The 144,179-nt window shown below is 45.1% G+C and overlaps 4 protein-coding genes across 6 annotated transcripts; 3 read left to right on the top strand and 1 right to left on the bottom strand.

Annotated features, from left to right (window-relative positions):
- The first annotated feature begins 23,006 nt into the window (after positions 1-23,006).
- On the top strand, positions 23,007-39,784 carry LOC122942470 (proline-rich protein 29-like). Its single transcript, XM_044300112.1, has 6 exons — positions 23,007-23,123; positions 26,208-26,298; positions 37,329-37,444; positions 38,527-38,723; positions 39,517-39,587; positions 39,696-39,784. Exons 1-6 carry the CDS (start codon positions 23,055-23,057, stop codon positions 39,725-39,727), a joined length of 576 nt encoding a protein of 191 aa, XP_044156047.1. The 5' UTR covers positions 23,007-23,054; the 3' UTR covers positions 39,728-39,784.
- Positions 39,785-57,619: 17,835 nt separating this feature from the next.
- Positions 57,620-65,018, top strand: LOC122941080 (translational activator of cytochrome c oxidase 1). Of its 2 annotated transcripts, none has more exons than XM_044298070.1 (6): positions 57,620-57,683; positions 58,516-58,791; positions 58,866-58,972; positions 61,171-61,304; positions 62,277-62,454; positions 64,235-65,018. In XM_044298070.1, exons 2-6 carry the CDS (start codon positions 58,536-58,538, stop codon positions 64,433-64,435), a joined length of 876 nt encoding a protein of 291 aa, XP_044154005.1. In that variant the 5' UTR covers positions 57,620-57,683; positions 58,516-58,535; the 3' UTR covers positions 64,436-65,018. The 2 variants fall into 2 exon arrangements, with proteins under 2 accessions (XP_044154005.1, XP_044154007.1); XM_044298072.1 differs by lacking the exon at positions 57,620-57,683 and adding an exon at positions 57,684-57,814.
- A 2,466-nt stretch (positions 65,019-67,484) lies between these two features.
- MAP3K3 (mitogen-activated protein kinase kinase kinase 3) lies at positions 67,485-102,012 on the top strand. The gene is made up of 16 exons (XM_044298310.1): positions 67,485-67,711; positions 70,724-70,845; positions 71,470-71,510; positions 84,581-84,680; positions 86,860-86,973; positions 87,620-87,737; positions 87,931-88,064; positions 88,195-88,268; positions 91,173-91,240; positions 91,326-91,418; positions 91,844-92,035; positions 93,323-93,471; positions 93,753-93,884; positions 95,307-95,436; positions 97,289-97,466; positions 99,326-102,012. Exons 1-16 carry the CDS (start codon positions 67,603-67,605, stop codon positions 99,552-99,554), a joined length of 1,983 nt encoding a protein of 660 aa, XP_044154245.1. The 5' UTR covers positions 67,485-67,602; the 3' UTR covers positions 99,555-102,012.
- A 10,070-nt stretch (positions 102,013-112,082) lies between these two features.
- On the bottom strand, positions 112,083-131,253 carry LIMD2 (LIM domain containing 2). 2 transcript variants are annotated; one of them, XM_044298627.1, is made up of 5 exons: positions 131,173-131,253; positions 114,993-115,071; positions 114,110-114,154; positions 113,759-113,898; positions 112,083-113,104 (listed from the first exon to the last, which is right to left on the bottom strand). In XM_044298627.1, the coding sequence occupies exons 2-5, from the start codon at positions 115,032-115,034 to the stop codon at positions 112,942-112,944; spliced, it is 390 nt and encodes a 129-aa protein (XP_044154562.1). In that variant the 5' UTR covers positions 115,035-115,071; positions 131,173-131,253; the 3' UTR covers positions 112,083-112,941. The 2 variants fall into 2 exon arrangements, with proteins under 2 accessions (XP_044154562.1, XP_044154561.1); XM_044298626.1 differs by lacking the exon at positions 131,173-131,253 and adding an exon at positions 117,592-117,666.
- Positions 131,254-144,179: the final 12,926 nt, after the last annotated feature.

Below are 144,179 nucleotides of genomic sequence, written 5' to 3'. Positions count from 1 at the left end.
TAATGGCCGCTTGTTTTCCCACTCTGCCAGACAAATCAATCGGAAGTATTGTACTCATCGTCAATGAGGGCCTATGCTTTGTGGCAGAAGAAGTCTGAGATATGGGGCTGGAGTGTATTTTGGGAGAGTTCTTGCCCAAGGATATGCTCACATGGCTTAGGGATAATGGAGATGCACCTCCCGACTGGTGGGAATTGGTGCCATTTTGTGAAGCGGCCAGAGCAGGCAGGAAGGTGGTGAGTTTTGCCAGGCTGGCACCTTTCCATCTTCTTGTCATATCCAACGTGATCCCTGGTTTATGAGGAGGCTTAGGAGGAAAGCTTGAGTACAGCTTGCCACGCTGGCTATGATGGCTGTAAGCAGCTTGTAACCACTGGTACGGACATCTGCTCCTCTCAGCATCTGGCCATGCTCCCCCATTTTAGAATTTACCAAGGTGTGTAGTGAGCATTTTGACCCCACAGGTGTAATTGCAAAAATCAATTCACAGCAGATGATACAAAGTGAAAATTGGAATGTTTACAAAGAGATGCCAATTCAGTGCCCAGTATTTTGTGCCCATTGTGTGCCAGTGTGAAACGTATGCCCTCTTATTATTATGCTGGGCTTCCTGGTTTTATAAACACCCTACATGTGACCCTAATATTTTGCCTGGACATACCATAGGGCTCAGGAGTAAATTCTGGTTATTTATCATTCTGGTGATTTATGCATCTTGTGCTGAAAACTGTAGAGACTCTGGGGCATGGGCGTAGGGATCACCATAGCAGCCATAGCAATGGCTATGGGGCCCTACGCCACTGGGGGCCCGGACCGCCGGCTGAGGATTTTTTTTCTTCAATAATTCATATGGCGTAGCTACAGGGATCTCTGGAATCCTGGACCATTATATCTGGGGAGGAGGGGCGAGCAGAACCCTGGAGGTCTGGACCATTACATTTAAGGAGAAGGGGGGAGCAGGACCCTGGAGGTCTGGACCAGTACATTTAAGGAGAAGGGGGGAGCAGGACCCTGGAGGTCTGGTCTGGATCATTATATAGGGGGGGAAAGGACACTGGAGGTCTGGACCATTATATCTGGGGAGGAGGGGGAAGCAGGATCCTGGAGGTCTGGACCATTATATTTAAGAAGAAGGGGGGAGCAGGACCCTGGAGGTCTGGACCATTATATTTAAGAAGGGGGGAACAGGACACTGGAGGTCTGGACCATTCTATTTAGGGGGGAGCAGGACCCTGGAGGTCTGTACCACTATATTTAAGAAGAAGGGGGGATCAGGACCCTGGAGGTCTGGACCATTATATTTAAGAAGGGGGGAACAGGACATTTGAGGTCTGGACCATTCTATTTAGGGGGGAGCAGGACCCTGGAGGTCTGGACTATTATATTTAGGGAGGAGGGGGAAGCAGGACCCTGGAGGTCTGTACCATTATATAGGGAGGAGGGGGAGCAGGACACTGGAGGTCTGGACCATTATATATGCGGAGTAGGGGGAATCAGGAACCTGGAGGTCTGGACCATTATATAGAGAGGAGGGGGAGCAGGACACTGGAGGCCTGGACCATTATATATAGGGAGTAGGGGGAAGCAGGATCCAAGAGGTGTGGACCATTATATATGGGGAGTAGGGGGAAGCAGGAACCTGGAGGTCTGGACCATTATATAGGCAGGAGGGGGGAGCAGGACACTTGATATCTGAAGCATTATATCTTGGGACTGGTGGTGGGAGATTTAGGATGGGGGTGGGAGGTCCTGGAGGGGTGTTTGGGTGGGAGCTCTGGAAGGGGTGGGAGGTCTGAGAGGTATGTGGGGGTGGGAGATCCAGGAAGGGGGCCGATACATTTTTTTTGCTATGGGGCCCAGTCATTTCTAGCTACGCCCCTGCTCTGGGGTGAAATAATAAATTAAACCCTCAAGAAGTGACCCTATATCAGAAACTACACCCCTCATGTTATTTACTAACGGGTGGAGTGAGCATTTTGACTCCACAGGTGTTTTGCAGAAATGAATAAGCTGGGGACTGTGTGAAATGAAAACTGCAAGTTTTCCACAGATATGGCATTTCATTGGCCAATATGTTGTGCCCTGCTGGTGCCATCTGAGACACACCATGTCCTTTAAATTGTTACGTGGGTTCTACTGGGTACGGAAATGCCATAAATGTGGACATTAACTGCTGTTTGGGTATGCTGCAGAGTTCAGAAAGGAAAGAGCGCCATTTGGCTTTTGCAGAGCAGATTTTGATGGTTGAAATTGGTTTACGTTCAGCATATTGGTATTGAACAGCCTGTGGAGTACCAGTTCTGAGAACTATACATTTATTTTTCTCAGAATGGAGCTGTGTGTGGACTTATTTTTTTGCCAGATGAGTCATTGGTTCTATTTTGGGGTACGTATGACTTTTTGATCACTTTTTATTTTGCTTGTTGGGAAGCAGGATAAAGGAAAGGCAACAATTCTGTCACCATATTTTAAGTTTTCTTATTGCGATGTATACCATGCGAGGAAAATGACATATTTTCTTTATTCGGGTGATCAGTACAATTATTTATAAAAAGCGCTTGTGAAAAAAAAAATGGTCTTGTATGAGAGCTTGTTTTTTGTGGCACACGGTGACGTTTCATTGGTATCATTTTGAGGTACATAATGTTTTCGTACTGCCATTTTCTGAAAGCCATATATTTTACGGCATTCACCTGATGGGGTAAATGTGATATTTTTATAGAGCCGGTCGTTACGGATGCGGCAATACCTAATATGTGTATTTTATTTATAATTATAAATGGCTTGATGAGGCAAAAGTGCGTTTTTTTTTACTTAAAATTTATATTTTTGGTTTTTCTAACACTTTGTTTTAACTTTTTATTTTTGTCCCACGATGAGACTTCAACTTTTTACAGTTTGATCTCTCTTTCAGTGCAGTACAATACATGCTGTATTGTACTGCTGCATTGTACTGTCAGTACTAGGGGATGTTCACATCTAGTGTTTACTGTACGTCAAGCAGATACGTTTGTAAACTGAAAAAAATATATATAGAAAAGTATGACTTGACAAAACCATAGATTATAATTGGGCAAATATAGTTCAAAATTATATAATTTTGACTCCGTTTGTTTACGTTTCTGTACATTTTTTTTTTTTGCAGGACAAAATAGCGTAGCATTCCTCGCTTTTCTGTCCTGCAAAAAAAGTACAGAAACATATACTATTTTGCACACAGAGGTGACTAAGAGATGGATGGAAACATAGGACAATACGTTTCCATCCATTAAATGTATCCAGATATACCTGCTTCCTTTGATACACTTCAAACCATTAAAAAAAAAAGAAAGCTTTCATAAAAATGTATACTTATTTTGTTAATAAAATGGACACAAACGTAATGAAACACATGCACATCTGTCAAACATATACATAAAAAAAAAACGATTGATAACCACAATACTTCATACGTATGTGTACGAGGCTGGGCCTCATAGGCCTCCCTAGATGGCCTACCCCAAGGCCTTTGCAAGGTCTGGGCCTGCCATGGCAACAATCAGCCCCCTGTCATTGCAACGCAGGAGGCCAATAGAGAAATAGAGGGAGCCCCCTCCTTTAGATGACGCGGTTAGCACTGACTGCGGTATATAAGGGGTTAAGCCGCCAGCATTGCAGCTTTCAGTAATCCCAGCAGATACAGCAGCAGCCGGAACCCTCCTCCTGCCCAATCAGTGAGCCATTCTATTACTGCAGAGATCAGGAACTCACTCTCATATTAATAGTGCGGAGGTCGGGAAGGGGTTAAGTTCCTGCCACATCATTTCAACTGGGTTTGGACTTTGGCCTCATGCACACGACCGTTGTGTGCATCCGCGGCCGTTGTTCCGTTTTCCGTTTTTTTCCGCAGACCCATTGACTTTTATTCAAGTCAATGGGTCCGTGAAAAATCACGGCTGCACACAAGATTGTCATCCGCGTCCGTGATCCGTGTCCGTTTTTTCCTATCATTTCAAAGGCAAACTTGACTTAGATTTTTTTTTTTCATTTTTCATGTCAGTGGATCCTCAAAAAATCAAGGAAGACCCACGGAAGAAAAAACGGACACGGATCACGGAACAACGGAAACCGTTTTTGCGGACCGCAAAAAAAAAGTCTGTGTGCATGAGGCCTAAAGATGATGGGTTACATCGCGAACTGCCGGTGCCCCATGGCACTGCAGATCGTTGTGACCACGGTGTCATTAACGAGCTGCAGTCACAGTGAGGACTGCCGAGACCAGCAGAAACAGTCTCGCTGCGTGGCATCCCTCTAGTACTTTGCTACAAGGATCCATCGCAGTGTACAATTTAAAAGCTGTCAGGGAGCGCTCTTCTTGATGTAAGGGCGCCCACTGCTAGCTGTAAAATGATTTCTACGATGTGCTGCCCAGATACAGAATTGCGGACCCGCACTTCTGGGTCCGCAATTCCGTTCCTGAAAAAAATAGAACATGTCCTATTCTTGTCCGCAATCGCGGACAAGAATAGGCATATTCTATCAGTGCCGGCAATGTGTGGTCCGCAAAATGCGGAAAGCACATTGCCGCTGTCCGTGTTTTGCGGATCCGCAAAACACGTTACAGACGTTTTAATGGAGCCTGTGAGCCTGCAGGCTGTGATTTAACCCCTTCCTGCCCTGACTTTGGCAGGAAGAGATTAAATAACTTTTTTAATGAATAAAAAGTAAAATTCAATAAATAATAAAAGTCATTAAAAATCTATTGAAAAATTTATAAAAAGGGAAATAAAGACAGTACAAATAGTACATAGTATAGCAGACTATGTACACACACATACCCCCCCTTTTCGTTCATAAAAAAATAAAATAAAAAAATATATTTATTAGTTTTAGGCCTCATGCACACGACCGTTGTGTGCATTTGTGTCCGTTGTTCCGTTTTCCGTGATTTTCTGCGGATCCATTGACTTTCAATTAGTCCGTTAAAAACTCGGAAAATGCACCATTTGTCATCCGCGTCCGTGATCCATGTTTTCTGTCAATTTTCAAGGCAAACTTGACTTAGATTTTTTTTCCACTTTTCTGGTCTGGTGATCCTCCAAAAATCAAGGAAGACACACGGAAGAAAAAACGGACACGGATCACGGAACAACGGAACCCCGTTTTGCGGACCGTGAAAAAATACTGTCATGTGCATGAGGCCTTAGCAATAGTATAGTGGAATTTGTGTGTGTACAAACATATAAACATTTTTTTTTTTTCATTTCCAAACGCTTAAAATGTCCAAATTTCCCCATAACTTAGGAGTACAACATAAAAAAAAAGTCACTTTGAAGGGGCTTGAAATGTTTTAGAACTGTCATACATCTGTACTGGCAGTACGGTGCCATGGAACCAGCAATAAAAAAAAAGGCTGCCAAAATGCGTTGGGCCCAGCCAGTAGATAAATTACACAAATAGATGCACATTTATTAAGACCCACAGAATCTGCGCCAGATATAAGTCTGTTCGTAAATGACCCCCATAGTGTCCATTTTCATAGTACAAACGTACAGTAATGGATTTAGAAATGTTTTGTCTTCAAACCTTTTGTAACAGTTAGGAAAAATTTTTATAAAAAAGGAAAAATACACATGTTGTCATCATTTTCAGTTTTTCCTCAAAGGGGTTTTACCATCACATACAATGGGTGCATATCGCTAGGATATGCCCCCATTGTCTGATAGGTGCAGGTCCCACATTTGTGACCAGCACCTACAACAAGAATGGAGCGGGGAAATGAATGGAGGGCGCACTGCACATGCGCAGCCGCCCTCCATTCATTTTAATGGGGCCGCTCAAAATAGCCAAGCGCTGGCTCAGCTATTTCCATCTGCCCCATAAAAAATGAATAAGAACAGGGGCCACACGTGCGTGGTGCGCTCCCATTCACTTGTATGGGAGCAGCGCTTGGTGGTGGACTGACCCAGGGAAACCCGGGGTCCTCCAGCCACAGCTCTCCCTGCTCCATTCTCTTTGTAGGTGCGGGTCCCAGAGGTGGGACCCATACCTATCAGACAATAGGGGCATATCCTAGTGATATGCCCCCATTGTATGTGATGGGAATACCCCTTTAAATATTTTAAAAAATATATATCATATCTGTCATCCAATGGCAAAAAATAAAGGTGTAAGATGCTCCATGTAAAATCATATCAAATACATGTAGGTTGGCTCAGAAATTAATTAGTTATTTGGAGTTAGATAGGCCCAATGCTAATAGTGAAAAATTGGCCTGCTAAGGAAGGAGGGGTAAACACCCATCAGTATCTGATTGGTGAGGGTCCGATACCCTGCTGGATCTAAAAGTGATAGTGTCAAACTGCACCTCCGGCAGTCCATGCACCCGGAGTGAAAGCTACTTCAGCCCCTGACTGTAGTAGTTGTCACTCTTCCTTTTTTGCCTGTTTCCAGGCATAAAAGATGGTAAATTTCCTGAGGCCAAACTCCTGGCCCTGGCCCCTGCCACTCCCAAGAGATGAGGATGGTGTAAAAAAAAGTTTGTGCAATAAAATACAGAGTCCTGATCAAAAGTTTAAGACCACTTGAAAAATTGCAAAAAATAATATTTTACATTGTTGGATCTTAACAAGGTTCAAAGTAGAGCTTCAGCATGCAACAAGAAGAAATGGGAGAGAAGCAAAACATTTTTTGAGCATTCAATTTAATGAAAACAACTAATAAACTGAAACAGGCTGTTTTTCAGCTAATCAAAAGTTTAGGACCACACCTCCAAAAAAAAAACTAAACCCCCCCCCCCCAAAACAGAAATCTAACTTCCAAACATGAACTCAGTAATGAGTAGCTCCGCCATTATTGTTGATCACTTCTAAAATTTGTTTCTGCATGCTTGATGCAAGCGTTTCCATGAGGTGAGTGGGAACATTTCTCCAAGTGGTGAAGACGGCCGCAAGAAGGCCATCTACTGTCTGGAACTGTTGTCCATTTTTGTAAACTTCCCTTGCCATCCATCCCCAAAGGTTCTCAATTGGATTTAGATCAGGGGAACACGCAGGATGGGCCAAAAGAGTGATGTTATTCTCCTGGAAGAAGTCCGTTGTCCTGCGGGCATTGTGTACTGTAGCGTTGTCCTGTTGAAAAACCCAGTCGTTACCACACAGACGAGGGCCCTCAGTCATGAGGAATGCTCTCTACAACATCTGGACATAGCCAGCGGCCATTTGACGCCCCTGCACTTCCTGAAGCTCCATTGTTCCACTGAAGAAAAAAGCACCTCAGACCATTATGGCGCCCCCTCCACTGTGGCGCGTAGAAAACATCTCAGGTGGGATCTGCTTGCCATGCCAGTAACGTTGGAAACCATCAGGACCATCAAGGTTAAATTTTTTCTCATCAGAGAATAAAACTTTCTTCCACCTTTGAATGTCCCATGTTTGGTGCTCTCTTGCAAAGTCCAAACGAGCAGTTCTGTGGCGTTCAAGGAGATGAGGTCTTTGAAGACTTTTTTTTTTTTTTTTTTATCAACTATGTTTTTATTGACAATAAAACAATAGTTACATCTTACATTGGATCAGCCAATAAAAGGCCAGTAAATGTGCAATAAAGGAGTTCGCAGACTCCCTAAAAAAACATCAGTGTCAGGCATTTGCATAGTATAACGTTTGCACAAGGACAATCTCTTGTCTCTCCGTCAACATGTACTTATATTGATCAATGCGAGTAACAATTTACTTGTGTAACAGCATAATCAATGGGGACCAAACACTCTATGGGCTGTTATTGTTCAGTGTAAATGCTATAATAGTGAGATTTGGTATTGAAGAGCTTCCTAGAGTGGTAAGTAAATAAGATTAAAATTAAAATTAAAATTATAGTGGAGAGTAAAAAAAGAAAAGAAAGAAAGAAAGCGGTGTGTAAGGGTGAGGGGGACGGAGGGGGGGGGGGATGATGGGCACAATAGCAGCACCTAAGAACACCTCATTCCAGATATCAACTATTCACTTATTTCTCATGCCGTGGTGGGATGATAGCCATGGAGCCCAGACTGAGAGAAATTTGTGGTGCGATCTGGATGATCTGCTACACATCTCCTCAAATCTACATATTTGTCCTATTTTCTCCAACCATTGATCCAATGTGGGGGGTGAGGTATCTAGCCATCTCAGGGGGATCAAGGACCTGGCAGCCATCAACATGTGAGTTATCAAGTTTGAGACAGAAGGTCTATAGTTTTCCGAGACACCATCTAGCAGAGCTATAATAGGGGTTAAAGACAAGTGCTTATCTCTGAATTCATTTATCACTCGCTCCACATCATTCCAAAAGGGTTTAATCTCGGAGCAAGACCACCATATATGAGTGAGCGAGCCAATCTCTGTCTTACACCTCCAACATAAGTTTGTGGGCGACAAACCATGTGTATAAAGGAATTCAGGGGTTTTATACCATCTGGAGATGACCTTATATTGAGTCTCTTGCAGCCGGACACACCGTGAGTGACCATGCGAGTTTTGAAGTATATGCTTTTTATCTGTATTTGAGAACGTGACTCCTAATTCCTTTTCCCATGAGGCTATGTAACCCGGGACACCCGTGTCTGTTGCCTCTCTGTATATAAGCAATAGTTTTGATAATTTCCTCACTCGACATTCAGGCCTGGATATTGATAACTCAAACTCTGTCTTTTCCCTTAAGGGGAAGAAGCTGCCAATAAATTCTTTGCAACACCTGTTGAAGTGGGCTACATGCAGGAATGTGAGTGCGAAGTTTGATAGGTATCCTTTCAAAGTCGTCAGGTCAGGAACCACTCCGCCCGCAAGGAACTCCCCAACCGGCACGTGGCTGAAATGTTCCCACATTGATTCAAAGGACGGCGAGTCTCTCCCCACAGCCACAGGTATCAGGCTTGCCGGAAGTAATGGTGAGGTGAGAGGGGCTAAATGTGGGGAAAGTGAATGCCAGGTTTGTGAAGGTCCTCCCCCCAACAAGTCTATTTTTGATTTGTTGATTCGGCTGCCATGTTTGGGAGGGAGCCATAGATTCCTGAGAGAACTCCCCTTCAAAGTGTCTGACAACTCTATTTTGTTTGGACTATAATCTTGAGGAAAAGCCATAGTCAACCAACGCCCCAGTTGTATTGCCTTATAGATGGTCTGGACGTCAGGCAGTCCGAGTCCACCTCTATCCTTAGTTTTGGTTAGTAGCGAGTGAGCCAAGCGCGGTTTCTTCTGTTTCCACAAGTACCCTGAGAAGGCAGTTTTCACAGCCCTGAAGAAGGCCTGCGGAAGGGCGATTGGAAGCATCTGTAACTTATAGGTTATTTTGGGAATTACATACGTTTGTATGACATTTTTTCTTCCTATCCATGATATTAAAGGTATGTTGCAGCATACGGGTAGGCTACCCGACACTGCTAGATTTTAATGTGTATTTCCCTTTAAGCCAGTCAGGCCGGTTACCGGCAATCCTTGTCACAGCCTGCAGAGGGAGCCCCCAGTTCAGTATAAATAGGCTAGGGCCTAGCTCAGGAAGGCAGAAGTTTCTAGACTCAGTGCAGAGAGGGTAGAGTAAGCCCTGTAATCGGATTTCAGATCTGAGGAGAGGGTTCCCCTCCTGAGTCCGTATTCATAGAAGCCAGAAGGGCATAGCTAATCAGCCGGGACACAGAATACAACAGAGGCCGATCGGATAAAGCAAGAGGTACTCAAGATAAACAGAGGAGGTACTAGATAAGGATAGCTTCAAGGATACGCCAGAGATAAGGCATTGGACCTTGGAGAATAATTCCTATGTGGCAGGACCAGTCAGGAATAGTGTGCAAGCCGCCTGTACTGCATCTCCTGTAATTAACACTCTGTAAAGAACATGCTAGAACCGGCCAGTCTGTACTTCTAAGGACCAACTGTATTCCAATAGAAACCAACTGTCTTTCATGGAACTGCGCTTCCAACTGCGTCCATGTATGATTACCACTGACATTCAGTAAAGTTCCAGTTTTGGTTGGCTAACCCGTGGTTGTCCCGTTAATTCACATTACTCCACACGGCGTGTCACCGTTTAATTGACACTGGCGTCACGAACATTAAATACCTGCCTGTTCCAGTACCTGACCAGATTTGAAGACGACAGTGGATCCCAGGTTAGTGGGTTAATCTGCACTACAAAGCCCAGCATACACTACTGACCCCCCTGGGACACTGCATCGCTCTTTTTGGCGTCACGAACAGGATCCGCATACTTCTGAAGTGCAGAGAAGTGTGAACTGTGTGCTTCAACTATTCCACCACCGTATTGCAAAGACTGTAACCTTTATTTCCAAGCCGGTGGATTACAATTGTGCCTAGGAGGAATCAGAAGCGCTGTACTGTGTTGCGCTACCCCCAGAGAGAAAACCGTATTTGTGGACTGTGATTTATTGGACTTTTCATCACCCTGCTTGCTGTCAGGGAATCGTGATCAAGATGGCCACCAGCCTCCTGGAGTAAAGTTTCCCGCGCTACTGAGGACCTTCGTGGGCGGATCCCTTCAAGGACATCGAAAAGCCCGCCCCCCTTCATCATCGCACCGCCGCTGCCCTGTTCCCTCTAAGTCACCGCGGTCGCAGGAAGTCCGGAGTCTCTTGGGATTTGGCCTGCGCACACCCGGCGAAACCGGTAAGAACTTGTATCCGGAGGGAAGGGGATTATTCCGGCCCCTTTAGTCACCAGCGGCCACCTCGTAATAAGTTAACATGTCAGATCCGGGAGTTGCCGAGCGGCCGGACCCGGGAGAGCTTGCGGCTCCTAATCATCCTATAGCCCCCAGCATGATGCCCTTTACCATGCCTTACTATTTTGGGGCCCCATGGTTTCCCCGCTATAACGGAGAGGCCCATACCCTAAGAGACTTTAAAGAAAAGTTGCTGGCCTTATTCAAACTGTACCCCATAAATGCTGATCAGCAAATGGAAATCCTGCTAGCGCAACTGGAGGGGGCTGCCCGCAGAGAGGTATTATCCTGGCCTGCTGCGGAACGGAGTACTCTAGAGCAGATATTCACCCGCCTCAGGGCCACCTTTGAAACGAGGACTGCCTCAGAGATAAAGATGCACTTCTTTGGCAAGAAACAGAAGTCCGGTGAGTCCCTCCGTGACTATGCCCTATCACTTCAGGAGGCTTTGGGGGCTGTAATTCAGATAGATCCCAAGGAAGCTGATAACCAGGATCAGACCCTGAGGGAACAATTTATTACCGGAGTGTCTAGTGAGCAAATAAGGACCCAATTAAAGATGCTGTCCGCCCAACACCCTAACAGTACCTTTCTGGACTTTAAAGAACTGGCTATAAAAATTCTGGGGTCAGCAGTACCTACAGAGTTGAGCACACCACCTGAGTTATCAGCCTGCAGGTCAAAACCGCTTATCATTAACCGAGCTGAGGCCGGTCAAGCTGTTCAAGCTACAGCTACAGATACTATCGCCATGCTGACAGAGCAAGTAAATCACCTCACTAAAAGCCTAGAGAGAGTGTGCAGAAAAATGGAGGAATGGGAAAAACCTATGATGTCAACAGAGGAGTTCCTGTCACCCCCTAAGCCGTTCCCACCTCCATATCAAGAGACTCACCCCAGGGATCCTGGGAGGCGCAATAGGGATCGCAAGCGGCCCGTGTGTACATACTGCAAAAAGGTGGAACACACAGAATCCACTTGCTGGCAGTTAAACGGGCAACCCCTGAGGCTGAGGACCACCCCTCGGGAGGTAGAACACTAGGTCCAAAAGATCCAAATTGGATGCCACGGTATGTAGGATCCCATCCTAAAATCAATGTAGAGATTAACGGGGTCCCCTTTGAAGCCCTATTAGATACTGGGTCCCAGGTCACTACTATTCAGCTGCCCGCCTTTGAAAGATTCTGGGACACCAACCAATTGACCCAGCCGTCTGAATCCTGGGTAGAGATTATCGCCAGCAATGGCAAACCGGTAAAGATCCATGGATACTGGGAACCCACCCTGCAGGTGGGAGAAGTAACCTTGCCTCAACAGGGGGTGATAGTAGTACAGGCCGGCGACAGAGGGGGACATCATGTCATTCTAGGCACCAATGTCTTCAAAAACTGTTATGCCGAAATACTTGCCGTATTACACCAGACTCTGCCCACCGCTTCCTCTGCATCCAAGAGGGTGATTCAAAAGACTATCACGGTGTTAAGTGCCCAGCAGAGGTTTGCTAACGGGAAAGGAGAGATTTGTACTGCCAGGATTCGTGATAATAAGCCTGTGACTTTTCCTCCTAATTCCCAAACTCTCTTATGGTGTCGTGCTGTCCTGGGAGTCCAAGGCCAAGATTATCCAGCCCTGGTGGAACCAATCCAGATGGAGAACTACCCTTATGTGAGAGCTGCCAAGTGCCTGGTGAACGTCTCCCAAGGTAAAGTACCTGTCCGTCTGATTAACCTGAGTGATCATCCTGTTGCGCTTACTAAGCATTACCCTGTTGCCCAGCTTTCTCAGGTGTTCTTCCAAGACATCATCCGTCTTCCAGTGACAGAAAAGCCGCCAGCAGCAGTCAGCGGATGTCCGCCGGGGCCCCAGTCCCAAGTACCCTGGTGGGAAGAGCTACATGTTGGGGACGAGACTACCCCCCAACATCAACAAGAAGGGATACTACGGCTTGTCAAAGAGCACCACCAGGCCTTCAGTAAACATGCTGCTGATTATGGAGAGGTTAGTGTCATACAACACACCATACCTACTGGCTCTCATCCTCCTATCAAGGAGAGATACCGACCCTTACCGCCTACTTCATATCAGACTGTAAAAGAAATGATCCAAGAAATGAAGGACTCTAATGTAATCCGGGACAGTCGTAGCCCGTGGGCGGCACCCCTGGTCCTTGTAAAGAAGAAGGATGGTGGTATCCGTTTCTGCGTGGACTATAGAAAAATTAATCAAATAACCCACAAAGACGCGTACCCACTGCCCCGCATTGAAGAGTCACTAACTGCTCTGGGCTCCGCTGCCTATTTCTCCACATTGGACTTGACCAGTGGCTACTGGCAAGTGCCCATGGCCCCGGCAGATAGGGAAAAGACTGCTTTCACCACTCCCATGGGCCTGTTCGAATTCAATTGTATGCCGTTCGGGTTATGTAATGCCCCAGGAACTTTCCAGAGACTAATGGAGCGGTGTTTGGGTCACAAAAACTTCGAAACAGTGCTGCTGTATCTAGATGACGTCATTGTGTACTCAAAAACATATGAAGACCACCTGAAACACTTAGCAGAGGTCTTTGAAATCCTTATCAAATATGGCCTGAAGGTAAAGCCATCTAAATGCCACTTGCTCAAACCTGCGGTAAAATACCTGGGGCATGTGGTAAGCGGAGAGGGCGTACAACCTGACCCTGATAAGTTAGCGGCTGTCCGTAACTGGCCGGTACCCACTACCGTCAAAGAGGTGAGGGGTTTCCTTGGTTTTGCCGGCTACTATAGACGTTTCATCCCCCATTTTGCTCAAATAGCCGATCCTATCCAGGAACTCTTGAGGGAGCAGCCCAAGAAAAGTCCTAGAACTCCAGTGCTCATTGAGTGGAATGAAGAAAGAGAGATAGCGTTCCAGTTGTTAAAAAAGAAACTGACCGAGCCTCCCGTGTTAGGTTATCCAGACTACAGCAAGCCCTTCCATCTGTATACTGATGCTAGCAAGCGAGGCCTGGGGGCTGTGTTAGCCCAGATTCAAGAGGGAAAAGAAAGAGTGATAGCTTATGCAAGCCGCTCCCTGAAAGGAGCTGAGAAAAATGACCAGAATTATAGTTCCTTCAAACTAGAATTCCTGGCATTAGTGTGGGCAGTGACGGAAAAATTCAAAGATTATCTAGCCGCTACCCCATTCATTGCATTCACTGATAATAACCCTCTGGCACATCTAAATACAGCTAAATTGGGGGCTTTGGAGCAAAGATGGGCCTCTCGCCTCGCCAACTATGATTTCTCTGTAAAATATCGCGCTGGACGTACTAATGACAATGCTGATGCTTTATCCAGACTTCCCACAGAGACAGCTCCTGATGATGTGCGAGATGCTTGGGAAGATGTAGAAATGCCAGCCTTCTACCATAAATTTGCTCAACAGGATCAGGCTCGGGCTACCAGTAACAGAGCTGCAGTTCCTTCACCCTCCAGTAGGCCTGAACTCAAAGAAGAAAGGTGGGTGAAACTACAGTCTGAAAGTAGAGTGCTGGGTGAATTGTTGGACTTCATTACCAGTGGCAGAGCCCCTGAGAGGATTCGGCGTAAGAGTACAGATCCTGAGCTCATCAAACTGTGGAGACAGCGCCACCAACTCTTCATACAAAAGGGCCTGTTGCTACGGAGAAGCCTAGACCCAGTGTCCAACGAAAGAGTGCATCAGATTCTCATACCCCGACGAGATGCAGGTATGGTGTTGGAGATGTACCACAATCAATCCGGTCACTTTGGGGTTCAAAAGACTGAGGCAAATATCCGCCAGCGGTTTTACTGGGTGGGCATGAGAGAAGACATGGAGAAGTGGTGTCGGGAGTGTGTAGCCTGTGCCTTGAAACGAGGTGAACACCATGATCAGAGGGCACCACTGAAACCCATTGTAAGTACTCGTCCTCTTGAACTTGTCGCCATCGACCATGTGAAACTGGAGCCTAGTCGCTCAGGGTATGTGTACGCTATGACTATTATTGACCATTTCACTAAGTTTGTTGTAGCGGTGCCTGTGAGAGACCAGACGGCCAAGACTACAGCCGAACTGTTCTGGAAACACTTCCTCCTGCCCTACGGTTGTCCAGAAAAGATCCTCACCGATCAAGGTCCTGCTTTTGAGTCCCACCTGTTCCATGAACTGTGCCGCCTGCACAACTGTAAGAAGATCCGGACAACGGCCTACCATCCGCAAGGTAATGGATTATGTGAAAAAATTAATCAGACCTTGATAGAGATGCTGAGGACCGTGCCTCCTGAAACCAGGGGAGATTGGCCTAATCTGTTGCCACAGCTCATGTTCACGTACAATCATACCATACACTGTTCCACCGGGTATACCCCCTTTTATTTGATGTTTGGGCGCCAGGGGTTATTGCCTGCTGATCACTCCTTGGACGTACTCGTACCTGATTGCATCAACCCATTACCTAATACCGACTGGGTTGCTGAACACCAAAGGCGATTGAATACGGCCCAAGCTATTGTTCAGGAACGTATGGACTATGCTAGAGACCGGCAGCAGAGAGACTATGACCAAGCAGCCCATGCAGAACCCTTGACAATAGGGGCTGTGGTATGGTTAAAAAATAACCGCCGTACCAGTAAACTGGACAGTAAATGGGAGCAAAGTCCTTATGTTGTCACTGCAATCCCAAATGTTGGAACTCACATTTATGAGATCACCCGGGAGGGCAGGGGATCCCAAATTGTACACCGAAACCGGTTAAAGCTCTGCCTGACACCAGAACCCAGTGCCGAGAGTTCTATATCTGAACCCCCTGTGTCAGAGTCATCAATACAGCCCGAAGATCCTATGCAGGCTGTCCGTAATCTAAGGTATGACGCTGACCCCATGCATTGGCTTCTGACACCATGGTTGAACTTGTTGGTGCCCACTCCGGCACCTACAGTCCCTTTACTTCCAGAAGAGCCGGTTCAAGATGCCCCGGATCCAGTTCCCCCTCTAGTGGATCCTGTTGTTCCTGTTGTTCCTGACCAAGGTCTCACGGATGGAGATCCTCCTGTTGCTACTCTCTCTTCTACCTCGGTGCTAAGGGAAGAGGAAACCCCTGTGTTGAGAAGATCCACCCGGATGACCAGGGGACGTCCGCCAGTCCATTTAGGAGACTTTGACTATGCTGGTGGTGTCTCCTCCCGAACAGTAGTTACTAGGAATAGCCTGCTTGACGTTTGTGCGCAAGAATGGACTCCTCCACGTGAGCCCTTGCCTGTTCTACACCCACGGGGAAACCCTGTGTAGTTCCTTATTATACTTCAGTCAAGAAAAATAGACTAACCTGGTTCACCTTAAGTCCGCTGTGCCAGGTCAGCGGCCGCGCCTAAGAAGAAAGAAGACGCCCCTTTTTCTTGCGTCATTTGTTGCAAATGTTATATTTTTGTGTGAAATAGTTGTTTAGTATATTTATAATGCAATGTTTAAATTATGCATCAGCTTATGTTGGTTCAGGCATATGTGTGAGTACGAGGCCTTACTCACGTTAAAGTCTGGGGGTGTGCAGCATACGGGTAGGCTACCCGACACTGCTAGATTTGAATGTGTATTTCCCTTTAAGCCAGTCAGGCCGGTTACCGGCAATCCTTGTCACAGCCTGCAGAGGGAGCCCCCAGTTCAGTATAAATAGGCTAGGGCCTAGCTCAGGAAGGCAGAAGTTTCTAGACTCAGTGCAGAGAGGGTAGAGTAAGCCCTGTAATCGGATTTCAGATCTGAGGAGAGGGTTCCCCTCCTGAGTCCGTATTCATAGAAGCCAGAAGGGCATAGCTAATCAGCCGGGACACAGAATACAACAGAGGCCGATCGGATAAAGCAAGAGGTACTCAAGATAAACAGAGGAGGTACTAGATAAGGATAGCTTCAAGGATACGCCAGAGATAAGGCATTGGACCTTGGAGAATAATTCCTATGTGGCAGGACCAGTCAGGAATAGTGTGCAAGCCGCCTGTACTGCATCTCCTGTAATTAACACTCTGTAAAGAACATTGCTAGAACCGGCCAGTCTGTACTTCTAAGGACCAACTGTATTCCAATAGAAACCAACTGTCTTTCATGGAACTGCGCTTCCAACTGCGTCCATGTATGATTACCACTGACATTCAGTAAAGTTCCAGTTTTGGTTGGCTAACCCGTGGTTGTCCCGTTAATTCACATTACTCCACACGGCGTGTCACCGTTTAATTGACACTGGCGTCACGAACATTAAATACCTGCCTGTTCCAGTACCTGACCAGATTTGAAGACGACAGTGGATCCCAGGTTAGTGGGTTAATCTGCACTACAAAGCCCAGCATACACTACTGACCCCCCTGGGACACTGCATCGTCATACTCTGCCAAGGTGGATTTTATTTCCTCTAGTAGGGGTTTAAAGTTGGTATCATATAACTTAGCTAGTTGGGATGGGATATGAACCCCTAGGTATTTAATAGTTGACTTAGCCCAAGCAAATGGAGAGCTATTTTTGAGCAACTCTACACGACGTCTGTCCAGTGTTATGTTTAAGATCTCTGATTTTGACACATTCACCTTGAAGTTAGAAGCATCACTAAAGCTATCAAATATCTGTACTAACTCCGGAAGACCCTTTAAAGGATCTGTAAGGAGGAATAGCAAGTCGTCTGCGAACGCTAACATCTTGAGTTCACCCTTAAGTGTACGAATTCCACTAATGATGGGATTCTGTCTAATGCTTTGCAGCAATGCTTCCATCGCTATGATGAAGAGTGAGGGAGACAATGGACACCCTTGGCGCGTGCCATTAGTGATTAAGAAGGGGGCAGAAATGTGTTCGTTCACAATTATAGAGGCTGATGGTTGGGAGTATAAGGTAAATATTGCATCTAAAAATATGGTTGGGAAACCCACTTTGAGTAGAACAGATTTCAGGAATGCCAAACTCACCCTATCGAACGCCTTCTCGGCGTCTACACCGAGAAGAACCATCGGAATGTTTGAGGAGTATACATGTTGTATTGCTGTAAGGAGTTTCGCGGTGTTGGCTCTGCCTTCCCTGCCAGGAACAAATCCGGACTGTTCCTCTCCAATCAAATGCGGTAAAAGCACCTTGATCCTAGCCGAGAGAAGCTTTGCCCAAATTTTAATATCTAGGTTGAGGAGTGAGATAGGTCTATAGCTTCCGCAATCCACGGGGTCCTTACCCTCCTTGGCAATAAGTGTGATGTGAGCCTCTTGCGACTGTTTGGGTAGGGATTCCCCTCTCATTAGAGATTCACACAATTTAGTGAGCTGAGGGACCAATATTGTATTGAACTTTTTGTAGTAAAGCAGAGGCAAACCGTCAGGTCCGGGGCTCTTGCCCGGGGGGAAGGATGAGACAACCGCTCGCACCTCCTCTTCGGTTATTGGGACTATAAGCGAATTCGCCATTGCCTGATCTAGATCCGGCATATTCAAGTTTTTCAAAAAGCTATCAATTAGCTCTTGTTTTTGTTTTGTTTTGTTTTGTTTTTGTTTTGGTAAGGTATCGTCTGGGGGAGACTCCTGTTCTAGGTTGTACAATGCTGAATAATATTGACGGAAGGCTTCCGCCATCTCCAGGGGGGATAAAGTCATCATCCCTGTTGTTTTCTGAATTCCATGAATGTGTTGCCTAGCTCTTTCCTTTTTTAGTAAGGAGGACATAAGCTTCCCCCCTTTATTCCCATGCGCATATAACCTGTACCTATAGTGTAGGTATGCTTTCGCTGATTTATCCTGTAGTGCCGAGGTAAGTCTTTCCCTCAGTATTTTTAGTTCAGACTGTGTACTAAGTAATCTGGTACGTTTATGTTCCTTTTCTAATTCTGCTATCTGGTTTAGTAAGTTGTCTATTTCTTTTTGTCTATCCTTTTTTAGTTTTGAGCCCCAGGAAATAAAAATACCTCTTATAAAAGCTTTGTGGGCTTCCCAAATATACGGTATTGAAGGGCCTGAGTCATTGTTATATTTAAAATATTCTATTAGCTGGAATTCAACATCTGCTGAGGCCTCAGCATTCTCCAGAATGCATTCATTGAGTCTCCAACGGCACACTTTTTTCGGGAGATCTGTCAAACTAAGGGACAAGTGTACTGGTGCGTGATCAGAAATGGAGATGACCGAGATACCTGTGGCTGTGATACATGGAAGGAGCGACTTGTGTACCAGTAAATAGTCAAGTCGTTGATGAGAATTGTGAACCTGTGAGAAGAAGGAGTAGTCACGGGCGGAGGGGTTCCAGGTACGCCATGCATCTACAAGAGAAAGATCAGACAGTTTAGAGCGTAACTTTGCTAGAGCAGTCATAGAGGTAGATGATCTTGTAGTAGATGAGTCTAATAAAGGATTAAGTAGTGTGTTGAGGTCTCCACCTAGTATGATTGGTCCTTCTGCAAATAGTTGAAGGGAATCCAACGCCTTTAACAGCCAAAGGACCTGGTCCTGGTTGGGAGCATAAATATTTGCTAGCGTAATTTTTGTTGTGTATATCTGAGCCCTTAAAAAAAGTCCGACCTTCGGAATCGGAAAATTGACCTGTCACTTTTAGTGGTAAAGATTTGTGTATGGCGATTGACACGCCTTTGGAGGCTGAAGTAGGGTGACATGAGTGGAACCAACTATTGAAAAATTTCATTGGCAATTTGGGTATTTTAGTCTGCTTAAAATGTGTCTCCTGTAAGAAAACCACAGAGGCCTTCAATCTTTTGGCAATATCCATTACATGGTACCGCTTGTTAGGAGTGTTCAAACCTCTAACGTTAAAGGAGACTATTCCTAGGCTGCTCATGATTTCACTGCCTTCTATCCCCCTGAGATGGCAGATAATGGGAAGGTGACTTCTTAATGTGAGGGGAGGAAAAAGAGAGGGGAGAAAAGGACCAGCTATTTATTGTTAAATGTGTTCCGGATTTTAGTGTGGCTACCACTATTTGTGTTTTCCCTTTATACGACTGATACGCTCTCAATGTGATGCTGGGCAAGAGGGAAGGATAAGGGAGGGGGGAGGGGGTTGCTAAGATAGTTGGAAAAAGAAAAAGAAAAAGAAAGAATAAAAATAAAAGAATAACAAAAGGTGGAAAAGATTTCACTTGACCTAGAGAGGTCAGATAAAAGCTAATTCTGTCTTGAACCTGTGTGTTTGTTCAAAGAATGAAGGGTGAAGTGGCGAGGGGGGGTCGGTCAAAATTGGTTTGTGCCCTGTGGCACACACTCATTACAGCGCTACAACTAGGGGCAAAGCCCTAGAGTATGGGTTCAGTGTCATTTATGACATTATGAAAAAAAGGTATCTTATCCCGTTTGAGTTTTGGGTAGTTTTCTAATAAGAACCTTGCAGGTTACTCTAACTCCTCTAAACCAATTAATTGGCCTTAATATGCGACTGAGCACACTACCTCTGGATTTGAAGTTATTTGTGGCTCGACTAATGTAGATAGGCTGGAGTTCTAAGTTGACTCACCAGACAACATCTAATTATTCATGTAGGCTCTGGATGAACATCTCTACACATTTAATATTACAGACAGATGTATATTTACTAGTGTCAAACAGTATAGACCCTGTCTCGTATCTACTGATGCTCATCAGGACTCCAGCGAGAGTACCTGGTGAGGTTCAGCAAGCGGATAGTTCACACTAGGGATAATTAGGCAGTTTTTATAACTTCGATGAATAAAGGTAGGCTAAACCTTGCACATATCAGTGGCATTAACTACCACTCAGTGACTATCATGAGGGGTAGCGAATGAAAAAAAACAGCGAATAATAACTTAACCATTATATAGCTATCAGATAACATCCACTTTCATGTAATCTCTCTGGTAGCACATTTCTGCACATTTAACATTGCAAACAAATGTACCTTAATTGCAAAATACATAAAAATGAACCTCTCAATGTACATTTCTGTAACATGAACTAACTCTCCGTGACTAACCACCATCATGAGGGTTAATATAGAAGAGCACAACAATTTGCAACTTGGCCAGCATATGACCTATACTGCAGCGCATTATCTGCCTATGAATTAGAACTGTATGTACCACCCATATAATCTCTAACAGGGTGGGGGGGGGGGAGGAAGGGAAGGGAACAAGGGGGGGGGGGAGAGGATAAAACGATCGCATCAGTATGGTGTTATGATACTATACGTGATTCGGCGCTTTAAGGGTGAACAGTTCTGCTTCTTCTATAGGCGATCTGCAGATTAAACGTCCTCTTGACGAAATGTAGGCCACATTCTTGGAGAATTTCTTGGGTGTTCATCACAATCATAAGGGAAGATGTAAAAGGTATAACTCATCCGCGCTCTTTTCAGCGATGCGGTGCAGACGTAGCTCCTCTGTAAGGCCTGGATCTCTGAGGTTTAGGACGTGTCACAGTGGTCCACTCTTCTCTTGCAGGCAGGGAGGGTAAGGCCTCTACATCCATTTCCAGCGACCAGGAAGGTATGTCGATCGGAGTCATCTCCAGCTTCTGCCAGGCATCTTCAAGATCTGCAGGAGTTTTTATTACTATGCGCTTATTTTCTTTAAGGATCGACAATCCGAAAGGAAATAGCCACGAATATTGCAGGTCTCTGGCTCTAAGTTGATCCAACAGCGGTTTTAGTATTCTGCGTTTTCGCAGTGTGGACGGTGCTATGTCCTGGTAAAGGGCCACCTCTGCTTCTCCATAGTGTATTGGGGCTTGTTCCCTTGCACTTTGTAATATAAGAGCAGTGTCCACATAAGATAACAATCCACAGATAACATCTCTGGGAGCTTCATTTTGTCTGGGCTTGGGCCGTAGGGATCTGTGAATGCGTTCAATGGTGATCTTTTCTGCGCGCTCTGGGCCTAACAGGCCGGCAAATATTTCTAGAGCCACTTTAGGGAGAGCGTCTTTTGCCCAGGATTCAGGTAAACCTTTAAATCTTATATTCCTCCTACGACTCCTGTTCTCCTGATCTTCTATCAGGGTGAGGGCAGTATTTACATGTATCTCTAATTGATTCGATCTGGCCACGAGGGTCTCGGCGTGAGAAGTCAGGCTGAGGCATGTATTTTCCAGAGCCTCTGTGCGGGTGCCTTATAGCTTGTAGAGCTTTTATTTCGGCTAGATCGTCTCTAACCGGCTGTAGTGCCTGCCGCAGAGTCTCCTTCAGGACCGCTGCTGTGAGAGCCTGCTCGCCGGACGTTTCCTCCTCGTCACTCGAGGTTCTCTCCTCTTCCCGCTCTGGCTGCGCCATCTTGGAGGGAGACGCGGGGATTTGTTTGTGCCGCTTTTCAAAGAAATCGGTGACATCCCCCTGGTTCACAGGCGGTTTGCCCGATGCTCTGCTTTCCCCTTGTGGAAAACGTCCAATTTTGCCCATCTTTAAGCTGTAAATATGGTATTCCAGGCTGAACGAGTGTGTGTGTGGCGGGAGAGCTCCAACTCACGCAGCCATTCCAGTCCGCGGTCAGGCTCCGCCCCCCACGTTTTTTGTTTTTGAAGCCCTTCAGTCTCAGATGCCGTCTGATGGTTATGGGGCTGCAGTCAGCACCAGTAAGGGCCTTAATTTGGGTCGAGGATCGTCCACTGTCTTGACGGACAGCCAATTGGATCCTCCAGCTTAGTGCTGATGAAATTTTTTTGGGTCTTCCACTTGACTTTTTTGTTCCATAACCCTCAGGATCATTTAAGAAATTCCAAATGACTGTCTTACTGCGTCCCACCTCAGCAGCGATGGCGCACTGTGAGAGACCCTGCTTATGCAGTTCATCAACCCGACCATGTTGAAAAAGGGAGAGGTTTTTTTGCCTTTGCCATCACAACGTGTGATCACCTGACTGAAAATGACAATGAATCCACATCTTTGCACAGATTTGGCCTTTTAAAAGCATGTGGTCCTACAATTTCAGTTTAATCATTATTTTCAATTAATTAAATGCTCAAAAAATGTTTTGTCTCACTCTCATTTCTTCTTGTTGCATGTTGAAGCTCTACTTGGAACCTTGTTAAGATCCAACAATGTAAAATATGATTTTTTGCCATTTTTCAAGTGGTCTTAAACTTTTGATCAGGACTGTATTATCGCACAGGTGTTAAAATAAAGTTGCAAAACGAGGTCTTTTTAATGCCAAAAAGTGGCATGGCATGCTTAGTAAATGACCACAAATGTTTTAAACAGGACGTCTGCGGGATGTTCAGTGGAGCCGTGTAAGCCGAGTGCTCAGGACTTGCTGCATTTGTGTACACACGTCTCCTCAGTAACCACTTGCAGGGAGTGCCAGCCTCTCCCAGTCTGCCCAGTGCTTCTCATTTGCTCTGGACTCTCCTCACACAACACAGCACTGACCTCCTGCTCTTAGCCCTGTGCCTCGGTGGCTCGTCTCTGTGGGCACTATGTTTCAGTCATGGCCTGTGGATACCCCATACTATACCAATGCTGGAATACAGATCATCCCTCCTGCGGTAAGTCCACAGTCCGGTATACAAATGTTGCTATGGGATGGGATTTTTTATGGAAAGCGTTGATTCAATGGCACCAATGTAAATCTGTAACAGGGTACCCTCGCATACAATGTGTAATGTATGTCTTATGTGGCTCTGGTAAAACTGCTGCCTCTGCGCCCCTTATACATACTCCTCCAGGAATGCTTGGAGAGTGCTGGTTGTACAAACATTTTCAGCAAGGAGCTATAGAGGTAGCACCTGAGATTGGACCTCTGTAGGTTGAGGTTGTCCTCTCCCCTTTTTCTGTGTAACCTGCACATGATTATGACCCTCCATTTGCACATGACATCATTCTCTATTAACTTTTTCCCCTACCACAAGGGGGAGCGATTTAGATTTTTTGATAATTATTCTACACATTTCCAGATGGACCCGCAACCTCATAGAGATCAGGTTCCTTTCTTCACCCCTATCCCATAATTTCATGTGGTCATACTTCGTTTCACCACTGCATGAGCACATACAATGTCATCCTGGCTGTAAACAGCATCAAGCCGTTACCTGCTTCTGCTTGTCCTGATGTTGGCTGGTCCTAGTGTTGGACTGGGATGCCTAGGGCCCACCAGTAAAATTTATTCTAAGGGCCCACTGAAAGGTTACAACTTACAAGCAAATACTACCTGCTACCACAACAGCAGACAGCAGCAAAATGCTTAAAGGGACACTGACAGGCCCACTAAGCATATTTAGGTATATATATCACAGTACAGGTCTTCTAAAGTGTATTAAAATCATATAAGTATCCCTCCTGTCCACCTTATAAATACAGTAAACTGAAGTTTTATAACCTGGTTAAAGCATCTTCAATCTGCCTACAATCCTATGGGCATCGGCCTCCGTCTCATCTTCAGCATCGCTGAAGATTAGACGGAGGCCGATGCCCATAGGATTGTATTGGGCATGCGCCGGATCTTGTGCAGTCGGGGAGAGTTGTAGCCGCCGCCCAGCGAAGTGAATATTGATGAGCTGGGCGGCGCTTCAAAACGGCAGTTGGGGGCGGCTGGCTGGGCGCAAGTGGAGATGAAACGCCGCCCCTTGGGCAGATTGAAGACGAGTCTACCAGGTTATAAAACTTCAGTTTACTGTATTTATAAGGTGGACAGGGGGGATACTTACATGATTTTAATACACTTTAGAAGACCTGTACTGTGATATATATACCTAAATATGATTATTGGGCCTGTCAGTGTCCCTTTAAGATGATTGATTAGGGGGTCCCTGCAGCGAATTTCAGAAGGCAGGTCCTTGAGGCAAGAGCATACTGGCTGGACTGCCTCTGTGCCTAGAAGTCTTCTCAGCCACCTCATGCATCTGTAATAATAAACTGTGTAGTTTGTTAAATAATCTACCAGTGTTTTTTATATGGACATAGGCAGGCTGAAATTCTGTACGCTGCATATCTGTATGTGGTGCGTCAGTTTTCTGTGTTCTGAGCAAGGGATGACGGACTGGGGGCCCACCTTTGTCAGGGGCCCACCAGGGGATTCACCTGTCCCCCTGTGGGCCAGTCCGAGCTGCCTGGTCCTGATTGTGACAGCTTTTTCCCACCTGACCCATGTGACGGCCCTGTAAAGGCTTCAATGGTCTGCTAAATGAGGGTGCTGGCAATAATCTAATCTCTGCTCACTCTTCATGGTATTTTTTTCCTATAAATTTGCTCCAAAGCTCTTCCATTATTATCAATTACTAGCTGATGACCCGGCGTTGCTCGAGTATTTATTTATTGCAATTTTATATTAAATAACAGTGACTTTCACAATAGCCGCCCCTTTAACGGTGACCGCCCCTTTAACAGTGACTTTCACAGTGGCTGCCCCTTTATTGGTGACCGTCCCTTTGATAGTGACTTTCACAGTGGCTGCCCCTTTAATGGTGACTGCCCCTTTAACAGTGACTTTCACAGTGGCCGCTCCTTTAATGGTGACCGCCCGTTTAACAGTGACTTTCATAGTGGCTGCCCCTTTAATGGTGACGGCCCCTTTAACAGTGACTTTCACAGTGGCCGCCCCTTTAACGGTGACCGCCTAAGGCCTCATGCACACAACAGTGTTTTTTCACTGTCAGTGATTTGGCTTCAGTGGTCCGTGTCCGATTTTTCCCTTTTTTTTTGTCTGACAGGGGAAAAAAAGGAAGGTTAATGAAAAGTGCAATTTTATTGCACCAAGGTCTTGTAGAAAAAAAACGGACACGGACACGGATGACATACCAGTTGTGCATCCGTTTTTTTGACGGACCTATTGACTTGAATGGGTCTGTCCTCTGTTTTCCACTGACAAGAATAGGACAGGTTATATTTTTTTGATTTTTTTGACGGACTGGAATCATGGATCACGGACGCAGAGAAAAAACTGAGGACTATCAGTTTTTTTTCACAGCTCCATAGAAATGAATGGGACCTCCGCTAAACTGTGAAAAATGACGGAACGGACGCGGATGCACACAACGGTCGTGTGCATGAGGCCTAACAGTGACTTTCAAGGTGGCCGTCCCTTTAATAGTGACCACCCCTTTAACACTGAACTCCACAGCGCCCGCCCCTTTACCAGTGAACTCCACAGCGCCCATCCGTTTAATAGTGGCTCCTGCCCCCCCATGCATGTAGCAGTGTAGTTGTGCCGTCATAAGTCATATGGGTGAATATTTCAGGACCTGCGAACTGCTAAAACCTGTGATCAGTTGTTATGGCAACCTGGAGTAGGACCTGCAAGCTTCTATTGGCTGATAAGAGACATGTGACCGTGTGTATGGCAGTTGGGATATGAAGAGAAACTGCAGGCTTGTATTGGCTAATGCAGGTCATTTTTTAGGAATATCTCCTAGAGAGCTGAGACCCCCGCAAGATTTCTTTCCAGGTAGCAAGGGATGTGTATACTAAGTTTCGTTAAAATGGATGGTTGCGTTTTTAAGTTTTCGCGGAACATACATACATACATACACACATACATCCTTTTTTAATATATATATAGATGTAATGTAATAGATTGGCAGGCTGATGGATATTATAGGTAAGATTTGGACCCTGTTGTTGCGTTTATTCCTTAGGTTTCTCAACAGCCAACAATTATCCAGCAACTTCCGACAGATTTTACCCCTCCTCTGTCTCATCCGATCCGATATGGTCGTGCTAAAGAAGGTGAGAGGTGAACTGAATAATAATGTACAATATTACGTCTTCTGACATCAGGTACCATGAGTACACATGAAAGTAAGTGCACCCCTTCTCCTGCTAACCATACTCTTCAGTCCTGGGGCAGGAAAGTCTAAAGGAGCTCATACACATTATTATAAATGTGGTCATACACACCTGTCTAAAGATATGTTCACACAATGTCTTTTGCCATGGAACTATGGCGTGGACACCCACGCTGAAATTTTTACGGCGGTTTTAAGCCACTGCTCCATGATCCTCACTTCTACCTCCTATTTAAATGAATTGGAGGCAGAAAGGACGTGGCTGCTGGGGGGATTTCAGTGAAATTTCGGTGCGGCTGCCCGCTCCAAAATTCCCTAAGGTTGTTCAGACAAATTAGTTTAAAGGTGGTCATACAGATTATTATAAAGATGGCCATGCACACAAGTCTAAAGGAGGTCATACACATAAGATGTTCATACATACTAGTCTAAAAGAGGTCAAACACACTATTCTAAGGGTGGTCACACACACGAGTCTAGCGGTGATCATATACATTAATCTAAAGGTGGTCATACACACTAGTCAAAAGGTGGTCAGACACACTAGTCAAAAGGTGATCATACACACTAGTCTAATGGTAGTGATACACATTACTCTAAGAGTGGTCATATACATTAGTCTAAGGTGTTCATACTTACTAGTCTAAAGGTGGTCATACAGACTAATCTAAGGGTGGCCATATACATTAGTCTAAAGGCGGTCATACAGACTAATCTAAGGGTGGTCATATACATTAGTCTAAAGGTGGTCATACACACCAGTCTAGGGTGGTCATACACATTAGTCTAAAGGTGGTCATACACACCAGTCTAGGGTGGTCATACAGACTAGTCTAAAGGTGGTCATACACACTAGCCTAACTCTGGTCACGCACATTAGTCTAAGGCCTCATGCACACGACAGTATTTTTTCACAGTCCACAAAACGGGATTCCGTTGTTCCGTGATCCGTGTCCGTTTTTTCTTCCGTGTGTCTTCCGCGATTTTTGGAGGATCACCAGACATGAAGGAAAGTAAAAAAAAAAGTCGTTTTGGTGTCTGCATGGCCGTGCGGAGCCAAACGGATACGTCCTGACTTACAATGCAAGTCAATGGGGACGGATCCGTTTGACGTTGACACAATATGATGCAATTGCAAACGGATCCGTCCCCCATTGACTTTCAATGTAAAGTCAGGAGTCCCTATCAGAGTTTTTTCCAATCCGATGGTATATTTTAACTTGAAGCGTCCCCATCACCATGGGAACGCCTCTATGTTAGAATATACCATCGGATTTGAGTTACATCGTGAAAACTCAGATCCGACAGTATATTCTAACACAGAGACGTTCCCATGGTGATGGGGACGCTTCAAGTTAGAATATACTAAGAACTGTCGACATGACTGCCCCTTGCTGCCTGGCAGCATCCGATCTCTTACAGGGGGCTGTGATCCGCACAATTAACCCCTCAGGTGCCGCACCTGAGGGGTTAATTGTGCATATCATAGACCCCTGTAAGAGATCAGGTGCTGCCAGGCAGCAGGGGACAGACACCCCTCTCTCCCCAGTTTTTAATTCATTGGTGGCCAGTGCGGCCCCCCTCCCTCCCCTGTATTAAATTCATTGGTGGCCAGTGCGGCCCCCTTCCCTCCCTCCCCTGTATTAAATTCATTGGTGGCCAGTGCGACCCCCCCTCCCTCCCCTGTATTAAATTCATTGGTGGCCAGTGCGGCCCCCCTCCTTCCCCTGTATTAAATTCATTGGTGGCCAGTGCGGCGCATTGCTTATAGCACAGACCTGTCACTTACCAGTAGGAGGAGCACCCGGCCGGTCACAGACAGTGCAGGTAAGTATAATGCTTCTAAAATTGCTAAGTAACCATGGCAGCCAGAACTGCAGTAGCGTCCGGGTTGCCATGGTTACCCATCGGAGCCCCAGCGATTAAACTGGGACTCCGATCAGAACTCTCCGCTGCCACCAATGATCGGGGAGGCGGGGAAGAGGGGAGGCCGCACTGGCCACCAATGAATTTAATACAGGGGAGGGAGGGAGGGAGGGGGGCCGCACTGGCCACCAATTAATTTAATACAGTGGAGGGAGGGAGGGGGGCCGCACTGGCCACCAATGAATTGAATACAGGGGAGGGAGGTAGGGGGGCCATACAGGCCACCAATGAATTAAAAACTGGGGAGGGAGGGAGGGGGGCCGCACTGGCCTCCAATAAATAAAAAACTGGGGAGGGAGGGGGGTCTGCCCCCTGCTGCCTGGCAGCACCTGATGTCTTACAGGGGGCTATGATACGCACAATTAACCCCTCAGGTGCAGCACCTGAGGGGTTAATTGTGCGGATCACAGCCCCCTGTAAGAGATCGGGTGCTGCCAGGCAGCAGGGGGCAGTCATGTACACAGTTCTTAGTATATTCTAACTTGAAGCGTCCCCATCACTATGGGAACGCCTCTGTGTTAGATTATACTGTCGAAGTGAAAACTCAGCTCTGAAATAGCTGTATGCAGTCGGATCTGCGGATCCGTCTGTGCTTAAAGTAGCCTACAGACACGGATCACGGACGCGGATGGCAATCTTGTGTGCCTCCGTATTTTTTCACTGACCCATTGACTTGAATGGGTCCGTGAACCGTTGTCCGTCAAAAAAATAGGACAGGTCCTATTTTTTTGACGGACAGGAAACGCAGATTACGGACGCGGATGACAAACGGTGCATTTTCTGAGTTTTCAACTGACCCATTGAAAGTCAATAGATCCGCAGAAAATCACGGTAAACGGAACAACGGACACGGATGCACACAACGGTCGTGTGCATGAGGCCTAAAGTTGATCAGTGATAATTTTAACAAAAAACATCATTTGTCTGGTGAAATTCAACAATGATCAGTTGTTTTAATTGACCAGTGGCCAGGTTGTGATTGTCTGGAAAGAGGCTAGTTGTTTTTGTTTTAATTTTCATCTGATAGCTGCTAGTTAACAAATGATCTTTCCATGAAAGGACATTCCCAGAAAGATCAATTGTCCATCACCAGGTGTTATTGAACATGTATAGACAATTTGAAGGGGTTGTCTGGGACTATCCTTAAGGCTAGGTCTACACAACGACATTTGTCGTGTGGCATTTTGTCGCACCAATGTCGCGTGACAATTTTCATAATGTCATCAAAGATAGGAGAAAATGAAGATTTAAGAAAAATAAGCAGATAACTAAGACAGATATAACAAGTCCTTACATATAACAGTCAGGAATAGCTGCTGACTAGCAACTAATACAGCGATTTTACCAGAGAAGTGGCCATGATTGGTTTGATCTGAGTCTGAGACATTGTATGTTGAGTCTAGTTTCAACTTACAATGGTCTTTTCTGACCCATCGTATGTTAAAAATATTGTATCCTGAGGCCATTGTATCCTGAGGGATCACTGTATATAAACGTTATATGTGTGCTGTTAATACAAGGCACCTACTAATGTATTGTGATTGTCCATATTGCCTCCTTTGCTGGCTTGGTTCATTTTTCCATCACATTGCACTCTGTTCGTTTCCATGGTTACGACCACCCTGTAATCCAGCAGTGGTGCTCGTGCTTGCACACTTTAAGAAAAAATGCCAGCCTCTCTGGTGGCCGGGACCATGGGAGCTCACATAAGCTGGTACTTTTTCTATAGTGTACAAGCACAGCCACGCTGCTGGACTACAGGGTGGTAGTGACCATGGAAACTTTCTCTGCATAATAAATGCAAAACCCCTTTAAGATTGGTCACTAATATCAGATCATTGAGGGTCCAACTCTTGGCACTCCTGCAGATCAGCTGGTTGAAGGGGCCACAGTCCTTGACCTATGATTTCACATCCATCAGTCCTATTCAAGTGAATGAGATAAAGCTGCAATACCAAGCACAGCCACTATAAAATATACAGGGCTGTGCCTGGTATACAATAAAGGGGCCATAATGCTCATCCAAGTGCTGTATCTCCTTAAAACAGCAGGGGTACTGGGAGTTGGACCCCTACCAATAAGATATTGAAGACCAATCCTCAAGTGTCATGCTTCAGTGTGGGAGGGAAACCCACACCGAACGTAAGAGGGAACAGGGTGAGGGGAAAAGGCCTGGTAACTAGGGAAAGGAGCAGGTCACCTCCTAGAGGAACCCTAATCAAAGTCCTGACTGACTGCAAGTATGAACTGACCCCAGAGGTAGGTGAGTTCATACACAGGAACCTAAAGTCCTAACTCATTCTGTAGTACCCTGGTACTAATGTCAGGACAAGAGACAACCTGTTCCTCCAAACGGTTAACTTCAAATGGCTATGGAAGCACAGGAACTCTGCCGAGATCCAAACACCAGCAATCTACAACAAGACTGAAGCTTTAAACCGCACAGCATGGTGCGAGAATCCACAATAAATAGGGAAGGTTAAATGACCACATAAGCAACACCTGAAGCAAGGAGTGTGGCCATTACCAGAAACACAGACACAAATTGATCCACAAGGAACCTGTCAGATCAAACCACGTGTTGCCAGTCTCACTGATCTCCTGGCACCTGTCAAGGGAAAGTCCATGACATCAAGGCTATTTTATATGAGCCAATGCTCATACAATTATCAGGAAATAATAATGTTCCTGATAATTGCCTGATTGTGTGCGGAGTATAGTTGCCTTTGCATGCAGCAATCATCTCCACTGTATGGGGGACAAACAATTGCTACTGTGATCGCTCGTCCCCACACTGATTCATTGTTAGGCACATACAAGACGCGATCACCTGATTGAGCATTTGCTTGTTCATTGGCACCACATTTACATAGGGCTGTTACTGGGAGCGAGCAGTTGTATAATCACACATTCTCTATAAGTGGCCCGATCCGCATCCCATGTAAAAGGACCTTAAAGGGGTTTTGTCACTTCAGCAAGTGGCATTTATCATGTAGAGGAAGATAATAAAAGCCACCTACTAATGTATTGTTATACTCCATATTACTTCCTTTGCTGGCTGGATCCATTTCCATGGTACGACCACCCTGCAATCCATCAGTGGTGGTCGTGCTTGAAGGAAAAAGTGCTTGCCTATCTGGTGACCGGGACCATGGTAGCTCACATAGGCTGGTGCTTTTTCCTATAGTGTGCAAGCACGACCACCACTGATGGATTGCAGGGTGGTCGTAACCATGGAAACGAGCTGTGTTTAATGTGATGGAAAAATGATTCCAGCCAGCAAAGGAGGTAATATGGATAATAACAATACATTAGTAAGTGCCTTGTATTAACTTTCTCTACATGATTTAAACCCCTTTAAAGGGAATCTGTCACCTAGTTTTACCCTATAGAGCTGCGGACATGCACGGATAGATCTCCACTAGCATGTCCACTATGTATACTTGTCCCATAGCTCTGTGGGGTTTAATTTTGTTTAAAAAATGATAGATTATAGATATGTAAATTAGCTTGGTAAGGCGCCCAAGGCGTGGTTACTTACAGTTAAGGAGCCCAGCCATGCCCCCTGTGAAGGAGCCCAGCACCGCCTGCATCCAGGAATCTCCTCCTTGCTCACAAAGTTACAGTGCCGTAATCTCGTGATGCGCGAGCTAGCGCATGCGCTGTTCGTTCACTGAGGCTGATGCCAGGAAAGGGAACGAACACTTTGCCGACACTGTGCATGCGCTAGCCCACGCATTGCGAGATTACGGCAATGTAACTTTGCGAGCCAGGAGAAGATTCCTGGATGCAGGCGGTGCTGGGCTCCTTCACAGGGGGCATGGCTGGGAACCTTACCAGGCTTATTTACATATCTATAAAATCATTTTTTAAATGAAATAAAACCACACAGAGCTATGGGACAGGTATATTGCGGACATGCTAGCGGAGATCTATCCGTGCATGTCTGCAGCTCTATAGGGTAAAAAAAGGTGACAGAATCCCTTTAACCACCTCCGGACCGCCTAACGCAGATGTGCGGTCCGGAGGTGGCAGCCCTGCGCACGACGACGCATATACGCGTCATCTCGCGAGGGCCGGGATTTCCTGTGAACGCGCGCGCGCGCTAACAGGAACGGAAGGTAAGCGAGTGGATCTCCAGCCTGTCAGCGGCGATCGCTCGCTGGCAGGCTGGAGATCCGAATTTTTTAACCCCTAACAGGTATATTAGACGCTGTTTTCATAACAGCGTCTAATATACCTCCTACCTGGTCCTCTGGTGGTCCCTTTTGTTAGGATCGACCACCAGAGGACTCAGGTAGGTCAGTACAGTCGCACCAAACACCACACTACACTACACTACACTACATCCCCCCCCCCCCCGTCACTTATTAACCCCTTATAAACCCCTGATCACCCATGATCACCCCATATAAACTCCCTGATCACCCCCCTGTCATTGATCACCGCCCTGTCATTGATCACCGCCCTGTCAGGCTCCGTTCAGACGTCCGTATGATTTTTACGGATCCACGGATACATGGATCGGATCCGCAAAAAGCATACGGACGTCTGAATGGAGCCATACAGGGGGGTGATCAATGACAGGCGGGTGATCACCCATATACACTCCCTGATCACCCCCTGTCATTGATCACCCCCGTCATTGATCACCCCCCTGTAAGGCACCATTCAGACGTCCGCATGATTTTTACGGATCCATGGATACATGGATCGGATCCGCAAAACACATGTGGACGTCTGAATGGAGCCTTACAGGGGGTGATCAATGACAGGCGGGTGATCACCCATATACACTCCCTGATCACCCCCCTGTCATTCATAACCCCCCTGTAAGGCTCCATTCAGACGTCCGCATGCGTTTTATGGATCCGTAAAAAATCATGCGGATGTCTGAATGGAGCCTTACAGGGGGGGTGATCAGTGACAGTGGAGTGATCACCCCCTGTCATTGATAACCCCCCTGTAAGGCTCCATTCAGACGTCCGCATGCGTTTTGTGGATCCGATCCATGTATCCATGGATCCGTAAAAAATCATGCGGATGTCTGAATGGAGCCTTACAGGGGGGGTGATCAGTGACAGGGGGGTGATTACCCTGATCACCCCCTGTCATTGATAACCCCCCTGTAAGGCTCCATTCAGACGTCCGCATCCGTTTTGTGGATCCGATCCATGTATCCATGGATCCGTAAAAAATCATGCGGATGTCTGAATGGAGCCTTACAGGGGGGGTGATCAGTGACAGGGGGGTGATCACCCTGATTACCCTGATCACCCCCTGTCATTGATAACCCCCCTGTAAGGCTCCATTCAGACGTCCGCATGCGTTTTGTGGATCCGATCCATGTATCCATGGATCCGTAAAAAATCATGCGGATGTCTGAATGGAGCCTTACAGGGGGGGTGATCAGTGACAGGGGGGTGATCACCCTGATTACCCTGATCACCCCCTGTCATTGATAACCCCCCTGTAAGGCTCCATTCAGACGTCCGCATCCGTTTTGTGGATCCGATCCATGTATCCATGGATCCGTAAAAAATCATGCGGATGTCTGAATGGAGCCTTACAGGGGGGGTGATAAGTGACAGTGGGGTGATCACCCTGATTACCCTGATCACCCCCTGTCATTGATAACCCCCCTGTAAGGCTCCATTCAGACGTCCGCATGCGTTTTGTGGATCCGATCCATGTATCCATGGATCCGTAAAAAATCATGCGGATGTCTGAATGGAGCCTTACAGGGGGGGTGATCAGTGACAGGGGGGTGATCACCCTGATTACCCTGATCACCCCCTGTCATTGATAACCCCCCTGTAAGGCTCCATTCAGACGTCCGCATGCGTTTTGTGGATCCGATCCATGTATCCGTAAAAAATCATGCGGACGTCTGAATGGAGCCTTACAGGGGGGTGATCAATGACAGGGGGGTGATCAGGGAGTCTATATGGGTGATCACCCCCCTGTCATTGATCACCCCCCTGTCATTGATCACCCCCCCCCTGGTAAGGCTCCATTCAGACATTTTTTTTGGCACAAGTTAGCGGAAATTTTTTGTTTGTTTTTGTTTTTGTTTTTTCTTACTAAGTCTCATATTCCACTAACTTGTGTCAAAAAATAAAATCTCACATGGACGCACCATACCCCTCACGGAATCCAAATGCGTAAACATTTTTAGACATTTATATTCCAGACTTCTTCTCACGCTTTAGGGCCCCTAAAAAGCCAGGGCAGTATAAATACCCCACATGTGACCCCATTTCGGAAAGAAGACACCCCAAGGTATTCCGTGAGGGGCATATTGAGTCCATGAAAGATTGAAATTTTTGTCCTAAGTTAGCGGAAAGTGAGACTTTGTGAGAAAAAAACAAAAAAAAATCAATATCCGCTAACTTATGCAAAAAAAAATAAAAAATCTAGGAACTCGCCATGCCCCTCATTGAATACCTTGGGGTGTCTTCTTTCCAAAGTGGGGTCACATGTGGGGTATTTATACTGCCCTGGCTTTTTAGGGGCCCGAAAGTGTGAGAAGAAGTCTGGGATCCAAATGTCTAAAAATGCCCTCCTAAAAGGAATTTGGGCCCCTTTGCGCATCTAGGCTGCAAAAAAGTGTCACACATGTGGTATCGCCGTACTCAGGAGAAGTTGGGGAATGTGTTTTGGGGTGTCATTTTACATATACCCATGCTGGGTGAGAAAAATATCTTGGTCAAATGCCAACTTTGTATAAAAAAATGGGAAAAGTTGTCTTTTGCCAAGATATTTCTCTCACCCAGCATGGGTATATGTAAAATGACCCCCCAAAACACATTGCCCAACGGCGATACCAGATGTGTGACACTTTTTTGCAGCCAAGGTGGGCAAAGGGGCACATATTCCAAAGTGCACCTTTCGGATTTCGCAGGCCATTTTTTACACATTTTGATTGCAAGGTACTTCTTACACATTTGGGCCCCTAAATTGCCAGGGCAGTATAACTACGCCACAAGTGACCCCATTTTGGAAAGAAGACACCCCAAGGTATTCCGTGAGGGGCACGGCGAGTTCCTAGAATTTTTTATTTTTTGTCACAAGTTAGCGGAAAATGATGATTTTTCTTTTTTTTTCTTTTTTCCTTACAAAGTCTCATATTCCACTAACTTGCGACAAAAAATAAAAAATTCTAGGAACTCGCCATGCCCCTCACGGAATACCTTGGGGTGTCTTCTTTCCAAAATGGGGTCACTTGTGGGGTAGTTATACTGCCCTGGCAATTTAGGGGCCCAAATGTGTGAGAAGAACTTTGCAATCAAAATGTGTAAAAAATGCCCTGCAAAATCCGAAAGGTGCACTTTGGAATATGTGCCCCTTTGCCCACCTTGGCAGCAAAAAAGTGTGACACATCTGGTATCGCCGTACTCAGGAGAAGTTGGGCAATGTGTTTTGGGGTGTCATTTTACATATACCCATGCTGGGTGAGAGAAATATCTTGGCAAAAGACAACTTTTCCAATTTTTTTTATACAAAGTTGGCATTTGACCAAGATATTTTTCTCACCCAGCATGGGTATATGTAAAATGACACCCCAAAACACATTGCCCAACTTCTCCTGAGTACGGCGATACCAGATGTGTCACACTTTTTTGCTGCCAAGGTGGGCAAAGGGGCACATATTCCAAAGTGCACCTTTCGGATTTTGCAGGGCATTTTTTACACATTTTGATTGCAAAGTTCTTCTCTCACATTTGGGCCCCTAAATTGCCAGGGCAGTATAACTACCCCACAAGTGACCCCATTTTGGAAAGAAGACACCCCAAGGTATTCCGTGAGGGGCATGGCAAGTTCCTAGAATTTTTTATTTTTTGTCGCAAGTTAGTGGAATATGAGACTTTGTAAGAAAAAAATAAAATAAAAAAATCATCATCATTTTCCGCTAACTTGTGACAAAAAATAAAAAGTTCTATGAACTCACTATGCCCATCAGCGAATACCTTAGGGTGTCTACTTTCCGAAATGGGGTCATTTGTGGGGGTTTTCTACTGTTTGGGCATTGTAGAACCTCAGGAATCATGACAGGTGCTCAGAAAGTCAGAGCTGTTTCAAAAAGCGGAAATTCACATTTTTGTACCATAGTTTGTAAATGCTATAACTTTTACCCAAACCATTTTTTTTTTGCCCAAACTTTTTTTTTATCAAAGACATGTAGAACAATAAATTTGGCGAAAAATTTATATATGGATGTCGTTTTTTTTGCAAAATTTTACAGCTGAAAGTGAAAAATGTCATTTTTTTGCAAAAAAATCGTTACATTTTGATTAATAACAAAAAAAGTAAAAATGTCAGCAGCAATAAAATACCACCAAATGAAAGCTCTATTAGTGAGAAGAAAAGGAGGTAAAATTCATTTGGGTGGTAAGTTGCATGACCGAGCGATAAACGGTGAAAGGAGTGTAGTGCCGAAGTGTAAAAAGTGCTCTGGTCATGAAGGGGGTTTCACCTAGCGGGGCTGAAGTGGTTAAGGATAAGTCCTCAACATTTAATTTCTGGAAACCCTGACTGTAATGCATGGCTGAGTCAATGTAACGATTGTTCACCATTTAACCCTCAACCTACTTTTGTCTAATATATAAGGCCACCTTAACCCTTGGTCATCTGCTCTGTTCTGATCCCTTGTGAAAGGCCGATGGGATGCTTAAAAGGGTAAGGTATTAAAATGCAAAAAAAAAAACTAGACTTACCATTCCGAACACCTGAAGGTCCAGTGCCACCACTTTCATGCTCCGCATCAATGTAGCTATGACATCCTGTATAATACACATGGTGGCGCTGGACCAGAGAGCATAACATTATCCGCACTATTGTCTTGCCATGTCTTTTTACAATTTATTTTGTAACTCAGACAGCCTCTTTAGAGAAGTGGAGCCCTGCACAAGGGCATAACCCCTGATGAAGTGGGATAAGAGCAGCCAGATTCGGCCACCCCCTCTAACATCCCCATAGTTCCTGAGACCATACACTTTCTCTCTCTGTCGCTTGTTTGTCTTCAGACTCGTTTATCTTTTACAGATTTGATAGAGCTGATGATGATCCAGAACGCCCAGATGCATCAGGTTATAATGAACAACATGACAATGGCGGCTCTTTCCAGCTTTGGCTATGGGTCTACGCCACCCACCCCCCTGGTATGTGTCTGGTGTGGACGATGTATCACTGGATAATCAGATTTTCCTTTCAGGTGACTGAGAAACGTGGTTGACAACTGTAAGAGTTGTAGCAGTGGTCTTATTGGTTGTCACCCAGCTTTCTTAGGAACACATATAGGTGTAAAGAAATTGAGGGCTCTATGGATATTTTAGAATCAGAAGTCCTTGGGAAAGGTACCTCAAGAGGCCCCTAGTCTACTTAGCATTTATTGTAAAGTGCATGTCTACAAGTGCATCAGACACCATTTATCATTTGCAAGAATAACTAAAGCATCATACGCCTTATCTTCCATTGTTACAGTCTGTATTATACTCCAGAGCTGTACTCACAATGTTGCTGGATTTAGAGCGGAAATCTTCCAGCAATTCTGGGATTTCTTGTCCTTACACTAAGCACTGTATTGTAAGCTAACTGGCCACTGCAGTACTGAAATTCAGCTGATAGAGGTGTATGTGTCAACAAGTTTCATGACTGTTTCCAATGAAAGCCTATAGAATTGTGAATGCAGCTCCGGAGTACTACTGGTTGTAACTCAGGATCAGTACAGGATAAGTAATGTAATATATGTAGACATTGACTGCACCAGCAGAATAGTGAATGCAGCTCTGGAGTATAATACAGAATGTAATTCAGTATCAGTACATGATAAGTAATGTATGTACACACGTACTCCACCAGCAAAATAGTGAGTTCAGCTCTGAAGTATAATACAGAATGTAAATCGAGATCAGTAGAGGATAAGTAATGTAATATATATGTACACAGTGACCTCACTAGCAGAATCGTGAGTGCAGCTCTCAGGTATAATACCAGATGTAACTCAGGATCAGTACAAGATATGTACATGTATTTGTAAAGTTACCCCATTGTTTCCAGGGAAACCAGTAACAGTCACAACCAATTTTACGGCTCTGTGCCTGGGAGGCGAATTGCTCACTAGATCACCGTGGCCTATTCAATCAACTGAATGTTGGGGGTTATCAGCCATCAATATTACAGCCCCAGAAAAAAAATCTTTTAAAAAATATTAGTGATTTAATTTCTCCTGTTTTCATTATAGCCAAATATCATGCCAGTAGAAATCGAAGATGACGAACCAACAGTCTACCACCATCATTATGAGTCATACCCGGCCAGCTATCCAGCATACCCAACATATCCCACACTACCTCCTATGGCGCCTGTACATCACCGCGAGCCGACCGTCAGACACATCAATCAAGACACACAGCCTGTTTCACCCGCACGGAACCTAGAGTGAGATGCTAGCTTGCTTGTAAATCATGACTGATATAAAGGCCTGTTAGTCATCATTCAGATCTGAATATAATCTTTTATAATGGAAGGTATTCTGAAATCATCCCCTTTTCTTTATACTGCAGTTGAAATTGCCTGATGTGTATAAACACAAGGTCATCACCGACTCATCAGGCAATGTATAATGCTCCTCAGTCACCTACGAAGCCATTTACAGCCTTCCTGGCATTACTTAAGGGTAGTGGTTTAGCTATAGGCAGGGGCGGACTGGGAATTCAAAGCGGCCTTGGAAACAATACTAAAAATGGCCCCGTTTTGAAGTCGGGTCCAAATTGATGGAAGGCAGGGCCAGCAATACCATATTGTGGCACATTATACCACCCCGACAGAGCCAAATACCACAGTCCATCACAAAATACTGCCAGCAGCACAAAATACATCCCCAAAAACTGCCACTGGCCGGCCATGAGGAGGGCCAGGCTGCCCCTGGGCATCAGCCCACCAGTAAATTTCCCGGTAAGGTCTATGGCCAATCTGCTCCTGGCTATAGGGGTGCAAGAGGTAGCGGATGCACATAGGCCTTAGTACCTGAGGGGGACCAGAAGGCCCATCTACCATATAAGACATGACACAAATGGTACGAGGTAGATGTTAGGCTATGTTACAGATTATGCCTAGCTTCGAGTGACTCATGGGCTTGAGTAGCTGACCCCCTTTTTAATTGATGCAGTGTAGAGAATATCCGTAGAATATAAAATCTGGTGATGTAATAAATTCCAATATATCCTTACAGACGGGCAGTGCCGCCACCTCCACCCCTGAGTGCCACCAGCACAGTTGGAGCAGACATCCCTCCAGCTTCAGGTAAAATTAGGTCAATTATGAAACTAAATAAATTTACATTTCATACCGTGAGGGGGAGACAAGACACAGGACACCCGTTTATCTGACATCTGTTTCCTGTTCTTTCAGAATACTATGACCTGACTGAAGCAAGAATGTAATACATCCGGAAGACATCTTTAAAATATATATTTCTAATGTCTATATTGAGATTCTGTATATAAGTCTTTACAATGATATTTTTGTACAATGGAAATTATTGATCCATTCTATGTGATATTGTATTTATTATACTAAAAGATAAAAGAATACATACAGTTAAAACCAGAAGTTTACATACACTATATAAAAAGACACATATGCATGTTTTTCTCAATATCAGACATTAAATCAGAATAAACCTTTCCTGTTTTTGGTCAATTAGCATTACCATCATTATTATTATTTGCCAAATGCCAGAATAATGAGAGAGAGAATTTTTTAAGGTATCTTTATTACTTTCTACAAAGTCAAAAGTTTACATCCATTTCATTAATATTTGGTACCATTGTCCTTAAACTGTATGACTTGGGTCAAACGTTTTGGATATCCTTCCACAAACTTCTCACAATAGTTGGTCGGAATTTGGGCCCATTCCTCCTGACAAAACTGGTGTAACTGAGCCATGTTTGCTGGTTGCCTTGCTCACCCCTGCCTTTTCAGCTTTGCCCATAAATTTTCAATACGATTGAGATCAGGGCTTTGTGATGGCCACTCCAAAACATTGACTTTGGTATCCTTAAGCCACTTTGTAACCAGTTTTGCAGTATGCTTCGGGTCATTGTCCATTTGAAAGACCCATTTCCGCCCAAGCTTAATGTTCCTGGCTGATGTCTTGAGATGTTGCTTCAGTATTTCCACAATCTTCTTTCCTTGTGATGCCATCTATTTTGTGACGTGCACCAGTCCCTTCTGCAGCAAAACAACCCCACAACATGATGCTGCCACCCCCGTGTTTCACAGTTGGAATGGTGTTCTTAGGCTTCCAAGCTTCTCCCTTTTTTCTCCAAACGTTAACGATGGTCATTATGGCCTAAAAGTTCTATTTTAGTTTCTTCAGACCTCAGGACATGTCTCCAAAAATGTAGGTCTTTGTTCCTGTGTGCATTTGCAAACATTAATATGGCTTTTTTATGTTTCTTTTGGAGTAATGGCTTCTTCCTGGCAGAGTGGCCTTTCAGCCCAGATTGATACAGTACTCGTTTCACTGTGGATATTGACAAAATCTTACCAGCTTCTTCCATCATCTTCACAAGGTCTTTTGCTTTTGTTCTTGGGTTGATATGCACATGTCAGACCAAAGCACGTTCATCTCTGGGACACAGAACCGGTCTCCTTCCTTAGCGGTATGATGGCTGGACATTCCCATCTTGTTTGTACTTGTGTATAATTGTTTGTACAGATGAATGAGGCACCTTCAGGTATCTTGAAATTGCACCCAAGGTTGAGCCAGACTTGTGCAAGTCCACAATTCTTTTCCTGATATCTTGGCTGATTTCTTTAGACTTTCCCATGATGCTACACAAAGAAGCAGTGTGTTTCTGGTGTGCATTGCTTTTAACATTGCAGAAAGTAATACAAATGCCTTGAAACATTCTCTTCCTCACTATTCTAGCATTTGGCAAATAATAATAATGATGGGAATCCTAATTGACCAAAAACAGGAATGGTTTATTCTGATTTCATGTCAGATATTGAGAAAAACATGCATATGTGTCTTTTTATATAGTGTATGTAAACTTCTGGTTTCAACTGTATATACTGTATATATATAATAATAAATATCATTAAATCTGTGGTCTGATTATCTAGAAAGTTCAATCCTTGTTTCCAGCATAGAACTGCATTATAATTTGAACCTTCGCAAGCTTGGCCGACCTCCTTTCACTTCTATGTAACTATCTGAAATAGCCGAGCCAGCACTTGGCTGTTGTCTGTACGCCAATAGAAATGAATGAAGGGTGGCCTCACAGGCCTGGTGCACTCTTGTTCACTTTGGGAGCAACATTGTAGAGCGCTGGCTCGGCTACTTCCGGCACTCCCATGGAAATAAATAGAGGGTGGCTGCGCATGTGCAGCAGGGCCGGTTCTAGGTGAAATGGGGCCCTGGGGCGAAAAACAATAAGGGCCCCCCCATGACACTTGATGACTTTTTACAGAAGAAACTGTATATTGAGGGGCACAGTGTAGGCTATATGTGTATAACAAACATTTTTTATATGAAAACTTACAATTACTTGGCTTGGCCCTTGGGGATCTCGGACACCACTTCCACATTTTGGCTGGGGGGCTCGGTGGAGCTGATGTTGTGTTTTATCCTAATGAGAAAGATTTAATAATAAGGATTTGGAGAATAGGCAGGGGGATAGCAGAGCAGGGAGAGGCTGGTGCTGCTACTAGGGGGCTCATACCATGGGGGAGTAATAAAGCCCACCATAATGCCCCCCCCCCCCAGTAGTAATAATTCTCCTTATAATGTGACAGTGCAAAAAAATAACCCCTTGTAATTCCCCCAGTTGAGCTAATGTCCCCATAGTGCCCCCATAATGTGCCAGTATAAAATACCACTATATAGTGCCCCATAGTGCTCCTCTCCCCCCTCCTAGTGCCCCCCATAATGTACCAGTATAAAATGCCCCATACATAGTGCCCCAGTAGATGCCCTCAGTGTCCCCCATAATTTGTAAGTATAAAATACCCCTTCTCAGTGCCCCCGTAGATGACCCCATAGTGCTCTTCTCCCCCCTTCCCCATAGTACCCACCATAATGTATCCCAGTATAAAATGCCCCTATACAGAGCCCCCATATAAAATAACTGTTCTTTGTGGCCTCAGTAGATGCCCCTATAGTGCCCACCAATAATGTGCCAGTAAGAAGTGACCCCATAGATGTCCCCCAATAATGTGCCAGTATCCAGAGCCCCCCTATATCATGTGCCAGTATCCAGAGCCCCCCCCCCATATCATGTGCCAGTAGCCAGAGCCCCCCTATATCATGTGCCAGTAGCCAGACCCCCCCTATATCATGTGCCAGTAGCCAGAGCCCCCCTATATCATGTGCCAGTAGCCAGAGCCCCCCCCATATCATGTGCCAGTAGCCAGAGACCCCCCTATCATGTGCCAGTAGCCAGAGCCCCCCCTATCATGTGCCAGTAGCCTGAGCCCACCCATCAACATGTGCCAGTAGCCATAGGCCCCTCCTATCATGTGCCAGTAGCCACAGGGCCCCCCCATTTAATGTGCCAGTAGCCAGAGCCCCCCCCCCCCCATCATGTGCCAGTAGCCAGAGCCCCCTTATGATGTTCCAGTAGCCATAGGGCCCCTCCCTATACTGTGCCAGTAGCCAGAGCCCCCCTATCATGTGCCAGTAGCCAGAGCCCCCCCTACCATGTGCCAATAGCTAGAGCCCCCCATCAACATGTGCCAGTAGCCATAGGCCCCCCTATAATGTGCCAGTAGCCAGAGCCCCCCTATCATGTGCCAATAGCCAGAGCCCCCCTTATCTGTCACGCTGGACAGGATACAAGATACACAGAAAACAACCAAACCAGTGTCTAGGCAAGAAGCTGGGGATAAAGGTCACCTCCTGACAAATCCCTACCAGCTCTCCCTAGACTTCTATGCCCACGTTCAGACCCTGAAGGTGGGAATGAACGTGTCCTCGTGCCTGGGCTGAAGATACCCTAGTATCCCTAAGATGGTGAAAGGGGGAAAGAGGCAGCCTGCTCCCTCAGGACCTGGAGGGGGCAGGTGTCTCTCTAACAGCCCAGACAGACAATAACAAGAAACACAAAACCAACTTATCTTGTAAGTGGGCAGGAACAGCAAATCCTTCCTTCCTTCCCCAGTAGCCAGAGCCCCTATCATGTGCCAGTAGCCAGAGCCCCCCATCATGTGCCAGTAGACACTAGTATTGACAAAAAAACAAAAAAAAAACACTAATACTTACCTCCTTGGCAGTGATGTGATGCAGGCCTCTTCCGGCCTGTGTCCCGCGCTGTACGGCTCAGGGCTCAGGCGGCACGATGACGTCATCGCGCGGCCTGCGCCAGCCTCTGATAGGCTGCCGGCCTAGTGCCTGCAGCCTATCAGAGGAAGGGGAAGGGGCACACCTCTCCCTCCCCTGCTGCACAGCCACCTGTCCTGAGGATGGCGATACAGATGACTGGAGATGAGCGCTTCCACAATGGAAGCGCTCATCTCCGTGTGACTGTCACTGTCCTGCTTATAGTTAGTTGCAGGCCGGCGCGGGGGGGCCCCTAAGGACTCGGGGGCCCGGGGGCAATTGCCCCCCTTGGCTCTATGGAAGCGCCGGCCCTGTTGTGCAGTGTACTCTCCTTCACTTTGGGAGATCTGTTTTAGAGCTATGTCCAGGTCCCAAAGGTGGAACCCGCAACTATCTGACATTGGTGGCATATCCTAGCAATATGGATCCAATCTCATACCCCTTTCATATGAACAACCCCTTTAATAAGAACTAATAGCATATACAGTGCATAAAAAAACCAAATAGTGATATATTGTAGCATCTGTACCACTATACACATCTATAGTCCAGCCCGATCTCTGAACCCAATGCTAAACATTATAGCTAGCCATGCACATTAGATTAAAGGGGTTATCTAATCCCCCAAAAAATGCCGGGACCCCCACTTTGAACATACTTACCCGGTTCCCCGCTCCCTGCGCCGCTCCTGGTCTCCGCACCACCGCTGCTGCTTCTCCCTGTGCGCAGATGAAAATATCCAGTGTCGGGGGGAGCAGCCAATGGAAAGGTGGGGATAGGGATGAGCCTCTTTAGCATGACCCGTGTTGCTAGGGAGGCTCGGCCCTGCCTGCCATTGGCCGCGGGAGGTCACTGGTCTCGCGGGATCACGCGCCGCAGGATGGGATTGCGCACCAAAGTGACTGAACTCATGCCCGCACAGCCCACAAGTAGCGGATCAGGGGAACAAGTACAAGGGGGGTGGGGGGATGATCTGTGGGGTTTCCCAATATTAAGGGCCCAAGCAAAGATTTCTGCAGTGGTGAGGAAATGAAACATAACAGATATTGGAAAGTTACAGAATGTTGTATTATATGACTGTAGTCTGCAGTACTGCACTTCATTTGCGTAAACCAGAACACCCCTTCAGTAGTGAGAACCAAATTAAACAATGAAGAGGCCGCGACTCTCTCCTAAGTGCCTTGGCTCTTTCAAACAGCTGATCGGCAGGGGGGCAGAGAGTCTGATCTAATATTGATGACTACTTTCACGTCGCTTTCCCTTTCCTCTATTGAGATCCGTCATAGGATATCAATAGCGAGGGGAAAACGCTTAATTTTTGTCCTCATTCATTGTCAAGGGGGACAAAACGGAACTGAACGAAATGGAGTGCACCAGAATGCATTCCGTTCCGTTTGGGTGCTTCCCTATGTAAGCAGTGTTTTTCTGTTCGCGATGTGGTGCGGAGCAAGACTGGTCCGTCCTGGCACACAATGTAAGTTAACTGCCTCCGGACCGCCTAACGCAGGATCGCGTTCCGGAGGCGGTCGATTCATTCCTCCTGGACGCATCCGTGCGTCATCTTGTGAGACGCGAGATTTCGGCCAGAGCCGGCCCGCGCATGCGCAGTGCGGGCCGGGAATCGTTAGAGGAGCAGTTCGTCACCAGCCTGCCAGCCAATGATCATCGCTAGCAGGCTGGTGATTTTCAAAAAAACAAATCACAAGCCAGTTAACACATTATATTTATAAATACTGTATAAGGTGTTAAATGGCTTCTGTGCTCCTCTGCTGGTTCTTTTCGTCGGTTGGTCCCAGCAGAGGAGCACAGATCACTGTAAGTACACAAACACCACACACTTAGCCCCAGATCACCCCCCCATCACCCCAATTAACCCCTTGATCACCCCTGTCAATCACTAGTGAAAGGGAAAAAAGTGATCAGTGTAAACTGTCACTTTTTTTCCCCACTAGTATTGACTGTTAGGTTTTAGGATAGTTTAGGCCCCTTTGTTAGGTAGTTAGCGTCGGTTAGCGCCCAGCCCACCGCACCGCAGTCACTGATTCGCTGATTAGCGTATCGCTAATCAGCATTGGTACTTTTATAGTATCTGTAAGTGATCAGAACTGATCACAGTCAGATCTATAATTGTATTAGTGTCACCTTACACCATCCGATACTATACCCCAACCATGGGATGACTACTTGTTCAAGTAATGACTAAGCCTGTGGCAATCATCAAACTAAATACATAACCTACACAGAAAATGCCAGACCGCTTATACTAATTAAATCCTTTATTACAAAAAATCACAATTGAATACATACATGATTAAAAGAAATTGGTGCAGGAGATAAAAAACGACATCACTGGAGGAAACATACAGTGGACGCAAGTCCTTGTTCATTTACCATGATTATTCACTAAAGTACATATGTAAGATTCAAATGAAAACAGGAACATAGGACAACTACTTATACTGTGTCTCCTCCAGCATGGCGCCAACCCCAACGCGCATTTCGGCGTACCTTCGTCACCTTAGCTCGCCCTCCACCCAAAACGCAGTGTTTGCCCGATCAGGCCTGATCGGTCGCCCACACGTGCGTTCGCCCACGCCCGCCCCGCCGCAGTGACAATTTTTTTTTTTTTTATCACTGCACAATCACTTTACAAGCGCTGCGGAGATAAAAAAAAATCAGTTTTGATATTTTTTATCAATCGCAGCGGCCTCCGGTACTTCGCTAGCCTCCTATTTGTAAGACAGGCTTGCTTTTTTTCTTGGGTAGTCTCAGGGAATACCCCCTAAATTTAGTTGACCAAATGACAAATAAGGGGTATTCTTCTGAAGAGGCCTACAGGCTTCTGACCCAGTCGGATGAGGAATGGGAACCCTCATCTGACGAATCCAGCGGGTCAGAATACGAACCTGTAGAAAGCAGTGTCAGTCTGACCCAAAGTTCGGACGAGGAGGTTGAGGTCCCTGATACCACCAGGCGTACCCAACCCCGTGTTGCTAGACCACAGGTTGCGCAGGATCCGCTTCAAGGGCATCAGAGTGGGGCTGGCGCTGTCGGATTACGTGGTGAGGCATACACCAGCAGCGCAGCCCATCCTGGACCTACCTAGTACCAGCACTGCCGTACAACATGGTGAAGTGGCGAGTACCAGAAGGGCAGTTGAAGCTGGTACAGTGGCACGTGCATTAGTTCCCCCGTCGCAGCCACCGCACAGACAGGCCCGTAGAGCCCCTAGAGTCCCTGAGGTGCTGGCAAACCCTGATTGGCAGCCCCCAACTTCAGCCACACCAGTAGTTCCCCCTTTCAGCGCCCAGTCTGGAGTTCGGGTTGAGACAGCTCAGATCGGATCGGCACTGGGGTTTTTTGAGCTGTTCTTGACTGCGGAGCTGTTGGGCTTAGTTGTGGCAGAAACAAACCGGTATGCCACTCAATTTATATCCGCCAATCGGGAAGCTTTTATGCCCAGTCTTTCCGGTGGAAACCCATCCAAGTTTCCGAAATTAAAACTTTTCTGGGCCTTCTCCTCAACATGGACCTAACAAAAAAGCATGAATTGCGGTCATATTGGTCCACGAACCCATTTCATCACATGCCCATGTTCTCTGCTGCCATGTCCAGGACACGATTTGAGACCATCCTGCATTTCCTGCACTTTAGTGACAACAGCACCTCTCGTCCCAGAGGCCAATCAACTTTTGACCGGCTCCACAAAATTCAGCCCCTCATAGACCACTTCAACAACAAATTTGCAGATTTGTATACCCCTGAGAAAAACATCTGCATAGATGAATCCCTTAAAATACATTTTACCGGGCGGCTTGGCTTCAAACAATACATCCCAAGCAAGAGCACCCGGTATGGGGTCAAATTGTATAAGCTCTGTGAAAGGGCCACAGGCTATACGCACAAATTTCGAGTCTATGAGGGTAAAGATCAGACCCTGGAGCCGGTCGGTTGCCCTGACTACCTGGGGAGCAGTGGGAAGACAGTCTGGGACTTGGTGTCACTCTTATTTGGCAAGGGGTACCATCTTTATGTGGACAATTTTTACACAAGTGTGCCCCTCTTCAGGCATTTGTTTTTAGAACAGATTGGCTGCTGTGGCACCACGCGACCTACTCGCCGGGGCTTCCCCCAATGGCTCGTTACCACCCATCTTGCAAGGGGGGAGAGGGCTGCCTTGTGTAACGAAGAACTGCTCGCGGTGAAATGGAGAGACAAGTGTGACATTTACATGCTCTCCTCCATTCACGCAGACACGACAATACAAATTGAACGAGCAACCAGTGTCATTGAAAAGCCCCTCTCGGTCCACGACTATAATTTGCTCATGGGAGGAGTGGACTTCAATGACCAGATGTTGGCTCCTTATTTAGTGTCCCACCGCACCAGACGCTGGTATAAGAAGGTGTCTGTATATTTAATTCAATTGGCACTGTATAATAGTTTTGTTCTCTACAGTAAGGCTGGGAGAACAAGATCCTTCCTCAAATTTCAGGAAGAGATCGAGAACCTCTGGGTGAGATATTTCTCTCACCCAGCATGGGTATATGGGGTGTTTTGGGGTGTCTTTTTACATATACCCATGCTGGGTGAGAGAAATATCTCTCTAAAATGACAACTTTGTATAAAAAAATGGGAAAAGTTGACTTTTAGAGATATATTTTTCTTACCCAGCATGGGTATATGTAAAAATACACCCCAACACGTTGCCCTACTTCTGAGTACGGCAATACCACATGTGTGACACTTTTTTACAGCCTAGGTGGGCAAAGGGGCACAAATTCTAAAGAGCACCTTTAGGATTTCACAGGGCATTTTTACACATTTGGATTTCAAACTACTTCTCACGCATTAGGGCCCCTAAAATGCCAAGGCAGTATAACTACCCCACAAGTTACCCCATTTTGGAAAGAAGACACCCCAAGGTATTTCGTGATGGGCATAGTGAGTTTTTATTTTTTGTCACAAGTTAGTGGAATATGAGACTTTGTAAGGACAAAAAAAATCATCATTTTCCGCTAACTTGTGACAAAAAATGAAAACTTCCATGAACTCACTATGCCCATCAGCGAATATCTTAGGGTGTCTACTTTCCGAAATGGGGCCATTTGTGGGGTGTTTCTACTGTCTGGGCATTGTAGAACCTCAGCAAACATGACAGGTGCTCAGAAAGTCAGAGCTGCTTAACCCCTTAAGGACTCAGCCCTATTTCACCTTAAGGACTTGGCCATTTTTTGCAAATCTGACCAGTGTCCCTTTAAGTGCTCATAACTTTAAAACGCTTTGACTTACCCAGGCCGTTCTGAGATTGTTTTTTCGTCACATATTGTACTTCATGACACTGCTAAAATTGGGTCCAAAAAGTTAATTTTTTTGCACAAAAAAATACAATTTTTACAATTTTTTTTGAAAAATTAGCAAATTTCAAAGTTTCAGTTTCTCTACTTCTGTAATACATAGTAATACCCCCAAAAATTGTGATGGCTTTACATTCCCCATATGTCTACTTCATGTGTGTAGCATTTTGGGAATGATATTTTATTTTTTGGGGATGTTACAAGGCTTAGAAGTTTAGAAGCAAATTTTGAAATTTTTCAGAAATCTTCAAAATCCCACTTTTTATGGACCAGTTCAGGTTTGCAGTCATATTGTGAGGCTTAGATAATAGAAACCTCCCAAAAATGACCCCATTCTAGAAACTACACCCCTCAAGGTATTCAAAACTGTTTTTTCAAACTTTATTAACCCTTTAGGTCTTCCACAAGAGTTAATGGCAGATGGAGAAACAATTTAGAAATTTCTATTTTTTGGAACATTTTCCAATATAATCAATTTTTTCCAGGAGTAAAACAAGGGTTAACTGCCAAACAAAACTCAAAATGGGTTGCCCTGATTCTGTAGTTTGCAGAAACACCCCATATGTGGTCGTAAACTACTGTTTGGCCAAACGGCAGGACATAGAAGGAGGGGAACACCATATGGGTTTTGGAAGGCAGATTTTGCAGGACTGGTTTTGTTTATACCATGTCCCATTTGAAGCCCCCTGTTGCACCCTTAGAATAGAAATTTCAAAAAAGTGACTCCATCTAAGAAAGTACACCCCTCAAGGTATTCAAAACTGGGTTTACAAACTTTGTTAACCCTTTAGGTGTTCCACAAGAGTTAATGGCAGATGGAGAAACAATTTAGAAATTTCTATTTTTTGGAAAATTTTCCAATATAATCATTTTTTTCCAGGAGTAAAACAAGGGTTAACTGCCAAACAAAACTCAAAATGGGTTGCCCTGATTCTGTAGTTTGCAGAAACACCCCATATGTGGTCGTAAACTACTGTTTGGCCAAACGGCAGGACATAGAAGGAGGGGAACACCATATGGGTTTTGGAAGGCAGATTTTGCAGGACTGGTTTTGTTTATACCATGTCCCATTTGAAGCCCCCTGTTGCACCCCTAGAATAGAAATTTCCAAAAAGTGACTCCATCTAAGAAAGTACACCCCTCAAGGTATTCAAAACTGGGTTTACAAACTTTGTTAACCCTTTAGGTGTTCCACAAGAGTTAATGGCAGATGGAGAAACAATTTAGAAATTTCTATTTTTTGGAAAATTTTCCAATATAATCATTTTTTTCCAGGAGTAAAACAAGGGTTAACTGCCAAACAAAACTCAAAATGGGTTGCCCTGATTCTGTAGTTTGCAGAAACACCCCATATGTGGTCGTAAACTACTGTTTGGCCAAACGGCAGGACATAGAAGGAGGGGAACACCATATGGGTTTTGGAAGGCAGATTTTGCAGGACTGGTTTTGTTTATACAATGTCCCATTTGAAGCCCCCCTGTTGCACCCCTAGAATAGAAATTTCAAAAAAGTGACTCCATCTAAGAAAGTACACCCCTCAAGGTATTCAAAACTGGGTTTACAAACTTTGTTAACCCTTTAGGTGTTCCACAAGAGTTAATGGCAGATGGAGAAACAATTTAGAAATTTCTATTTTTTGGAAAATTTTCCAATATAATCATTTTTTCTAGGAGTAAAACAAGGGTTAACTGCCAAACAAAACTCAAAATGGGTTGCCCTGATTCTGTAGTTTGCAGAAACACCCCATATGTGGTCGTAAACTACTGTTTGGCCAAACGGCAGGACATAGAAGGAGGGGAATGTCATATGGTTTTTGGAAGGCAGATTTTCCTGGAGTGGTTTATTTACACCATGTACCCTTTCAAGCCCCCTGATGCACCCCTAGAGTAGAAACTCCATAAAAGTGACCCCAACTAGGAAACTACAGGATAAGGTGGTTGTTGTTTTGGGACTATTTTAGGGGTAAATATGATTTTTGGTTGCTCTATATTACTCTTTTTTGAGGCAATGTAACAAAAAAATTAAATTCTAAAAATGTTTCTACATTCGCTATTTAGTTTTGTGGAACACCTAAAGGGTTAACATAGTTTGTAAAGTAACTTTTGAATACCTTGAGGGGTGTAGTTTCTTAGATGGGGTCACTTTTTTGGAGTTTCTAGTCTAGGCTACATCAGGGGGGCTTCTAATGGGACATGGTGTCAAAAAAAAAAACTGTCCATCAAAATCTGCCTTCCAGAAACCGTATGGAGTTCCCTTCGTTCTATGCCCTGCCGTGCGGCTATATAGCCATTTACGACCACATATGGGGTGTTTCTGCAAACTACAGAATCAGGGCCATAAATATTGAGTTTTGTTTGGCTGTTAACCCTTGCTTTATTACTGGCAAAAGGGATTCAAATTGAAATTTTGCCCAAAAATGGGTGTTTTGGCACCGTTTTTGTTTTATATTTTTCACACCGTTCATTCGAGGCGTTTGGTCAAATGTTATTTTTATAGCGACGACTTTTACGCACGCGACGATGCCCAATATGTATGGCTCTCAGACTTTGGAGACACTAAGCAGGCATCCTAAAAAACTGCGGCCCTCCAGATGTTGTAAAACTACAATTCCCACCATGCCCTGCTGATGGCTGTAGGTTGTCTGGGCATGCTGGGAGTTATAGTTTTACAACATCTGGAGGGCCGCAGTTTGAGGATGCCTGCTCTAAAACTAATATTTTTTTGGGGAAAAAAAATTGTTTCTGTGTCTCCAAAGTCTAAGAGCCATAGTGTTTTATGTTCTCTAGTGGACTGTTGGGGATCATAAAAATTTAGTACTCCATGGAAGTGTGATACTCCCTGAAGCAATCGATATCGCAGAGGCCCGGATGATCGGGGCAAGTGTCACATTGAGTGGTGGTGTCCTTCCGTATCCCCCTCTTGTGGCACACTCTACATCTTTTTTGGGTTTGTCCCTTCTTTCCAGTATGGGGGACCACACCTGGAAAGTGTTGGCCAGGGACGATCCGGGCGCCTCCAGTTCCCGAGGTACTCCGGCCTGCTCTTTCCCGGTCCGAAAAGATCAGGTCTTTGAGGACTGCCTCATAGAATTGGAGGAATGTCCCTGTGCTGCCAGCGCTTCGGGATAGTACAAAAGAGTTGTACATGGCAACCTGCACCATGTAGACCGCAACTTTTTTGTACCATGCCCGGGTTTTGCGCATGGCATTATATGGCGTGAGGACTTGATCAGAGAGATCAACTCCTCCCATATACCGATTGTAGTCGACGATACAATCGGGCTTGAGGACCGTTGCCGTGGTACCTCGCACAGGGACTGGGGTGGTGCTGTTACCATGGATTGTGGACAGCATAAGGACATCCCTCTTGTCCTTATACCTGACCAGCAACAGGTTTCCACTGGTAAGTGCACGGGTCTCACCCCTGGGGATAGGTACCTGGAGGGGGTGGGCAGGGAGGCCGCGCTGATTTTTCCGCACGGTCCCACAAGCGAACGTGGATCTGGCGGCAAGGGACCTGAACAAGGGAATGCTGGTATAAAAGTTATCCACGTACAAGTGGTAACCCTTATCCAGCAGTGGGTGCATAAGGTCCCACACGAGTTTCCCGCTAACACCCAGAGTGGGGGGACATTCTGGGGGTTGAATACGGGAATCTCGCCCCTCGTACACACGAAATTTGTAAGTGTACCCTGAGGTACTCTCACAAATTTTGTATAGCTTCACGCCATACCTCGCCCGCTTTGTGGGAATGTATTGGCGGAAACTGAGTCTCCCCTTGAACGCAACGAGAGACTCATCAACCGCGACCTCCCTTCCAGGTACGTAGGCCTGCTGAAATGTGGCCCCAAAGTGATCGATGACCGGCCGTATCTTATACAGCCGGTCATAGGCAGGATCACCTCGGGGTGGACATGCTGCATTATCGGAATAATGCAGACATTTCCGGATGGCCTCAAACCGGGGACGTGTCATGGCCATACTGTACAGTGAGGTCTGGTATAGGACGTCCCCACTCCAGTATTGCCTGACACTGGGTTTTTGGACTAGACCCATATGCAGCACGAGGCCCCAAAATGTCCTCATTTCGGCTGCACTGACCGGCGTCCAGCCACCGGGTCTAGCCAAAAATGAGCCTGGGTTTTGAGCGACGAACTGTTGGGCGTACAGATTCGTCTGCTCCACCATCAAATTCACCAGTGGGTTACTGAAAAAAAAACTAAAAAAGTCTATTTCAGTAAACCCCACTGTGGGAATCTGGATTCCAGGATTGCCAGCGAAATCCGGAATCTCAGGCTCAAAGTCCACTGGGGGACACCAGCTAAGTTCATCGGCAGGGGGCTCCGGTGAACTTATTTGGTGGGCCGGGAAACCAGTACGAACCCCAGGGCGGCTCGTACTAGGGTGGGCCACAGGATCCCTAGCATGTGTGGCCCCTGGCTCCGCCTGGCGGCGTCTCCGCCGCCTTGGTGGCTCATCGTCGTCCGATGATGATGAGGAGGATGCAGATGACAAAAGGAACGTGGGGTCATCCTCACTGGGGCTCTCGGAGTCGGAGGCAATCTGGGCGTATGCCTCCTCGGCCGAGAACACCCGGCGGGCCATGGGTGTGTGTGCGTGTAGGTGTGCGTGTGTGGAAACCTTTATTATATGTGCGTGTGTGTGGGGGCAACGGGGTGGCGATGGGTGGCGATGGGTGCAGGAGGGCGATGGATGCGGATTAGGGGGACACAGGAGCTGGTGCTGGACGATGCTGCACGGTCAGGGTGCTGGACAGGAAGAGGAGGGGAGAGAGGAGCGCAGGAAGTTTGAATCTCGCGCCTCTCTCCCCTGCACCAATCAGCACCCTGGACAGCAGTGTTCAGCACCAGGGCCAGCACCGCCTCCTCAAATCCTCGGACTGCGATTGGTGGTGTAAAATTACGCCACCGATCGCAGTCTTTTTCCGGTTCATCGGGTCACAGGACACCCGAATGGACCGGAAACGCAGAAAACCGCAGGTCTGAATGGACCTGCGGTTTTCTGCGATCGTCTATACGGGGGGGTCAAATGACCCCCCCCTGCATTGTTACGGGATGCCGGCTGAATGATTTCAGCCGGCATCCCGTTCCGATTAACCCCCGCGGCGCCGGAATCGCGAATTAAAGCCATGACGTACCGGTACGTCATGGGTCCTTAAGGATTCGGGAAACATGCCGTACCGATACGTCATGGGTCCCTAAGGGGTTAAAAATGCGGAAATTAAAATTTTTGTACCATAGTTTGTAAACGCTATAACTTTTGTACAAACCAATAAATATACACTTATTGCCTTTTTTTTTTTATCAAAGACATGTAGAACAATAAATTTAGAGAAAAATTTATATAGAAATGTAGTTTTATTTGAAAAAATTTACAACTGAAAGTGAAAAATGACATTTTTTTGCAAAAAAATCTGTAAATTTTGATTAATAACAAAAAAAGTAAAAATTTCAGCAGCAATGAAATACCACCAAATAAAAGCTCTATTAGTGAGAAGAAAAGGAGGTAAAATTTATTTGGGTGGTAAGTTGTATGATCGTGAAAGTAGTGTAGTGCAGAATTGTAAAAAGTGGTCTGGTCATTAAGGGGGTTTAAGCTAGGGGAGCTGAGGAGGTTAATGGGGACGGATCCGTTTTCTCTGACACAATAGAAAATGGATCCGTCCCCTATTGACTTTCAATGACTGCTTAGTCTTGGCTATTTTAATAGTTCATAACGGATGCAAACGGTTCTATCATCATGACGAAAGAGGTTTTGCCAAACCCTGCCGGATCCAGCAAAAACGCTAGTATGAAAGTAGCCTTAAACTAAGGATAGGTCACCAGTTTTAGAAGCATCTTACTGCCTTTTACCACAAGAGTTACTGCCAAGATCATCAGCTATCCTGACATTAACCCCTTTCCTGCCCAAGACCACAGGAAATTTGATACTGATCTCTTCAATACAGTTTCCCACCTAGTACAAGGGCATTAACCCCTTAACTACCTATGACTGCTAGCAATGTTGGATATCTGTATTAACCCTGTCACTACTCTACACACCAGGGATATTAGCTAAACAAAAAGTATTCACATGAAGCCATGCACCTAACATTTGTATATATGGCTGCTGTTTTCTGTAGTAAAGGTAGCAACTGTAATGAGGCTCTGTATGGACAGCGAGAGAGAAAGAGAGAGGGCGAGGCAGAGAAAGATGCACAAACCAATGCTTCCCATCACTGTTTGCGTTGTCTATGGAGTCAAGAGAGTTGTTGTTTTTTCTCTACCCGAGAAATCTACACCACAGTGTAAGGGAATTGCATAAGCCAGGTCTCATTACAGAACATGTCATACAATCACCATAAGGCGACATGTACAGGTATGTCAAGTTTGTGGAATGTGTTTACCTGGTCATCAATGCTGTATCCACAGACGGTATGCACCTGTCATATTCATCAAGAACTGGTAGCTGCATCCATAGCTGCCTAGGATAAAGAGTACCTGTGACCAAGCGCCCAGTAGCAGAGGTTGAGTACTTATTGTACGTATGCACAGTCCCAGGCAGCTGCCACCCCTGTGCATGTATCTGTAGCTGAGAATAAGCTGCTGTTCCAGGCATGAGTGGTACGGGACCGTAGGTGTCCTGTTGCCGTATTGCGGACCGCATTTGCAGATCCACAATACACAGGCACCGTTCCGTGTGCATTCCACATCACGAATGCAGGCCTATTTACTTCAATGGGTCAGAAAATCCGGAGATGCGGAATGGAAGCACGGAACGGAACCCTGCGGAAGCACTACGGAGAGCTTCCGTGGGGTTTCGTCCCGTACTTACGTTCTGCAAAAAGATAGAACATGTCCTATCTTTTTGCGGAACGGCCGGATCGCGGACCCATTAAAGTTAATGGGTCAGCGAACCGCTGCGGCTGCCCCATGGTGGGTGTTTGTGCATTGGGGCCCGCATTTTGCGTGCCGCAGCATGGCCACAGGGCGTGGATACTCTGTATTACTTGGACAGATTTGGCTTGGGGCTACTCCTGAGGGCAGTTTCTAAGTGCCACCAGTCTTTACCCTTTAACCTTTGTACAGGGATCTGAGCTCTGCTACAACGGAACAACCAGATCTCTACCTCTTGGAGTGATCTCTGTTGAAGTGACTGGTGACCCACAGGGGTAAAGAGACAACGATGTGTAACATCAGGAGATCAGGCAAAAACATAGTCAGGAACAGTACAAAGTCAGGTCAGGCCGCTCAGGGTCAGTACGGAGGTCAGACAGAGGTCAGGTCAGGAAGAAGTAGGTACAGGAATAAATGGACAGAGTATGGCGCACTTGCTCAGGCACAAAAACTATAGAAACTTTTGCTCAGGCACCTTCCCACAGGGGCAAGTGCCTTAGGTACTCCAAGGTGGCCAGCCATTAGCTGAGGAAGATTAGGGTGCACCCATGCTATCCCTTTAAGAGCTGAAGGGTGCACATGTCCTATGGGCACTGTAGATACAGGCTTCAGTCTGTGTGGAGGCAGACACAGCAGCGGGCCCGAGCCACTGGAGTGGGTGAGCAAAGCAGCGGCTGGTACAGACCCCTGCCATAGCACATATTGTGGTACCAGGTTTCATCAATCTTCACAGGCCCTCCAGACAGCGCTGCCTGATTGAAAGGGGGGCCCCAGGCACTGGGGCCTACAGGAATCTAGTTATGCTTCTGAGGAACATGCAGCTCAAGTGGGAACAAGCGCTGAATTCTTCTTTTTTTTTCTGGACAACTTATGCCAAAATTAGGAACAGCCAAAATTAACAATGCAGCCTGACAAAACAGCGCGGCCCTAATTATTTAACTTAGAGGCCACTACTTCTCTTATGGCTGTTTGGTACTCGACTGCAGCATGCAACCGTGACACAGCTGTACTCCTAGGCCTGATTTACACAGCAGTAAAGGTTCTCTGTCTTATAACATAACCAACATTTTAATTGCCAAAATGGTGACATTTAAAGGGGTTATTCATCCCGGGAACCTTTTCTACAGATTCCCTAGCATGGCCCAACCTGCAGTGGGAATCATACTTACCTGATCCCCACCACTGTGTTTCAGCTCTATAACTCCCTCTCGGGCGCCGCTGGTCTCGTGTCTCCCCACGTCAGCATCTGGTTTGATGCGGGTCACGTAGCCACTGCAGCCCATGACTGGCCACAAAGATGATGTGTCACCCATGCGTCAAGGTCACATGACACATGGGTGACACGTCACCTCTGCAGCCAGCCATGGGCTGCAGCAGCCACACGTTCTACGTCAAACTGGATGTTGCTGTGCGGAGACCTGAACCCTGCGATATAGCCAATAAACTTTTTGGTGGGGTTTTCATAAACCCCTCTTCTTTTTCTGTCGGGTTTGCAGGGTTGTCCTGTTATAATCAGTGTTGCTTTGGAGGACATTTGCTATCACTTGGGACAGCACTTCTAAAAAAAAAAAAAAAAAAGTATAGTAAAAAGTCACACGCATATGGAAGTGCAAAGGTGTCATGAGGGCAAAGTCTGCATTTTAGGTAGAAAAAGAATACTTAAATTACAATGCTGGTTGCCAGTCTGCACGCTACACTTCCGCAACGGAACTAAACTACATCGGCCTTGTTTCCTGCAGGACCGGTGCACTGGCTGCACACTTCCCCCGTGTGACACACGCCAGCTGTTTAAGGGGAGAGAGGACAGAGGAAGATGTGAGGTTAGTGCCCTGTGTGTCCGGGGATTACACGGCACAATACGGAGGCTCGTCCATTACTTGGATTTCACGTCTGGTATTCCTATGGTCACTATGGAGGTCACTTGATCCAGCATTGTGTCACCTTGTGATCGGTGAGGTCCTTGGTTCACAAATTCAAAACTCCAGGGCAAATATTGTGTCAATGAAACGTGGCTTTTCAGCTTATATAGTACTACAACTCCCAGCATGCCACAAATTATTTTTTGGTGTACTTTCTAAGGTGGGGGACAGTGACCTATTTTACCAACGGTCAGGAGATAATAAATTCATGTCTGTGTCATAAGATTTACATTCAATGGCAGCTGAAGGCATCTGTGTTGGTCCCATGCTCATATGTGCCGCATTGCTGAGAAGAATGATGTTTTAATATATGCAAATGAGCTTCTAGGAGCAACGGGGGCGTTGTCATTACACCTAGCGGCTCTGCTCTCTCTGCAACTGCTCCCTCTGCACTTTGATTGACAGGGCTAGGAGTGATGATGTTCAAAGTGCAGAGACCCAGCAGTTGCAGAGAGAGCTGAGCCTCTAGGTGTAATGCCAACGCCCCCGTTGCTCCTAGAGGTTCCTTTTCATACATTAAAACATCATTTTTCTCAGCAGCGCAGGCACATATGAACATTGGACCAACACAGATGCCTTCAGCTGCCAAGTGCACATGTAACAGGTCAGCCAGTTTCATAGGTACAAACATGCTGACAGATGCACTTTTCCGGGGGCCTCCGTGGATGGCGTGCATTGTTCCAGGGGGCCTGTGAGGTGCAGTGTTTGACTTCCTTCTCCTTCATGTCTGCAGGGTGAACTGGTGGCGGCACTATGGCTCTAGCCTTGGGCAGATTCTGCTCTTCCTACCGGAGCAGTCTCTGGAGGTCGCTCTCTGGATGTCGGGAAGCTTTGGATAGATTATGTTGTCCTGGTCTGGGCCCTCAGGAGTCAAGTCTTCATACATCTGCCATAGCCTCAGCTGGACATAATAAGTGGTCCAAAGTGAAGCATATTAAGGGTCCAAAGGATGCAGCCAGGGCACGTCTTTTTGCCAAGCTCACCATGATGATCAAAGTGGCAGTGAGAGGTATGGCTAAGAGTTCCATTATCTGGGACTGGTGGAGATGCCCATGATGTAATTTTACTGTCTTCTCCTTGCAGAAGGGGGGCCAAACCCTGACTTTAATCCACAATTGTACCAACTGGTTGAGCAGGGCCGGCAAAGAAACATGCCGAAAACTTCCATAGAGGTTGCAATTAAAGGAGCGGTAAGGGTCAGGAGTGATCAATATTTGTAATAGACAAAAAAAAAGATTTTTAGCGCACAATGAGTAAAATGCAGTTATAAAAAAAAAAAATACCTCAGAAAGTGTACATAGCCTTTAAGGGAGTTTCTCAGGAATTAAATATTAATGTTAACATCTAGTTAAATATTACTATTAATTTTACATCGTACTCCTGGTGACTTGAGTCCATGATCGCAGACAACTCTGATTATGGACCTTTAACCGCTCAGATGCCGTGGTCAATTGCAACCACTTCATTTGAAGGGTCCATTCACACATCCATATGTGCATTGCGCATTTTGCAGACTGCACATCGCCGGCACTATAACTAGAAAATGCCTAATCTTGTCTGCAATTGCGGACAAGAATAGAACATGTTCTATTTTTTTTTCGGGAACAGAATTGCGGACCTGGAAGTGCGGATCCGCATTTCCGGATCCGGGCAGCACATAGTGGGGCCCCATAGAAATGAATGGGTCCGAAATTCCGTTCCGCAAAATGCAAAACAGAATTGCGGACGTGTGAATGGAGCCGAATAGGTATTTACGAGGAGTGTTGCGCTCCTGGTGACTGAATGGCTTCACTCCAAAATGAGATTGCAGGAGCCGTTTGGTTGCTTTCTGTGACCTTCTGAAGGCAATGAGGCCTTCCACAGCAACGTGGCCCTGTCTGTGGCATGGCTTGATAGGCATGCTCTGATTCTCCCATAGACTGCAATGGTAAATTATTGCAGTCTATGGTATAAGTGATCAGAGAATCGCATGTACCTAGAAAATAAGTGTGAACAAATAAAAAAATCCAAGAACATATATGAATTTAAATCGCCTCCATTTCCCCATTTTACAAATAAATAAACAAACAATAAAAAAAATTAAGTTAATTGGTATCGCCACATCCAAAAATGGCCAAAGTATTGAAATATGAGTATAAGTATTTATCCCATGTAATATAGTACATAAGGCCGAAAAAAGACATTTGTCCATCCAGTTCGGCCCGTTATCCTGCATGTTGATCCAGAGGAAGGCAAAAAAAAAACCTGTGAGGTAAAAGCCAATTTTCCCCACTTTAGGGGAATAAAAAATTCCTTCCTGACTCCAATCAGGCAATCGGAATAACTCCCTGGATCAACGACCCCTGCTATGTCTGCCTTGTTTACAGGAGCCCAGAACTGTACACAGTACTCCATGTGTGGCCTGACTAGTGATTTGTAAAGTGGCAGGACTATGTTCTCATCACGGGCATCTATGCCCCTTTAGATGCAACCAATTATCTTTTGGCCTTGGCAGCAGCTGCCTGACACTGGTTTTTGCAGCTTAGTTTGCTGTTTATTAAAATTCCTAGATCCTTTTCCATGTCAATGTTACCGAGTGTTTTACCATTTAGTATGTACGGGTGACTTGCATTATTCCTTCCCATGTGCATAACTTGTGAAAGAATAATAAATATCAAAATTGCGTGCTCTGAAATGGTATCAATAAAAACTACAGATCCCCTTGCAAAAAATTAGCCCTCACACAGCTCCTTAGACGTAAATATAAAAATAAGTTATGGGGGGGGGGGGGGCAGAATAGGGCAATGAAAAAGATGTATATTTTTTCTTGAAAGTTTTCATTTTTGTAAGTATGAAAAGAAATATACAATATAAAAATTACAATAAACATATAAATGTGGTATCGCTGTAATAAAACTAGACCACAGAATGAAGTTAACAGGGCAGACTTACGGCATAGGAAAAGCTGTTAAAATGAAACGCATAAAACGTGTCGGAATTGCAATTTTTTTCCCAAATCCACTCCATTTAGAATTTTTTTTTTTCTAGCATCCTATTACATCATATTTTAAATGGTGCCGCTAGAAAGTCCAACTTATCCCACAAAAAAAAAAAAGCCCTCATAAGGCTATGTAAATGGAAAAATAAAAATGTTACTGGTTCTGGAAAGCAAAAGAGTAAAAAAAAAACGAAAAAGGGCTGCATCAGGTCAGGGGTTAAAAATGACATGGCAGTGAGAGCTGCTTAGACAACAATTCAACAGTGGACTCCTCTCCTGCTTCATTCCGGAGGGGCACAGATCATTCCGGAGGGGCACAGATGTGTACATTTATTTAATTTTTTTTAATTTATTTTTCCTTTTTTTTTTTTTTTTTTTTTTTTTTTTTTTTTTTTTTTTGTTAATCTCCAGGATAAATGTAAACCCACATCTTATGCACTATATCAAGCTCGCGGGCCCGGTGGATGTTCCCTAATTATCGAACTCTTGACTGATAACACCAATCGCTCTTTTGCAGATCTAAGAGGCCTGCTGAATAAAAATGGGTACGTGATCCTGGAAGTATATTATTTATTACATGTTTTTACGGTGACCGGTGTCTAGAAGGGTTGTCTGTGTCCATTTGACAGTACACTGATCCCAACGTATCCCACTGCTGTGATCAGAGGAAACCTGGCAATAAGGCCATGTTCATACAGGGGTTAGGTACCAATTATGGCAGAATCCAGACATTCTGCAACTAATAGAAGGACCTCATGAACACTACCATATGTATTTTGTGGCCTGCAAAATATAGATGATGTCCGCGTTGCATCCGATATTATTATTATTTTTTTTATTTTTTTGCGGCCCCGTTGACTTCAGTGGGTGGCCTGCATTTTACGGCCAAGAATAAGACATGCTCGGTCCTTTGCGGAACGGACACACGGATGTGGGAAGCCCACATATCATCTGTGTGCTTTCCGCATCCGTATTCAGCTTCCTTCCACAAAAAGATAGAACATGCAAATCAATGGGTCTGCAAAAAAACGGATGCAACACAAGACGTCACCCATATTTTGCCAGTCCAAGTTTTGCAGACCGTGACCATAAGACGAATCGGCCTCATGTTCCATATTCTTGCAGAATCTGATCAGAGAAAAAGCAGAGGAATGTCTCCATTGAATTATGAGACTCATCCACCTGCGGATCAGCTGGCCAATCTGCAGCAGAAATCTGAATTTCAGGTTCGGATTTCTGCTGTGTCTCCTGAGCTGAGAGCACCCCTCTATCCCAGATCCCGTATTGGAGTGTGCAGATACACTAGACAGCCCCATAAGTTTGGTCAGTATGTTTGTTGAAGCCATGATATGGACTCTAAAACGAGGCCGCACCACAGATATCTGCACACTGAAGCCTTCAGCCAATGGAGCCTCCAGCGGCAATGTGAACACAGCCTTGGAATGTTTCCCATTCCTCACTGTTCTTAGAAGACCTTTCATTTCATTTTCTCTTTTTTTTTTTTTTTTGGTTTGCAGAGGAACCCACACTGATGTGTTGCATTGCTTTAACAAAAAGGGGATCGTGACCGTCCAGACCCAAGACCGAGATGGCAAGCCTGTGCCGATGGAGCAGGCTCTTGACATGGCGATACAGGCAGGAGCTGAGGATGTGCTTGAGATGCAGGATGAGGAGGAGGAGAAAGATGTCTATAAGGTAGGACGACAAGGTCTCCTATTTAGGGGACGCTGTTGATGAGCGTTAGGCTATGTTCACATGGCCCAAAAAAATGTTGTGTATTTGGTGTTACATGGGGATTTTACACTGCATAATATGTGTTCAAAGCATCAAACTGCTTCCCATTGATTTCGCCCTAGTGCACATGGGTGTGTATTTTTACCCAGCTATTTGAAAAATATGCTTGAAAAATGGCATGTAACTTTTTTGAGGGTGCTTTCATAGAGTGAGATCTGGGGCAAATCCTTCAACAAAGTCCGCAAGTAACGCATGGATTTTCGGGTGCAATTGTAGCAGAAAAGCAGCAAACAATGCACACGGTGCGTGTTACGTATGCAGCGTAATACGATACCAGCTAAGTTAGGTAGATGAGATTTTTCTAAATTTCGTGTAAATGGTCCAGAAATTTCTGCCCAGAAATTGACTGGCAGTGTGGATTGTGAAATCCACAGCATGTCAATAGTGTGTGAGGATTTTCAGTGCAGATTTCACACTTTTCAGTGCGATCTGGGGGAAATTGTCGTAAAAATCCACAAGTAGCACATGCAGATTTTGGTTTGTAAAAAATTGCAGAAAATCTGTATAAACTACTCTGTTGAATGCATATACCTTAAAGGGGTTGTGTCATATGAGACATTGGTGGCATATCGCCAGAATATGCCACCAATGTCATAGAGGTGCGGATCCCACCCCCGAGCCTTGGCTATTTCCGGAAGTCCCATAGAAGTGAATGGAGAGCGCACTGCGCAAGTGCTGCCACCTCTCTATTCATCTCTATGGGACTGCCGATAATACTTTCAGAACTCCCATAGAAGTGAATAAAGGGTGGCTGCGCTTGCACCGTTCACTCTTTCACTTTGGGGCCCCGTTCAAGAGATAGGTGCGGGTCCCATCTCTAGGACCCGCACCGATCTGACATTGGTGGCACATCCTAGCAATATGCCACCAATGTCTCAGGTGAGACAACCCGTTTAGGGGTCCAATCACACGTCCGTATGTGTTTTGCAGATCCGTAAAACACGGATACCGGCAATGTGCGTTCCGCATCTTGCAGCCGCACATCGCCGGCACTCTCGTAGAAAATGCCTTTTCTTGTCCGCAATTGCGGACAAGAATAGGACATGTTCTATTTTTTTGTGGAACGGAATTGCGGATCCGCAAATGCAGATAGCAGGTTCCGGCCCCATTGAAAATGAATGGGTCCGCACCTGTTTGGCAAAATTGTGGAACTCATGCGGACGTGTGAATGGACCCTAAGAGTAATGTTTTCATTGAAAAGGCAGAATTAGGTAAAATAATGGAAATGGCAGAAGCAAAACACGAGCAGAGATAAGTCGGGAAACAAAAATAATGACGACAATGGAAAAATGAATAAAGGGGATAAACCAAGAAGAAAATAGGTGCATGGGTGTCTATGAAATGGAAAGCGAAGGGAGTATAATGCTGTCAAATTTGACATTAAAGGGATTTATCCAGAATTAGAATGACTTAGTCCCGCCCCCCCCCCAAAAAAAAAAACAGTGCCACACCTGCCAAGAGGTTGTGTGTGGTATTACAGTTCAGTCACCTTCACTTCATTGAAGCGGAGCTCCAATACCAGATGAACAAAGGTGGCAGATCCCCTTTAATAAATCGCACATGCTATCTAGAATATCAGTTTCCCCAGATGTGGTAATTGCTGATAGAGATGGGAGATCGTGAAATTCTCAAGGGTGCAAGACATTGACATGATCATTTACCTGAAATTCTTTCTTTGCAGTATATCTGTGATTTACCCACGCTGCGAGACGTCCGCAGCCAGCTCATCTCCTTGGGATTAGTGCCCATCTCCTCCGGGCCGGAGTATTTGCCAAACATCACCGTAGAGCTCTCGGACATCGACAAAGAAAGGGTCTTCAAACTCTTGGAATTGATTAAAGATCAACCAGATGTCATGCGGGTCTATGATAACATAGAATAGCAAGAAACCCCTGAGGAGCAGCCGACACGCAGGGCCAAGTGGAAGGGACCGTACAGAACTGACGGCTTAAACCATGAACTCCATGTGGGTTACGAGTTTTATTTCTTACAAGGATCTACGTGGACACCACTGCCGAACCTAGATATGTAGTGATATCGCTCATCACTGAACTGAATCTGCGGCAGTTTAAAGGAGTTTTCCGCTCTTCAGATATTGATGATCTGTTGTCTGGATAGGATGGAAGAGACGTCACAGGCCAAGGAAGCAACAAGCGCCCCATCCCTTTCCTGCAGTTGATTGGCGGGGGTGTCAGGAGTCAGACCTTCCTCAATCAGATATTAATGACCTGTCCTGACGATATGTCGTCAGTATTTAATTTCCAGAAAACTCCTTTAGGCTACATTCACAAGACCGTATGTGTTTTGCGGTCCGCAAAAAATACGAAGGACGTTCTTTTGGCATTTCGTATTGCATCCGCTTTTTTTTTTTTTTTTTTTTTTGCAGATCCAAAAAACAGACAAGAATAGGACATTCTCTATATTTTTTGCGGGGTCTACGTAACACATACAGATGCGGACAGAAATGGGTCCCTAATAGAACAGTCCTATCCTTGTCTGTAATGCGGACAATAATGGGACATGTTCTATTTTTTGGGCGGAACAGACAAACGGAATGCACATGGAGTAACTTCCGTTTTGTTTCGTTTTTTCGGATCCATTGAAATGAATGGTTCTACATACGGTCCACAAAAGAAACAGAACAGACACGGAAATACGTTTCAGTGATTTTAGAGGGATTTTCTGGAAGTTTGATATTGATGACCTATCAATATCAGATTGGTGGGGGTCCCACTCCCGGCAACTTGGGCGAGCGCTGCGGACTCCTCACAGCTAACCTAGCACATCTCCATAAATGGTATAGTGGCTGTGCTTGGTATTGCAGCTCAGTCTGAGCCGCACATAGGCCACATGACCGATGACGTCACTGGCCTAGGATGAAGTGGAGCACCATGGCCTCTTCATATAGCTGATCAGAAGGGGTGCTGGGAGTCAGACCCCCACCGATCTGATATTGATGACCTATCTTGAGGATAAGTCATCAATACTTTACTCCCGGAAAAAATAAAACTTTAAAGGGACACTGACAGGCCCAATAAGCATAGTTAGCTGTATATATATGCATGCACCGCCGTTTTGAAGCGCCGCCCAGCTCATCAATATTCACTTCGCTGGGCGGCTTCTGCTGTCCCCGACGTTCCGAGATCCCATAGCTTTCTACTGGGCATGCGTGGGATCTCGGTACGTCGGGGACAGCAGAAGGCGCTTCAAAACGGCGGTTGGGGCGCGGCTGGCTGGGCACAAGTGAAGCTGAAACGCCGCCCCTTGGGCAGAAAGAAGAGCTATTACATCAGGTTATAAAACATCAGTTTACTGTATTTATAAGGTGGACAGGGGGTATACTTATATGTTTTTATTACACATTAGAAGACCTGTGCAAGCATATATATGCTTATTGGGCCTGTCGGTGTCCCTTTAAAGCTCATTATTAGGTTTATAAAACATTTTTAACCTTTGAAATACTGCATTTTCTGACAATATAAAAAATGTAACAATAAATTAAAAATGCCATGCATCCAGTTAGTATACTTTTTTGAATGTAGTCATAAGGCCTCGTACAAGACCTGGAGCTGTTATAGTGGGAGGGGAGGGTGGCATCAGTTGTACATTAAAGCTATTATCTGGGATTTTGATATTGATGGCCTACCCCCAGGATAGGTCATCAATATCAGATTGGCGGGGTCTGACACCCGGCACCCCCGCCAATCAGCTTACCAAGCACAGTGCTGTCTATTGTATAGTGGCTGTGCTTGGTATTGCAGCTCAGCCCCAGTCACGTGAATAGGACTGAGCTGCACCTAGGCCAGGTGACTGTGTACAGTGACATCCGTGGTATAGGAGAGCTGCAGCCTCTTTGAACGGCTGGTCGGCAGGGATGTCGGGAGTTGGACCCTTACCAATCGGATATTGATGACCTATCCTGGGGATAGGACATCGATATCAAAATCCCAGATAACCCCTTTAATACTGACAGTTTTGCATTACATCTCTAGGCTAGGGCTACTCAGTGACTTATGGCTCTGCAGAATTAAAGGGGTTGTCTCCCTTCAGCAAATGGCATTTAGAGAAAGTTAATACAAGGCACTTACTAATGTACTGTGATTATCAATATTGCCTCCTTTGCTGGCAGGATTCATTTTTCTATCACATTATACACTGCTAGTTTATGACCACCCTGCAATCCAGCAATGGTGGCTGTGCTTCCACACTATAGGAAAAAGCACCACCCTGCGTGAGCTCCTGTGGTCTCGGCCACCAGAGAAGCCTTAGTAGGTGCCTTGTATTAACTTTCTCTACATGATAAATGAGACAATCCCTTTAATGTCGCAAATGTAGCAGTGCCAGTTGTGCCTCATGGTAGTGTGTACTGGTGCTTAAATCCAAGAGGTTTGAATTTCTGCCAACTGTAAATGGGATTTAGTAGCATCACATTGTGTTCTTGTAGCCCTAGCCTGACAGTATATGGACCATATAGACATTGGGGCACCGCCCTCACACCACCGCCTGCAGGGCTACCGGAATTCCAGTTCCCCCATCACTATTCTGCAGGTATTCTCTATTCTGTGAATGGACTAGTGACCGGTATAACTATGGTGTAGGTCAGTGGTTGCCAATGTGGGGTGTGAATTGTTGTTGGAGGCTTGAAGCACTGCATGTGCTTGTGGAGGCGGCTTTATAGTGTGCAGGGGTCTGGCAAGGCTGGGAGACGGCCTCCATGGAGGTCCTGACAAGATCAGCCCGCAGCTTGCTTTGCCGTCGTTATGGTAATACATCAACCGCCCAGTGTCAGTGAGAGCTGTCAGACGAAACCCCGCCCCATGACGGCGCCGCGTTCCATTTGCGGTCCACGTCAAGATATGCTTTTCTATTGGCTGCTGTTCGTCCCGCACTGGGATGATTGGCAGCTCTTCGGTCCTGTAGGAAGTGTCGCTTTGCGCCTGCGTGAGGCCTTGGAGCTCGAAGACAGAACACCCGGATATGAGGTGACCCGGAGACGCCCGCGGGTATGACAGGACACCCGAAGAAAAGTTGGGGGAGTTTGGGCCTTTGATGGTATCGGTGCGTAGAGCGTTTCTTGAAGACCTGGGACCCCTTACTGAAGGCCTGAGGCGCCGGGACGCGGACAAAGCCCGGGACGTCTCCCCCTGTGCCGCCATGGGTGAGTGCGCCAGTTATGTGCCCACCTCTGTGCAGTGCTGTAACATGGCCATCTGCGTGCACTACCCTGACCTGTGCCCTGCAGAGCATTGCACTACCCTGACCTGTGCCCTGCAGAGCATTGCACTACCCTGACCTGTGCCCTGCAGAGCATTGCACTACCCTGACCTGTGCCCTGCAGAACATTGCACTACCCTGACCTGTGCCCTGCAGAACATTGCACTACCCTGACCTGTGCCCTGCAGAACATTGCTCCACACTGACCTGTGCCCTGCAGAACATTGCTCCACACTGACCTGTGCCCTGCAGAACATTGCTCCACACTGACCTGTGCCCTGCAGAACATTGCTCCACACTGACCTGTGCCCTGCAGAACATTGCTCCACACTGACCTGTGCCCTGCAGAACATTGCTCCACACTGACCTGTGCCCTGCAGAACATTGCTCCACACTGACCTGTGCCATGCAGAAGGCTGCATTTCCCCTGAAAAAAAATTGTGCTGCCACAATATGTGACCCCCGGAAGGTTGCACTTCCCCAAACCTGTGATGACTGATGACTGCACCGGTTATGTCTCTGATACGTTGTAGATGACTGCACCGGTTATGTCTCTGATACGTTGTAGATGACTGCACCGATTATGTCTCTGATATGTTGTAGATGACTGCACCGGTTATGTCTCTGATACGTTGTAGATGACGGCACCGGTTATGTCTCTGATACGTTGTAGATGACTGCACCGGTCATGGCTCTGATACGTTGTAGATGACGGCACAGGTTATTTCTCTGATACGTTGTAGATGACGGCACCGGTCATGGCTCTGATACGTTGTAGATGACGGCACCGGTCATGGCTCTGATACGTTGTAGATGACGGCGCCGGTCATGGCTCTGATACGTTGTAGATGACGGCGCCGGTCATGGCTCTGATACGTTGTAGATGACGGCGCCGGTCATGGCTCTGATACGTTGTAGATGACGGCACCGGTCATGGCTCTGATACGTTGTAGATGACTGCACCGGTCATGGCTCTGATACGTTGTAGATGACTGCACCGGTCATGGCTCTGATACGTTGTAGATGACTGCACCGGTCATGGCTCTGATACGTTGTAGATGACTGCACCGGTCATGGCTCTGATACGTTGTAGATGACGGCACCGGTCATGGCTCTGATACGTTGTAGATGACGGCACCGGTCATGGCTCTGATACGTTGTAGATGACGGCACCGGTCATGGCTCTGATACGTTGTAGATGACGGCACCGGTCATGGCTCTGATACGTTGTAGATGACGGCACCGGTCATGGCTCTGATACGTTGTAGATGACGGCACCTTGGCTTTGTATCTTCTCCTGCCCTTGTCGCCTCCTTTCCTTGATGTATGACATTCTCCAGTCTTTAGCTGCTTGTATAGAAAAACACCACGTTGGCTTGGTTGATGTACCATTTCTTTCACCTTTTCCTTTTTATAGCGACAGGTATCGATACTAGCTTTTCTGATTTTAGATGTCTCCAGTCTGTGGCTGTCTAGCCTTTCCAACCCTCCGATTTTAAATCCACATCATGTCAATTTCAGCTACGGATTTTTATCTCCAACATAGCTTTTTCCAATGCAGATGATGAAACCCGAAGCAAAATCTAAAACAAATGTGCTACAGAATTTCCTCTCCGGAATCGTGGGAAAATCCACTCTGCGTGGCTCATGCGTAAGACCTCATGCACATGATAGTATTTTTCATCTGTGCGCTATCCGCATTTTATGTGGTTAACACACTGACCTGTTCGTTTCATGTGGATCCATGTGGCCATTCAGAAAATTGCAGCAGATGACCTATTCTGGTCCAGTCATTTCTATCGACGGGAGTGAGAAAGATGCAGAGTATACATGGAAGTTATCCGTAGTTTGTGGACTGAAATACAGACATGTGTGCATGAAGCCTAACAGCGCAGTGACGGTTTGGGCTCCGGAGCTGACACTCGTGTTTGCCGGGTGATTTACACAGCTGACACCCTTCTCTGATTCTAACCCTTTAGATGCCACTGTCTGTACTGACCCCGACATGAATGTGGTTACAGATGGGCCTCCCTCTTTCACCCCATGGACCCCAGATGTGATCGGGGTGTTGACGGTTACCATTGTAGCCACTAACAATAGGGGCCGGCCATGTATGGCTGCTTATCATAAGAAGACCTCTTGTCAGATGTAATACACTGCAGTACAGAAATATGACATCATTACAAAAGTAAAAAGTGCTTTGAAAGCTATTAAAAAAAACCTCTGTTTTTGGATTTCATGAAATAAAAAAAAAACAATAGCAAAGTTTTTGTTATTACACTTCCTGAAAAATGCATAACAAAAATCATCAAAAACTTAATGTACCTAAAAAAAAAAAAAAAAATAATATAGCACCAATGAAAATAAAATCTTGTCCTGCAAAAATGAAGCCGTCATACAACACAGGTAATGTAAAAGTAAAGCTGTAATAGGTATTTGAATAGAGCAACACCAAAGCAAAAGTGCTGATCATGTCACTAATAAAGCATGGTGAATGCCATAAAAACAAGACACCCCCCCCCCCTTCCAAAATGGCAGAATTGCTGTTTAGTTTTCCTTCCTGCTATCCCCCCCCCAAACAATTAAATGTACACATTGTATTGTACCCCAAAATGGTTACATTTAAAAAAAATACTACTTGCCCCACAAAAAAAGAAGCCATCCTATAGCAATGTCAAGGGCAAAATAAAAAATTATTAGTTTTTGAAATGCAGAGATGAAAATAAAATTGACCATGTCCTTAAGCAGGTTCATAAACTTCTCTGCACTGGTCCAAAATCACAAACCACAAAAGCATGCTGAACAGGACACTCTGTGGCTTACGTGCAAAATCCAATATCTTTCCTATGGGAGATTTTAAAAATTGTGGTTAATACTAGTTGTAGGTAAGTGATCATTCTTGGTTTGTTACGTGTCATGTGACCATACTTCATGGGATTTTTTTTCCTCCATACAGATGAGCAGGAAGCTCTCAAGTCCATTATGAAGGACCTGGTCGCCCTTCAGATGGGAAGGCGACATCGAACTACCGGAATCGAGGGGGTGAAAACGAAGACAAGCAGCCTCCCCAATAAACAGGTCAGTTTCCTCAGTCAGTACTGATGGCTGAATGGTATGATAGTTAAAGGGGTTGTAGGATAAGTGACAGCAAATGATCAATAACTGGTTAATAGAGCATCACATGTGGATTGCCCTAGCTGCCCATAGACTTTGAAAGCAATTTCACCTAATACAATGGCCATAGGAGAACTTGTTCAGCAAAGGGGTGTATACTGTACCTAGTATTGCTGTTCAGCTTCATTTGGAAGATAAGGCCGAGCTGCAATCCCGCACACAACCAGAGCACAGATGGGGAATTGTTGTATTAAAAAAAAAAAAAAAAACAGCCATGGATTTTCTAATCCTGTACAGTCATTTGGGCTAATACACCCACTCAAGACCCCTCTTTATTGCCAGAGTTTAGAGCGGCCACTGTGTAATACTACATTGCTCCTGTAGTGGCCGCTGCAGTGTGGTCATCTGCAGCTTCCTTTGGTGAGCGGCTGATTACTGGGGGTCTCTGCAGCTAGACCCATGTTGGGGTGGCGGACAGGAGGTTGTGATGGCTTCCATTTGGGACGACTCTTCTAATTTATTTCCACACAAGCATAAAATGCAGAGATGTGTTGTACTTTTTAGTAATTGTATGTGTTTTCATTATAGAATGATGTGAGGATAAAGTTTGAATACAATGGCGAGAGGCGGTGAGTAAAATTCTTCTATTTATTATTATTATTACAGAAATGCCGCAGATTTTCAGTTTTGCTGTTTAGGGTATAGGGGTAAAATAGGCAGTGAGCCAGCAGTAAAATCTGCATGAGATATCAATGGTGGAAATATTCCGCCAGATATAGCCTTACCCTAAGATGTTCAATTGCAGGTCATGATCATGCTGTGTTTTTTTTTTTTTTTTTTTTTTTTTTTTTTTTTTATAGCAGTTTTCCAAAATTACGTATGAGTGAGAAATTATGGGTTTTAGCTGATGACTTGATACAATCTCTGTCCTGCGTGCCAGACTGATATACACTGATATGTTGTATTGAGCTGCAGAACTTATTCAGGAGATTTTTCCGTCTCTGACTTTAAGGGCTGTTTCACACGAGCGGATGCCGTGCGTGACATCCGCTGCGTGAATGACAGCCAAGACCCAATGCGGACAGCAGAAGCACAGAGCAGTAACATGATTGATAATGCTCCGTGCCCCTCTGTGATCTCTTTACTATGAAATCATGGTGACAACTTTATCTCACTGTGATTTCGTAGTAAAGAGATCACAGAGAGGCACGGAGCATTATCAGTCATGTTACTGCTCCGTGCCTCTGCAGTCCGCATCGGGTCTTGGCTGTCATTCACGCAGCGGATGTCACGCACGGCATCCGCTCGTGTGAAACAGCCCTAAGAGTTTTTACTCGCATACCTGGAGGACGGGCTTTCCTTTCAGTATCTCATCCATCACCTGCATCTCCTAGGATGCATTGTTAACTCCTTCCTCCCCTGCATAGAAAACAGCCCCTCACATGCAGCCCCAGAGATACATGTGGTACGTAATGCCCCCAGAACTGCCTTCTCCACTGTCTGGAGAAAGATACAGCTACGTATTTCTATGAAATTTAGAATTTGGAATGAATGAAAGCTGTCTGGACCTCTTCATCTGCTTTTCTGTGAGATCACTACACCAGCACTGAGGGGAGAAGAACAGGGAAGCTACTGAGCTTGTTGGTCCACTGCTGAACGCAAAAGAAAGTGGACCAGAAAGGTAAACAGCAGGGGGCGCTAGCAGAGAGGAAAATGTAATGGGGGAGATTTATCATAGCTGCCCATAGCAACCAGTCAGATCCTTTTATAAATTGAAAGGTGGAATCTGATTGGTTGCTGTGGGCAATTAAGGCCTGTTTACGGAAAAAACGCTGCTTGGAGTGCTATTTGTCCGGCCGCTTCTTGCATTTTATGCTGGGTTGCGGATAGATCTCCGATGGTCCCCATTTTAGTGAATGGAGCCAGACGGTATCTTGGCAGTGCATGCACGGTGGCACCCGGTATTCATAGATCTGCGTACCGCAAATGTGAAACAAGCCTATGCCAGTTTTCCTTTGCAGCGGCTTTGAGAAATCTCCCCAATGTACATAAAAAACTTTACAGTATTTTATTGCATGTATATTGCAGTAATACTTAATTTGAAATGCCCTATTCGTTGCATAGTGCTACTTTTTGTGGGATAACTCCTTTTAATGATGATAATGGAGCTGAGCTGTGATACCAAGCACAGCCGCTATACAATGTAGACTGCTGCGAGCGCCAGTGCCTTCTCAAACAGCTGATAACTGGGGGTCCCTGATGTTGGACCCTCACTGAGCAGATACTGATGACCTATCCTGAGGCTAAAAACTTTTCATTTGGCATAAATAATCAGGGCAGGTTTTCAGTCTTCATTTAATTTTTCTGTTTACACACACAAGCCTAGATCATAAAAATGGTGAGAAATTGGATCCAAAAGTGCATTTTCACTATACGATAATTAAAGGGAACCTGTCACCGGGATTTTGTGTATAGAGGTGAGGACATGGGTTGCTAGATGGCCGCTAGCACATCCGCAATACCCAGTCCCCATAGCCCTGTGTGCTTTTATTGTGTAAAAAAACGATTTGATAGATATGCAAATTAACCTGAGATGAGTCCGGCGTGAAGGAGCCCAGCACCGCCCTGCATCCTCAGAATCTTCTCCTTGCTCCCCGACGTCCGAAAGCTAGAGCGCCGTAATCTCGCGATGCGCAAGTGCAGTTCGTTCCCTGAGGCTGATGCCAGCACAGGGAAGGAACACTTACGACACTGCTAGCTTGTGCATCGCAAAATTACGGCGCTCTCTGGCTTTGTGACGTCGGGGAGCAAGGAGAAGATTCTGAGGATGCGGGGCGGTGCTGGGCCCCTTCACGCTGGACTCATCTCAGGTTAATTTGCATATTTATCAAATCGTTTTATTACAAAATAAAAGCACACAGAGCTATGGGGACTGGGTATTGCAGATGTGCTAGCGGCCATCTAGCAACCCATGTCCTCAGCTCTATACCCAAAATCCTGGTGACAGGTTCCCTTTAAGTTGTGTTCTTCCAAAATCAGCCAACCCTTTGACCTCTTAACGCATTATGTGCCCACATTTGTATGGAGCGGGTTGCTGCGGTGAGCCCACTCTATACATGGTGGGTGCTGGCTGTATAATAATAGAATATTAGGGTGAATGGGACAAGGGGTCAAAAGACTCCAGGTTCTAGCCCCCGAAGAAAGCTAATAGTTAATAAATAAAAGGTGAAAAAAGTTAAGGGGAAAGTTGTGAGGGGATAAATAATAAAAAAATATCAGGCAGTTGCGCTGTTCACCAGTATATTTGTGTAACGTCACTAAGATACACTGTACTGTGACTACTGCAGGGCCTGAGAGGGCAGAGCATGACGAAAGGATTTTAAAGGGGTTCAGCCCTTAACCCAGACATAACCCATTCTTCACTCATTTAGTAATGTGAAGCATTGGAGCATTTCTTGCTCCGATGTCCCCCCCCCCCCCCCCCCCAAGGGCAAGAGCGGAGACATATGCATAGCAGTGATCTTGGTGACGTTAACAGCGCTGCCCTAAAACAGCCTAGGGCAGCGCTATAAAACAGCTCATTTGTGCCGATTACGTCACTGGGGTCACTGCTATGCAGAAGTCGTTGCCTAGCATAGTGCGGAAAGCCTGGGATGTCACCAGTGATGAAGAAAAATCCCTTGTCCTGCTCTGATGCTCCACTCATACATGGTAAATGAGCGAAGATGAGGTTATGTGCAGGTTCAGCTCTGAACCCGGACAACCCCTTTAAGTTTTTTGCTAGTTGAGCTTCTGTCATACTCCTACCCCCCAGGCCCCATACTAGACAAAACACAATGGGGCAGATTTAGTATTACTATGTTACATTTAGACTTTTTATTTTTTTTAGGCCTAGACTAGGTGCACCAAATGTATCACAGTGGTCCATGCTCTAGAATAAGTTTAGTGCATCTTTACCGACTTTTGTCCAGCTTTATGCTACCTCATGGTTGGCATTAGACCTTTTTTGGTCTGGGGGCTGTATTGTCACATCACTCTATTTCAAGGTGCGGCAAAACAAAACAAAAAAAAAAAAAGTTAATCAGCGCTTGTCATTGCTTTGTCATTCAGTTCTCTTGATTATCGGTAGCACATTCCTGATTACACGGTGAGATGTGCTGACGATAATCGTACATCTTTCATCCTGATAAAATATGCAAATCAGCCGACAAACGAGTGATTATCAGCGGCACGATCATACCGGCCAGATATCAGGAACGAGCGTATCTATGAAGACTTGTTCCCAGTAATTGTCCTGAATATCGTGCCGTGTAACAGGGACTTAGAGATTTCCTGGTAAAAAAAAGATTTTTAACACCTTCCTGCAGCGTGGGCCTGAAACAGAAGATTCATACTCTCCTGCTCCCTGCCGCTCCCACTGTCTCCATCTTCTGGTTCCGGCGCTGTTTACATCCGGTTGGCTATGGGCATAGTCACTTGTATCTCTCCAGCCAATGACTGGCTTCAGTGGTGATGAGGCCACAAGCAGCGTTTCGCCGCTGAAACTGGAGAGGCGCTCCGGGACCGGCAGATGGAGACAGCGAGGTCAGTATGGAGCAGGAAAGTATGAATCTTCAGTTTCAGGGACCATACTGCAGGAACTTGTTAAAAGTCATCTTTCCTGGGAAACCCAAGTGGCGACATTTCCTTCCTGCCTCCTATTCACAAATGAGCGCTTTCCTTCACTGCAGAGGACTGTGCTCACTGGTTCTTACCGCCTCCTGCACCCAGTTATAGGGGCCCTGCAGTAACCAGTAAGCACTTTCCCTGAGGGCTCACGCACACGGCCATTGTTTTGGGCCGCATCTGATTTCGCTTTTTTTTTTTTGCAGCTCTTATGCGGACCCATTCACTTCAGTGTGCTGTCCGCATCCATTATTTAGTTCCGCAAAATGCAGAACACATGTGGCTGGTATCCGTGTTTTGCGGACCGCAAAACACAGCACGGTCGTATGTATGAAGCCCTATTATTTTTCCCTCCTGGTATGGAAATGAATAGCATCGGTACAGGGAGGAGGAGACGCCAGGGTTTCTCAATGGACGTCTCCTTCTCCCTGGCTGTGATCTGTCCAATCACAGCGGAGAGCGTCACAGCCAGGCAGAAAAAGCTCAGCTTCTCCCTGGCTCTCCTCCTCCCACTCTACTGCTCTGCAGATTGTTCTTCCTGATTTTCTCGGAGATCCATCAGAGAGCTGCTCTGTTGGCTCAATCTGTAGACCTTGTGTGCTTTTCCAGCAGCTTGTAAACCCTCATAAATTCCTATAAGGCCTCTTGCACACGACTGTAGTTTTGGTCCATGTCTGATCTGCATTTTTTGCGTTCGGAAACAGATCTATTCTTTTCTATAGGAATGGAAAAAATGCGCCATGCACACGGTTTGTATCCATGTGCATGAGACCTAACGCTGATAAGAGTTTAGCCTTAGGCTACTTTCACACTGGCATTTTGGCTTTCCGTTTCTTAGATCCATTCAGGGCTCTCACAAGCGGTCCAAAACGCATCAGTTTTGGCCTAATGCATTCTGAATGGAAAAGGATCCGCTCAGAATGCATCAGTTTGCCTCAGTTTCCATTCCGCTTTGGAGGCGGACACCAAAACGCCGTCTGATGAAACTGAGCCAAACGGATCCGTTCTGACACACAATGTAAGTCAATGGGGAGGGATCAGTTTTCTATGACAATCTGGCACAATAGAAAACTGATCCGTCCTCTATTGACTTTCAATGGTGTTCAAGACGGATCCGTCTTGGCTATGTTAAAGATAATACAAACGGATCCGTTCTAAACAGATGCAGACGGTTGTATTATCTGAACCGATCCGTCTGTACAGATCCATGACGGATCCACACCAAACGCGAAACTAGCCTTAGCTCTGTCAGCTCCAAAGCACCCTCCACCAAACTAGAGTAAGTGGTGTATAGTATAAGTAGTGCTCCTACAAACCAGCAGTACAATGCATTGAGAGGACTTTTCCTTGAGTTCAGGAGTCCTCTCAGTGCATTCTACTGCTGCTTTGTGGGAGTACAGCATCAAAATACAAGCGAGTATGAAGATAAAAATGACATAACTGGACTCCGCACCACTTACATTATAAACCACTTTACACTATAAACCACAGTTTGGGGGGTGTTTCGGAGCTGACAAACTCCCTTTTAAATGAGTGTTTAAAAATTAGAAAATTCTTAATAAAGACCAATTGGAAATGTTTTTAGTCCAAGATAAGTAGAATGCAGTAATAAAAATGCCCCTAAAGGTGTACATAGCCTTTAGTGCTCATGAACATGACCGTATGTATTTTGCGTTCCGCAATAAACACTAATGGCGTTCGTGTGCATTCCATATTTTGTGGAACGGAACAGCTGGCCCCTAATAGAACAGTACTATCCTTGTCCGTAATGCGGACAATAATAGAACATGTTCTATTTTTTCGCAGAATGGAAATACGGACATACGGAAACGGAATGCGAGTAAGTTCAGTTTTATTTTTAATTTTTTTCAGACCCAATGAAATGAATGATTCCGTATACGGTCCGCAAAAAAACGGAACGGCCACGGAAAGAAAATACGTTTGTGTGCATGAGACCTAAAAGGGGTTCTCTGGAAATAATGAGCAGCTCGCCTCTATAAGCTGAGGATTTATACTTACCTGGTCTCCGGCGTGTCCGTGTTCCAGTCCCTGCAGTCTTTACATCCGGCACAGCATGGGCATGGCTGGAGAGGAGGATGTGACCAATGACTGGTCTCAGCAGTGGCATGGCCACATCACTGCTGAGGCCAGTCATTGGCTACGGTGGAGCATGTGATTGTGCCAGATGTAAACATTGTGGATGCGGGAACATGGACTCTTGGGGAGCAGGTAAGTACGAATCCTCAACTCGGTGAGGCAGGCTGCTGGCAACTGCTAAAATGTCACTATCCCTGGAGTACCCCTTCAAGCTATGCCCCTTTCCTTGAAGCTTTTTGTCTTTCAAGCTGCAAAGAGTATCTAAAACGCATCATAAATCTGACGCCAGGGATGTACGCCAGTCTTCTGGCCCTGAATTCTGTTGCATTTAGCGGAGTAGATCTGTTTAATTGTATAAGTTTTTCCTGGAGTGTTCGTCAGGGATTGTAGAGCGGTTTCTTCTCGGAACCTGCTGCGCCATGTGGGGTCTTTGATTTTATTGCGCTCCCACATTAACACTTGCGAGTGGCGGTGTTGTCATTTGGTAAATTCTAGTTTTATATGTGTTCAGCCCAGGAATGTATGCAGCGCCGTCAATGGCCTAATTGTGAACCGGCCCTGGCTCCCTCTGATCCCTAACCTCATTTTCCCCCGTCTTAAGGGTCTCTGATTTACAGACAGGAGCCTGGAAATAGCCTGACGGCTGCCAGATCTGACCACAGCTATGTGAGATGGCCGGGGGCTCAGCGGTGTGGATTTATAGGCAGTGGCTGAGCTCAGGCCATGAGGAGCGAGCAGAAGACTTCCTACTAGAGGTGGAAGGTTCAGCCGACTATTAGCGAACACTGGCGCAGTCTGTGCCCGTTTGGTGCTTGATATTCTAGGAATGTCCCTTGTGGTTTCCTCTCTTTCCAGAGAAACGTATCTGTTAACAGCCTAATGAAGCCCCATCGCCGTCCACATGACAGCCCCTGAAAGGCATTCACATATAGAGTCCTATGGTCCTGCCAGCAACGTTCTGGCCAAAAATGGAGAATGTCAGACGAGGCCTCTCTCAGAGCATCTGGGCCAGGCCAAAAATCATTAGAGATTCAGCAGCTCCGTCTTCTGCTCATTAGTATTTCCCACATAAGTAGTTGGATCTTTAGGGAGAGCATGCAAGAGCATGAAGAGACACTCTAATTCTGATCTTTCCCTTTACTGTGCAAGAGAATGCCAGCTACTGCCCCCTGGCAGATTGTGGAGAGCTAGTGTAGTCCTTATGCCCCTAAACACCACATATCTTCAGGTCTGAGAACTTCCAAAGCTACTCAATAATTAACCATATGCTGTCTGGTTCTAACGATCCTTTGGATGACCGATCGGCTGCATTCCGCCTGACACCTTTTATGTATGGCCCTTAAAGGAAACATATTGCCAATTTTTTTTTTTCTGCTTGTTAAAACCAGATAGTAGCACATATCCTTTTTTGCTAATCTCTCTTTATTTTTTTGCTTGCAGATGTATTTATTCCATTTCCTAAACATGATTATGAGGTCGGCCATCTTGCCTGAGCTGTTCTTAACAGCATTTAGAAAGCATTAAAGGGGCTTTCTGGGATTTTAATATTGATGACCCATCCTCAGGATAGGTCATCAAAATCAGATCGGCGGGAGTCCAACACCTCCGTCCATCAGCTGGTTGAAGAGAAGGCCACTTTCCGTGTGAGCGCAGCCTCCCCTTCATTGTTTACCTGCTCGCCGTCGATGGTGTAATTACAAGAAGCTGGCGCATTCACTTCTATGGGACGGCTCTGTAGCGTACACTTGAATAGGAAGGAGCCATCATATGTAAGTGAATGGGACGGCTTCTTGTAATTACACCTGCTCACTGCTGCAATGTCGACGGCGAGCAGGTAAACAATGAAGAGAAGGCTGCACTCACACGGAGCTTGGCCTTCTCTTCAACCAGCTGATCGGGGGTGCCGGGTGTCGGACTAAATGCTGTTAAAAACAACTCAAGCAAGATGGCCGACCCCATAATCTTTTTCAGGAAAATGACCGACATACTCTGTGACCTGTGCAGAGGTCATTGTACAAGGAAAGAATAGATAAGACGTGACAATCGCCTATTGTGAATGGTGGATCCTGTCTTATCGGTCATTATAATCCTGCCTGTAATTATATAATCTCTGAGTACAGATAAGCAGGTAACTGCAGTGATCTGTACAGATTAAAAAGTGGCGCCAATAATAAGACTTGGTGGCCACTGCAAAAACTGCAGGATTTTATTTAAATACAGATATTGACCTGGAAAATAAACTAAAAATAACAGAATAAAAAATTCTGTAAAAATATGTTACATAAAAACATAATTTAAACAATAGGTAATTTTCTGATGACACATTCCACTTAAATGGCCGCTAGCACATCCGCAATACCCAGTCCCCATAGCTCTGTGTGCTTTTTATTGTGTAAAAAAAACTGATTTGATACATATGCAAATTAACCTGAGATGAGTCCTGTACGTGAGATGAGTCAGGGACAGGACTCATCTCAGGTTAATTTGCATATGTATCAAATCGTTTTTTTTTTTACACCATAAAAGCGCACAGAGCTATGGGCACTGGGTATTGCGGATGTGCTAGCGGCCATCTAGCAACCCATGTCCTCAGCTCTATACACAAAATCCAGGTGACAGGTTCCCTTTAAGGCTGCATGGTACCTATTGGATGCAACTGGTCTCTATAGATCATATCTCAGCAGCAGTAGTGTAATTCTATACCATTGTATCTGTGTCTCCTGTCTGGAATTTCCTGCCTGGTCCCACTGGCATTGTATGCAAATGAGTTTTTGCAGGCATCCTAGAACATGGTGCCTATTGTAGGAGAATGTCAGTGCAAGCTGCAGTATAGGTATATGATAAACTGGAGTAATAAGGTTTGTACTGGGTGATGTTAAAGCCTGTATTACACCTGACGATTTTTCGTCAGATAATCGCTAACAAGCATTCGTATGAACGCTCGTTAGCCATCATCTTGTAGAGTAATGCTGACGCCGATGAACTAGCAAACGCTCGTTCATCGGGCAATCCAAATCTTTTGACATGTAAAAAGATTATCGTTTGCAGGCGGCAGATCGTGGTGTCTAATAACGACATGCCGTCAGCAAACCACTATAAAGCATGGGGACGAGCAATGGCATAGCGATCACTCCTCCCCATGCTGTGGAGGAGATCGCTGCATGTAATAGCAGAGGTCTCCTCCTCTAGGAACACTTCCCTCCTGACAATCGTCTGCCACATCGGGCTGTGTAATATAGCCTTAAAGGAAACCTGTCACCATGAAAATGCGACGTAAGCTAAAGGCAGCATATTATAGAGCAGGAAGAGCTGAGCAGAATGATATATAGTTTTATAGCAAAAGATTCAGAAAAACCTGTAATTCATGCATTTAAATTTCTGCTGATTCTGGACTTGGAAGTCAATGAGGTGGAGCTATCAGTGATTGACAGCTATCTCTGTATAAACAATCATAGAAGGAAGGCCATCAATCACTGATTTCAAAGCCCAGAATCAGCAGGAATTTAAAGGGGTTGTCCAGCCTTTTAGTACTGATAACCTATCCTCAGGATAGGTCATTAATATCAGAACAGCGGGGTCCGACACTTGACACCCCTGCCGATCAGCTGTATGAGGAGACGGCGCGAGCAGTGTGCACTGTCTGTGGCAAGCGGTGAACAGGAAGAGAGGCGGGAGATGGCACGTGTTGGACCCCCACCGAACTGATACTGATGACTAGGGAAAACAAAGTATTATGCGAATAGACTTCTGATGTTTCATCCGAAGTCGATTTGCTCATCCCTATTGATGACCTTTCCTAAGAATAGGTCATCAATAGTAAAAGCCTGGAGAACTCCTGCTTGAATTACAGGCTTTACTTAATCTTTTCCTATCAAACTATATATGTCTGCTCAGCTCCTCCTGCTGAATATATATATATATATCTATCTATATCTATATCTATATCCTGCTGCTTGCAGCTCCGACACCATGTTCAACATGACAGGTTCCCTTTAAGACAAGTATAAGGCAATTGGTGTTATAAAAATCCAACATTGTCTTAGATTTTTTTATTTAGATTTTTTTTATATGCAAAGAGGCATCTCCCAGGAAATTAAACATCTCGGGAGTGCCATCTTGTGAAAGTGACTCCCTACGAGTCAAACTTTTTAACAAGCCGTGGGACATGACAATGAAAAATAGCCAAGTCTGATATCCATCTGTAGACAGCTGTGTGCATGCCCCTCATTAGTACAGAGGAGAATTTATATATATATATATATATATATATATATATATATAATATAATATAATTTGGTATTGAATTGAGTAATTTGCTGTCACTGGATACAACTTTTTGGTTTCTGAAATTATAATCTTAATCTTCATGTGATTCTATTACAACCAAGTGAGATTAAATGAGCAGTGGTTATAGTCAGGGCCGTCTTTACCAAGGGGCAAAAGGGGCAGCTGCCCTGGGCCCAGTTGCTCCTGGGGGGCCCAAGGCAGCTGCCTCTTGAGCCCTGCTAGCTACTGCCTCGGGTGTCAGGCTGTCGGCTACACAGGCATCATGATCGTACTGTGTTAATGATCTTAATTCTAGGACCTTTTAATGAGTTTTGCTCTAGGACCTTAATGACATCATTACCATGTGACCAGTAACCTAGCAATTACTGGTCACATGGCTATGAGGTCATCACAGGTCCTACTGAGTGTTGCAGAGGTTAACTGTGGAGCTTTTTTGTGTAAAGATTACATCAGAAAAAGGTGACAGGGGCTGTTATGTTAATATACTGTAAACTACTGTATAGTGGGGTGCTGTATACTGGGGGGGGGGGGGGGTGGGCTGTATACTGTGGTGGGCTGTATACTGTGTGGTGGGCTGTATACTGTGGGGGGCCTGTATAGTGTGGGGGGGTGTGCTGTACTGCTGTACTGTATAGTGTGGGGGGCTGTATCGTGTATAGTCTGGGGTGCTGTATACAGTGAGGTGTTGTATACCGTGAGGTGCTGTATACTGTGGGCTGCTATACTGCTCTACTATATACTGTGGGGTACTGTATAGTGTGGGGTGCTAAACTGCATACTGTGTGGTGCTGTATACTATAGGGTGCTATACTGCATACTGTGGGGTGCTGGGTTGCACTGTAACACTAGGGTGAGCCGAGCTCTGGTCTCCTTCCTGCAGAGCGGTGCCCACTTCCAGCCTGAGCCCCGAGCACTGATCCTGAGCCGCTGGAGTCTTCAGAACTGGAAGTATTTACAGTCATTCACTGGACTCTACCAGATGTGTGGATTTTTTGTGTGTGTGTTGTGGTGGAGGGCGTGATTGCCTGCTAAGGTGTGGGAAGGCGGGATCCAGGGGGCCCAAGTAAATTTTTGCCCAGGGTCCAATCAATATTAAAGATGGCCCTGGTTATAGTGACACCTGCAGGCCGTTTGTGGTGCTACACTCATTTTTATTTTATGTATTTTTTTTTTCTGCACGCGAACATGTGCACAAAATGTATATTTAACATTCAGTGTACATCAAAATGACTTGTTAAGTTTATTATAGTCAGGAACTGTGATTGGTCATTCACTTCAGTCCACAGGCACAGTGGTACACAGATGTTATTGGACCCAACAAGGAAGCATCATATCCTCCCATTACCATGAGATTACTGATACATGTACAACCTTTTATTTAGTGGGGAAGGGGGGGATTTAAAAAAAAAAATGCTCCGTCACATCCGCTTCATCTGACTTCTGTGTCTAAAAAGGTGGACCAGGTGCTTCATAACTGACGCTTATTCTGAACACCATACCTCTCAATGTGTTTATACCAGACAGCTGGCCTAAATACAATGTAAATCCCCCCCCCCCCCCCCCCCATCACCACCACCAGCACAGCGATGTGCCTCCTGCTTCCCTTAATATAGTACATAATAAAACTTTCTTCCTGCAGCCACCACTAGAGGGAGCTCAGTGCATAGGAGTATATACAGTTACTACTGAAATTAACGGAAGCTGTAAAATAAAATTAAAAAAATCTCCCCTTAGTGGCGGCTGCCTGAATTGCCACGGATTTAAGTTGGAAACAAAGGAAAGAGTAGAGCCCAGACTCCCTTCATCCATCCCCCCCTGTGCAGCCGCATGGTCCTCCTCCATGTTAAATACGCCACTGCCAAAAGGATCATCATTTTAGGATATCCCAGTGTTCTGTCAGTCCCATACAAGTGAGTGGACTGGTAGACCAACATGCACATTACCATTCTTTTCAAAGAGGGAACTCTGAAAACACTAATTCTTGGGATCTTAGAGGACCCCCATTCAAGGCCCGATATTTATCATCTATCCTAGGATAGGTGATAAATAATTTTCATGCAGGAACCCCTTTAGGAGTAGTTGCTAAAATTCTGGCTAGGGGGAGTTCAGAAGCTTGCTACAAATGATTAAGGTAGGCATCTCAAACTGCGGCCCTCCAGCTGTTGCAAAACTACAACTCCCACAATGCCCTGCTGTCGGCTAATACCTGTAGGCTGTCCGGGCATGCTGGGAGATGTAGTTTTGCAACAGCTGGAGTGCCGCAGTTTGCGATCCCTGGATTAAGGCATTGATCTCAATAATAAAACTTAATTTAATAAGTTCCTACGGCTCCCCCTAGTGTTTGCAGCAGCCTGTATGTTCTCTATGCAGCTGGTTTAGAGCACTCCACAATATGCAAAGAGGTATCTCCCAAGGGAGAGAGTCCTGTCGCCAGGTCCACCTATTGTAAGTGGCTGTCTGAGTCAAGATCCAGCTTTCCAACAAGCCTTGGTATTTGAAAAGGGAATATCTGAACTGCGACCATTATAAATGTATATTAAGAAATGAATAGGCCCTGAAAACACATAATGATAAGAACATATAACTTCTAGTAATGTGTCCATTCATTCTGACCAGTCAGTGCATATACTGATGCGTCTCTATCACACAGGATCCTGCAGTTCCCTCGGCCTGTAAAGATTGAGGATGTGGAGCAGAAAGTGAAGGTAGCCTTCGGACAGCAGATGGACCTGCATTACATGAACAATGAGGTAAGGTTGGCCTGAAATACAAGTAGTGTAACATTCCATTTATCCGCCATCTCGAAATCCGGTACAGAGTAAATAGGACCTTTCAGCCCTCATGACATGCTTGTTTTAATAGCCTCATGCATTCCCTATGTAATAACAATTCTGGAGCATCTATTCTTATGTCTCTATGTTGTGCCATTCCTGTATTATTTCTACTAGAAGTTATGAATGAATTGCTAGCAGTCTGCAGTAAGGGTACAGAGGGGAGGTAACCAGTTGGGGGGTGTACCTGCACAGTCTGATAATGGCAGCACTGATTGGATAGAGTGAGACTGTGCAGATACACCCCCCAACTAGTTACCTTCCCTCTGTACCCTTACTGCAGACTGGTAGCAACTCATTTATAACATCTAGTAGAAATATTGAAGGAATGGCACACCACAGAGCCATAATAATAGATGATCCAGAATTGTTATTAGATGGGGAATGCATGAAGCTATTAAAATAGGCATGTCAGGAGTGGTGACAGGTCCTATTTAAGCAGAACTGTAGGGTCATACTGACTTGAAGTTTTCCAGTGCAGATTAAGATGTAGAAGACAAAAGCTGATTGTGTATGGAAAGCTGCTTAAACATTTTGGTCTATGCTGGTTTTTATTCATGATACCAGTGCAGACATCTGGATATGTTTCTATTCACTGCCACTAAAAGACAGAGCTTTACATTATGCCTCATTTCTCTCTTCAGGCATTTTTTATTTTGGAGGAAGAGGGTTTGGTTAGTAAGTGGCTGGGTAGCCATACAAAGCATTAAAGCAGTATGTATGTAATTGTTTATTGGCAGCACGTTGTCCTATGTAAACAGGGATGTGCTGCCAGCGTTATGCAAATTATATGGGGGGCGGACCGTTCACCCCTCCTGACATGTCTGTTTTAATATCTACATACATTCCCCATGTAATAACAATTCTGGAACATCTATTCTTATGGCTCTATGTTTTTCCATTCCTTTATTATTTCTACTAGAAGTTATGTATGAACAGCTAGCAGTCTGCAGTAAGGGTACAGAGGAGAGGTAACCAGTTGGGGTGTGTACCTGCACAGTCTGATAATGGCAGCACTGATTGGATAGAGTCTGTGCAGGGACACGCCCCAACTGGTTACCTTCCCTCTGTACCCTTACTGCAGACTGCTAGCAATTCATTCATAACTTATAGTAGACATAATAAAGTAATGGCACAACATGCAGACATAAGAATAGATGATCCAGAATTGTAATTACATGGGGAATGTATAAAGATATTAAAACAGGCAAGTGAAGAGTGGTGACAGGCCCTCTATAAACGAGCATGAGCCCCAATCAACTTATCTGCCCATGTAACAAGACCTTAAAGGGTTTCTACCACTGCGCTCCCTGCTCAGACATTTCCACTGCGCCGAATGCCGCCGAATGCAGAGACGGACGGCGCAGGCGCGAGATTTCAGATGCCAGAAGCAGGGGGAGGATCGAATTCGCTAGGAGAAGGGCGGTCTGGAGCGACGAGCTGGGCGGCAGTTTAGGAAGGTAGACGGAGCCTCTAGGTGCTGGAAAGACGCCCACATAGCACCTAGAGGCTCATTTGCATAAATATAAAAGTGCTTTTTTAAACAAAACGGCCGGACAGAATAAGATAATACTTAGCTTGTATTGTACATCAGACACTAGCGGATCGCTAGTGTCTGAAAACGAAATGGGTGCAAAGCAAGTGGTAGAAACCCTTTAAGTGTCTTTGACCAGACTGTGATTATTGGCTAATAGAAACACTATTAGATGTAGTGCCTCAGACTTAAAGGGGTTATCCTATGATTAATGTAAAAAAAATGAAATTCAAACATCCTATAGTACATAACAACTCCTTTCTAACAAAGTTAGAACCAGTCCTGTACCTCACAGTGAACCAGAGCTTTTGGTGACAATTGAAGATTTAAATTGAACCCGTGCGACCACCTCAGTGAGGTGGACAAGAAATAATACAAAGAACAAACACCAGGTGGCGCTATTCAGATGCCTTTTATTGAATGAATTGCATTTTTAATCCCATGCAACTACAAAAGTATTCAGATCCAGGTGCTGGTTTCAGAAATGTAGAATATTTTTCGTGGGACAACCCCTTTAAGGTTGCTGGCTCCTTCCTGTCTGACATCCCTTCCTCTTGTTTGCAGCTGTCTATACCACTCCGAAGTCAGGATGATCTTGACAAGGCCGTTGATCTTTTAGATCGAAGTTCAAGTATGAAAAGTCTGCGGATTCTGCTCCTCTCCCATGATAGGAACCATGTATGACCTTATTATATATTTAATGTGTTCTCTTTGCAAGCCTCACTTGGATCACTCCACCAAATAATGGTTGAAGGGTCATATGTCACATCTAAGGTGACACCAAGGTTTCCACCTTACGCTGCACTGTTAGTACAGGTTCCTGCTTTACAGGGTGGCAGTGTCACTTGCTGCTTCTATGCAAAGTAATGTTCTTTAGTACAGGTATCTGCCTCCATGGCATTAATCTCCAACCTGTGTCTCTTCAGCTGTTGCAAAACTACAACTCCCAGCGTGTTCTGCCAGCCTGCCGTTTGGAGACTGCTGCCTTACATGGCTTGTATACTGCAGCAAAACTAGCATCAGGAGCGGGGGAACCAGTGGTGGGGTCCTGCCATCAATAGAGAATTGTCTTTTGGTTTCTGTAACTCTGCGTTCATTCAAATGAGTCCAATCATGGACTCTTAGATTGGTGCAAGCATTCCCATCCACTCTGGAAACTGTTTGTGGTCTAGCTGCGGCTGGAGAAGTAGCTGATGGACATTTTTGTCTAATGATATGACCTAGTCGGATACCCATGCATCAGTCTATCCTCCCCAGTGCTTGGATGAATATTACCAGTACTGTATTGTAAGTGCTCCTTTTCATTCTGAATTCTTTTCCATAGACCTCCTCACCCCACTCTGGGGTCCAAAAGCAAGTGCGGATTAAGGCCTCCCAGTCTTTGGGTGATGTTACTACAGCATATCATTCTGCAGAGACCCGGAGCCGACATCTGTCTGTCAGTGAGTAACCACCAGGGATTTATTTGTCCTTCCCCATGGTCCTTGCAAGATATCCGCTAAAGCAAATCACAAGAAAACCTATATTCTGCTCACATATCCGGTCAATTTCAGTTACGCCACATACCTCACAACCCAACATAATGGACTTTTTTTTTTTTAAATAGAAGCTTATCTTTAAGTCCTCTGCTTGCAGGTTCACAGAATGCCGGACGCAGCTCCCCACCGCCTGGCTATGTCCCCGAGAGGCAGCAGCGGATTGCCCGACAGGGTTCCTATACCAGCATCAACAGCGAGGGCGAGTTCATCCCGGAAACCAATGATCAGTGTGTAAGTCTGAGCCTGACTTGGAGGGACATATCTAGGAATTTTCCCCAATTGTTAATAGTCGTAGGAATATCTATAGAAGTTTGTTTATATCCAGTATTTCCAAAGCCAATATCTATTTTTTCTGATCTAGATGCTGGACCCACTGAGCAGTACAGAGAATTCGATATCTGGTAGTTGTCAATCTCTGGACCAATCCGAGGACAGGTAAACATGCCATATATATATGTATACAGGGATATGTGCACATATAGTAAGGGGATAATATAGTATAATGCAGGGCACATGGCTGGAGCTCCACAGCCTCTTAAAACAGCTGAAGGTGGACCCCACCGATCTAATATTAAAGAGCATGTCAGCCGATTTGTACCTATAAAACTGGCTGACCTGTTCCATGTGCGCTTCGCAGCTGAAGGTGTGTGTGTTGGTCCCATGTTCATATGTCCACGCATTGCTGAGAAAAATAAAGCTTTAATGTATGCAAATGAGCGTCTAGGAACAATAGGGGCGTTGCCGTTACACCAGAGCCCCATTCACACAGTGGAATCCAGAAATTTTCTGGAGTTTAACTGGATTGGTTGTATGTGTCAATGCAAACATTCGCAATATCTGTCCTGGACTTTACCCAGACTTTAGGGGGTCACTTATTATGCAGAAATACTCCTATATTAAGCGTATTTCTGGTGCAGATTTTGGCGCAAACATTATTTTCGACTCAATCTGCGACTTTTTACCTGCTCATGTCAGGTCTAAAAAAAGTGGGTGTGGTGGGAAAGGGGACAGGTTTGTAGGCCCGTCTCTTTCGGCATTTTCTAGGTCTGTTTAAGAAAGCTGGCTTACATTTAGACTGGGGCTGGATTATGTAGAGGCCCGCGCCTCCACCGCAGGCTATAGGGGTTATTAACACTGGCGTCTAAAACGTCGGTCTTAATAAACGACCCCCTTTTGTCTCGTCAGACCCCTAGTACTAAATCTGGGTTTTGTCCGAGTGAGCGCATGTGTGAAAACAGCAGTAAATGTTCTACAAAATCACAGTGGGCCATGCCTAAAGTTCCACCCTTGTCTAGCCGCCTAGAACATTTCTTCTGTAGTGAGAATGCAGCCGACATGGAACATAAGGCTTTGCATCATATTTCAAAGATAACATCGACAAAATCCGTGATAGCTTTAAACTGCCCCCACTTCCCTCCCTACACAGCTGTCCATTGCTCTTCCTACTTAACCCAGTCTACCACTGTCACAAAAGAAAACCTTTCCACCTTAATCTCCAAATAACACCTCACCCCTGGTGACCTTGACCCAATCCCATCCCACCTCATCCCTAACCTGACCACTATAGTTATCCCTTCCCTAACACACCTCTTCAACCTATCGTTAACCACTGGTGTCTTCCCTTCCTCTTTTAAACCTACAACTATCACATCCATTCTCAAGAAGCCCTCCCTGGACCCATCCTCTTTATCCAGCTATTGCCCCATCTCTCTATTCCCATTTGCATCAAAACTCTTAGAACAACACGTCCATCTCGTACTGTCCTCCCACCTCTCATCCCACCCCGTTTAATCCACCTCTCCCCTCTTTTCTCCTCTGCCAATATCTTCACTGGCTTCATATTGGCCGATGAATTCCCTCAGGCCGTCCTGAACCTGTCCCCTCCTTATATCTCTGATCTTTCTCGATACATCCCTACACGTAATCTCTGATCCTCACTGGACCTACTTGTCTGATCTATTCTTCACACAAGCGACTACAAGATTTCTCACGTACATCTCCCGTACTCTGGAACTCACTACCCCAGCACATCAGACGCTGCCCCCAACATCCAAACATTCAAAAGTAACCTGAAAACCCACCTTTACAGGAAAGCCTACCGCCTGCAATAAGCATGCTGCCACCACACAGCCAGATGGGCAGCCTTTACCCCCACGTACTGTGTTCTTCCACCTTCCCTGGTAGATTATAAGCTCTTGGGGGCAGAGTCCTCTCTTCCGCTCTACCAGTCTGTTAATAGTTCTTTGTTTATTGTATTTTATATTATGCATTTGTAACCCCCTCATGATGTACAGCGTCATAGAATTAACGGTGCTTTCAAATAAATAACATAATCCCCGGGCTGATAGCTACACGTGTGAAAGGCCAACTTTGGAAAATCTCTGGACTTGATAATCTGGAAATATTCCTAAGTTGAGGTGTGAAAACAGCACTAGAGGCTCTGCTCTCTCTGCAACTGCGCCCTCTTCACTTTGATTGTTAGGGGCAGGCAGTGTAATCGTCATCACGCCTGACTTCTCCTATTGCCAATTAAAGTGCAGAGAGCACAGCAGTTGCAGAGTGGGCAGAGCCTCTAGGTGTAACAGCAACGCCCCCGTTGCTCCTAGAGGCTAATTTGCATATGTCAAACCTTCATTTTTCTTAGCAATGCGGGCATATATGAACATGGGGCCAACACCGATGTCTTCAGCTGCCAAGCGCACATGTAACAGGTCGGACAGTTTTATAGGTACAATTCTGCTGACAGATGCCCTTTAATGGCCTGTCCTAAGGATATGCCATCATTTTCAAAACCAGATAACCTCTTGAATGGTTACGATCCTTTGAGTCCTTTATATTTGACATTAAGGCTATATTTACACAACCGTATGTGTTTTGCGCTACGCAAATTGCGGATCCGCCCCCAAAAAAATGGATGTATGGCATCCGTTTTTTTTTTTCTTTTGTGATTCCATTGTAACAATGCCTATCCTTGTCCGCAAAACGGACTAGAATAGGACATGTTCTATTTTTTTTGCGGGGCTACAGAACGGACATACGGTTGCGTATAGCCCACGGTGTGCTGTCCGCATTTTTTGCGGACCCATTGAAATGAGTAGGTTCTCATCTAATACGAAAAAAAGACGGAACGGACACGGAAACAAAATACATTTGTGTAAATGTAGCCTTATGGTTCCTGACAGCCATTGGTTCCCTCCGCTAATGGATTAGTCCAGGTGATGGGTATGATAAATGGTATAGGGTTTCCCAAATGAAAGTTCTGCAGGAAGTATTCGGGATCTGATAACTGCTGGTGTGTTTGCTGCTTTTGAGCCGTCTCCACCTTTTGTCTCTCTTCAGCCCTTCATTCAGGAAATCCCGAATGTCAAGAGCTCAGAGTAATCCCGACAACAGACAGGATTTCTCAGGTGCTAGGATACGTCTTATATTTCATCTCCAGTGTTACTGTTGAAGAGGTCTACAGTTTTCTTTTTCCTCACTATTCCATTGCAGATCGGGAGAATCAGTTCTGTGACAAAGCAGGGAAAGGTGGGACATACCCTCGAAGATATCACGTATCTATTCACCATAAAGACTATAGTGATGGTAAGTGTTGTCATTGTCAACAGGATTTTTTTTTTTCCATTCTGCATAACGGAAACCACACGGATCCATTATGATCCCCATAGACTTCAATTATGACGGAAAGCAAAACGGAATGCCTTTTTAAAGGCTTCCGTTTTGACTTCCGTCATATTACAAGTCTATGGGCAGCATAACGGATCCGTCCAGGTTTCTGTTATGCGGGACTAGACTCCTGCATATTGGAAACCAGGACGGATCTGTTATGCTGCCCCTAGACTTGTATTATGAAGGATCAAAACGGAAGCCTCTTAAAGGTTTCCATTTTGACTTCCGCCTTATGGATTCCGTTATTTTCCGTTATAATAGAAAACAGTGACTGAATCCATAACGGTGATGTGAACAAGCCCTAATCTGTACACTTTACTTAATGACTTGTATGCTCCTAGGACGAAGAACATTCCCACGGATCAGGCGCCCTCAAGGAAATCTTTTCACCCTTGTGCCATCTAGTCGTTCTTTAAGCACCAATGGAGAAAACCTGGGCCTGTCTGCGCAGTATGTGGAAGCCCGCAACCGACTGCGCAGCGCAGACAGCGAGAACACACTGGGTGTACCGGAAAGAAATGTACCCATTAAATGTAAGATACTGCAAGCTAAGATTATATTCTGATGGTATAGAATAATCGGGTCAGTACAAACCAGAGAGGTTGTCGCCACACCAGCAACAGGTTTTCACAGTTAGAATAAGCTGTTGACAACATTGGAAGAGCAGCTGCTCTTTTCTATTACCTAAGCCAGTAAACCTCAATTACAAGAGTCATTTCCTAATATAGTATATGGCCTTATTCAGACAAGTGACACAAAACCTGTCCATGTTTTCTCTGCCAAAGACTTTTTGATCTGTGTTGAATCAGGATTGTCTCCCAATTGTGGTCTGTCTATTTTTTTTCCATCCATATGGAGTCAGTATGTCATCTGTTTTTCATGTCCATAAAAAAAAAAAAAAAAAAAAAAAAAAAAAAAAAAAAAAAAAAAAGAGGAAGAATGTTCCCCAGCATTCCCTAGCAATACGTGAAAAACAGATTGCACACAAATCGGGAACAGTGATCCGTGAAGAAAATCGAGACAACAAATTGGACCATTGACTTTATTTTGTTAGTGTTCCATCCGTGTTCTGTCCTTTCAACACTTGGACAGCACACGGACGGGTAAATCATCTGAATGAGCCCAACGGTATGTTCACATGGTGAAAACGTCATGCTGTTTCGGCACATGTTCCACTCTGAAATTCACTTGTAGTCCCTTCTCGATTATTTCCAGTGGGAATCTGCATTGCTGTTCATATGGCGGCAGATTTTTTTTCACACGTAGATTTGAAATCGGCATCAAGAAGTAGCCTGTCCGTTTTTGATGCAGTTTACACAGCAGGTTAACCACTTATACCCGTGGCAGGTATTGTTAAAGGAGATGTTAATACTGATGATCTGATCCTCAGGATAGGTCATCAGTATCTAATCGGTGGGGGTCCGACACCCAGGACTCCTGCTGATCAGCTGTTTGAAAAGGCCTTCTCACAATTTTCCCTAGATCAGTGCTGACACATTCATCGGTCATGTGGCCTAGGCGCCAAGCTCAGCCGCCAAACAGTGTACGGAGTTGTGCTTGGAAGATGCCTTCTCAAACAGCTGATCGGCGGGGGTCCCGGGTGTTGGACCCCTGCTGATCAGATACTGATGACCTATCCTGAGGGTAGGTAATCAGTAGTAAAAAGTCGGAAAACCCTTTTCATGCAAACCTGTGGATTCCATGATGGATTTTACTGATGGAAAAATCCACGCTGTGTTAACGTGGTTAGTGTCCTATGCACACTTGTGGAGGCTTCCTGACTTTATTGTATCTCTTTATTGTTGTATCTTCTCTTTCAGCTCCCAGTGCTCCCATAAACTGGCGCCGGGGAAAACTACTGGGGCAGGGAGCCTTTGGTCGTGTTTATCTGTGTTATGATGTGGACATAGGACGGGAGCTGGCAGCTAAGCAGGTTCAGTTTGATCCAGACAGTCCAGAAACAAGCAAGGTCATTAGAACCATTTTCTCTACCTCATCGCAATTGCAGTGTCAGGACTTGCTCACACAGTGCAGTTTTTTATGCTGTTATAGATTACATTTTGCCTTTTATATGCTAATGCTCTGTAGGATCCACTCCTGGCTATGACAGCATCAAACTTTGCAGCAAGCGGTTCTGTATGATCATGGCCAAAAACTCGTAATATCTGACAGAATTTATCGCCACATACTAACAATCTCTAATCTATTTTTAATTCAGATGTCTAATTTTCTCTGTTTCTGGTCCGACAGGAGGTCAGTGCCCTGGAGTGTGAGATACAGCTGCTGAAGAATTTGCATCATGAAAGGATAGTACAGTATTATGGTTGTTTGCGGGACAAAGGCGAGAAGACGCTGACTATATTCATGGAGTATATGCCAGGGGTGAGTGCAGATGTATACTGGGTGACCCAGCACATCCGCCTATATCAGGCATGCTCAACCTGCAGCCCTCCAGCTGTTGCAAAACTACATTTTTCATCTGTATCATTTGGGACACAGGTTTGACCATGGGTATAGCTATTGCCGCTAGGATGCAGACCCTAAGCACAAATAAAGTGTAGGCTCCTCTCCTTTAGCTATACCCTTCCTACAGGTGACCAAACTAAACCAGTCTTCACCGTTTGAGCCTTTGCAGCAGGTGTCGCTTCGCTTCCGGTCCTACAAGCTGGCGTTTTTAGTGGCAATCACTTCCATCCATATGGTGTTGGAACTCGCAGCTCTTTCATGTCGGTCGCCTTTCCTGATCCTCCATCAGGATAAGGTGGTCCTTTGCCCTGTTCAGGCCTTCCTTCCGAAGGTGGTGTCGGCATTCCATCTAAATGAGGAGATTATTCTCCCTCCATTTTGTACAGACCCATCTCATCCTCGAGATAAGTTTTTACACACTCTAGATTTGGTACGGGCTGTTCGCGTCGATCTGTGGCAGGCGGTGTCTTTCCGGCGGACGGATTCCCTTTTCGTGATTTCAGAGGGCCCGAGATGAGGGCTGGCGGCGTTCAAAGGCTTCCATTTCCCGATGGATTTGTTTGGCCATTGTGGAAGCGCACCGCGTTAATGACCGGGCCCCTCCCTTCTGGGTGACTGCTCATTCGGCTCAGGCAGTGGGGGCCCCTTGGGCAGTGCATCACGGGGCTTCGGACCTGCAGGTATGCAAGGCGGCTACCTGGTCGTCTTTGCACACTTTTTCCAAGTTTTACAGGACGCACACCTTTGCGACAGCCGACGTGTCTCTGGGGCGTAGAGTCTTGCAGATGGTGGTTCTCTGATTGGCTGGAGGGTTCTTTGTTATGCCCACTCTTGGGGACTGCTCTGTAACGTCCCATGGTCATGACTGTGTCCCCCAATGATACGGATGAGAAAACTAGATTTTTGTACTTACTGTAAAATGTGTTTCTCTTCCGTTCATTGGGGGACACAGCACCCACCCATTCTTTGTTTATGGGCCTCTTTGGGCCTGTGTGGTTCTGGGTTGGTACATAGTGTGTCCGCCTCCTAGCGGCAACAGCTATACCCATGGTCAAGGCCTGTCCCCCCCCCCAGTGAACGGAAGAGAAACAGATTTTACAGAAAACCATCCACTATTTATTTATTTATTTTTTAGTAAACTACATATGATAGTTACATATGGGCTGTTTATATGTGATGAAAGTGTCCCTTTAAGCAGTTCAGTGCAATACCACAGGCACTCTTTCTAGCAGACATGTTTACTAACCTCATACAACCCCTTTATCCTGACTAGTTAATATAATATTCCTTCTTTACGTATGGAAGCCTCTGACTTGGTGTCTGTTTTATTCTCCTCAGGGATCAGTGAAAGATCAGCTTAAAGCTTACGGGGCACTAACGGAAAACGTTACTCGTAGATACACCCGGCAAATCCTGGAAGGAGTTTCTTACCTGCACAGCAACATGATTGTACACAGGGACATAAAGGGTAAGATCCTGGTGCTGCGTTGACTCTATCTCCAGGAGCTTTAGGCTACTTTCACACTAGCGTTCGATCGTATCCGTTCTGAACATATTAATGCAGACGGAGGTTCCGTTCAGTACGGATCCGTCTGCATTAATAACTTAGAAAAAATTCTAAGTGTGAAAGTAGCCTGAGCGGATCCGTTCAGACTTTCAATGTAAAGTCAATGGGGGGCGGATCCGCTTGAAGATTGAGCCATATGGTGACATCTTCAAGCGGATCCGTTCCCATTGACTTACATTGTAAGTCTGAACGTATCCGCACGCCTCCGCACGGCCAGGCGGACAGCTGCAAGCAGCGTTCAGCTGTCCGCCCGTCCGTGCGGAGGCGAGCGGAGCGGAGGCTGAGTGCCGCCAGACTGATGCAGTCTGAGCGGATCCGCATCCATTCAGACTGCATTAGGGCTGGACGGAGGCGTTCGGGTCCGCTCGTGAGCTCCTTCAAACGGAGCTCACGAACGGACCTATGAACGCTAGTGTGAAAGTAGCCTTAGTCGTTTTTGGTGGCTTCCCTTTAATTTGTAGCATTTAAAACATGCTTTTTTGGGGCACAATGCCACAAACACCAAAAGTGCTACCAAAAACGCCACAAACAAAAACACTTTGCAGGAAATGTATCAACACTGGTGCAGAAGAAAAATGACTTTATTTGCCTATAGCATTCGATCCGATTCCACCTTTCATTTTTCCAAGCTCCTTTGGAAAATGAAAGGATCAATCTGACTGATGTTTTCCTTTGCATCAGGTTTGATAACTCTCCCCCTATGTTTTGGTTTGTAGACTTTTGAGTAATTTAAGCTAGATTTTAGAATAACATCAAGCCCCAAAGTATTTGAAAAAAAAAAAAAGCTGTTATAAAAACAACAAAAAGGACCCAAAACTGTCTGCGAAAGAGTGTTTTTGTTGTGTATAGCAACCAGTCACAGCAAAGTTTGCATTTTTCTATAGCAAATTACAAAATGAAATCTGTTCTGTGATTGGTTGCTATGGGTAACAAGGGTAAGGTTTTTTAAGTGGTGTTCAAAAGTACCCACCCCCACACAAGTGGATTGTGTGTGAATCACACAATCACATGGTGTCTTTTGCCGTGGAATTTTGGTGCGGATTCTGACATGTCCCATCTTGCCATGGTGTCTGGACATATACCGCTGGAAACCACGGCGGTTGTCCGCATGCAGATTAGCTCCATTCAATGGGACTGAGCTGCAAGTGGGTCCATATTGTTCAATGAGAAAAAATACAGCAGAACCTGCCACAAAATACACGTCGAATTTTACAGAAGCAATATCTGCATTGTCAACAGACCCTAAAGGAATTGTCCTGCCACAGCAAGGTATACAGTAGTATGATAATAGAAAACTGGCTGATTTAGAGGGGTTTCTGCTGGTAACCCCACTGATCACTACAACCAGAAGCCCTGATGTACACCTTCATCAGTTTATATACGATCACATGACCGAATCTGTTTCATACATTCCACCATACTGGACATAGGCTGCAATTTCTCCTCTCCTATACTTGTCTGTCTTCCCTCTTAGGCTCCATTCACACTGTTGTGCTACGTCCGTTTGTATTTTGCGGACCGCACATCGCCGGCACTTAATAGAAAATGCCTAATCTTGTCTGCAATTGCGGACAAGAATAGGATCTTCTATTTTTTTCAGGAACGGAATTGCGGATCTGCAATTCCGGATCCGGGCAGCACATTGTGCGGTCCCATAGAAATGAATGGGTCCGCAATTCTGTTCCGCAAAATGTGGAACAGAATTGCAGACGTGTGAATGGAGCCTCATACATGTATTTTGCTTTTCTTCCAGGGGCCAACATCCTACGGGATTCTGCAGGGAATGTTAAGCTAGGAGACTTTGGGGCCAGTAAGCGTCTCCAGACGATTTGCATGTCAGGGACAGGTATCCGTTCTGTGACGGGAACACCATACTGGATGAGCCCAGAGGTGATCAGCGGTGAGGGATACGGGAGGAAAGCTGATGTCTGGTAAGTCAACCACACCCTTCAGTAAGGAATAAGGGTTACATAATGTCACACATGCTTGACAAATTTGGCACTTATTTGCAAGAAATTACACTGTACCCCAAGAATGAAAGTGCTGGACATGATCCAAAAAATGGTGGCCAGATGCTGTAGAAATATCACTGCTGTCCATAAAGCTATATAACCCTGGGAAATGTGTACACATAGATCAGGTGCAGTGTATCATATATTCCTACCCTTCTGCTGCCAGTTATTCCAGATTACAATGAGATCTGCTTTACCTGACCCCCGCCCCCATAAAGTCCACTTTCTCAGATGTACAGTTGTGTTCAAAATAATAGCAGTCAGACATCACTAACCTGATCCATCACTGATATTTCATGCCACTGACATGGCAAATAATTTACTAGCAGGTGTGGTAGAGTAATAGAAATCCAACAGACCCAACAGTCATGACATGCTTGCTGCTGATTCTCATCACTAATTGAAAGGGACATGTTCAAAATAATAGCAGTGTGGAGTTTAATGAGTGAGGTCATTCATTCTTTGAAAAACAGGTGGCAATTATTGCCCTTATTTAAGGAAGGAAGGCAGCAAATGTTGTACATGCTGGTTACAGTGCATTTCTCTCTGAAATTCTGAGGAAAATGGGTCGTTCCAGACATTGTTTAGAAGAACAGCATACCTTGATTAAAAAGTTGATTGGAGAGGGGAAAATTAAAATTATAGGCTGCTCAGCTAAAATAATCGCAATTGCTTTAAAATGGCAACCAAAACCTGAAAGACGTAGAAGAAAGCAAAAAACTACCATTCGAATGCATAGAAGAATAGCCAAAATGGCAAGGACTCAGCCAACAATCATCTCCAGGAAGATGAATGTGAAGCCAAGCTATCTTCAAGAAGCCACACTGTTGAAAAAAAGACATGTGCTGAAAATGTTACAATTTGCCAAAGAGCACAATGACTGAATCTTTTTGGGTCTAGTGGCCGGAGACAGTTTGTCTGACGACTCCCAAACGCTCAATTCAAGCCACAGTACACTGTGAAGACAGTGAAGCATGGTGCCGCAAGCATCATGATATGGGGATGTTTCTCATACTACGGTGTTGGGCCTATTTATCGCATACCAGGGATCATGGATCAGTTTAAATACATCAGAATACTTGGAGAGGTCATGCTGCCTTATGCTGAAGAGGAAATGCCCCTGAAATGGGTGTTCCAACAAGACAACAACCCCAAACACACCAGTAAACGTGCAACATCTTGGTTCCAGACCAACAAGATTGACGTTATGGAGTGGCCAGTCCAATCCCCGGAACTTAATCCAATAGAAAACTTGTGACTTCAAAAATGCAGTTTCTGAGGCAAAACCAAGAAATAGAGAAGAACTGTGGAATGAAGTCCAATCATCCTGGGCTGGAGAACCTGTTCACAGGGGCCAGACGTTGGTTGACTCCATGCAAAACAGATGTACAGCAGTTCTCAGAAACAGTGGTTATACAACTAAATATTAGTTACGTGATTCAAAGGAAAGCAAAATCTTCAAACATTTTTCAGTTTATATGGTGAATGTTTGAGTTTGTAAAGAAGAATACAAACACTGCTATTTTTTTGGGACAGTCTAATATTCACATAGGAACAACACAAATTTTTATATATTTTTCTTCATGTTTTGATTTGGAATAGACTGTGTAGTGTTCCCACTGCATTTGTGCGTATGGAAAGAGAAGCTATTAGAAGGATTTTAAGCTGTATTCACTTTTTTAAACACACTGCTATTATTTTGAACACTACTGTATAGGGACAGGATCGTATTAAATTTTGTCTGTGTCTCACTACTTTAACCTCTGTCCTTACTGCAGGAGCCTGGGCTGTACCGTGGTGGAAATGCTAACAGAGAAGCCTCCCTGGGCAGAGTATGAAGCCATGGCAGCCATTTTTAAAATCGCCACCCAGCCAACTATTCCTCACCTTCCCCCAAACACATCAGAGCAATGCCGGGACTTTGTAAAGCAGATACTGGTGGAAGCGAGGCAGAGACCGTCTGCTGAGGAGCTTCTCCGGCATCCCTTTGCCCAACTCACCTATTAAGTCTTCATCAAAGTGTCGTCCTTCACTTGACCATGGATATTCTCCAGAGATGAATGTTGACTTTTGAGGGAAGACTCTGGAACATTTAATGAGACGCGATGACAATCTTCCCTTCAACCTACCCCTACCCCAACTACCTATCGCTGACTAAGTCTAGAACAGGTTCTAGATTCAGCACAGGTTTGGGTGTGTGTCAGTGTTAGAGCAGCAGAACAATGGATTATTTTTTTATCTTGAAGTGACTTTGATTCCTAGAAAAGAGTTCTTATGCTCCAAGCCAGAGACACCGTATGAAGGAATGGTGCGTGATGACTTCCATTAAAAATATGCACCATCCTCCCATCATGAAGGAGTTCTTCCACGTCTTAGACAAGTGCCTTAACGCCTCTTCAGCCAGGGAGCATGATAACCTTGGCCCAGTGGCATCTTCCTTTTGAAAGTCCCAGCATTTCAGTAATGGTGAGATAACCTCATGATAGCAGTATGTGACTCCACATAACTGGTTGTAGTAAATGTCCCATTTTGCATAACATTACGTTTTTATGTCCAAAATTCTGTACTGATTAATTTTATAATCTATTTTTATAGGAGGTTGAAGCTCCGAATCTGTTGCTATCATCCTCACTTTTATACTGTATGCAGTAATCTCCCCCTAGTGGTGGATGCAGGCAGACATAATTTTATCATTTAAAGTGGTTGTCCACTTTCTGCTTACATTTACCCTAGCACACCCTTAGAAGACCACCCTTCCCACTATACATGGGTGCTGCATTTGACATTTCAGAAGTTTAAGCGGACAACCCCTTTAACTATGTCTGTCCGGGGAATATGGAGCTCTATATCAGATATACAGGGCTCCAACACTATGAAGACATATATTACATGAATCAGCACAGAAGTTTGGATCTACTTAAAAACAAAATGGCGCTCAAGGATGGACATTTACTTTAAACTTCCTGACCAACCTGAAGTCCTTAGGATTCTTGCTAGCAGCGTGCCTTAGTGACGGGTATGTGATATGGTTACACACTTTACATTCCCCCAGCAATCAGGTGGTGTTCACACACTGCATTTGCATTGAATTTTCTGTACCCCCTTTTTTGGGGGGGGAAAGGCATGGAGCCAATCCCAAAAAGGAAAGCTGTGGTCTCTATTCCTAGCAATTGCATTGTGTTTATGTGGCTGATTTAAAGGAGTATTACAGTTTTTGGTAAGGGATCGTTCCCTTTTTGTTAGGAATCTTGATGCTTTGACCCCCAAAGAGAAACTGTCATTTGAGGGAATCTAGCAGCTGGTGCAGCGCCACCACAGGAGAAGTGAAGCATTACACATTGTCCATGTAAGGCTTGGATCCGCTTGGTCTGTGACCTGACGGTCCTCGGTGGGGTCTATGAATACCCTAGCAGGAAATGGTTGTCTAAAACAAAACAACCTTTTTAATGACTATCGTGAAAAGTTCTTACATATTTAGTTTCAATACCTCTGCTTTTGTCGATGAATGGAACCATCCTTGTTTATTGAGTTTCAGCATCTGCCTGTGGAGACCTAACACTTCTCATGGCTGAGGGTCAGGGGCGGTCGCAGACAGCACAGGGACCCTGTGCAATAACAGTATATGGACCCCTTGCTGTCTAATAGCTTACCATAGGTCACCCTCTGATCTCTCTGACCACCAGCAATTGTGACTTATGACATGCCTTTGCTAAAACCCACCCTGCAAAGTAACAGATAGCAGGAAGGTACTGTATGTTTTTATTGTGGTAGTGGGCCCCTTCCTACAAGGTGCACCTGCACAGGTTTCACCAATGGCATGCCCAACTCTTGCTGAGGGTTCTGTGCAGTGGTATCTAATGTATACAGTTATCTATGAGCTGAACAGCCTGCACTGATACACTGCAGCAGACAAGACAGAAGTGAGGTGTGTGGTGACAGGGGGCTGTCTATGTATTAGGTCTGGACAGTGTTTCCCCTTGTGAACGTAAAGAAGAATATTCCCATTCTCCGACAGCATGCAAAGATCTTGAAATTTGGACGGAAACAAAATGCAAGGGGGCAGATTTACTAATCCTCTTTAAAGTAGGCAGTGAAAACTTTAGCACAGCAGTTAAAGGGGTTATCCTGGAAAAGATGATGACTTTGCCTCACGGGGGTCCAGGTTCTGGCATCCCCCGCCGATCAGCTGTTTCAGGGAGACCAAAGCTCTGGTGAGTGATGCAGGCTCCCAGCAGCTTTACAAGGACAGCGCCGTACATCGTATAGTGGCAGTGCTTGGTATTGCACCTCAGACCCATTGACTTGAATGGGGCTGAGCTGCAGCTAGGCCATGTGACCGATGTACAGTGACGACACTGACCTAGGAGAATGCAAGGCCTCTTCTTCATAAATCTGTCTAAGGCTACTTTCACACTTGCGCTTGATCGGATCTGTTCTGAACGGATCCGATCATATTAATGCAGACGGAGGCTCCGTTCAGTACGGATCCGTCTGCATTAATAACTTAGAAAAAATTCTAAGTGTGAAAGCAGCCTGAGCGGATCCGTTCAGACTTTCAATGTAAAGTCAATGAGGGACGGATCCGCTTGAAGATTGAGCCATAGGGTGACATCTTCAAGCGGATTCGTTCCCATTGACTTACATTGTAAGTCTGAACGGATCCGCTCGCCTCTGCACGGCCAGGCGGACAGCTGAACGCTGCAAGCAGCGTTCAGCTGTACGCCTGTCCGTGCGGAGGCGAGCGGAGCGGAGGCTGAACGCCGCCAGACTGATGCAGTCTGAGTGGATCCGCTCCATTCAGACTGCATCAGGGCTGGATGGAGGCGTTTGGGTCCGCTCGTGAGCGCCTTCAAACGGAGCTCACGAACGGACCCATGAACACTAGTGTGAAAGTAGCCTAAAACGAGATTCTGCAAAAAATATGCTGAATGTTGGCACAAATGATTCCAGAAAGTTGAAGAACTTTCCTTCTACGATAAATAAGTATTATTAGCATAAAACATTGTATTTTGTAAAGGAGAATTCAATTATCTGGACTTCCCTATATGGAGAGTGACAAAAGCGACCAAAGCATTTATTAGTGCGGGCCACTTGTTAAAGGGGTTTGCCCATCTCAGATATTGATGGCATATTGGAACCCGCTCCAGTTCGGGGCCCCCAAAGTGAAGGAGAATGTACTGCACAAGCACGGTGTACTCTACATTCACTGCTGTGAGAGTTCTGAAAATAGCCGAGTGAGCGGGCACATGCATGGCCACTAGTGTTGTGTGAAGCGAGCTTCAGATGCTTCATCCGAAGTCTGTTCGTCCAAAACTGCGGAATAATTCCTTGGAACCGAACCAGTGTTCGGTTCCAAGTTGTAAAATAGTTTTCCATTTTAAAAATCAACTACCAAAGTTACTTTACGCGATTTCGTGAATACGTTGTAATCGTGCACTGAGACGAATCTCCATACAGTATTAGGGTCCATTCAAACGTCCGCAATTCTGTTCCACATTTTGCAGACCCATTCATTTCTATGGGGCCGCTGTGCTGCCCGGATGCGGAATTGCGGGTCCGCAATTCCGTTCCCGAAAAAAAATAGAACCTGTCCTATTCTTGTCCGCAATTGCAATATTAAGTGCCGGCGATGTGCGGTCCACAAAATGCGGAACGCACATCGCTGATGTCCGTGTTTTGCAGATCCGTGGATCCGCAAAACGCACACGGACGTGTGAATGGACCCTTATTCCGAAGTTTTGAACGAAGCGACTTCGGATGCTTCATCCGAAGCTTGCTTCGCTCAACACTAATGGCCACCTCTCCATTCACAGTTACAGGACTCGGCTATTTTCTGAACTCCCATAGCGGTGAATGGAGGGTGATCACGCTTCACTTTGGGGGCCTATTTTGGAGATAGGAGCAGCTATCTGGCATTAATGGCATATCCTAGCAATATGCCATCAATGTCTGAGATGGGAATAGCTTTTCTTTCTATGCACTTTGGTTTGGGCTAAGGATTCCATGGGTGGTCTGCCGAGTGCAAGAACCTAAGACCTTGCCTGCCCCTCCTCAGTTGTCCTTTCTATATGGATTTAAAGGGGTTGTATACGCTGGTCTTAATTTGCCCTCCACTGGTGTAAGATGCGGCACAATTATTTAGAGGCTCACATAATGGTGGCACATGCCAGGCCGTGGTGCGACAGAACTGATATCTACTCCAGGCAGGAGCTGGAGTGGATTTCTGGTGTAATGTTGCTAAATGAGTCGTTCTGCAGAGGGCCCATCCCACCCAAAGGAGGCAAGGATGTCAGAAAAAGCTTAAGGCTGAGTTCACACGAGCGTGACAGATTTGGTCCGGATGCGTTCAGGGTGCGTTCAGTTAAACTCGCACCATTTTGCAAGCAAGTTCAGTCAGTTTTGGCTGCAATTGCGTTTAGTTGTTCAGTTTTTTCCGCGCGGATGCAATGCGTTTTGATGCATTTTTCACGCGCGTGATAAAAAACTGAATGTTTACAAACAACATCTCCTAGCAACCATCAGTGAAAAACGCATCGCACCCGCACTTGCTTGCAGATGCAATGCGTTATTAACGCAGCCCCATTCACTTCTATGGAGCCAGGGCTGCGTTAAAAACGCAGAATATAGAACATGCTGCGATTTTAAAGCATTGCAGAAGTGATGCATGAAAAAAAATGCTCATGTGCACAGCCCCATTGAAATGAATGGGTCAGGATTCAGTGCAGGTGCAATGCGTTCACCTACTGCATTGCACCCGCGCGGAAATCTCGCCCGTGTGAACTCAGCCTAAGTCATATGTTTTGTCTCAAATTTTTGAATTAGGAGGCTTGATAATCACCCCCTTAGACTCCAGTGATAGTGTGGCCAAATCATGGTGGTAACAAATTACCACCATTTTACCAGAATTTCACACAAAACAAACTGCATTGTGCTTCTTTTTCACAGCAATAAACCACAATTTGACTGCGTGGTGTTAATAAGCCCCTATCGCCATCCGATTTCCGAATGCTGAATTGTTGGGTAATTTTCACGTTAATCTAAGATGGGATAGATTTTATCACATGCCAAAGTAGGATTCTCAGATCAGCGGGTGCTGGATTTCTACACATTTTCAGTCTGCAGAGACACGTTGTCACTTCTTGAGTAACCATAAGTGCTTGTCTTTTGATCACTTCCTCTATATTGCCTAAGAAGTTTTAAGAACCGACTTCCTGTTTTGTAATGTAGCATGCACAGGAGATAGCGATGGCCATGTGTAGTCAATCCTAGTGATATACAGTAAAAGTTCTTTAATCTGGCATTGCAACTGTCAGATTATCAAATATGGCGGATTACTGGTCGGTTCGAAAAATCAGGAATTTATTTGTAAGAACCTCTAAGAAATCAGTCCATAAATAAAATGTGAATGTACAATCTGCTGCTAATTTCTTGTTTTTTATAAATCTGAATAGTCTCAGAGGTTAATAGTCTGATCTTGGTTTCATGAGGTTCCAAAGGATCAGAATTTCTAGATTATGAAATGCCGGATTAAAGGAATTTTATGGTATTCATTAGATTAACTATGTGGACAAGACATGTCTGTGATGAGAGCAGCAAGGAGTACCCAATAAACCAGACTAATATATTCAGCTTTATCATCAGAATGACCACATTGCTGATTTACAGTCTGTATTGTACTCCAGAGCTGCATTCACAAACCTGCAGGCTTCAGAGCTGTAGTGTTTTTACAAAGGTTGCTGTGACCATTTGCATTTTAGGAAGTATCATATTTACAAGTCACCAGGCATTGTATTTTAGAGGGAATCTGTCAAACCAGGCACAATACCTTGTGTTGCTCTGCTGAATGTAATGATATATTTCACGTAGAGATCTGTGGCTTCGTTCTGGAGAAAATGTACTGTAAACCATATGCAAATGTGCAGTTAAGTGCAACCAAGGTGGGCCCAAGCACCAAGTGCACCCTTGCTAATCCTTCTTCCTTTGCCAGCCCCTCCCTCTCCTTGATTGACCTGGCCTTGTCGATCACAAAGGAGAGGGAGAAGCTGGCAGGAGGAGCAAGAGTGCACATGCTTGGGTCTGCACTTAGTGCACTTAACTGCTCATTTGCATATGGTTTAAAAGTACTTTTTCGCCAGAACGAAGCAACAGATTGCTAAGTAAAAGGCATTACATTGAGTTCAGCTAGTTACAAGGGATTGTATCTGGTTTAGGGCTCTTTCACACGAGCGGTTCCCGTGCAGGTAATCCGCTGTGTGAATGAGCCAAGCCCCGTTCCGGACAGCAGAGACACGGAGCAGTAACATGATTGATAATGTGACCTTTTTGCTACAAAATCACGGTGACAACTTTATCTCACTGTGATTTTGTAGTAAAGATGCTGTACGGAATGGGGCTTGGCCCTCATTCACATAGAGGATTACCTGCACGGGATCCAGTCGTGTGAAAGAGCCCTTAAGGGTACAACCACATGGTAACGTGCCTGCACTGCGTTTGAGTACCGCGCACCTGTACAAGTCGCAGTGGTCTCCAGTTAACCAATTAGGACTGCACTTTTTAGTTGGTCTACGTTGTTAATGGCCACAATGCCCCGCTGCCATTAACAGTGCAGACAGACTAAACAGTGTGGTTCTAATTAGTTAAGTGGAGCCCGCTGCAGCTCATATGGCCATGTAGTACTTGAAGCCGCACGGACACTTCACGGCCCTGGCATGTGTCGTTTCTCCCCCAGGGCTAACTGCACACGTTGTGGATTACATGCCGATTCTCATGCGGAAAAACAGCAACATGTATGAGATTAGACAAATCTCATGTAGACTTTGCTTTTTTATTTACGTGCGGATTTGGAAATCTGCAGCATGTCACTTTTGTGCGAATTTCACCCTTTTCAATGCAAGGATCTGCGACAAAACCGCATCAAATCCACACAGAATGGCAGTATGGATTTGGTGCAGAAACGCACAGAAATTTCTGTCTCCTGGTGATACATTCCTTTTAATTTGTGTGTGTCAATCAGCATGCCTACTGACTGTTTTCAATAACCCGTGGAAGTGAAAATGCAGCTCGGGAGTACAATACAGGATTTACCTTGGGATCAGTACAAGAGAGTTGGAAAAGCATCTGTTTTGTATGTGGGTGATTTTCTGTCAATTTATAGAATCTATAACGAATCCTAAGGTCCCTGTTATAAGTAGAAGCAGTGGAGTAAGAAATGTTGAGAGTGGGGTTTATGTGGACAATCATATTCTCTAGGTAAGTGCCTTTATTAAAGGAGTTGTCCAGTGTCCGTTTCCCTGGCTGATGATACTATCGTTAGGAGTCCCCCTACTGGGCAGATTAAGGATTGAATGGCACTTATTGTAGCCACTCTCCACTACGGCTAGTTGATGGCCTAAGAAAAGATCGTATAACGTGTCATTTATAGACCCAGAATACATGTAATGTGTTCTTTCTGATGAAACGAACAGTGCTTTTGCCAGCGCAACTCCAACTTTTTGGGTCCATATTTATGTGCTGATTAGTTTCTTGATATATTTTTATAGCATTCAGATTTCTGGTACATGGCTCCAACCCCCCTGTAACGATATACTGTGAAATCTGCAGCCTCCACTTGAAGGCTTCTATTGAACACTATATTAAATCCACCTTTAGTTGGATAGGGGATATCCACCACAAGTTGGATAGGGGATACATTTAGATCTTGGGGGCAACTCCTTTATAGGGGGTTGTTCCAAGTTTTTCCCTAATCGGTGAGTGCCCAACCGCTGGGACTCCCACCGATCCTGAGAACAGGGGGTCCATTCCACCTGACACTCCATACATTCTCTATGGGACTGCCAGAGATAGCAGAGTACAGCACGTTGCTATTCCCAGCGGTCCCATAGAGAATGAATGCAGTGGCAGGGCGCAAGTGTGGCATACACAGTGGGACTTCTACACGTGAGATACTTATCCTCTATCCTGTGGATAAGGGTATAGGTCGATAGCGTGATACAAGCCCTTTAAATATGGGATTTGGAGCTTTGTGTAAGAAAAACAGCATGCTGACGACTAGATTTTAATGTAAAAATGTCTAAACTTGGTGTTCTTGAAGGTGAGCAAGTGCTAGCATTTCCTACCACTGGCTCCATCCTAGAGAAGAATGCTTCTATTCCTTAGGAAAGTTAGGCCGGTGATTTGCTATTCCATTGATATTTTATGCAGGCAGCCACAATGTGGGTGCATTAGAGTCCATATTACAAGCACAAGGCCTGGCGGCAGATCTTATAGACTAACTATAGTAACACTGCAGGTGGCTGTAATATAGACGCTACAGTGCAGCCGCATCATGGCTGTCTGAATGAGTCTTTATGTACACGTGTTATCTGTTCACCTTGTGTGTAGGGAATATAATAATCCAAGAACCTTTTATATTTTGCACTCTATGGGCTTGAGCAGTTTTGGGCACAACAGTAACCAAATAGGAAAAGATCTCTGTATACTTGCACTGATGAAGAATTTTATTTTTGCTCAGAGCCAAAACTGTTATTTTCTTCTGTAAATTTTAGATCACCTTAAAAACAGAAAAGTATGGAAGTGGATTATTGTGTTTTCCCTGCAGTACCTCAACATGGCCTGTAGGATCAGTATTGTCCATAAGTTTGCTGATGCATACTAAATGCACTTTTTCATTTCTGCTTGGGTTTGGTCAGGAAGCAAAGTATAAGGTTGCAGTGTGCGACCTGGATCCCTCAAGCTGTAGTAAGACTATAACTCCCAGCATGGCCTATGGGCTGTAGTTTTACAATAGCTGGATAGGCACAGGTTAAGAATAGTAACATGACAACAGCTATGCTGGGTCCAGTGGATATTTTACTGCCAGCACATTGCTCTCTGGCTGGAGAACAGGGTTACAAGGTTGGTGCATCTGTTAAATAAATATATGGTTCCTTCATGTGTGGGAACCAGTGCCAAAGGGAATATCCTATTTACTGTATAAATCTCTATAAATATATATACTGACTTGGGGCTTGCAGTGCAGAGCCCTCACAATGTATCCAGTTTTTATTTGTTTTTATTTACAATAAAATGGTCATTTATATTAATATAATTTGGTGTCATGTGATCAGATCGTCCAGCGGGAATGACGGACTAATAAAAGACGTTACTCTTTCTTTGAGTCACATTATAGCAGGAGCCTCCAATGTGTAGCTGCCCTGGTGTTGTGAAACTACAACTTCCCTCAGCCGTCGCAAGGACGGACTGGCCATAGACGCTACAGGGAAATTTACTGGTGGACCAAGCCCTTCTCTCTGCTACTGGCCAGGTACCTAATGAGCTGTGAGAATCAGGTACTCATGTACCAGCCCGCAATCGCACATGCCTCCCTGAATTCATCTGCTGTGGCCTACATCTCACCTTCTCAGCATCTTAATCGGAGAGAACTGGAGGAGGACAGAAAATGGCAGCTATTGATGGCCACCAGAGGGACAGCTTTTGGGACAGAATATTGTGCAACACTGTGGTATTTGGTTCTGATGGAACAGGTCTCTTGCGCTATGGTATTGCTGACCCTGCCAATTTTTGTCATCCCATCTATTGACAATTTGGCCCTTCCTACAACGTACGGCCACTTTAGGTTCCAAGTCCGTCCCTTATCCTGGCAGCTATAGTTCTGCACTTGCTGGAGAACACTGTTATAGAGTGTCTAACAAGCTGAGGAGGACTTGGCATGTTTCACTTTTGTTGCAGCTGCCAGCTCAGCAAAGCAATGCGGAGCCCATTTTCCAAACCAACCTACCTTCAGTTCTTCTGCAGTTAAAGGGGCTGTCTAAGTTGGGCAAAAAAAAATATTGTCTCAGGGGAATGGAAGAAATCAGTTAAACATGTATGTAACTCTCAATTTATGTCCTCACCGTCCCAGATTTCTCAGTTTACTTAGCTGCTGCAGTGATGTGGGTCAACCAACGCTGCAGCCAAGTAAAGAGAGACTGGGAGAAATGATGTGGCAGGGGAATAAAAGGGAAAAATAATGCTTTATCACATTCCCCTCTGCAAATTTGCTGTACGATCTGAACTAGGTGTAAGGCCTCATGCACATGACCGTAAGCATTTTATGGTCTGCAGACCTGTAAAATACTGGAGCGCTCAGTGTGCCATCCATGTTTTTACCAACCAACTTTAATGGATCCATGGTCTGCATTTTGCGGAAAAGTATAGGGCATATTTTGTCTTTTGCAGAACAGATATGTGGATGCGGGAAGCACATGGATAACGGATGCATCCATCTGTCAGTATTTGTGATCCATGGTCCTATGCGGGGGGGAACCTTTTCAAGGCTCTACATGCTGCTGAACATGGCCCAAACCTTTAGCCATCTGAATGAGCCCTAGTACACAAATAACTGAAAACATCTCACCCCAAAGCCAGTACACAGATATGACACACGATGACCAATAAGACAAACGCACACAACACTAGAAAAACTGAAGAAATATTTTATATCATTATTACCCTGTATTACAGAACAGTAACATTCTGGAGTTATCCTTGAGTCTGGAAGTGTTCGGTACCCTTACAAGTAAGACAAAGGCCATTGTGTGCAAGACAAGATGGAGGAAGATACAATGCTTCTAGGCTATGACTAATGTGAGGCAGATACTGAGCCCTGAGTTTACAAAGCTGCTGAAATGTGGGCAAATGTAGAGCTATAGGCCATGGGTTTGGTCTGGAGCTGTAAGAACCAAAGTCATACAGTTGTTTGGGTGGTTCCTTACATGGACACTACACTGGAAGTTTTCAGATGCTAGAACCATAATTCATATGGTTCTAGGGTTGGTAGTTTAGATGGTAGGACCATAAGAAATATGGAAATCTGCTCCCTTTCTGTCTGGAAATATTCAGTCCATATGTTATTAAAGGGATTGTCCGGGTTCATAGCTGAACCTGGACACACCCATATTTTCAACCAGGCAGCGCCCCTGAGGCTAGCATCAGAGACAGTTCATTCTCCAATGCTCTCCCTTGCCCTGCGCAGGGCAAGGGCTCTTATTTACTATAACACACGGCCGGGCAATTGGCTTCCGCCCAGCACTGTGTTCGGTGACATCACTGGCTCCGATGGGCGGCCTTTAGCACTGCCCTAGCCATTTACAGGCTAGGGCAGTGCTAAAGCCTGCCCATCAGTGCCAGTGACATTACCGGGCTAACTGCTGGGTCGAAGCCTCCGCCTGGCAGCCCTAAGGAAAGCCCGGTATGTCGCCGAAACTCCACGAAATGCGGGACTATGCTCAAGTTAGAGGGTTGCCTGGGTGCAAATGGGGATATGTCCGGGGTCAGAGCTGAACCCCTTTAAAGAGAACCTGTCACCACAAAATGCAGGCATTTTACTTGGCAGGAGGAGCAGATTCATACATATTTTTGTAAGAAAAAACATTCAGTAAAACTTGTAATTTATACACTTACAGCTCTGCTCTTTCTGAGCTCCGGGATGATCTTATTAGTGACTGACCGCTATCTCTATAAATACACATACAGGGAAGGCTGTCAATCACTGATAAGAACGCCCACTTGGACAACTGAGCTCAGAAAGAGCAGAGAGATAAATGTATAAATTACAAGTTTTATTGAATTCTTTCCTACAAAACTGTACATCAAACTGCTCAGCTTCTACTGCTCTATAACATGCTGCCTGCAGATTACACTGCATTTCATGGTGACGGGTCCTCTTTAAAGAGGTTTTACAAGTTAATTACAGATTTGCAACATCGGATGTTAAAAAAAATAAAAATAAAATATACTCGCCTCTTTCACCCTCTACCATTCTTGGTGACGCCGGTCTGATTCTCCTCTGTTTGTATAAGGCTGCAGCGGTGACTTGTGGGTATACAGCTTTGGCTGCTGCAGCCAATCAGAGGTATACAGTACAAGACTCCTGAGGACAGTTAATGGCTGCTGCAGCCTTGTATACAAACGGGGAGGAGTGCCACCGGACAGATGGCACCGAGAACGTCAGGGGCAAAAAAGGAGAGTATAAAATAATTGTTTAATATAAAGCATTAGGTTAATGGGAAAAACCTTGTAACTAACATGTACAGGCAAGGACTGTTGCGCCCTCCTACAGCAAGAGCTACAGCTAGCGACAGATCCCAACCCTTAGCAAAGACAGGTTGAAAACTTCACAGGGGGGTGGGTCAGTGCCCATGTTTCAACCATAAAAGGAGTCTGCTGCTGTCCTAATTTTCCTCTGATCTGGGCAAGTAAATCATATACCATGTGTTCCTCCTACATATGGACTATATGGAGCATTATTTCCTCATAGGGTTACAGTTGTGCTTTATTAACGTGGCATCCTTTACCTCTAAATGCAAAGGCCGAGCCCCCCCCCCCCCCCTCGAGTATCCAACAATGAAGCTGAAAAATGGCCACCACCAGTCAATGAGACACAGACATCTACTAAACCCATCACAATTGTCCTACATTGTTGGAGCACCTCATCATTGCTGTGGAACTGTCAGGGCAGCAGAAGGTTGTGATGCATCATTACAAACACAAAGAGGGTGCGAGAGATCCTACAGAGGCTTTTATTGTACAATCAAGGCTCAGGGATATTTTAAAAACAGTCTGTAAACAAAACCCAATCCCAGTGCAGAGTACTGGTAACTCTTCACCCGACAGTCGTCCTCGGCTGGCAGTGAAAGAGTTAAGGAATGTTGCAGGTTCTCTTTCCAGCATAAAGAGAGAAAGTGGTGAAGTTTTGTTTCTTCTTTTTAAAAAGACTGGAGGAAGGTGAATGATAGGGGTCACCGGGCGCCACTCTGACATTGGTAGCATATCCCCTGAGGTTGCCAAGCAGAAAAAGAGGGCAAAGCTGTCAACACATGTGCCCCTATTACTGGCAATGCCAAGTCTTTATACCAGCCTATCCTAGGAAAGCTGGATCCCTGGGAATGAATGGTCTTGCTACGCAATGGATACAGCTTAGCCCCCAGCTCTCCCCCTGAGATCTGTAAATTAAAAAGGCAGCAGCAGTTGCCGGATGTCTCCTAACCACCGAAACATGCCCATGCGATAATTTACTACTTGCTGCTGTGGATAATGTTATTAATAACAATTTGCATGCCCTCCTTCACCCACCTTCCACCAGACAAATTCAAGAAGCCACCGGGACCTAGAATTTAAAGGGACAACATGTCTACTCCATGAGATGAAGCAAGGCCAAAATATTCATGGCCCAGGTGTCTTCGAGATTTTGCACTTAAACACTCCCACCACTAGGAGGGACTAAGTGCGCAATGCAATCACATAGAAAGTGCCTTTATCTGCATTGGAACCCACCCACTGAGGCACATCAAGACTCCATCCAAGTGCATTAAGAATAAAAAAGCTAAGCCCCTAGCGAGATGAATATTTAGCACCCTCAAGGCGCCTTGTCGCCAGGAGCTTCCTGTTCTTTGTGGGTCCACAGATCCTTATGAGGTCGACGTCCAAAGCCTTCATCATAGTTCCCTTTGCTTTTGAAAAGTTGCTGGAAGTGAGGCTTACAGTAAAATTCTCCATGTAGAGCTGCATAAGTGCCCAGGCTGTGGGAAAGAAAAATGTGATATGATTTCTCAGGAGTGTATAATGCTCTGCTATTTTACAAGCAGTTATGGAATCTTGGAAACCCCTTTAAGTGCAATGGGGGCTGCCATTTTATTGGGTGAACAACTACAAGGTATCTGCCTTGTAGGTTTCTAGACTAGGTATTTTAGGTGTGACCTTACGTACCTCCCCCAAATATCCTAATCCTCACAGGGATCCAGGAAGCTGAGATATGAGGTGTTTTGTTGGGACAGCACATTGGAAATGGAAATTGCTTTTGCTATTCCTGTGCATATCCGCACCAAAAAAATTACACCGGGTCAAAAAAATAGAAATGAGACACATTAAAGTGGTCTCCAACTTGTGGTCCTCCAGCAGCATGTTCTGGCAGCCTGGGGCAACAGGTTGGGGACTACTGTATTAGAACTAATTCCCTGTATGTTAGATGCACACACACAGACAGCAGAAGCAGCTTTACAGTGTGAGGATCCCACCAAACAGCCCCCTGTATCTCATCTTCCAGGACTTCTGCAACATGAGTGGGAAGTGGTATATTGAAGTTGTGCCTGAATCTCAGTACCAGTCATTGACAAGGTTGCGCTGTCAAGGTGTAGACGCAACGACCGTCAGCCGTACTGCAAATATGTACTCACCTTAGTTTGGTACTGCAGTGCTTACAGCAAAAGCATCGGTTGTGGAAGATCTGTTTGTCGGCGACCAACCTCTCCATGGGGTAGACTGTTGTCTGGCAGGAAGAGCACAGTTCTTTCACTGCAGGCTTCATACTAAAAGACTGTGCACACATGGAAGACTCATTAGTATGCACTAAATGTACATTCCAACGACACAGAGCACATTTACCGTAATGACAGACCAGCTCCTACTGTAGCATATTATTAGATCGCAAGTCTCACGAGCCACATGTTACATTATTTTTTATTTTTTTACTATTACAGACCCACATTTATATACATAGAACACATCTGAAGAAAAGGAAGTCTCACCTTTGATCTTTGTACAACGCTGGCTCCTTGACTGCAGGCAGAATCCTTAAAAAAAAAAAAACATAACACATTAGCATCTGATCAGATTACATGTGCATAACGTACATCCTGTTTCCTGCTTATTTCTCGCTACAGTAAGGAATTGTTCACTTTTTGTTCACCATGTCATTTTTAGGTCAAACAATCTATGCCGATTAAAGTCTTAATATATCTTTACCATAGTCTGAGATCCATTTATCTGATAAAGCACTTCAGATCTCCTCCACAGACTCACGTGATAAAAATCTATTTGCTGTCAGCCAACACTAGAGGGAGCTAAGAGCCTACTGTTTTACTATACAGTTCAATGTACAGTATGCAGTAAACTCCCTCTAGTGGTGGATGAAGGCAGAGACTTATTCTCTTTAGCATTATGTCTAGAGTGAAGATTTGGAGTTTTGTAGGAGTTTACATAAGGGAAACACTGTCTGACCGATTCACTCACAAAAGCCACAATAAAAACATAAAAAAGGGGATTTAACTCTAAAATCTAAATAGTATGCCATAAAATGTCTGAAAGGTGCTAGTCCTTTGCCTCCATTAGCGCTCTAGAAAATAGACCAGACATGAATGTGGCTCTCTCCATTGTAGTTTATGTGAGCTGCTGGAACGGTAAATACTTTACTACATCTGCTCCTTTCTGAAGTGCTGGTAAAAGGGTGACCCAAAGACCATTATTAATAACCCATTCCTGCTTAATACGTGTTCTTCTGCTATCCGTTCAGTGTTTTAGGTCTAAACTGGCACAAGGCAAAATGTCATTTCTCAGCGGTATATACGCAGTCACTGAACAACGGCCTCTTTGTCAGCGGCGTGCTGCAGTGAATGAATGGACTGTACTTACATGGCCTGTGGCCGCTGTGGTGGACATTTTAGCCTGAAACATCTCTCTGGATTTTTCCTTAGGTTTATTTAATTCTCATCTGTAAATAAAAAGGGAAAATTAAAATGGGTACGTCGGAGGAAGCCGTTTTGAAAACCAATATTTATATATGGTATAATTCAGAGGAAAATTTAGATTACATCCTTCTCTGATCCCCCAGCCCTTAGAGGTCTACACAGAAACCACTCCCTCTAATATCCTATGCCGGCTACCGAGTGGCTCATGACAGCACCAGAATCGGTCACATAGATCAGAACTGGTTGACTGAAGACTTCCCGGGGGGTGGGAGGGACTGCTTTGCCCATAGTTGCGTTATAATGTACACCATGCCCGTCACTCAGGAGAGAACAATTCCTACCTCTTTTTCAGAGAAGCTGTTGAGGCCGGAACAGTATCAAAGGGTTAACACAGCTTGTCAAAGTCACCTATGTCATTTCCTGTCACCCTGTGGCTTTTGCTATTTCCTGACTGATTGCACCATTCTCTCGTACTCATAAACATGTATTCTGTATAACAGAGATGGATTTCATCTGTGCTGCCCTACTCAATAAAACCTGCAACGCAAAGTCTGTAACTGGTCCTCCCGCCAATACTGATCTTTGGGCTCCCTCTGGCACCAGAGCCCTTGTGCAACCCCATTTAGCAGTGCCCCACACCGGGTTGGTATTTAAAGAGCAAACTGAAATGCATCCTGCTGTTAGCAAAGTGACCACCACTCCAGGTACCATTCTGGGGAGTCCAAGGAAGTCTTCTTCTCTTCCCCCACTCTAACTGGTAGATACTTGCCTGTAGCCTTCACACGCGGCAGATTTTGTGGCGGAAAATTCAGTTCCATTGATTTGAATGGGGCAGCAAGCACATGGATTTCTGCAAGCCTCATTAAGGTGAATGGAACCGATTTTAATGCGCAAAATCTTCTGCCACAAAATCTGCCGCGTGTGAAGGCGCCCTTACGAAGCATTTTTTCATTTATACTCTCCTCCAATAATGGATTTATAGATGGATGTTGCTTCCTTTCGTAGATGCCTTTTAAGGCAGGAAATAAACCTCGTAAATGCCTGACATCCGCTTCGGAGGCGTTTTTTTCTTTTCTTTCTAGTTCTCATGGTTTTCCCACAGGGTTAGACGGTCATTACAGACATGTCTGGTCAGAGAATGGAATCTCTACACATATGTGAGCCAGCCCCCCAGAGCAGAAAGCAAAATCCAATCATGTTTCGCTAATAAGTTTGTGTGGCGATGCTCTCATGACTGCTGCTTTTTTCTACTGTTCAATTTTTTTTAGTTTATTTTTTTTACTTTTTGTAAATGCACGAAAGAATGGTTAAAAATACATATACAATAAAATATTCTCGCATTCTTCATATTGTGCAGTGATGTTAGTATACATAATGTGTATACATACAGTATACGTAATGTGATTTCCTATAGAGCAAAAATACACATAATTGTCCTTGAGGACACTCCTATGCAAATACGTATGGCTTCCATGCAATGGGAGTGGTTGGGTGGATTAGGACTTTTCTTACAAACCGTGCCCTATACCAGGGATGTGATTATGTATTAGGACATCTATGTAGCAGAGAACATGATTTGCTATAGTTAAAGGGAACAAGTCACTGTGAAAATGCATAATAATCTTCAGGCAGCATGTTATAGAGCAGGAGGAGCTGAGCAGATTGATATATAGTTTTAATGGAAAATATTCAGTAAAACGTATATTTCATTCTGAGCTATGAAGTCCAGGAGGCGGTCCTATCAGTGACTGACAGCCTTACCTCTATGACTGTGTCTACAGAGAGAGCCGTCAGTCACTGATAGGACCACCTGCTGGACTTCAAGGCCCAGAATGAATCAGTTTAGATCACTAAAATAAGTAAGGCCTCATGCACATGACCGTTTTTTGAGTCCGCATCCGATCCGCAGTTTTTGCGGCTCGGGTGCGGACTCATTCACTTCAATGGGGCTGCAAAAATGCGGACAGCACTCCGTGTGCTGTCTGCATCCGTTACTCCGTTCCGAGGCCCCAGCAAAAAATTAAAGCATGTCCTATTCTTGTCCGTTTGGCGGACAAGAATAGGCATTTCTAAAATGGGCCACCCGTTCCGTTCCGCAAATTGCGGAAAGCACACAGGGCGGCTTTCGTTTTTTGCGAATCCTTGGTTTGCGGACCGCAAAAAAAAACGGAATGGTCGTGTGCATGAGGCTTTATACTGAATATTTTCCCACAAATATAAGAACATTTTTACTGAACAATGATCAGCAACCCAACCCAAGAGCTACCAATCTTACAAAAGTGCTAAATCGAAAGATAGAGAGGAATACCGCATGTTTCTGCTGGTATGTTTCCATAGACAGTACCCACAGAAATGCCATCCTCACTGAAGATCCTACTGTGTGCACCAGATGGCATGTTCTTCTCACACACAAAAATAGCTTGTGATGTACAAAGAACTCAGCCACCCACCAGCAGCAAGAAGCAGATGATAATAAGCAGGGGGTGCAGGAGAAAGATGGGAAGCACTCAGACCAAATAAAAGATATAAAGAGAGAAACTCACTGCTGCAGGACTCCCGGCTGAAAAGCAGTTCTCCCGACACAGAGACTCAAGATTTTGAATAGAGGAGGTTTCCACACCCCCTGCACATCTGAGTGTGTAAGTCACCTCCCTTAGGGCGCACACAGGATGCATACATCAGACACAACATAACTTCCTGGAACTGCTCAGTGCAAAGAGACAATATCACAACAAACTAAGAAGGCCTCCTTCAGGTGCTGCTTGGCACCTCCACAAGCCTAACCACCCGAGACAGTGGGTTCTGGGGTCCCCATTCCATTTTCATGACTCAATTTGTGGAGATCACCTCTCTTTTACTGGTTCTAACCACTCATTAAAAGGAAAAATGATCTGAGGGCAACATAAACTGGTGATGGAGACCCTGATGAAAACTTGTATCAACCCAGTCGTTTATCTTGAAGGGAGTCTATCCGCTCCTTGGTTTCAAAGTTAGAGTAGGTTCACATCTCCGTTTAAAGGGGTTGGCCACTATATAAGTAATTTCCACTATATAGTGGGAGGTAGGGTAAAAAAAGAATTTCCTAATATACTTCATAAAAAAAATCTGAATAGTAATGTTTTTATAATGAGCCCCGCCCCCTCAGCCCCGCTCTGTGTGCAGCCAGTTCGTCCATGGCTGCACGCGACATGGAGGAGATTTAGAGAAAGCTCGTCCATGGCTTTATTCTAACTGCACATGCGCTTCTTTTCCTAATAAGAGCAGCGCATGCCTAGTATGCCCCTGCCACTGACGCGCTCCATGCTCTGACTCTGTCTCTACAACAGGCTTATTATTCCCGTCAGAGTTCGGAGCGGGAAGAAAAGTAAGAGCGCGTGGGGGATCAGACGCACTCTTACTTTTGTTCCCGCTCTGAACTCTGACAGGAATAGGCCGGTTGTAAAGACAGAGTCGGAGCAGGGAGCGCGCCAGTGGCAGGGGCATACTAGGCATGCGCTGCTCTTATTAGGAAAAGCAGCGCATGTGCAGTTAGAATAATGGCTGCACACAGAGCGGGGCTCATTATAAAAACATTACTATTCAGATTTTTTTAATAAAGTATATTAGGAAACTCTTTTACCCTACCTCCCACTATATAGTGGAAAGTACTTATATAGTGGGCAACCCCTTTAACTGATCCGGCAGAGTACAGCCTACCAGAGTTAACAGGATACTGCCATTCACAGCTGGAAACCATGGAATATAATGGGATCTAGCCGGTTTCCAGCACGAGTGTCGCGTTTTGGCTAGACAAAAAAAAAGCTGCATGCAACAGTTTTTGTCCGGCCAAAACGTGGCACATGCTGAAAATCAAGCAGGTCCCACAGATCCCATTATAGTCAATGAGGTCCAATGGTGAACGGCAGTATCCAGCTAGGCTGGGTCCGGTAAACTCCGGCAGGCTGTTCCGAGTCTGCTAGAACTGTTAAATGGAGGTGTGAACCTACCGCATACTGCCAAGTAGGATAGGTGCACCAAAACACAATCAGACCTTTCTTGTGAAAATCCACTCCTCTAATCCTGAAAAATGCTCTTTTTCATGCCTACAAATTTGGTCAGTGCACTGTGGGAGGGGCTGCTCTGCTTGGTGCACCCGGCTGCATCATCACTACTGGCTCTGAAGTCTCAGGAACTGTCAAACAGAGGGGAGGGCTCTGGATGGCATTACTGGTGAAGTGATGGCTCACCAAATGGAGTTGCTCCTCACACGGTGCACTGAATACCGTATTTGCCTAATACATTTTGGAGGGGACACACTCTTTAAAATCAGTATATATATATATATTCATAAGCTCCTGCTTCAATTGGAGGCCACACGGCAACGCATGCGGCTGAGGATTTTTGCCGCAAGATTTTCAAGACTGTGCCAAGAATGTACGGATCTATTTTGGGGGCGTGGTTACCCCTCACAAAGCTGCTGCAGACCCCATTCCATCAGGGGTTACATCCATTCCATGAAGCTTAGCCTATAGCAGCTCTGCTTGAAAACCCACAGCGGAAACTGCAGCACAGTGCAGCGGTTTCTGCCGTGGGAAAAGTGGCAGATTTGGCTGCAGACAAAATCCTCTGTCTGAACACAGCTTAACTGTTAATCTTCCAAAGAAAGGCAGGGAAAGCCAAAAGTTCATGAGCATAAGAATTCCCACTCGCGCTCTGTATACAGCGATCTGCTGCCCAGAAACAATGAATCTGTATGAGGACGAGCAGTAGCAGGAACCATCGCTTGTCCCCATACAGTGGAGGTGACCGTGCATGTAAATGCAGAACTTCACCTCCACTGATGAGCAATTGTTGGGAAGGAAGGCTTCCTTCCCGATAACTGTCTGCTAGACAACGCAGTGTAAATGCGCCTTTAAGTACAAGGATTCATATCTGTCAGTTGTTTATGATGAAGCTAAAAAGACAGGAAACCTTGGAACAGATTGTCACAGGGTCGGCCGGTCAGAAGAAGCAGATTAACCAGCCGAAACAGAGACATACGGCTAGGAAGACAACAGGAGATGCAGCTAGCCTGAAGAAAAGATCATCTAGATTTCCGCTGTAGAAGACGAGATGTTGTGCATGGCTTCAGGAATACATTACTTTAAGATGAATACACTGGAGAATAGGGTTGGCATGTGCCCAGTTTTTCTATGAGGTTTTGTGAGGTCTTGTTCAGCCTCTAATGTGATGTATTGGAGATCTGAAGCCTAAGCAGATCCCCTGTGATGGGAAGAGATACTCATATATAATTCATTAGAAGCAAAACATTATAGAAATATGACCTGCATCTCATTATCATTGATGCCCTTTTCTGGGAACCTGTTTGTGGTAGAGGTGGTATACTATCTACACCACTATGATTAGTAAAGGTGCTCACCACTACAGCCCCTCAGGATAGGTCATCAATATCAGATTGGCCCCCATTGATCAGCTGTTTGAAGAGACTGTGGCACCCGTAGGAGCACGGTGTTCTCTTCACTGCCGACATTGCAGCAGCGAGCAGTGTAATTACAACTCTGCCACCCCCATTCACTTCAATGGGACGGCTTATTCCCATTCAAGTGAATAGGAGGGAACTGTTTCATTGAAGTGAATGAGACAGAGAAGCTGCAATTACACTGCTCGCTGCTGCATGTCGATGGCGGGCAGGTCAACAGTGAAGAGAAGGCAGGGCTCGTATTAGTGCTGTGGTCTCTTCAAACAGCTCATCAGTGGGGATGATGGAAGTAAGGCCCCTGCCTGTCTGATATTGAGGATCTATCCTGTGAGCATAGGTCATCAATATTACAAAAGCGAACAAACCCTTTAATAACAACCAGTGTCAGGCAGTTGCAGCCAAAGCGAAGATCATGGGGTGCTCATGAAGAGAACATGGTTGTACTGCTCTGTAGCTTACTAGTAAGACCTCACAGAGTATTGTGTACAATTTTGGGCGTTTGTGCACCAAAAGGACATAGCAGTTTGAACTGGTTCAAAGGTGGGCAACTATAGCAATAAATGGAATGGGTGGACGGCAGTACCCAAAAAGATTAGGGCTATTTAATTTAGAGACGGAGAGGAGATCTGATAACCATGTATAAATACATCAGGGTTCAAAGATCTCTCCCATCATCTAAAGGAAATAAGGTTTGTACACAAACATAGAAGAGGATTCTTTACGGTAAGAGCAGTGAGACAATGGAACTCTGCCTGAGGAGGTGGTGATGGTGAGTACAATAAAGGAATTCAAGAGGGGCCTGGATGTATTTCTGGAGTGTAATAATATTACAGGTTATAATTACAAGATGGAGGTTATTGGAGAACTTTTGTTGATCCAGGGAGTTATTCCATTTGCCAGATTTAGGCCTCATGTTCGTTTTGAAGTCAACAAACCGCAGATCTGCAAAATACGGATGCAGTCCGTGTGTCATCCGCATATTTTTTGTGGACTCATTGACTTCATGTTCTATCTTTTTGCTGAACAGACATCTGGATGCTGAAAGCACACATTCTGCAAAAAGATAGAACATGTCCTATACTTGACAGCAAAATGCGGACCACAGACCCACTGAAGATAAAGGGTCTGCAAAAAAAATGCAAATGCAACACGGACGGTATCCGTATTTTGCAGATTTGCAATTTGAAGACAGCAAAATAGACTGTCATATGAATGAGGCCTAACAGTTGGGAAGTATTTTTTATGTCCAAGACCAGGGGGTGGGTTTAGGCCTTCCTCAGGATCAACTTTGCAAGATGACAGGCTGAATTGCATAGATGTATGTAAGGCCTGTAATTACACCAGATTTTGTGACCAATCATTGGTCAGATGGCCTATTACACACACAGATACACACCAACTATTGGTCTGATTGGACAGAAATTGGTCAGATAATCTGTTGGTGTAATACAGCCCTAAGTAACCTTAAAATGTGCAGGGTTAGATCCATCCGAGGCTGGGCTGCTGTAAACTCAGATGATGGTTGATAAAAGAAGGGTTAAACACGTCGACAAGATGCAGATCTTTACAAATATGTGGCGGGAAGGGGTGGGGGCTGCTGTGACTCACTCGTCTGTTTTTTTTTATGGTTTTAATTAGGGATGAGCGAATAGACTTTGAAACATGAAGTCGATTCGCATAAAACTTTTTTCTAATACTGTACAAAGCAGGAGCTCCGTACAGTATTAGAACGTATTGCCTCCGATGAGACGAAACTTTGCGGAATAACTTCATAAATTAATTTGTACTGTAAAAAAACATTTCCCAAACTCGGGTTCGGTTCTAAGTGGTACCTTGGAACCGAACCCGAGTTCGGGAAATGTTTTTTTTTACAGTACAAATTAATTTATGAAGTTATTGCACGAAGTCTTGTGAGACTTTGCGAAGCAATAACTTCGGCTCATCGGAGCCAATACATTCTAATACTGTACGGAGCTCCGTACAGTATTAGAACAAAGTTTTATGTGAATCATCCGAAGTCGATTCGCTCATCCCTAGTTTTAATGTAGTGCATGCAGAAAGAATCTTTTATGGAGAAACCACAAAGCTTTTAATTAAAGGAGCCAGATGAGGCTCAGTCAGGCTGTTCCCTGTAAATAATGCCGAAGTTGCGCAAAAAAGACATGCTATTACATTGCATAAGGATAGGTTCAATCAGTTTCTGGAAAAGCTTGCCAACAGCCAATATGGTTGCATGAAGTGGTTATCAATCCTCATTTTAAGGCCTTATTCACACATCCGCGATTAAATCCGTGTTAGGATAGTTAGTGATTCATCCGTGAAAATTTCTATGAAGAATCCGTGTACCCATTTTTTGCTCTCCATGCGCCATCTGTGTTTGAAAGACACTACACATTAATTTTCAGAGCATACACGGATAAAACGCGAATGGAGTTCATGTTTTTCATGGACCTCCAGACTATAATAGGCGTGATGAATCCATGAACACAGACAAAATAGAGCACGATTCCGTGATAAATCCACAGACCGTGCTAAAACAGGGATGTGTGAACACGCATTAAAATTAATGGGTACGTGTGCTGTCCGTGAATCACTGACGTGTGAATAAGGCCCAAGACTCCTGAATGGCCAGCCTTCCTTGTTCTATCACTGCGTGGTTTGACAGCTTTGTTATTCAGGAATTTAAGAAAACTTGGGTAACTACTGCTCTGCTAGCTGTTGTGTTGATCATGTCGGTTGTCACCCGGCTTGGCTGTCGGTTGGCTGAACAGATTACAATGGTTCGTGTATAGTGAATTATCCCGCTACCCTATAACACTCAGGAATGGGAATGTCACAGAGCCAAAGAGACAGCCAGTTCCTCACAAGTGCCCGCCAGCGGCCACAGTGCCCCATAAGAGCCATCTACAGCCCCCTATAAGAAAGGCTATACCCCTTATGTGTGCTGCTCCCTCATTTGCATGCTGTGTATGACACAACGGCTCCTGAAGCTCAGAGATGATTGGCTGAATGGCTGAACATGGCAAAAGTTCCTGGTCTAAACCTCCCCAATATAGCAGTCTCAAAATAGGCACACTTCGCGGGTGTGCAGTGTAAACGTATGGGGTGGAGATGCTGGTTCCTCACGTCAATATATGTGGCAGCTGCAGTGAGATGGGCTGATAATGATAAAAATGCTGAGCACTTTATTTTAAGTTGGGGATATAGACTGATTATAGTGTTCCTCAATGGGTGGACTGATATGAAGTCCCCCTCCCCACTGACACACACATGTGCATACTGAGATACTAAGTGAGTGTAAAATAAATATATATATTATACATACAGTTTGTGCTTATGCAGTTGGTTAAATGATTGTTGCATGCAAGAACGTTTACGCTGGCCATACACATAAGGCCTCATGCACATGTTTTTCTCGGCCTCCGTTCCGTTTTTTTTTTAGGAGAAGATGGGGACCCATTCATTTCAATGGGTCAGCAAATAAAATGCTGATAGTTCATCTGTTTGTGTTCCGCGTCCGTGTTTCCCTTCAGCAAAAAAAAATAGTGCATGTCCTACTTTTTTCACATTTGCGAACAAGGATAGGCATTTATTACAAGGGATCTGTGGGGAAAAAAAACAGATCCTCCCCCCCCCCCCCAAAAAAAACGGATACCACATCCGTTTTTTTTTTAGCGGATGCACAATTTGCGGAAGCAAAAAACAACCGTCGTGTGCATGAGGCCTAAGAGTTTCATCATCCAGCATGTGACCACCAAACAATAGTCTACTTTTGTGATTTTGAATGATCATTCTTATATAATTTTCACATTTTTTGACTAACAATTATCTCATGTATAGATAGCTTTGGAATCTGTCACCAGTTTTGTGTTGTAGAGTCAGTTAAGTGAATTGACCCAGTCATTTTGCTGCAATTAGGCATTGAGCAGCTCCAGTGAGAGCAGAGCCTCGGACTCCACTCCTCACACAGCACAATCTGCTGCCCAGAAACGATGATTGAGGTTTCCACATGAGAGATAAATTCAAGTGTTTTGCTCATTCATCGGGTGATCTGCAGCACCTTGACATGGGCAGATTATTGGGAACAAGCATTTGTAGGAACTAGGCTTGAGCTACTCGAGCTTCGGATCACAGATCTGAAGTCGATTAGTCAAAAAACGATGTTGTTAATGTTTCCATACAGCATTAGAATGTATGGGCTCCGTGTAGCCAAACTTCATTTCGGTCGAAGTTGCGCAAGACTTTAATGATTGACTACGGTATTCCTATCTGTGCATTTAAGAACATTTTAAAATAGTAATCCGCAGTCGGCTAAAGTGCTCAAGCTGTTCAATAAAAGATTTCAGCAAAATGGCTGGGTCAATTAAAGAAAGTTGCCCAGTTAACAAAATTTTGCTTTTCAAAAAATAACATAATAAAAATAAAATAATAATGCACCTACGGTGTCGGACTGGGATTACTTGGGCCCACCAGAGGAAGTTATTTTCAAGGCTCACCACAATATCGTCAAAGTCAAGAATATGAATCAAAGAAATAGACCCTAGTGACAAGTGATTGGCTCCAAAGGTGGCCGAATGTTTTGTTATCTTCTCCTGGCACTTTGGTGACTAGTATGGTATCAGAGCCTGGACACATCGGAAGATCCTCTGTCCACCTATAATTCTCGGATCTCAGTTACTCTTATGTTTTAGTACTATTACTTGATATCAGAGCATATTGTTTAAAGTTTATTGTTTTCTTTAGTACTCCATCCTAATGAGATTAAAAGGGGTATTCCTGTTGGTTAAAGTTACCCTTACGTATTAATATAGCTATTAGATCATTGGGGGTCCTACCGCTGGGACTCCGACCGATCACGAGAATGGGGGCCCCGTACCCCCTGCAGCTCCCCTGAAATGATCGCTGTACTCGGCTATCTCCGGAACTGAAGCAACCACAGCGATCAGCCGCTCTGGTCATTTCAGGGGAGCTGCAGGTCGTATGGGGCCCCAGTTCTCATGATCGGTGTAACAGTGTAACTTTTTGCCTTCATTGCTTTTGTTAATTGAACTAAACAATGTAGGGGACACAGAACTCACAGGAGAGTCGGATCCCTATGAACCTGATGTTGAACCCCTTTGAACTACTTCTATTGTATTTATCAAGATCAGCGACATATGGCAGCTGCTTATCTTTATCCTTGCACAGAAATAACGTGTATGCTGAACAGAATGGTCATGTATAAGAGAAACTAGCTAGTGGTCAGATGACTGATGGTCAGCTTATCCATCTGCGCTTTGTACTCTCCCTGGACGCAACTTTTTTCCTATCCAGATGTTCATGACTTCGCTATTCTGGCAGTTCCTATGTCCATTAGCAGAGGTGTAACTTGAAGCTCCTGGCTGGGCCTCAGTGCAAAATCTTTAACAGTTATATTCCCCCCCCTACTATTTGTAATACTGGTGTGTTCTTTTAAATCCAAGTGCCTTAGGGGCCCCCCAAATGTAACTGCTGTCTTTCCACCCACTATAGCTACACGCCTATCTATTACCGTTCATATCTCTCTACAATGTATTATCCTTCCAATACACTGATTTCTAAAAGGGTTTGTGTAGAGACCCTTCTGTCCTGTGTGTGGGGCCTGGTTTGATCCTTGCTATGGGGCCCTTACTTCTCGATGTAAGCCACTGATACAACATATTACACTGTATAATATACCCAATTTAGATGTTTCCCCTTTAATAGAAACAATGCAAGGTGTCACTTCCATGAGAGGATGAACTTAGAGGCCCCAGCTGCCTTATTACACAGCTACAGCAACATCATGACTTACAGGAAAAACAAGATGGTCTCTGTGTCAGTGCAACCAATCAGATTCCAGCATTCATTGTTACAGAGTTACTTAAAAAATGAAAGCTGCCATTTGATTGGTTGCTATCGGACCATAAACATGGCTGTGACAATAGGTGTCTGACCATATGCATGCTAGGTGACAACCATTATATGGCTATGGTGACAGCTTCAAGAGGGCACCCAGCTCTTCCATTCTCCTGACAAGTCTATAAACCTATGTCTGCAAAAATAATGGGATGCATCACTGTATATACCTAGACCAGGCATGGCCAACCTGCAGCTCTCCAGCTGTTGTAAAACTACAACTCCCACCATGCCCTGCTGTAGGCTGATAGCTGTAGACTGTCTGGGCATGATGGGAGTTGTGGTTTTGCAACAGCTGGAGAGCCTCAGGTTGGCCATCCCTGACCTAGACATTCAGAAGACTGGGAACATGGGTCACATCCCTTGAGAGTTGTCATGGCGGCCATGAGGGTTGTCACCCAGCTTTTCCAAGAAAAGATATAACTAAGAAACTAAGAAGAGTCAAGGCCAGACAGATAACTTTAGGGGTTTGTCCAGGAGATCTGCTTCTTTCAAGAACAGCGCCACCCCTGTCCGCAGGCTGTGTGTGGTATTGCAGCTCAGTTTAATTCACTTCAATGGAACCCAGCTGAAATACCAAACAGATTCCATGTACAGTTGTGACACTAGAAGAAGGCAGACATATTTTTCAAATCCTGGATAACCCTCTTTAATTTTCACTGTACTTTCTGTATTTTCTTAAAAGGCAACTAGAAATTCATCTAAAATCAATATTGATTGCTACTGCAGGGTTAAGTTACAAAAGTGTTATAATATGGATGAAAGCAGCAAATAAACAGCTATTGTTACATATTTTGAAGGTCATAGGATCAGGGCGGACAAACAAAATTATGTCGTCAGTCACTGGGATACAAAATTCCACAAAAATCAAGGATAAAGGCCTGCTGCTGTTTTTAACGTGACTCACATATCAATAAAGCACATATGGGATATCATACATACAGTATATACTGTATACATGATCCACCAAATACAATCTCTGTCTCCCAATAGATGAAGTTAGGCAAGGGCCACACTGGTCACGGCCTGGATCGCTGAGTAGCAGTGATCCCATAGAAACTAATGGGATCGGTGTGGCAATCACAAAAAATCCAGCTGTGTTGGATTTCTTGCGACTGCGATCCCATTCATTTCTATGGGATCGCCGCTGCTCAATGATCCTGGCCGTGTAGCCCTTGCCTTAGTATCTGACAGGTATAAGTTTCCTACCCTGTGAGATAAGCGACATCAGGTATCTGACGGCCACTTATCTATTTCGTGCTTAACCACGCTGTTGATCTTCTATGTTATAGATATGGACAACTGTACGAATGACAATCTTAAATTGGATTGGTCCATTTAACATTGTGGAGGCAACCACATTGTAGGATAGGCAAGTAACATCACTGAGGCAAGGGGGACTACAAATTCAACTAAAATAAATAAATAAATATCACAGTTCTTAAAGGGAACCTGTCACCGGGATTTTGTGTATAGAGCTGAGGACATGGGTTGCTAGATCGCCGCTAGCACATCCGCAATACAGTCCCCATAGCTCTGTGTGCTTTTATTGTGTAAAAAAACAATTTGATACATATGCAAATTAACCTGAGATGAGTCAGAGCTTGAAAATATGACTCTTCTCTGGTCACACAAGTAAGATGTGACTCTTATGTTAATTTGCATAAAAGGCGGGAAGTACAAAAATGCATATTTATTAAATTCGTCTGCAAATGAAATTAAAAGTGTAATTTATATGTTTAGGGTAACACAATGAACATTTAGAAACGCTCAGTGAGGGTAGCATAGTAGAGGTGACGAGGTGACAGGTTCCCTTTAAATCTTCCTCTTCAGTCAAACTGATGAACAATCTAGTCCAGGGATCAGCAACCTCCGGCAGTCCAAATGTTCTGAAACCACAACTCCCAGAATGCTCTATTCACTTTTTTGGGAGTTGTGAGAATAGCCAAACATGTTTGCATGCTGGGAGTTGTAGTTTTACAGCAGCTGGAGTACCAAAGGTTGCTGATCCCTGATCTAGTCAGTCATTTGGTTAAAGGGGTTTTCTGAGATTCTGAAATTGATGACCAATCCTCAGGCTAGGTCATAAATATCAGATTGTTGGGGATCAGACACCCGGGACAGCTAACCGCTACCGATCAGCCGTTTTAGGACGCAGCGTCACTCTGGTGAGCACCACAGCCTCCTCGCTCGCAGCTTACCATCCATTGGTATTCCAGCTCGGCTCCATTCACTTGAATGGAGCCAAGCTGCACCTAGTCCGCATGACCAATGAACGTGATGACACTGGCTTAGGGCTCATGCACACGACCGTATATATATTTTGCGGCCTGCAAAAAAAAACGATCAGCAAAAAATACGGTTGACATCCGTGTGCATTCCGTATTTTGTGCAACGTAACAGCTGGCCCCTAATAGAACAGTACTATCCTTGTCCGTTATGCGGACAATAATAGGACATGTTCTATTTTTTTGCAGAACGGAAATACGGACATATGGAAACGGAATGCACACGGAGTAACTTCAGTTTTCTTTGCGGACCCATTGAAATGAATACGGGCCGCAAAAAAACGGAAAGAAAATACGTTTGTGTGCATGAGGCCTTAGGAAGAGACTGCGGCGCCTCTGCCTCTTCAAACAGCTGATTGGTAGGGGTCTTAGGAGTCAGCCCCCTACCCATCTGATACTGATGACCTATCCTGAGGAAAGATCATAAATATCTCAGACAACCCCTTTAATGTTTCTGGGTGTCACCCAGCTTTCCAAAGGTCCTGAATGTCAAATGTGCAAAGTGATACATCCTCGGTCTCATATTTAGAAGAGGACAAATGACAAACATTTGTAATGGGCACAGGGACTCAAAGCGCAGGGATAGATGTGTGACAACCCCTGTTCGCAGTGTAATAACGGCCTTACTGGTTGTCACCCAGAAACACATATAACTAGGCCTCTTTCACACTTGCGTTGTCCGGATCCGGCGTGTACTCTACTTGCCGAAATTACACACCGGATCCGGAAAAACGTAAGTGAACTGAAAGCATTTGAAGACGGATCTTCAAAATGCGTTCAGTGTTACTATGGCAGCCAGGACGCTATTAAAGTCCTGGTTGCCATAGTAGTAGTGGGGAGCGGGGGAGCAGTATACTTAGTCCGTGCAGCTCCCGGGGCGCTCCAGAATGATGTCAGAGCGCCCCATGCGCATGAATGACGTGCCATGCGATCACGTGATCCATGCGTGTGGGGCGCCCTGACAACACTCTGAAGCGCCCCGGGAGCCGCACGGACGGTAAGTATACTGCTCCCCTGCTCCCCACTACACTTTACCATGGCTGCCAGGACTTTAGCGTCTTGGCAGCCATGGTAACAATTCAGAAAAAGCTAAACGTCGGATCCGGCAATGCGTCGAAACGACGTTTAGCTTAAGGCCGGATCCGGATCAATGCCTTTCATTGGGCATTAATTCCGGATCCGTCCTTGCGGCAAGTCTTCAGGATTTTTGGCCGGAGCAAAAAGCGCAGCATGCTGCAGTATTTTCTCCGGCCAAAAGACGTTACGGTCCTGAACTGAAGACATCCTGATGCATCCTGAATGGATTTCTCTCCATTCAGAATGCATTAGGATAATCCTTATCAGGATTCTTCCGGCATAGAGCCCCGACGACAGGAACTCTATGCCGGAAGAAAAGAACGCAGGTGTGAAAGAGCCCTAAGAAATGGCTAAAAAAAAGCTGCATCTCTCCATAGGTAAGAGCGGGTCTTCCAGGTCACTGCTCTACCTGCATAGGATGTAACCACAGGAGACCAAATTGATGACTGCAAGACTACAGCTAGAGGTCTCGTAAGACAAGAACATATTTTTTTAGGTCTCCTGATTATATATTTATTTGGCTTCTTAAAGGGCCGGCTTCATTAAGGCGTAACTTTCCCATCTCTCGCGGGAGCTCAGACTCCATGTATACATTACAGTCAAACAGTTTCTAGATTTATTCTCTAGACACAGCATTATCAGAGCTAGCTTGCAAGAAATTGGATCACATCTGCAGTAATAAATCTGAATGCCTGGTATATACACAAGCCTATATTATAACATCCACATGTATAATAACAGCACATACAATAATATTCTGTTAACTGAAGCATGACGAGGCAAGAGTGGAAAGTAAATTGATGCGAGGGTGCAGCGGTGGACATCTGCCGGTACCATATATCTGTACACGTGTCGCTTATTACCATCTGTGTTGTCAGGGGTAAGAAACAAGCACAATGACGTATATATATATATATGCAAACACAATACAAATCGTGCTGTACAATCTTCTCCAGGCTCATACTACATCTAAGGAATTTGCAGCAGAGGACAGTTTCCAGAACCCAGTAGTACGCCTAAATTGATCAGATATAGCCCTATATGTAAAAACAGACCCGGCTCTGCTACATGTCATTGAATAAAGTTTTCTCCCATCTCTGAACGGATACTTGTATTTGCCTATTGTTATGGGCAGTAGGATTTATAGTTGTTCCTAGTTCCTTACAGATATGCTTGCTGTTAGGTATAGCTGCTAGAGATCATTGCACTTTGCTTTGCACCTGGTGCTATAGCTTTGCATGCTGTGGTCCTGCTTTGCATCTTGTAATGATACGCTCTGCATTATCCCATTGTTTGCAGGGCTATCATTTGTATATACATTGTAAGGCTGTGCTATCCCCGCCGCCACATTCCCTATGATTTTTGGATATCCTCATTACACTCACCTCATTCCTGGCCACCCTGGCTCGGAGATGCCGCTTCCTGCCCTGCTTGCTTTTTTCTCTCTTTCACAACCCTGGTCCTTTGTGTGCTTGTTTCATGCAACAGCCTTCCACCCTCCCCCTCTTCCTCTCCTCCCCTATTATCTCTCTCCCTCCATCCTCGGCCACCCTCCCCCCATTGCTTTTTCTCAATACTCCTTCTCCTCTTCTATTGGACCCTGTGACACTTGCCCCCCCCCCTCCCTCACGCTCACACTGTCCGGTTTATCTATCCCTTCTGTCTCCTTATCCCAAAATTAAATCCTAACATGCTAGAGGCTTTCAAATCCGCCCAATGGTGAAGACCATCACTTTAGATATACTTATATGATATCTATTTTGTTGCAGGGTGATATGAGGCCATTGTGTGACATCATGACCCTACAGACTGTTGTACAATACATCTGCAATCATACAAGTGGACCGCAACTGGCGAGAAGGAGCAATGCAACATGTCACAATCTATAGGAGTCAAAGGGGGGTCATTTACAAAGTGCAATGTCTCAATTTTAGGCATAAAAAAGTCACAAACCCCTTTTTGCAATTTATTTTTTATTTTTATTTTTTAAACGCTCAGTGATGGGAGAAGGATCCCGGCAAATTTAATAACATTTACTTCTGTAAATGCTGGTGATAAACTACTTCACTCAGGGAGTGGAGTGTTTTTTCTTCTCCAGGCGCACGGCTGCCATAGATGCACATAATTCATGGCAAGGTGCACGCGTCGAATCTTACGACAGCGCAGTTATGAATCTAAGCCCCGTGTAAAATGCCAGTCTTAGGGCTCGTTTACACAACGTCTTTTTTTTGTGTTTTGCGGGCTGTTTTTCCCAGATCAGTTTTATTAATTTTTTTCAGTAGTGTTTCCGGTTCCGTTTTTCCGTATGGTAGCCCCCTCCAGTAAATACATAGAAAAAATGAGGATGGGCATAACATTTTCAATAGATGGTTCGCAAAAACGGATACGGAAGACATACGGAGTACATTCCATATGTGTTCTGTTTTTTTTGCAGATATATTGACTTGAATGGAGCCACGGAACGTGATTTGCGGGCAATAATAGGACATGTTCTAGCTTTCAACGAAACGGAAATACAACAACGGAATGCATACGAAGTACATTCCGTTTTTTTTTTTCGGAACAATTGAAATTAATGGTTCCACATACGGACCGTGTATGGAACGCAAAAAACGTTCCTGTGAACGAGCCCTTAGTAAGTGACCCCCATTGAGAAATGCTTGCCAATCACAGCACTTCTATTGACTCACAGCGGTAGCTGGCTGCTGTATGCTGGACTAGAACTGGTACCAGGAGTAGAATGCCGTCTAGGGCACCATTTGGGGGATGCAATGTATTTAAAAAAAAATAATGCAGATATTGACACCCAAATTTACTAATATGTCTGTGTCTAGAATCTGTCTAAAAAGTGGAGCAATTTGGCACAGCTATGGCTTCTCTAACTTGCTTGAAAGGAGTGTGGCTTACTGGGAGGAGTGTGGTTTCCCAGGAACGGGTGTGGCGTTTTGCGCCAAAATTGCACCACACTTCTGGCTTAAAATTCTGTCTCAAAATAAAGGCTTTCACACGTCAGTGTTCTGTCAGTGATTTCCATCAGTGTTTTTGAGCCAAAACCAGATGTGTCTCTAAACACAGAACAGGTACAGATCTTTCCCTTAGGGCTGTTTCACACGAGCGGATGCCGTGCGTGGCATCCGTTCCGTGAAAGAGTGCCAAGACCCGATGCAGACTGCAGAGGCACGGAGCATTAACATGACTGATAATGCTCCGTGCCTCTCTGTGACCTCTTTACTACGAAATCACAGGGACAACTTTATCTCACAGAGAGGCACGGAGCATTATCAGTCATGTTAATGCTCCGTGCCTCTGCAGTCTGCATCGGGTCTTGGCACTCTTTCACGGAGCGGATGCCACGCACGACATCCGCTTGTGTGAAACAGCCCTTATACCTTATGTCTGTGGAGACTCCAATCCTGGTTTGGCTCACAATCACTGATGGAAATCACTGATCAAACACTGACGTGTGCATGAGGCTTAAGCCAACCAATAGTTAGTATAGAGTCCGAGAAAAGTGTCCATCCCTGCACCAGATTTCTATTCCAGCTTGAGCCCCTGTGATGAATCTGGTCTAGACAGCCTGTCTAAGGTTATGCCACCTACAACAGTGTTCCTCGACTCCAGTCCTCAGGGCCCACCTACCGGTCAGGATTTGAGAATATCCCACAGAATGAATACCTGCGGTAAGTCATGATGCACTGACACTAATTATATCACCTTCTCAGTACTAAGGAAATCCTAAAAACATTACCAGCAGGTCGGCCCTGAGGACTGGAGTTGAGGAACGCTGACCTACAGGATTGGTAATTCTGCCACTGTGCAGACGGACATTACATGCATGTTCAGCAGAGCATGCATGTGTAGGTTGACGGTCTATTTAGAAACCATCATGCTAAACTTTAGAGGGGAGGCTTGTCCCACCCCTGGTAACCTCACATGACTTGAACCTGCTGGCTCCGAATGCAAATGTGGAACCAGCACCTTTCACCCCAACAGCTTGATCTGCATTCAGGGGCCCACAGATATTCTCCACCGTCCAATACTTCTTCTCCACTTATATGAACCCAGATACATTCTCATGTAACCGTTACATCATCCTCTCACTTTCATTGCTCCATTTCCATCCTGTTCTGCAATCGTCGGCCTTGTGCACTCATTTCTTTTGTTCTTTGCAAAGATCTAGCAGTAAATAGGAAAATGTACAGAACACACAGGCAAACACTGACAGAACGATAGAGCGACTGTGCCGTCTGACTGCTCCATGTACAGAAGGGCAGCGAATGCTTTGGTTTCCATGGAGATCAAATAGATGCTCCCATTATCCAGAGACAGTTACCATGGAGACGGAGGGTGGTGCTTCCTAGTCAGGTGTATGGCTGATGAACAAAACAGGGCTTGAAGGTGAAAAGGAAAAAAGGGTACACGGTGAGGCATGCTATAGAAACAGGACAGACATATACTCTCACCTGGCAGAACTACAACTCCCAGAAAACCCTGTATATGATGTGGAATATAGGTCGAGAGCACTGCTCAGGCCAGGCTCAAACTTTAATGAAAGTCCCTGAACCTAGGATATAATTGGCAATTATCTGAACGGGCCCTGAATTGCAGCCACTTACTGTAACTTCCATACAGGTGAATGGAGAGAGCTGGGCATGGACGGCCACCTCACAGTCCTTTTAAATATTTATGGCATATCCTGTGGAAAAGACACAAATATTGAGATGTGAATACCCCCTTAAAGAAGCACTCCTACAAAAATTGTATTCTCTGACCTGTTATGTGCATGATGTAATCCAGGGATCAGCAACCTCTGGCACTCCAGCTGTTCTGAAACTACAACTCCCAGAATCCTACTTTCACTTCTACGGGAGTTACAAGAACAGCCAAGAAAGTGTGCATGCTGGGAGTTGTAGTTTCACAGTAGCTGGAGGTCTGAAGGTTGCCGATTCCTAATGCAATCTGTAGTGAAGGTAGTTCACTTACCAGTGACTGTATTTGTGCCTTATCCCCTCCCTTCTGATCCTCAGCTGTGCCATGTGACCAACAATCTGACTCTCCAAATAACGCAGCATCTTATGTGTCGACAAGAAGCCAGTTTCTCGGTGTATTGCCATGGGAGCCTTAAAGGGCTTCTGTCACCCCACAAAAGTCATATTTTTTTTTTGGGCTAGTTACATTCCTTATAGCGCGATATAGGAGAATATAATGTTGTCACTTACTTTCATGCGGCCGTTTCTTGAGAAAACGAAGTTTTATAATATGCAAATCCGGTCTCTACCAGCAAGTAGGGCGTCTACTTGCTGGTAGCCGCAGCAGAAAACCGCCCCCTCGTCGTGTTGATTGACAGGGCCAGCCGTGATCTCCTCCGGCCGGCCCTGTCAGTATTTCAAAAATCGCGTGCCTCTGTTCATTCGGCGCAGGCGCTCTGAGATGAGGAGGCTCGTCTCCTCAGAACTCCCTCAGTGCGCCTGCGCCGATGACGTCTTCTCTTTCGGTGATGTCATCGGCGCAGGCGCACTGAGGGAGTTCTGAGGAGACGAGCCTCCTCATCTCAGAGCGCCTGCGCCGAATGAACAGAGGCGCGCAATTTTTGAAATACTGACAGGGCCGGCCGGAGGAGGAGATCACGGCTGGCCCTGTCAATCAACACGACAAGGGGGGTGGTTTTCTGCTGCGGCTACCAGCAAGTAGACGCCCTACTTGCTGGTAGAGACCGGATTTGCATATTATAAAACTTCGTTTTCTCAAGAAACGGCCGCATGAAAGTAAGTGACAACATTATATTATCCTATATCGCGCTATAAGGAATGTAACTAGCCCAAAAAAAAAAATATGACTTTTGTGGGGTGACAGAAGCCCTTTAATGTCAGTCTCATAGGAATGAATAGAGAGGCAAATGACTTCCAGTCTTGTGTCAGTTGGAGATCACCATGTTGTTCACATGACACAGCTGAGGATCAGAAGAGAGGTTATAACTCACAAAAACAGTCACTGGTAAGAAGATTACCTTCACTACAGATTACATCATGCACCTTTCTTACAGCTCAGAGAATAATTTTTTTTTGTTGGAGTGCTTCTTTAAATTTTATGACTGGTTGCTTGTATTACATGTATAATGGAAATCAGTCCTGAATATGACAACTTCCTTCTGTGCTACAGCCTAGGGTTGGGCGATATCCAAAATATTCCCAAGATAACGATATTAAGAAATTTATCACGATAACGATATATATCGTGATAAATATCCATTTAGGAAAAAAAAATAACTTGGGGCCACAAGGAGACATTATACTGTATGGGGCAGCCACAAGGAGACATTATACTGTATGGGGCAGCCACAAGGAGACATTATACTGTATGGGGGCAGCCACAAGGAGACATTATACTGTATGGGGGCAGCCACAAGGAGACATTATACTGTATGGGGGCAGCCACAAGGAGACATTATACTGTATGGGGGCAGCCACAAGGAGACATTATACTGTATGGGGGCAGCCACAAGGAGACATTATACTGTATGGGGGCAGCCACAAGGAGACATTATACTGTATGGGGGCAGCCACAAGGAGACATTATACTGTATGGGGGCAGCCACAAGGAGACATTATACTGTATGGGGCAGCCACAAGGAGACATTATACTGTATGGGGCAGCCACAAGGAGACATTATACTGTCTGTCTAGGTCTTCTGCCTGCAAGCTGCACTGCACATGGTGATGGCACTTGATCTCTCATAGCAGGCATTAGGGAATAATATACAGGTCATCATGAGTCCCATCAGTATAATAGCCTCATACAGTATAAGGTCTCCCTGTTGCCCCCATACAGGAGCAGCAAGAAGACATTACTGTATGTGGGCCACAAGACATTAATATCTCCTTGCGGCCCCCATACATTATAACCTTTATTTATGAGACCTGGGCCGTTAGGGTCTCTGGCTCCTCTTCCCCCACCTTGGCTTGGACATGGACTTAATACTGTGGTATATCGTATGACACCGGTTTACCGCTCAACCCTACTACAGCCAGCCAGAGCTGCAGTGTTAAGCATGAAGGAGAGCGAGTATAAGAAGGTGCAGAGGTAGGAATTGCTTCAGGGCCCCTGGTGCGGGCTTTAGCGCTGCTCTAGCCTGTAAAACACCTAGTAGTGTTAAAAACAAACAGCCCTTGCCCTTTGCGATTCAGCACAGGGCAAGTGAGAGCATCAGAGCATGAAATACTCCGATGCTCATATCAGGAAGGCCGGAGGAGTGAAAATGGGGGTATGTCCGGGTTCAGCTCTAAACTCGGACAACCCCTTTAAGGGTCCATTCACACGTCCGCAATTTCGTTCCGCATTTTGCGGAACAGCATTGCGGACCCATTCACTTTCGGGTCCGCAATTCCGATCCCCCAAAAAATAGAAAATGTCCTATTCTTGTCCGCAATTGCAGACAAGAATAGGCATTTTGTATTAAGTGCCGGCAGTGTGCAGTCCGCAAAATGCGGAACACACATCGCCGATGTCCGTGTTTTGCGGATCCAGGGATCCGCAAAACACAATACGGACGTGTGAATAGATCCTAATGCCTGTTTGTCCTGCATTTAATATTTTCCAGATGTCCCTGCAACTGGCTTTCTTTTTGCCTAAAAATAGGTGCAAAAAATGCAAGCAAAAAACAAACAAACACTGCGTGACTCGAGCCTTAGGGTGCCATAGGCACCTGTGATCTACATGCAGCTATAATTATGACTGGACATATTCATAGCCAAAACTTTCTATGGAATGATGACGTCAACCAACACCATCCACCAATATCCTGCAATACATACACCGTCGAGTCACATTATTATGACCACCAGCTAATATCTAGATTAACCGCCATGTGCAGCACGGACAGCAGCTAGAGGGGCTGGGAGTGACTCAATGTCCTAGTAGGTTGTCACAGGTATCTGGAGCCATGCTGACTGCAGTGCATGGCACAGCTGCTGGAGGGTGCATGGGGGAGGATCCATAGAAGGAACACAAAGATCAAGGTTGTCCCACAGATGCTCAATTGGGCTCAAGTCTAGGGAATTAGGAGGCCAGGGTAGTACTTGGAAGTCTTAGTCATGTTCTTCCAAGTTCCAACCAACGTCAACAGCCGTCATCATGCTGTCTTGCTGGAAGATCTCATCCGCCCCAGGAAAGACAATCAGCCATAGATGAGTGGGCCTAGAGTATGCCACAAAAACTTTCCCAAACCCTAACACAGCCACCTCCAGCTTCTGTTCTTCCAGCAATAGCTGCAGAGTGGTTGCTCTCTGATGTTTCTTGCCCGACATGCCAACATCCATCCGTTCAATGAACCAGAAAATGTGACTCAATAGAGAAGTCAACCCTTTGGCAATCAGCGGAGATCCAACTCTGATACTGCCACGAAAATGTAAAGCTTCATTAGCAGAGGTGCATCATGATACACTTATACCACAGCAGAACGCGAACAGTTCACAAATCGTGCAGTTTCAGAAATACTGCCAACCTTGCCCCAAAAGCCAATAATCATCCCTTTTTGCAACTCTGATAAATTACCCCTTTTACCCATGTCAGCAACAAGGGATGTGTGTACAGACAGCCCATAACACACCTTATATACCCACCAAGCCAGCTTATGACGTGACTTCCTTCATGTGCTACACGCTGCCAACGTGAAAAGTAGGCAGTGGTCATAATAATATGACCCGACTGTGTATATATAAATATATATCCTGTCCTCTTTAATGCAGGAAAACTGGAACTTGAACTAGGATGAAAGAAAATATCACATTTTTGTGTTTAGGTTTATCCGGTGCTTGTTGGGCACTCCCGCTGTAACCCTGGGCAAAGTACCCTCATGCCCACTGCATTATCTACCAACACTTCCTCTTCAGCTCCTGTTCTTCACTTCTGCTTTCCACTGCTCTTTACTGGACCCACACAGACAACGTGCAAACACTTTTTTTTTAGAAAAGGGGAACTATTCAAAGAGACAAATATTGTAAGCTAGACATTGTATTGCAAGATAAAAGAAAAAAATATGATAGGATAAAAAATAAATGATGGGGGGGGGGTTCCATGTTTACAGAAATTTAACATGGGGGAGCAGTAAAAGATAGGGGCGTGCTATATGTGCCTGACCTCTTTGCTAATCTTTCCCCTTAGCTCAGCGTCAATGTAGAAGTAAGGCCTTATTCACACATCAGTGGTTGTAAGCCAAAACCAGGTACGGGGGCCCTGATTAGGACTTAGTTAGGCCTCTTACACAAGAGCGTGACGGATTGGCTCCGGATGCGTTCAGGGTGCGTTTAGTGAAACTCGCACCATTTTGCAAGCAAGTCCAGTCAGTTTTGTCTGCGATTGCGTTCAGTTTTTTCCTCACGGGTGCAATGGGTTTTGATGCGTTTTTCACGCGCGTGATAAAAAAACGGAAAGTTTAGGCCACCTTCACACGGGCATCGCGGGTGAGGGCCGGATGTGTTTGCAACACGCCAGACCTGCAGGGTATAGCGAAGTGAGGTCCCGGTTATGGGCAAACGAGGGTTGCTCACTGTATTGGAGAACCCTGGGCAGGCATGTGGCAGTGAAGGAGAGGTAGACACGGTTCCTCTGGGGCACGCTCTGTATGTAGGGACCAGGCCTGATGGTGGATGAGGTGCCCTGGATGCTACGGGTATTTTGAGTGCCTGGGGGCAAGGTCCCTTTAAGGTCCGTGTCGCCAGTGCCTGTGACGGTGGCACACCGGTTGATAGTTGGAATAAGTGAGGTACACAGGGGGTATAGTGAACCAAACGTTGCTTTACTTTACAGTCCAACTTTATACATCAAGATGGTAATGCAGTTCCTTATATCAAGTACTTCACAAGCAGGCTTCAATACAAATACTGGCAGGTATAATTCGGTGCAAGATACTCAGAGGGTAAATCCACAATACACTCAGAATCAGGTTGTACCTTTCCTCAGAAATAGAGTACACTGTTCTTTTAGAACTCCTGTCTGGCTTTCTATCCCAAGGCCCGGATGCCTAAATGCTGGCTTATACAGACGTGGACAAAATTGTTGGTACCCTTTGGTCAATGAAAGAAAAAGTCACAATGGTCACAGAAATAACTTTAATCTGACAAAAGTAATAATAAATTAAAATTCTATAAATGTTAACCAATGAAAGTCAGACATTGTTTTTCAACCATGCTTCAACAGAATTATGTAAAAAAATAAACTCATGAAACAGGCATGGACAAAAATGATGGTACCCCTAACTTAATATTTTGTTGCGCAACCTTTTGAGGCAATCACTGCAATCAAACGCTTCCTGTAACTGTCAATGAGACATCTGCACCTCTCAGCAGGTATTTTGGCCCACTCCTCATGAGCAAACTGCTCCAGTTGTGTCCGGTTTGAAGGGTGCCTTTTCCAGACTGCATGTTTCAGCTCCTTCCAAAGATGCTCAATAGGATTGAGGTCAGGGCTCATAGAAGGCCACTTTAGAATAGTCCAATTTTTTCCTCTTAGCCATTCTTGGGTGTTTTTAGCGGTGTGTTTTGGGTCATTGTCCTGTTGCAAGACCCATGACCTGCGACTGAGACCAAGCTTTCTGACACTGGCTAGTACATTTCTCTCTAGAATTCCTTGATAGTCTTGAGATTTCATTGTACCCTGCACAGATTCAAGACACCCTGTGCCAGACGCAGCAAAGCAGCCCCAGAACATAACAGAGCCTCCTCCATGTTTCACAGTAGGGACAGTGTTCTTTTCTTGATATGCTTCATTTTTTCGTCTGTGAACATACAGCTGATGTGCCTTGGCAAAAACTTCGATTTTTGTCTCATCTGTCCACAGGACATTCTCCCAGAAGCTTTGTGGCTTGTCAACATGTAGTTTGGCATATTCCAGTCTTGCTTTTTTATGATTCGTTTTCAACAATGGTGTCCTCCTTGGTCGTCTCCCATGTAGTCCACTTTGGCTCAAACAACGACGGATGGTGCGATCTGACACTGATGTTCCTTGAGCATGAAGTTCACCTTGAATCTCTTTAGAAGTCTTTCTAGGCTCTTTTGTTACCATTCGGATTATCCGTCTCTTAGATTTGTCATCAATTTTCCTCCTGCGGCCACGTCCAGGGAGGTTGGCTACAGTCCCATGGATCTTAAACTTATGAATAATATGTGCAACTGTACTCACAGGAACATCTAGTTGCTTGGAGATGGTCTTATAGCCTTTACCTTTAACATGCTTGTCTATAATTTTCTTTCTGATCTCTTGAGACAGCTCTTTCCTTTGCTTCCTCTGGTCCATGTCGAGTGTGGTACACACCATATCACCAAACAACACAGTGATTACCTGGAGCCATATATATAGGCCCAATGGCTGATTACAAGGTTGTAGACACCTGTGATGCTAATTAGTGGACACACCTTGAATTAACATGTCCCTTTGGTCACATTATGTTCTGTGTTTTCTAGGGGTACCATCATTTTTGTCCATGCCTGTTTCATGAGTTTATTTTTTTACATAATTCTGTTGAAGCATGGTTGAAAAACAATGTCTGACTTTCATTGGTTAACATTTATAGAATTTTAATTTATTATTACTTTTGTCAGATTAAAGTTATTTCTGTGACCATTGTGACTTTTTCTTTCATTGACCAAAGGGTACCAACAATTTTGTCCACGTCTGTATCCTTGGTAAAAATATCTTCCTCTCGTATGGATTCTTGCTTTACTACTTTATAGTTCCTCTGCCTATTAGGGTACTTATCTAGGCTGTAAATATCCTTACTTGACTTGAGAATGACTGAAGGTTTCTCCCAGGAGGTCCTGTCCTACAACTGGGGTATCTCAACTGAGCTATCCTTAGCCTCAGGAGCTTCAGGCTGACGAGGTAACTCCTCTAGTCCCCTGGAATACACTCGGTCTCCAAGCAGGCTGTACTTCATCTAGCCCCTTGGTGCAGCTAGAAACCAGGACTATCTAGCTGCATGTCAGGAGGAGGCCCTCAGCATATCTTGGGCTGGTGCCTTCTCACTCCTGTCTCCACAGACTCCTGACTATGACCTAACCACTCCCCGTCTGGGCCTGGACATTTATACTAGGGGCTCTCTATCTCCCTCTAGTGTCTGGAATGCTAAATTACACCCAACTAGGCCTGCAAAGCATATAACAGGGAAAACCATTGCATGTAAAACACACAGTAAATTACATTAATGCATAGATCAATACAATATCTCTGTCCCTTGTGAGCAGAAGTACACGCTACCCAATTGACCCTTGTGTAGTGCCCACTCCTACCTAGTGGGACACTACATGTTCAGGGTGCATTGCGGGAAACCCGTGCGAGTAGGCACGTAATTAGAGTCAGTTTTGCGTTCCGATGTTCGTTGTTTTGCACGCGCGTGAGAAAAAACTGAATGTGGTACCCAGACCCGAACCCGGACTTCTTCACTGAAGTTAGGGTTTGGTGTTCTGTAGATTTTATTATTTTCCATTCTAACATGGTTATAAAGGGAAAATAATAGCATTCTTGAATACAGAATGCTAAGTATAATGTCAATTGAGGGTTAAAACATAATAAAAACATAACTCACCTCATCCACTTGATCACGCAGCTGGGATCCTCTTCTTTCTTCTTCTTTCAGGACCTGCAAAAGGAACTTTGATGACGTAATCGCGCTCAGCACGTGGTGAGCGCGATTACGTCATCAAAGGTCCTTTTGCAGGACCTAAAAGCAGAAGAAAGAAGACGATGCCGGCTGCGCGATCAAGTGGATGAGTGGGTCCGGATTCAGTGCGGATGCAATGCGTTCACCTCACACATTGCACCCGCGCGGAATTCTTGCCCGTGTGAAAGGGACCTTACAAACAACATCTCTTCGCAACCATCAGTGAAAAACGCATTGTATCCGCACTTGCTTGCAGATGCAATGCGTTTTTCACTGAAGCCCCATTTACTTCTATGGGGCCAGGGCTGCGTGAAAAACGCAGAATATAGAACATGCTACGCAGAACTGAAGCGTGAATAATGTACACAGACCCATTGAAATGAATGGGTCAGGATTCAGTGCGGGTGCTATGTGTTCACGTCACCCATTGCACCCGCGCGGAAAACTCGCCCCTATGAAAGGGGCCTTACTGTGAATCCGCTGCCCATTCTTCCTATACTCCATAGCTGAAGGACCTGCGATGAGATCATAGTCATGTGATCTTTTCAACATTAAAATTGGTGGTAGGACCTGTGATGAGGTCACCATCATGTGACCCGTGCAGAAGGGGGCAGTGCTCATCAGTGGAGAACTGCCATGTCATGGAATGAATGTTAGTGCCAGAGAAATGCTGGGAGATGTGGTTCTTCCCTGTTAAACCTCCCCCCTGCTTAGTGGGAGGGAACTATGTTATTTAACTGGCCTGGGGCTGAAGGGAGGGGGGGTTACATGGGACTGTATGTTACAGAAGATTGGGGAGAGAGGAGATGACTGGTGTTCTTTACATGCGACTGGATATTATAGTGGACTAGAGGGTAAGGAGTAATGTTTTTTATTTGGGACTATGTGTTGGAGGGGCCTGAAGGAGGGGTTTTAACTTATTTACATAGGACTGTATGTTATAGAAGACTGTAAGGAATAGAGGTTATTTACATGGGACTGGAGGGAGAGGACTGATGTTGTTTATATGGGACTGTATGTTATAGAAGACTAAGGAAAATAGGTTATTTACATGGGACTGTATCATATAGAAGACTGATGGGAGAGGACTGGTGTTATTTACATAGGACTGTATGGTATAGAAGACTGGATGGAGAGGACAGGCATTATGATTTATGGGGGCACTACAGAGAAGATTATAACTCGCGGGTGTACTGCAGGAGGCATAATAATTATATGGGGCACTGCAGGGAACATTCTAAATACTGTGGGCAGTGGTGGCGGGCATTAGTACTGAGGGCTCCATAGGAGTGCCTTATAGATTGGCCTTATTTCTATTAGGGGTGCCTTATCAGTACTGAGGGCACTGTATTGGTACTATGGGGGGGCTTCCGCCTAGCAGTGAGCCCAGTGACGTCACCGGCACTGATGGACAGGCTTTAGTGCTGCCTTAGCCTGTAAAGCCGCCCATCAGTGCCGGGAACACTGCTAAGGCTGTGAACAAAACAGCCCTTGCCCTACACTTTATGCCTCATGCACACAGCCATTGCGTGGCCGTATTGCGGCCCGCAAACAGCGGGTCCGCAACATGCGGGCACTGGCATTGTGCTCCCTGCATCACGGATGCGGACCCGTTCACTTGAATGGGTCTGCAATCCGGAGCTGCAGTGCGGAACGGAGGCACGGAACCTCACAGAAGCACTACAGAGGGCTTCCGTGGTGTTTCTGTCCATGCCTCTGCACCACAAAAAAATAGAACAT

Source organism: Bufo gargarizans, chromosome 6 (assembly GCF_014858855.1).
Source record: "Bufo gargarizans isolate SCDJY-AF-19 chromosome 6, ASM1485885v1, whole genome shotgun sequence".
NCBI lineage: Eukaryota > Metazoa > Chordata > Amphibia > Anura > Bufonidae > Bufo > Bufo gargarizans.
This window is presented reverse-complemented; position numbering and strand designations above follow the sequence as displayed.

Excerpts from the sequence above, each read along its gene's own strand:
- LOC122942470 (XM_044300112.1), top strand. The coding sequence starts at position 23,055 with ATGTTTCAGTCATGGCCTGTGGATACCCCATACTATACCAATGCTGGA. Across the intron at positions 26,299-37,328 it reads ATATGGTCGTGCTAAAGAAG|ATTTGATAGAGCTGATGATG; the intron begins GTGAGAGGTGAA and ends TATCTTTTACAG. Across the intron at positions 37,445-38,526 it reads CTACGCCACCCACCCCCCTG|CCAAATATCATGCCAGTAGA; the intron begins GTATGTGTCTGG and ends TTTTCATTATAG.
- LOC122941080 (XM_044298070.1), top strand. The coding sequence starts at position 58,536 with ATGGCTCTAGCCTTGGGCAGATTCTGCTCTTCCTACCGGAGCAGTCTC. Across the intron at positions 58,973-61,170 it reads AGGTTGCAATTAAAGGAGCG|GATAAATGTAAACCCACATC; the intron begins GTAAGGGTCAGG and ends GTTAATCTCCAG. Across the intron at positions 62,455-64,234 it reads AGGAGAAAGATGTCTATAAG|TATATCTGTGATTTACCCAC; the intron begins GTAGGACGACAA and ends CTTTCTTTGCAG.
- MAP3K3 (XM_044298310.1), top strand. The coding sequence starts at position 67,603 with ATGGTATCGGTGCGTAGAGCGTTTCTTGAAGACCTGGGACCCCTTACT. Across the intron at positions 84,681-86,859 it reads TGCATTACATGAACAATGAG|CTGTCTATACCACTCCGAAG; the intron begins GTAAGGTTGGCC and ends TCTTGTTTGCAG. Across the intron at positions 93,472-93,752 it reads ACAGTCCAGAAACAAGCAAG|GAGGTCAGTGCCCTGGAGTG; the intron begins GTCATTAGAACC and ends CTGGTCCGACAG.
- LIMD2 (XM_044298627.1), bottom strand. The coding sequence starts at position 115,034 with ATGTTTCAGGCTAAAATGTCCACCACAGCGGCCACAGGCCAT. Across the intron at positions 114,155-114,992 it reads CCACAGCGGCCACAGGCCAT|GATTCTGCCTGCAGTCAAGG; the intron begins GTAAGTACAGTC and ends TTTTTTTTTAAG. Across the intron at positions 113,899-114,109 it reads GCGTTGTACAAAGATCAAAG|TCTTTTAGTATGAAGCCTGC; the intron begins GTGAGACTTCCT and ends ATGTGTGCACAG.